Source organism: Lutra lutra, chromosome 17 (genome assembly GCF_902655055.1).
Source record: "Lutra lutra chromosome 17, mLutLut1.2, whole genome shotgun sequence".
Classification (NCBI taxonomy): Eukaryota; Metazoa; Chordata; class Mammalia; order Carnivora; family Mustelidae; genus Lutra; species Lutra lutra.
This window is the reverse complement of record NC_062294.1, coordinates 42,667,513-42,790,454: the sequence shown is the minus strand read 5'-3', so window position 1 is coordinate 42,790,454 and position 122,942 is coordinate 42,667,513. Positions and strand designations below refer to the sequence as shown.

Sequence of the window (122,942 nt, the reverse complement as noted above, 5' to 3'; positions counted from 1 at the left end):
GAGAGAAGGTTTGGGAATGATGTCAGGGGATCGGCAAGGTGTGTGACAAGAAGCATGAGGAATTCTGTAGAAAAGGGGGAATCTTGTAAGTAGTAGACAATTTTGTAGGAGAATGAATGAAAAACTAAATACGGAGGGAGGAAATAGGGAGATGTGTCTGTAAAATGATAGGAGGGATCGATGAGATTGTAAAAGAGAGAGTGAGGACACAGTTCTCAGACACTCATCTACACTGACCAGGAATGGAAGCCAGGAGCTCTCTCTTGCTGTGTCCAGAACAGAGCATAATGCTTGGAAGCGAGTAAGCTAGACCTTGGATAAAGGCTGCCTTATCAACCACGTGCCATCAGGACACGCTCTTTTTAAAATTTTATTTATTTATTTATTTATTTATTTGAGAGTGAGAAAGAGAGCATGTGAGTTGGGGGGAGGGGGCAGAGGGAGAGAGAGAATCCTCAAGCAGACTCCTCGCTGAGTGCAAAGCCGAGGAGGGGCCGATCCCAGGACCCTGAGATCACGAAGTCAGGATTCTGACAAATGGGGGGCCCTTGGTGGCTCAGTGGATTAAAGCCTCTGCTTTCAGCTCAGGTCATGATCCAGCATCCTGGAATTGAGCCGACATTGGGCTCTCTGCTCAGCAGGGAGCCTGCTTCCTCTTCTCTCTCTACCTGCCTCTCTGCCTACTTGTGATCTCTGTCAATAAATAAATAAAATCCTTAAAAAAAACAAAAGGAGGGCGCCTGGGTGGCTCAGTGGGTTAAGCCGCTGCCTTCGGCTCAGGTCATGATCCCAGGGTCCTGGGATCGAGTCCCGCATCGGGCTCGCTGCTCAGCAGGAAGCCTGCTTCCCTTCCTCTCTCTCTGCCTGCCTCTCTGCCTACTTGTGATCTCTCTCTGTCAAATAAATAAATAAAATCTTTAAAAAAAATCTTAAAAAAAACAAAAACAAAAGGAGTCTGACGCTTAACCAGCTGAACCCCCCAACTCCCCAAAGTGCGGTTCTTAGAAGCAATCCCTTATCCCAGTGTCTTCAGAGAAGTTCGGCTTCCCTCGCTGAATTCAGACAGATAGCCAGCGATGGTATGATGAGTGGTTTCCAGGGAACAGAACTGAAGGATAGGAATCTGGACTGGGTACTCTTATTTGATTAGATTTAACCATGTTCATGCCCCTGTTTCTGATGGTAGAGGAGACGGCAGTTGTTCGTGGTGGTCAGTGACACACCAGTGACTAAGTTATTGCCTGTTGAAACGTTATGCCTGACGTGAAGCGCTGATTGCCAAGGCCTCCATTTCAATAGACATCCACTCCAGATAAACATATCGCCAGCTATAGGATGCAGCTACTAGTAAAATAACCAGATAAGGAACTAGGCACCCCCACACCCATGAAGTTCTCCTTTCAGAAGACACTGGGTGATGGCGAAAACTGGCATTTCTTGGGGCACCTGGTATTTCTCGGTTTTGGCTCAAGCCATGATCTCAGTGTCGTGAGATGGAGGCCCGTGTTGGGCACCCTGCTCAGCACAGAGTCTGCTTTAAGATTCTCTCCCGCTGCCCCTCCCACTGTGTATGCGCTCTCTCTCTCTCAAATAAATAAATACATCTTAAAATGAGGCTCCTTGCGTGACCCTGCATCAGTCTCCTGTGCCTTGATTTCCCACTCTAATGCTTCAAATTAGCCAATATAGAGTGACCTCGTGAAACCTAATAAAGACCCTAGTAAGACCCTAATAAAGGCAGAGCCCCAGGTCTGTATTTTCTCTCTCTCTCTGTCTTGTGACCTCACTCTGCGGCCCCCGACATGCCAAGACTTGTGAGTAATTAGTCTTGTTTTTCAAAATTCCCCGACGGTTTTCCACTAAGTGCATCCTGCAATCAAAGGAAGAGCAACAAGATCCAGTCCAGCCACATACGGGCCCTGCTGGGGGAAATGTCTGGGGCTCCCTACAAATAATATGGGCCTGGCGAGGGCCTCAGGTGTTCCTAGCTGAGAACATCACCTTCGGACAGGCTGGGACCAACACGACACCTGTAATCAAGATACCTGTGCTGAAGCGTCTCTGCGGTAAGGCTCTAGACGACCAACCACATCGTTGCGGCCACAGATCATTTTAGCAAAAATCTAAAAAGGAGTATAATGAGGTCTGTTGGTTGCTTCAAAGTACACAAAGAAGATGAGCTCAGGGCTTCAAATTCTCAGCTCAAGGTCAGGGTAAGGGATAGACAGCTTTTATGGCCGTCCTAAAAGAAACCCTTATTTCCCTCCACCACCAAGTTGAGATTTCTGAAACCTGAACCCAAAGTCTAATCCTGGGATGGCTGGATTATAATACAGATCCAATCCCCAACTTCGCGTGGTCTCCTGTTAAGGCAAAAGCATCTCAGAGATTGGAAAACCCAGGGGTTATAAGAAAACAGCTGGTTGACTCAGGGATGTGTACGGGCTGTAGTTGGGTTATATGAGAGGGAAAAGGAAGATACAAAATGTTCGTGAATAGCGTGGCGACTCCATTTAATCCTCAGAGGCTGGAATCCCGAAGAGTGGTCCCTGTGAGCAGAGGGTGGCTTGGCTGAAGTTTCAGAGAGAACAGTGAGAAGCCATGCAATGCTGGCATGTAGTTTGGGGTTCAAGTCTCGTAAAAACGGATAGCACTATCCTTTGAGGCAGTTGTTGGTAAGAACTTGTGTATTTTGAAAGGAACAGCATCAGAAACACTCCTAGCATAAAATGGACAGCTTGATTACTAGTAACTTGGTGGCTTTATATCCATTTTCTTCTGAAAGTTCACAGCAGCTGAGCCAGGAATCAAACCCGTGCCTAAGCACAGACTCGGAGATGTGAATATCACTGTCCTTCATCTCCTGAGCTGGCATGAAAACAAATTTCCTTAAGGACGTACAAAAATATACTAGTAAATTAAAAACATAATCACAAACACTAATCTTGGACTATAATTTGCAAAGACAGGCTGAGAAAGAAGGAGGACACCTAAAAAGAGATATAAACCCCCAAAGAAATCTTAAAAGTAACCTGAGAGGCACTGTTTCCACACCACAGACAATAAGGGATCAGACTCAAGCACCTTGACAACCAAGTCTCATGAAAAATGCTAGGGAATTCTTTTTGGATGACTTGAAAGGGGATTTCTAAATTCAATGGAAAGAATTGAAAAGGAAATAGTAATACTTTGAAAACAATCAGTAATAAAGAGGCACTAGGAGACATCAACAGACATTTCTCCAAAGAAGACAAACAGATTCCCAATAGACACATGAAACGATGTTCAACGTCACATCGTCAGGGAAATGCAAATCAACAGTACAAGGAGAGATCACCTCACACCCGTCAGAACGGCTGAAATCAGCAACACAAGAAACAACAGGTGTTGGCAAGAATGTGGAGAAAAAGGAGCCGTCTTACACTGTTGGTGGGAATGCAAACTGGTAGAGTCACTCTGGGGAAAAATGTATGGAGGGTCCTCAAAAAGTTAAAAATAGAATTAACCATATGATCCAGGAATCCCACTACCGCGTATTTTCCACAGGACACAAAAACACTAATTTGAAAGGATACAACCACTCCTTTGTTTACAGTAGTGTTATTTACAAGAGCCAAGTTATGGAAGCAGCCCAAGTGTCCATCAAGAGACAAAACAGATAAAGAAGGTGTGGTACACACACACATGCACACACACACACAGACACACACACACACTGGAATAGTATTCAGCCATAAAAAGAATGAAACTTTGGGGCACCTGGGTGACTCGGTCGATTAAGCTTCCAACTCTTGGTTTAAGCTCAAGGGTCCCGGTAACCAGCCCACGGTTGGGTCCATGTTCAGTGTGGCGTCTACTTGAGATTCTCTCTCTCTCTTTCTCTGCCCTCCCGCTCATGCTCTCTCTCTCTAAAATAAATAATAAAATAAGTAAATAATAAATAAATAAATATATAAAATCTTTAAAAAAAGAATGAAATCTTACCATTCCAATTATATGGATGGAAACTGGAGCGTATAATGCTTAGTGAAATAAGGTAGGCAGAGAAAGACAAATACCATATGATTTCACTCATACCTGGAATTTAAGAAACAGAACAAAGGAACAAAGAAAATAAAGAGACAAACCAAGAAACAGACTCTTTACTAGAGAGAACAAACGGATGGTTCCTGGAGGGAAGATGGTGGGCAGCATATGCCATTACAGATTTCCAGAACCCAATGAATATGAGACTTAGCCCAACACAAAATCATCCCAGAGAAGAGAATTCATCCCAGATAGCAGAACTTGGGATTCTCACAAGAGCCTGCACTTTAGTTAAGACTAGGAAATTTATTATCTGCATAGACAGTAGATGGCTTTTGAGCTAAAACTGTGAAACTGAATTAAAGGAAATGTCACTGAACATGGAATCGGGAGGCCCGAAGGGGGAGCTCTCATACTGTATCACTCCTCACAGCCCCTTGCAGAGCCAACAGGAAGAGAACTACTTTGCATTTTCCAACAGGAGGAAGCCTCCTTTACTACCCCAGGATGGGGAAGGAAGATTTCCTCCTTGCCCAGCAACAGCCCAGCCAATGAGAGACTGTCACAACTCAACTAATGAAAAGGAACTAGACTTTGGACTCCCCGTTGACTCCCATGGACTTTTTGTTTACAACAGCCTCTCCCAACTCCCCACTTTTCTCCATAAAAGAACATTCTTCTCCTTTGTTCTTTGGACTTCCCTATGGTTTTGCTGTAGTTTGCCAGTCTGGAGATGTAATTCTCTGCAATTTCTGAATAAACCCATTTTGTTGGTAAAATCACTGACAGTTTTCTTTTCAAGGTTAACCCAAGCCAGAGCTTCTAGTGAGTATTAAGTGTCGGACTCCAAGTTACTGAACCCAGTAGAACAAAGAAGGTCCTCCACATATTGAGAGAGCACTGAATTATAAGAGAAGCCCAGAGTCTTCAGATTTACACAAAATATTCAGGTAAAACAAGTAGGGATGTTGGAAAAACCTTGGAGCACGACAGTCCAGGTACACTGTTGATTTTCACATAGGAGGGCGAAAAGGGATTGGGAGTTACATACAGGGGGTCTGCTGAAGAAAACAGAGTGTAAATCAACCATGACGAAAGAAGTGGTGTCAGAGGGTATAAAAGCAATGATAGTGCTGGGGTTGAAAAAACAATACGCATTTACAATTTTATTTATGGCTCATAATTTTTGTACAAATTGGCAACACTTTCCATGAGACAGGTAGGGAGGGTCAGAATTGAGCCAGATTTATAGGACACACAGTCAGTGTCTGCTGAGAACTGGAGAACTGCATTGATCTTACAGAGCTCAGAAATGGACCCATATAAATGGAGTCAACTTATCTGTGACAAATGAGCAAAACGGTTTGATGGAGAGAGGGTAATCTTTCCAACAAATGGCACTGGAACAACTGGACATCCCCATATGAAAATAAATAAATAAAGAGGGTATCTAGAATCTAGACAAAGACCTTTCATCTCCACAAATATTAACTCGAAATTGTTCACAGTCCTAAATTTTTTTTAAAGATTTTATTTATTTATTTGACAGAGAGAAATCACAAGTAGGCAGAGAGGCAGGCAGAGAGAGAGAGGGAGAAGCAGGCTCCCTGCTGAGCAGACAGCCTAATGTGGAGCTCAATCCCAGGACCCTGAGATCATGACCTGAGCTGAAGGCAGAGGCTCAACCCACTGAGCCTCCCAGGCGCCGAAATTTAAAGCACAAAACTGCAAAACAAAATCTGAATCACCTTGGTTTGGCTGTGACTTTTTATATACGTACCAAAGGATGAGCCATAAAAGAAAGAAATTGATGAACTGGGCTTCCTTCAAATTAAAAACTTCTGCTCTGTGAAAGGGACTGTCAATAGAATAAGAAGACAACCTTCAAATGGGGAGGGCATTTTTTACAAAATGTGTATCTGATAAAGGACAGTGACTAAAATGAAGGAATTTTAACTCGACAGAGAATGTAAACCACCCAATAAAAACTGGGCAAAAGGAACAGACACCTCCCCAAAGAGACACAGAGGGAGAGTAAGCATATGAAAAGATGCTCACCACCACATATTATTAGGGAAATGCAAATTAACACCACAGTGTCATACCACTACACACCTCTCAGAATGCCACAGTCCAAAAGACCGACAACACCAAATGCTGATGAGGATGTGGAGCAACAGGAACTCTCATTCATTGCTGGTGGGAAAGCAAAATGGTACATTGGCTTTGGAGAAAATTTGGCAATCTCTTGCAAAACTCAACAGACTCTTAACACAATTCAGCAGTTGCACTCCATGGTATTTCCTCGAAAGAAGTGAAACTTCTGTCCACACACACAAACTTGCATATGGATGTTTATAGCAGTTTTATTCATAATCGCCAGAAACTGGAAGTAACCAAGATGTCCTTCAGTAGGTGAATGGAAATGTAAACCATGGTCCATTCAGACAATGGAATATTATGCAGTGCTAAAAAGAAATGAGCTACCAAGCTATGAAAGACTTAGAGGAAACTTAAGTGTATACCACGAAGTGAAAGAAGCCAATATGAAGAGGCTAAATAGTGTATCATTCCAACGAGATGCCATTCTGGAAAAGGAAAAATCATGGAGGCAGTAAAAAAGGCCAGTAGTGTTGAGGAGTTCCTGGGGGAAGAAGGGGTGGACGGATGAGTAGATGGAACACAGGGGATTGTTTACGGCAATGAAAGTACTTTGTATGCAAGTATAATGGTGACTACAAGATGTAGAGGTCACTTTTAGGCAAAGAGGCCTTGAGCAATGGGATGTACAGAGGGCCCACAGGGACCCCCCAGCTGAATCCAGACAGGCCCATCCTCAAAAATCTCCACAGGCCCTAAATGACCACTGGGCTACTTACAACCAGGCACAGTTACCAAAAATGGAGAATTCCATCCATCCATACCTCTTCATCTCCCTCCTTTAAAAACAGTCCCCACCCACTGCCACCTTGCACACGGCCTCTCCTCTGCTGTCCTTCCCCTTCTCCACTGCGGTGTATTCAATGCATGGCAATCTCCTTTGTTCTGCTTCAGATGAACTCTTTCAGGCCCACGCCACCGGCTTCCATCCAATTGTCGCTCCACATCTGGGGGCCTCATCTGATCTGGAGAGACACCCCATTTAGACACCACATGTGATAAATATTTGTCAAAACCCATAGAAAGTGAGGCACGTAGGCGAGGTCTGAGGACCCAGAGGGGTCCTATAGGACCAGCCAAGAGCATCCTTGGCTTTGTGCAGGAAGGAGATCAAACACAAGCCCTCAGGAAGTAAGAGCAGGGTTTATTGAAGGTGTAGAGAGAGTAGATGCGGAGAGAACATCTGGTAGGCTTGAAAGGAAAGGAGAAAGAGTCATCTTGTTTGGGGTCTAGACTTTCTTTTTTTTTTTTTAAGATTTTATTTATTTATTTGTCAGAAAGAGAGATCACAAGCAGGCAGAGAGGCAGGCAGAGAGACAGGAGGAAGCAGGCTCCCTGCTGAGCAGAGAGCCCGATGCGGGACTCGATCCAGGACTCTGAGATCATGACCTGAGCCGAAGGCAGCGGCTTAACCCACTGAGCCACCCAGGCGCCCCGGGGTCTAGACTTTCTATTGGCGATGGTGATCTGGTACACATGTCCTCTTAGGCATCCAGGACCTGGTCTAACAAGGGTGAGTACTCAGGTGTTCTCTCTAAGTCACCTAATACCCTGGAGCCAGGGGTCTTGGCCTCAAGGTGTCTGGAGTCATGGCTTGGAAAACGTATATGACAACCTCACTTGATCAATCCTTTAGGTGTTAGCTATTCTGCTAGAAGACTCCAGAGAAATCATGAACTCCTTGACCTTCACAAGGACGACATACATCAAGGCCTGTGTAAGGTGGGGGTGCAGGTCCTAGGAGGAACAGAGACAGGAAAAGGAAAAAAAAATAGTTTTGTTTTGTTTTTTAAGTAGGATTCCTTCAGTTTCCCTTTCTCAAAAGTACAACATAGGGAACTCTAATGTAAACTATGGATTCATATGGGGAACTTGGAATATTCATCCCTTTGTCCCATTTTGAGTACTATGATTTATTTTTAAAGATTTTATTTACCCATTTGAGACAGAGAGAGACGGAACATAAGCAGGGGGAGGGTCTGAGTTAGAGGGAGAAGCAGGCTCTCTGTCAAGCAGGAAACCTGATGTGGGGCTCAATCCCAGGACCCTGAGATCATGACCTGAGCTGAAGGCAGGCGCTTAACTGACTGAGCCACCCAGGCGCCCCAAGTACTATGATTTTTAGGGTATGCATGGTAATGCCATCGTTCTAAGTCCACAGGAGATAATATTCACATTTGATACAGAGAATGCACTATTAGAGAAGTCACAGACACATGCCTTTCTCAGATCCTCACCCCTCTCTCCCCGAAGATTCTGCCTGGAATCACTTTTCATTGTTCTTAAGTTATAGTCCTTAGAATCGCATTTTATGGCGGTTATTTTTCCATTAAAATTTTCCTTTGGGGATTGAAATAATCTTCTTTCAGTTATCTTTTTTCTTGGGACACACTTTTGCTATGTACAGAAACTTAGGTGGTTGTAATTTCTTCAGTAGTTTAAAAAGGTCCTTGCACATGTCCCTGAACCATAGGTTATACTGGGAGTGAGAGGTGACAAGTAACCTATTTTGTTATAGTTTCCTGGGATTAGGTTAGGTTAGGAGCATAAGTACTAAGACTGAGATTGAGGCAGTGACTGGATAGGGTTTTGGGGCTGTCACATAAAATAGAGGCAATGAGTGTTGAAAGCACAAAGGAATAAAAAATGCGTATTTGGTTACCAAATTGATGATTGTATTGAAACTCGTGATACGCTCATCCATCTCTCTTTTTAAAAAGGATTTATTTATTCATTTGAAAGAGAGAGAGAGAGAAAGAGTGAGAGTCAGGGGAGGGCCAGAGGGAAAGGTAGAATCTCCAGCAGACTCCCGGCTGAGCGCAAGCCTGACACAGGGCTCGACCTCACAGCCCCTGAGACCATGACCTGAGCCGAAATCAAGAGCGAGATGCTTAACTGACTGAGCCACCCAGGTGCCCTCAGCAATCTCTTTTCTCCTTCTGTAAACTTTGCTTCCCTCCCTTTAATTTGGACCATGTAAATGAGTTTGGGGGCAATGAAAAATGGACAGAAGCGACTGTGAGATTATGTCCTCATTATGTCTTCATGTCGTGCCTCGTTCTGGTATGGCCTCCTTGGGCCTTGGTTTCCAGTTCTCCAGGAATCAGTGGTCCCTGGTGGGCTGCATGTACGGGTAGTGGACTGACTGAGCCTTGATGAGGACAAGGCCTGGTAACCTCCAGCTGATGGACCTCAAAGGGGATGTCTCATGATCAGATATTTGAACCTGGATTTGGCTGTTCTGAAGGCCACAGGATAGTCAGGAGAGGGGCAAGTGTTGGTTCCTGTGACAAAGATATTCTCCTTGACCAACTTCTACTTAGGCTCTTCTGAATTCTCTTCTCAACAAGGCCCTGATGTTCAGACTTCCATGTTCCTGTCTGTGTTGTAGCAAGAATCCCAAAATCATTTTGACCAGAACTACCCTCCATATCTGATCACTGGTGATATCTGATCAGGTCCCTCATTCCCCAACACCCCCTACCTGACAGGTGATGATCCCAGTGGGCCTTCAGCAAGAATCCTGTTAGGTTTAGTCAGAACCTCTCTTACCCCTCATGTCTTCTCTTAGTAATTTCCCATCCCTGAACCCCCACCTCTTCCTTGGCTATAAATTCCCACTTTTCTTTCTACCTGGATCTCAATCCCCCTCTCTCACTATAAGCTCCTATGGCAGTGGTCCCTATACCTAGCACAATAGGGCCTGAGAATTGAGTCTGCCTTATCATTCCTCAGCAAGTGTCTTGAATAATTTTTTCTTCAATGCATAAGAATTAGACATGAGTGATGACATGACACCCTGTGTAATGAACTTGACACCATGTCATTTCCATGATGTCCACTCAAGCCTGAGGTGCTAACATCTAACCCTGATGTTCTCCAACGTTGAATCATGTGATCTGTAAGAATCCGTCCCTTACATAATAGGCCTACCTTTTGTTTATGAAACTCTCCTGCATGATGTATTTTTTTCTGATGTATTTTAAATAAAATAGCCAAATGGTAAAAGGGTGCTTTCATGTAAACATTATCATCATCACCCATGCCGTTTTTTGCTGAATTAGAGAATCATTATTTTGACAAATATCCCAGTTATCCTGTAGAGAGCTGTCTCTGATTTGCCCTCTAACTGTGGGACTTGGGATGACAATGTTGTTGCTGCTGCTGATGGCTCTTACCTACGTAGCAGTAAACACGTGTGGGCCCTGTTACGTACCAAGAGACAGACACAAAAACACACGCACGCGCCAGCACGAGACTGGGCCCCACCTGCAGAACTTCCGAGTCCCTAGGTTTGCATTGTAGCCCAAGACCTTGCATTTTTAACAAATGGTGCTTCTGCTGGTTTGAGGAGCACTGAATTAGAGCTACGTTCACTATGAGTAAACAGACCCTGCAGATCAGGTGTTGATTTTTCATTAGTCAGTGTGAACCTGGGTCCTCCAGAAGGTCTGAAAGTGTAAGGGCCTACTTAGCCAGAGCGACTCCATGTCGGTGAAACAGCCATTTTGTTGTTTGTGCAGTGAAACTTAACACTGACCCTGTTCCCCCCGCCACCCTAGAGGAACTTACTTAGAATCAAGTCTGGGAAACCAGTAAAATATGGTCGACCAGTCCCTGATAACAGAGCCCAAACACAAGGTCGGGTCAGGTCAGGGGGAGATAACAGAGCCCAGAATACAAGGACGAGTCAGGCCAGGTGGAGACATCCAATCCGTAAAGCACACAGACTATCTCCCTAACCACCAAAGAATGTAAACCCCACCTTTTGGGCGCCAATTCTGACCAGAGTGATAGGTTCGTTCAAACAGCTACTATAGGGTAAATTGTAATTCAATTGCCCACTTGCATGTGACCTACCATGACTGCAACTTTCCCTGTGTGTTACAATCTCATTGGCCAGGCTCAACTACATGGCCTTTGCCCTATAAAAGCTAGTCTGTGAGGGGCGCCTGGGTGGCTAAGTGGGTTAAGCCTCTGCCTTCGGCTCAGGTCGTGATCAGGGTCCTGGGATCAAGTCCCGCATCAGCCTCTCTGCTTAGCAGGGAGCCTGCTTTTTCCTCTCTCTCTCTCTGCTTGCCTGTCTACCTACTTGTGCTCTCTCTCTGTCAAATAAATAAATAAAATCTTAAAAAAAAAAAAAAAAAGCTAGTCTGTGAGCGTGCAGGTGGTTGCTCTCTCTGTAAGAGATACCCCAGCCCGTCCGTTTCATCCTCGGTGCTGGCGCAAAAGAAAGCTTTGTTTGACCTTCAATTTGTATCAGTGTCACTCCTTTGATCACGGACCCTCAAAAGGTGCAGGACTCACCTGCACCCACGCACAAATTGGTCTCCCGTCAGAGTCCCCTAAGGGCGACTGGGACTTGGCTCCAGACAGAGCAGTCTGGGGACGGCCAGTGAAGAAGATAAAGCTGCGGGACCCCCCCAACATTGGAGAACCTGCAGGAACCAGGGAGAAGCAGGAAACCTACGCACACACCTCCCCTCCGCGCTAACTTCTCCCACCTAACACCGCGCCGAGGGGGCGCGGCTTTCCAAGCACCGCCCACTCGCACCGTCCCCAACACAGCCACCTCCGCACTACCACTCCACTCCACCGCTCCCCAACCTCCCGCACCACAACCCAGCACTGCCCCCTCGCACCGCCCTCCCAGCTCCGCGTTCCCGGAACCACCTCCCGTCACCCCGCCCGCACCATCACCCACTGCCCCCGCCCAGGACCCTCCCCCAGACGCATCACTACCCAGCGCCGCCGTCCCAGCACCACCTCCTAGAACTGTCCCCTCGCACCGCCCTCCCAGCATCGCCCCCCGCTCCCAGCACAACTACTTAACCCCGACGCCCCCCAGAACCGCTCACTGAGCACCTCCCCCACCACCGCACCACCACCCGGCAACCTCCCAGCACCGCCACCCAGCACCGCCTCCCAGTACTGCCCCCAGCACCCCCCCAATAAGCACCGCCCCCCCGTACCCCACCTTGCACCGCGCACCAGCACGGCAGGGGGCGGGACCGGAAACGCGGTCCGAGGAGACTAAACCTAGAATCCGCTCCTGGCGCAGTGCCAATGACTGGCGGGTGGTTCTGCGCCGGTCCGGGCTGGAACTTCCTGCGTTCCAGGCCAGCCAGCCTGGCCCGGGCGGAGGGTCGAGCGCCCACGTTACCCGGCCTTTTCGGAGCTAGGGAGCCGAGACCGGGGGGCTGGGCCCCTGCTCCACCCGGCGCCCAGGGACTCGCGTCCGCTAGGTCCGCCCGCGCCTCGCGTCGCACGCCGGCATCAGCCGGGAGCCCAGGCCCGCCGTGCCCCGGGTCAGGCGAAGCTGACCGGTCTCCGCCGACTCCGCTGCGAGCCCGGGCACGGATGGCGGCATTGGGCGCTGACCCGTCTCCCGCGGCTCCGCTGCGAGCCGGGGCAGCGATGGTGGTGGCGGCGGCGCTCAGGGCCCCGGCACAGGTGAGTGCACAGGTAGCCGCCGCGACCCCCACGCCCTTGTGCCTGGCGCCCGGACCGCGGAGGTGGCCTTGTCTGTCTCTATCCTCTCCCATTTCTCCTCGGCTTTTGAGTCTGGGGGCGCTGGAGGGGAGCTACGCCCAGCCTGGGGTGCTGGATCCAGGCCGGAGGTGGTACCAGCAGAGCGCTTCGCATTTCCGAAATCTAGTGGCAGGAGGCGAGGAGAGGTTTCCTAGACACAGGCATCGGCGTGCGCAAAAGCTTGGCGGTGAGATTGAGCTGAGTATTTGGAGAGCAGGTGGGAGACGGTGAGGCCCGGAATGGCGGGCTGAAGAGCTGTCCTGAGGGTGTTGGGAGCCATAGACGGTTTCGAGTAGAAGAGGGAGGTGATCTGACTTGGGTCTTGACGGGCTCCCTGTGGACGCAGAGTGGAAACCGGACTTGGGGATAGGGTGGAGACAGGGAGGGCAAGGAGCGCGTTATCGGAGTAGCTCAGTTGAGTAGTGCAGGTGGCTGGAGGCAGAAGTGATTGATTGGATTCTGGATCCCTCTTTTAAGTCAGGCCGACCAGATTTTCCGATGTGGAAAGTGAAAAAGAGAAGGGATGGTTTTTGGCTGCAGCAGCTGGAAGGATGGATGCGCCATCAACTGAGATGGGGAAGTTGGTTCTAGAAGGAATTTTCAATATAAGAACAGAAGTGAGGTTTTGGCCCTGCTGAGCTCTGATGTCCCAGAGACCCCAGAATGGAGCCGAGTGGGCAGCTAGACACCGGATCTGGTGTGTGAGGGTGGTATAGTTCCAGGTCAGGAGAGGCCTAGTACACAAAGGGACAAAGGCCAGACCATATATAAAAATAGAATTCTTACCCACAACCTGCAGGGACCTGCCCAGGAAACCAACCTCTTTATCTACAACAAACAACCCAGGACTCTAGCCCGCTTAAATTAGACTCGCAGGAAGCAAGATTGCTATCTCTAGTGACAATCCAGAAACGGTACCTTCTGTAACAACCCGCCCCACACGACCGGGGTGGGATTAGTAACTGCCAGCTTCTCTAATTTTTGTTCCTACTTCCAGTCTGGGACCAAGGAGAGAAAACCAAACACGCACGCCTAACCAGTCACATAGGATGCCCCGCATCTAGTTAGATTGCTTACAGCCTCTCCTGGCCAGCAGGCCCCCAGTCAGGGCACATCTGAAGCCTTCCCTTTCCCGCTAAAGCTTTCCCACTCCTCTGCCTGCCTTTGAGTCTGCCAAAACGTGAGCGACAGGGACTCTCTCCCTTCCTGTCGCAAGCTCAGTATCAATAGCCTTTGCTCTTCTTACTTGGTTAGTCTTTCCACAGTTAAAATAACTAAAATGTGGTATCTGGTGCATGGACAAGAGTGCGGTTGTGTGTCCAGTTCAAGAGGGTGAATCTTCAGGGCGCCTGGGTGGCTCAGTGGGTTAAAGCCTCTGCCTTTGGCTCAGGTCATGATCCCAGGGTCCTGGGATCGAGCCCCGCATGGGGCTCTCTGCTCAGCAGGGAGCCTGCTTCCTCCTCTCTCTCTCTCTGCCTCCCTCTCTGCCTACTTGTAATCTCTGTCTGTCAAATAAATAAATAAAATCTTTAAAAAAGAAAAAAAAAGAGGGTGAACCTTCAGGTCATGGTGGCAGTGGTGTTAGAGGGAAAGAGGAAGGCGGGGCCTCTGATCTGAGAACGGGGTCTCTTGCTGGGACACCGTGGTTGGCTTGTTGGGTGTCATGGAGAAAGACATGGAGGAGTAGTTGTCCGGGTGTGGGGGGCGGGCAAGGGGGTCTGGCAGGTGGTGTAGATATGGGAGGGGTGGGTAGGCTCAGTTGTAATGAAGGTAGTATTACAGCGAGCCCTGGGCTGGTGCTGGTTCACCGCTCTACATTCTCAGCAGGCCCTGTGGTACCCCTTGATAGGGCCTGGGGGTTTTCATTTGGGCTGGGAAATTAACTCAGTGGCAAATGGGGTCAGCAGGGAGTGGGTGACCCTGAGGGTGGGGATCGGAGAACCCATGTGCAGCATAGAAGAGGAAGAGGCCCAAGGGTATCTGGTGTCTGTGTGGCTCTGCGAGACTCAGGCTGAAGCTAGGAAAATGCTGGGCAGGGAGCCCTTCAAATCATGGGCGGGAGTTGCTGTTGGCAGTGGGAGCCATCCAAGGGTCTGGATGGGATCATGGTTGTGTTTGCTAAGAACGTTCTGGTTGTCGTGTGCAGAGTGATGACATGTGAGGGTCTGTAGCAATGCTGTGATGTGGGCAGGGATGGGGAGAAGGTACAGTGACAATGGGGATGCAATGGTGAGGTCCGGAGTCTGAGGAAGGTGCAGTCCAAGAGTGATACGCATATAAGGATTGAGTGTGAGCTGTTGGCCCCAGGGCCTTGGTACTGGCCATTAAGGGAGAAGATTGAGTCCATGTTTGTATATGGGAAGGATAATGTTGGTGACATGGGAGGGGCCCACAGAGGAGGGCGTTGGGCCCTGGTGTCTCTCTGCCCCGCTGCCCGCTGATGCCGTGGACTGACACAGAGGTCAGGTGAGGCATAGAAAAGAGCAAACACCAGTGGACCCAGGGCCTGAGATCTCCTCTGAGTTGGGAAGCTGGGGAGGAAGGGGAACAGGGGACAGATGGGAGTGCCTGAGGAGAGAAGCTGATCCTGGAATGAACTGTCCCCATTATGGCAGGGCTGTGTGACCTTTGAGGACGTGACCATTGACTTCTCCCAGGAGGAGTGGGGGCTCCTTGATGAGGCTCAGAGGCTTCTGTACTGCGATGTGATGCTGGAGAACTTTGCCCTCATAGCCTCGCTGGGTAAGGACTTCACCCCCACTGGGTGTCCTGAGCTCGTTTCCGCCTGTCCCCTTTTCTTTCACTTGGCCAGCCCTACTGGCACCGCTTCCTTCCCCACTCTCCCAGGATATGCGCTGCAGGTTCCAGGCCCAGGCCCAGCGCAGTGTCCCAGCCCCTCCCGGAGCAGCACCAGTACCTGCTGCCGCAAAGCATTGTGGGGAGGGGCCGTGAATGAGGAGTCCTGCGGGTGGCCCAGCGGATCCCGGCTGCTCGGCCACTCCCTGCCTGGGTGATCGCGTCCTCTAGCTAACGTTTCCTGGGGCCTGACCGCCACAACCCTGATGCGGTTCCCGCTTGCCGTGACCACTGGGATGTTCCTGCCGTACCTCTCTTGTGTGTTCCTGTTGTACTCTTTCACTTTCTTTCCTGTGGTCTGTCATCAGGTGGGTCACCTGGCCAGCTGCTGTCCACTTACCAACCCTGTCTTTCCTCAGGTCTGACGTCTTTCAGGTCTCACATAGTTGCCCAGCTGCAGATGGGGGCAGAGCCGTGGGTGCCTGACAGGGTGGACATGACGTCAGCCATGGCAAGAGGGGCATACAGTGGACTTGTCTCCGGTGAGTGGGTTTGGGGGGCAGGTGATGTCACTGCTGTCTTCAGATCCCACCTACAGTGTTTCCTCAGGCTCATCATTGTTTTGGTGCCGAAGCCATTGTCCACATCTCTCTTCTACCTTTCCTTTCCTGCTCTTGACACATGGCCCACTTGTTTCTGCTCTGACTTGCGTCCCCTGGCTCACTCTTTACACAGCTCCCTCTGAGACTGTCTCCAGCGTGGACCTACACTCATTATGTCATGATAGGTGCGTATTCCCTTTCGTAGTTCGTAAACATGAGCTGCTCAGTAGCAGTCAGACTTCCCTGGGCTGGGGCACACCGTTCTGCCTGGGGCTCGTGTGTTAGCAGCGGCCAAGGCCCTGCCAGAAAGCCTTTAGAGAGGAGTGAGTTGGAGACCCCGCCTTCTGGCCCAAGATTGAGCCCCATCCTTGTGTCCTTAGGCCTGGCAAGGCCTCCCCTGGTTTGTGACCCGGCCAGGCTCGGTACTGCGGCAGACCATTCCTTACCCCGATGTCAGGCTCATCCTCCTGCCATCAGTCCCAAGGACTCATGCCAGGGTCAGGCATGATTTGTCATGGGCTGCTTCCTTCCCTCAGGGATCCTGGGAACTTCACCAGCATTTCTCTGCTTTCAGGTTTTGGCTGTGGAGCGGAGGGTGAGTGTAGTGTGTCTGCAGAAGGAGTGTCACAGGACAGGAAGCTCAAAGTGGCTCTGTGTAACCAGAAGGACGACTCCCATGACACATGTGGCCTGCACTTGAAAGATGTTTTGCACCTGACCGAACACCAGGCAACACATCCCAGGCAGAAACCAGATGGGTGTGAGGCATCTGGGAAAGGGTCAGAGTCCAGTGCAAACCTTCAGCAGCAGCAGAACATAGACAAGCCTGTCAGAAGGGATGAGGATAGGGCCTCCCTTGTGAAGAGCTGCAGAGATGACACATCAAAGGAGCCTCTCACAGTCAGGGAGAATGGGAAGGACTTCGGCGGCGGTATGGCCGCATCCGGCTTTCTCCAGCGCCAGGTCGTTCACAGAGTGGAGGAGCCTCCCCAGAGCACTGGTGCACAAAATCATAACAAGTGTGGTGAATTTGGGAACGCTTTCCCTGACAAACCCGCACCTGTTCGGCACCAGAGAACCCACACGGGGGAAAGGCCTTTTGAGTGCAACAAATGTGGGATATTCTTTAGCCACGTGTCCGGTCTCTCTCAGCACCAGAGAGATCACAACAGAGGAAAGCCTTATGAGTGCTGCGAATGTGGGAAGTTCTTCAGCCGACACTGTAGTCTCGTGAGACATCAGAGTGTTCACACTGGGGAAAGCCCTTATGTGTGCAGCGAATGTGGGAAATTCTTTAGCCGAAGCTCCAACCTCATTCAGCATAAGAGGGTGCACACTGGAGAGAAGCCTTATGAGTGCAGTGAGTGTGGCAAGTTCTTCAGCCAGCGCTCCAACCTCATTCATCATAAGCGGGTCCATACGGGCAAAAGCGCTCATAAGTGCAGAGAGTGTGGGAAGTCTTTCAACTGCAACTCCAGCCTCATTAAGCACTGGAGGGTTCACACTGGAGAAAGACCTTATAAGTGCAATGAATGTGGGAAATTCTTCAGCCACATCGCCAGTCTCATCCAACATCAGATCGTCCACACTGGTGAACGGCCTTACAGGTGCAGAGAATGTGGGAAAGCCTTCAGCCGGAGCTCTGACCTCATGAAGCATCAGAGAGTCCACACTGGGGAGCGGCCTTATGAGTGCAGCGAATGTGGGAAATTGTTTAGCCAGAGCTCCAGCCTCCATAGCCATCGGAGACTTCACACAGGGGAACGGCCTTATCAGTGCCCCGAATGTGGGAAATTCTTTAACCAAAGCTCCAGCCTCAGTAACCATCGGAGGCTTCACACCAGTGAGCGGCCTTATGAATGCCTTGAATGTGGGAAAACCTTCAGGCAGAGGTCTAATCTGAGGCAACACCAGAAGGTTCACAAACCAGACAGGTCATATAAGTGCGGTGAATGTGGAAAAGCCTTCAGCCAGAGGCCTACCCTCGTCCGGCACCAGAAAATTCACATGAGAGAAAGGAGTGCAGTGAGTGTGCACCCTCTTCCAGCACAACGATGTGCACAGGTGATAAGCTCTGAGAACAGTCTTTAGGAGGGGGCCATCAACCAGAGGATGAACCTTGTTCATCCCAATGTCCACAATGGGCAGAGTCCCTATGAATGCTAGTTCTGCTGGAAGCTTTCTGGAACAAAGCAGCATTTTTCTCACCATGGATTCTACCAGAGCTTTGCCACTGCGAGTGTTTGAGGTAGAAGCCATAGAGCTCTGGCAGGTCTCCTAGAATATGTTTCAGCCAGTCCCTGTATTCGGACTTCTTCCTTTTCTTAGAGGGAATCCCGAGTAGCCTGAGGCCAAAGGAAGATGTCATTCCTTCCCTCTGTGACCAGCATAGCTATGGACATGACCCCCATATCTTTGACTGTGAAGACCTGAGCTGGGTTCTGCAGGCGGCTTGCAGAGAAGGTTTCCCTTCTTTCAAAGACATGGCTGATCTCATACGATGCTCATGATGGATTTATCCAGACTCCACATTATCCATCCCAACAATCACCTACTTTACATTGCCTTAATGATCAAGCCACCTTTAATCCAATGTGTTTTGATCACTGTGAAGTGGGTTGAGAACGCAGTTGAGGTCTACCAAACGAAAAGGGTTTCTAAGTGTATTGCCTCGGAGAAAGAGCAGGATGGTGGAGAATAGCTCTCGGTCCAGATTTGGCCTCCTTTGTGTTGCTACTCAAGGTCTCCTGGGAAAGATGGTAGGACTTTGTGGGCCTAATGTTGGGATCTGAGTGGCATGAATTTTTGTGAGCCAGGGATGACCCTGAGGACGGGGCAGTTGTGACAACCTCCTCTGCATCTGGGAGCGGCATGAATAGGGCCCTGTGTTTCTATGGGATGCCTCATGTTCCCTAGCACTGTTAAGTAGACACTGTTTACCTGACACTTGCCAAGGAGCCATTTGTCTTGAAGTTTAGCCTCTGGTAGACAGGTGTCCTAATTGTCGGATTTACTGGCCCAGTTGAGACCATAATTTGTAGAAACACTGGGCGTGAGAGTAGAATAGGCGAGTCTGTAGCAAGCTAGAGGGAATGTGCCTGTTCTAAAAGTACATCCACGAATGTTCCTTTGAATATGACTGTGCAGGACTCAGGCTTTGCAGAAATTCTCAGGACCTCCAGACCTCTGTCCTATGACTTAGGTCACTGACAGAGCAAATATCTAAAGGTTTTGTGGGTACCAAGGCTCCCTGCACTTTTCGTGCCACAGCTGTTGCTGCTTTGGCGGGAGAATGGGGCTGAGAGAAGGCAGATCCTGTACTCCAGGGGTGTAGCATTTGTCACATATCCATTTTTGCTGCCAAGGCATGAAAGAGAGAGAGAGAGTCAATGTAGGATTGCCAAATCCTCTAATTTCTGACATGAACGGGAGATCAGATTTTTATGTGCAACAATTTCTTTAAATGCTTTGTTGAGATACATTTGTCATGCAACAGTCGTACGTATTTGATGTGCACTGTTTAAGAAGTTTTTCAGTATATATACACTCAGGGAACCAACACAGAACCATGACAATGGACCTATCTGTCACCCACAAAGCTACCTCATGCCCTTTACTATCCCTCCTTGCCTTCCTAGTAAACCATTGATTTCCTTTTCTTTCTTTCTTTTTTTTTAACTACAGATTTGCTTGCCTTTCTTAGAATTTTATACAACTGGAATCATAAAGTATTTATACCTTATTTTTGGTCTATTTTCTTTCACAATGTAATCATCTGAAGAATTATCCATGCTGTATGTATGAACAGGTCATTCTTTTTGCTGTTGCGTAGTGCTCTCAAATGAATCCATCACAATTTTTTATGCTTTATTTTTTTAATTAAAAAATCTCTGGCAAAATACACATAACATAAAATTTACCATCCAGACCATCTCTAAGTGCATAGTTCAGGAGTATTAAGTACATTCATTTTGTACAGCCATCACCACCATTCACATCCCGAGCTCTTTTCATCTTGCAAAACCAAAAGTCTGTAGCCATTAAATAATAACTTCAAAGTCTCTCCCCCCTGCCAAGCCCCTGGAAACTGCCCTTCTACTTTCTGTCTTTCTGAACTTGACTACTTCAGGTACCTCCTATGAGGAGAGTCATCTAGTATTTGTCTTTTTGTGGCTGGTTTATTTCACTTAGCGTAATGTCCTCAAGGTTCATCCCTGTTTTATGCCATGTGTCAGAATTTCCTTTCTTTTTAAGGCTGAATAATATGCCATTGTATTTCTGTGCCATATTTTGCTTAGTCACTCATCTGTCAATGGTTATTTGGTTTACTTCCACCTTTTAGCTGTTGTGAACCATACAGCTATGAACATGTGTGTACAAATATCTCTTTGAGACCTTGCTTTCTATTGTTGTTTTATTTTTTAAGATTGTATTTATTTGAGAGCAAGCAAACAGGAGAGAAAGAGGAGTAGGGTGAGGGGCAGTGGGAGAAGCCGACTCCCTGCTGAGCAGGGAGCCCAGTGTGGGTCTCTGTCCTGGTTTCCGGGATCATGACCTGAGCTGAAGGCAGACAGTTAACCAACTGAGCCACCCAGGCACCCCCTCGCTTTCTTTATAGATATATCTGGAAGTGGAATTTCTGGCTCATATGGTAATTATAATTTTAATTTTTTGAGGAACCTCCATACTGTTTCCCACAGTTGCTCTCTCATTTTATATTCCTACCAATGATTCTGATTTTTCCCCATCATCAGCAACGCTTGTTTTATCTTTAAAAAAATTGTTTTAAATGCTTGAGTAGTATCTGTCCTGATAGATATAGTTTCCTTCTGTCCTAGCTTATTGAGTGTTTTTATCATGAAAGGATGTTGGATTTTTCAAATGCTTTCTTTGCATTAGTTGATAGGGTCCTATGGTTTTTCCTTCCATTAATGTGTATTACACCGATTTTCATATGTTGAAACTTCCTTGCATTCCAAGAATAAATCCCACTTAAACATGGTATATAATCCTTTCAGTATGCTGCTAAATTCTGTTTACTAGTATTTTGTTTGCTAGTATTTTGTTAAAGATATTTGTACCAATATTCATAATTAATAAATTGGTCTGTACTTTCCTTGTGTATCATTTGCTGGCTTTGGTATCAGGGCAAATGAATTAGGAATTATTCTCTCCTCTTCCAAGATTTTGGAAAATCGTAACAAACAATCAGTGCTATTTCTTTAATGTGTATAATTCCCCAATAAAGTCACTGGGTCCCGCTTTGTTGTGGGGAGGTTTTTGGTTTTTATTCATTATACATTTTATTCATTATACATTATTCATTTTATTCATTATTACTAATTATAAGTTTATTCAGATATTCTCTTCATGGTTCAGTATTGATAGGATTTGTGTTTCTAAGGATTGTCTATTTCATCTAGGTTCCATTTTGTGTGTGTATGTGTGTATGATTGTTCGTAGTACTCTCATAATCCATTGTATTTCTGTAGAATTGGTAGTAATGTCTCCACTTATATTTCTGATTCTAGTAATTTGAGTCTTCTCTCTTCTTTTAGTCACTGTAGCTAAAGATTGGTCAATTCTGTTAATCTTGATAAAGAACCGTCTTTTGGATTTGTTTGTTTTTCTCTATTGTTTTTCTATTCTCTATTTTTAAAATTCTCATTTAGTATTTCTTAACTTTGCCTAACTCTTGGTTTAGTTCTTTTTCTAGTTCTCTAAGTTGCAAAGTAAGGTTGTTGATTTGAGATCTTTTTTAATATAAGCCTTCTTTCCTCCCTCCCTCCCTCCCTCCCTCCCTTCCTGTGCACGTGCCCATATGGGCAGGAGGTGGAGGGCCAGAAAGAGAGGAAGAGAATCTTAAGCAGACTGTGCATTGAGCGTAAAGCTTGACCTGGGGCTTGATCTCACAATCCTGAGATCATGACCTGAGCCAAAATCAACAGTTGGATACTTAAAAGACCGAACCACCCAGGTGCCCTATGTTTTTGTTTTCTTTCATCTTGGGTATTTTCTAATATTCCTTGTGATTTCTCCTTTGTTCCATTGATTGTTTAAGCATGTATTATTTAATTTCCACAAATATGTGAATTTTCCAATTTGCCTTTTGTCGGTTTCTAACTTCATTCTGTTGAGATTAAATAGTTTGTATAATATCTTTTGAAACCTATTAAGCTTTAATTTGTGACCTAATGTGGTCTATCATGGAAATGTCCCATATGCACTTGTGAACAGTGTTTTCTCTTGATGGTGGCTAGAGTATTGTGTACATTTCTGTTAGATCTGATTGGTTTATTTGTGTTGTTCAAGACCTTTATTTTCTTAATGACTTTTTTCCATTATTGAGAGCAGGGTATTGAAGTCTCCAACTACTGTAGAACTGCTTTTTCCTATCAATTTTTGAGTTATATATTTTCTTGGTCTGTTAATAGTTTCATAAATGTTTATCATTATTATACCTTTTGCCGTATAAAACCTTTTATTATAGAAAATGTCCAAATTTATGTTGTATACTTACTTTTATGGAATGTTTTTCCATCCTTTCACTTTCCACCTAGTTGTGTCTTTGGCTGTAAAGTTAGTCTCCATCGACAGCATATAGTTAGATAATGTTTTAAACATCCATTGTGTCAGTCTGTGTCTTTTGATGGAGAGTTTAATCTATTTACATTAACATCATTATGATGAGGGATTTACTTCTGTGATTTTGCTATTTGTTTTCTCTATGGCTTTTATGCCCTCCATTTTCTATATTACTATCTTTTTTTAAATTTTTTTAATGTGAAGTGTTTTAATTCCCTTCTCATTTCCTTTTGTGTATATTTTATCACTATTTTCTTTGTGGTTACCATGGAGATTATCTTGAATATTAAAAAATTATTGACACTCTGGGGTGCCTGGGTGGCTCAGTGGGTTAAAGCCTCTGCCTTCGGCTCAGGTCATGGTCCCAGGGTCCTGGGATAGAGCCCCACATCGGGCTCTCTGCTCAACAGGGAGCCTGCTTCCCTTCTTCTCTCTCTGCCTGCCTCTCTGCCTACTTGTGATCTCTGTCTGTCAAATAAGTAAATAAAATCTTCAAAAAATATTTTAAAAATTAATTTAATTCATTTTTTAAAACTATGTAATAGGAAACAACCGTCCTTGCCCCTCCAAGCCTGAGGAAAGGAGGGACAGGCGGCGGAAAGCTGGCCGCACCAGCAGACACTCAGGCCACTTGAGGAACAGACAGCTCTGAGTGGGACACAGCTCTCAGAGGGAGCCCACTGCCACCGATGATGTTCGCACGTCCACGCGACAAGCCCACTGGGGCCACTCTCAGCTCTTTTGTTCGCTGAGCAAAACACTACCTACTCTGGGGCACCAGAATTCTGTCTGCCTTCGGCTCAGGTCATGATCATGGGGTCCCATGATCAAACCCCATATCAGGCTCCGTGCTCAGTGGGGAGCCTGCTTCTCCCTTTGCCTGCAGCTCTCCCTGCTTCTGCTCATGCTCTTTCTCTCTGTCAAATAAATAAATAAAATCTTGGGAAAAAAAAAAACTACCTATTCTCAGAAACAGAAGAAAAAGTTGGTCTGACTTAGGAAACTCTGCACTCCTAACACTTGTAAACATTTCATTTGGAATGTTGTGCACATTTCAAACAAATCTAAATGGATAGCAATACAACTAAATTCTAAATGACACCTGGATTCGTTTCCTGAAGGTGCCATAAAAATCACAAACTTGGGAGCTTATGATCACAGAGATTCATGATCTCAGACGCCCAAAGTCAGGGGCTTTGCTTCCTCCAGAGGCTCTAGGGCAGAATCCCTCCCTGCCACTACCAGCTTGGGGGGGGGGGGTGTCCCAGTGTTCCTTGGCTGATAGTTTTGTAACTCCCCATCTCCACCTCAGTCTTCAAATGGCCTTCCCCTCCCCACTGTGTGTCTCCCATAAGGACATTTTGTCACCAGATTTAAGGCCTGCCTATATAATCCAAGATGATCTCATCTTGAAATCCTTAACTTAATTAGATCTACAAAGACCCTTTCCCCAAACAATGTTACACTCACAGATTCTGAGGGTTCGGCTGGACATATCTTTTGTGGGGGAGGGGCACCATTGAACCTAGCTTGTCACTCCAGAGAAAAGATGGTCAATATCCACCAAAAGAAATGTGCAAGAAAATACTGGCTTTATTCACAGTAGCCCCAGACTGAAACAACCCAAAGGTTCATCCACAATAGGTAGGGTCTCTGGGTGGCTCAGTCGGTTAAGCATCTGCCTTCAGCTCAGGTTATGATCCCGGGGACCTCGGATCGAGCCCCACATCGAGCCCCACATCGGGCTTCCTGCTTGGTAGGAAGCTTGCTTCTCCCTCTCCCTCTCTCCCTGCTTGTGTTCCCTCTCTTGCTGTGTCTCTCTCTGTCAAATAAATAAAATCTTAAAAAGAAAAGTGAAAAGAGCTCTCCCAGCTCATTTTATAAAGCTAGCATTACCTTGATTCTAAAATACACAATATCATTATGAGAAAGGAAAATTATAAGCATAGATGCAAAAAAATCCCCCCAAATATTAGCAGATTGAATCCTGCAGTTGGGTTTATGCTATGAATGCAAGGACGGTTTAACAAAGAAAATCCATAAATGTAATTCAATATATTAACATATCAAAAGATGCAAAAAAAAAAGCATTCCAAAAAATTCAACATTAATTCATGATTAAAAACTTGCAGCAAGGGGCGCCTGGGTGGCTCAGTGGGTTAAGCCACTGCCTTCGGCTCAGGTCATGATCCCAGGTCCTGGGTTCAAGCCCCACATCGGGCTTTCTGCTCAGCGGGGAGCCTGCTTCCTCCTCTCTCTCTGCCTGCCTCTCTGCCTACTTGCGATTTCTCTCTGTCAAATAAATAAATAAAATCTTAAAAAAAAAACTTGCAGCAATATGGAAATGGAAATGGATAAGTACTTCATATACACTGTAAGTGTTAAACCAAAAAAGGAAACTCCTAGAAAGCAGAATGTAAGATATAATGGATAGTAAGGGAAAAAACAAGAAAATTAGAGGATAGGGTGCCTGGGTGGCTCAGTGGGTTAAGCCGCTGCCTTTGGCTTGGGTCATGATCTCGGGGTCCTGGGATCGAGACCTGCATGGGTCTTTCTGCTCGGTGGGGACCCTGCTTCCCACTCTGTCTCTGCCTACTTGTGATCTCTGCCTGTCAAATAAATAAATAAAATCTTTTTTAAAAAAGAAGAAAATTAGAAGATAAATCCAGATACTCCAAAAAGAGAGACAACAAAAAACACGGTAGTGAAGAAATTATTAAAGAAATGTTACAAGAAAAATCCCACAACCCAAAATTGGAAGGGACCTACAGAGTGTGGAGCACAATAATAAAATTATACCTATACTCCAATTATACTCCACAATTAAAAAATACAATAAAGACATTTCAGAACATCAGTTCAAAAAACTTCCAGAAAGAAAAAGAAATTACAGTTGAAGCATTATGGATAGAAGGACACCAAACTGTCAATCAATAGGAAATGGGATTAGACATTTTCAGACTTAGGATGTCTCAAAAAATTGCACTCTTTCTCAAGAAGCTTCTAGAAGATATGTCCACCAAAACACAAGGGAGTAAACCAGGAGGGAGATAAGAGGGGAGTCAACCTAGCGAGATGGTGAAGGGAAGTCCCAGTGAGAGAATTCTGCAGCCTGTGAAAGAGCCTCCAGTTCAGTGACTCCAAAGGGGGAAAAAATGACAAATGTTAACTTCAGTTGTAAAGAAAAACAAAAATCTTGCATGGGGACAAAATGGAAATCACTGCACACTACATAGCTCAGTTCTGATTAACATTTTCCTAATCATAATCATAGAATCACTAAGTGTTGACTTCATAAAAATCATGAAATAATGACAAGGAGTTTGAATGGGAGGGAAGGATATTGGTGTGTGGGAAAGGATGTGTGTACTATGTATTATATGTGTGTAAGACCTAATTATCATCGTCCAGTAAAAAGTCAATGGGTAATATATACAGTTAAAAAATCAAGACTGTGTACAAACTTTCTATTTGTAAACATGAAGATTAAGACAGAAGTGTCCACTAAAAGAGAGTGGTTGATTCTGGAGAGTAGAATCAAGGATGAGAAGGCATGAGGTAGAGAAGACAACTGCATGCTGAATAATTTTACCTTTTCTACTATGTGTGTGTATAACTTTGATCAACATAAAAATTTTACATTTTTGTGGTTTTTTTAAAGATTTTACTTATTTATTTGACAGAGAGAGAGATCACCAGTAGGCAGAGAGAGGGGAGGGGAAGCAGGCTCCCTTCTGAGCAGAGAGCCCGATGCGGGACTCGATCCCAGGACCCTGAGATCACAACCCGAGCCGAAGGCAGCTTAACCCACTGAGCCACCCAGGTGCCCCTGATCAACATAAAAATTTTAAAGGTCTGCATTTGTTCAACCCAATAATTTTAATTCTAAGCGTCTATGTGATGGAACTATTAATAATGTACATAAATATTTTTATGCATTTTTAAACTTCTCTAGTCGTAATACTCTGTCTTTTCATCCATGCACTTATGGAAGCCCTCCCTGTGATCAGTGAATGAAGAAATAAAGCTTTTCTTTCCTTTCACTGGGATGTGGGAGATGGTGGGAGGGAAACAATGGGAGAACTGACAGTGTAGCTGGTGTGTGTGTGTGTGTGTGTGTGTGTGCAGTGGGGGGAGAGGTTCCGGGGGTGGAGCCTCAGAGAAGAAACATGGGATGGAGGCAGAGCACATCATTCCACATCCCTCCTCATACGTCTGGTGAGGGGGAGGTCTTTGGAGACCCAGGAAGGAGAAGGTTTTCTACCCAAGATGAGTAAGGCACTTGACAGAAGAAAGAGCTGGAAGTTCCTACTGAAGAACTCAATGTCTGGAGGTTTTCTGAACTCTTCAAAGAACTTCAGAGCATTGCGGGCCTGGGTGGCCCAGCAGGTTGAGCATCATCAGACTCTTGGATTCAGCTCTAGTCATGATCTCAGGGTCATGAGATCAAGCCCCAGGTGGGGCTCCATGCTCAAGAAGGAGTCTGCTTGCGATTCTCTCTCTCCCTCTCCCTTCCCCTCTGATCATCCTAGGCCTCTCTCTCTCTTGCTCTCTCTCTCAAAAAAAGAAAGAAAATCTTTAAAAAGAACTCTACAGCATTTCACATGGGCAGAAAACACACCCAGACTTTAACTTCCTTTTTCTGCACCACAGAAAAGGAACAGGAACAGGAGAGGAACAGGAAAAGGGAGTAGGACACAGATCATTGGCCATTATTTGAGAAGACAAAGCCAGCTCTCTTCTGTGGTGCTGACAGTGTGTCTACACGTGCCATCTCTCAGGGCTCTGTGCCCACCACAGCACTTGAGTGCCTTGGGCTGGATTGCTTTTCTATGCTTACACCCCTACTCCCCCCTTCCCCATTTAACTTGGCAAATCCCTCCACTTGATTCGTGATTCGTTCGTTCCATAAATATTTTGTTAAAGTGCTGGCGATATGACAGGAAATCAGTGTTCTTGCATTCAAGAACGCTATAATGACATCGTTATCATTTTGCTAGCATATACTAAGAATTTAGCGCATCCTTGGTGAAACTTGTGTTGAACATGAGAAATCATAGAAGTCAGTGGACATTTAATAGGAGATTAACTGATAATTCTAGAATAAAAAAACAAACCCTCAATTTGGGGAAGGAGAACTGAGGAGGAAGGACAAAGCTAAAGTCCCCAGAAGTGCTCTGGAACAGTGAGTGAGGAAAGAAGTCGGTTATTGCCACTTTCTGGAAATAGCACTTAGCAAATGAGGACATTTTGTAAAGTGATTTCTTGTCCTAAATTTGCCTGACTCATCCTGCGAACTCCAGCTTATCCATTCACCTCCCTGTCACTCCACTTCCCACATCCATTGTTAACCTAGTCTCAGCCTATGCGGTGGGTCTAGGTACAGTGCGAATGAAGTCCTGTACATTAAAGGGCACTGGATTACAAACCGCCTTATCAATGGGCAAGGAGAAAGGTTTTTAATAGTCCCTCCTTGGGGTCATGGGGTGGCTCAGTCGGTTGGGCAACTAATTCTTGATTTCAGCTCAGGTCATGATCTCAGGATCCTGAGACCGAGCCCCACCTCCAGCTCTGTGCTGGATGTGGAACCTGCTTAAGATTCTCTTTCTCCCCTCCTCTCCCCCTCCCCCGCAAAGAAAAAAAATTTTTTTAAGTTCTTCCTAAAAAAAAAAAAAAAAAAAAAAAGTTCTTCCTAAGGGGGCTGAGCTCCTCTGTCCTCCAGGTACCTTCTTTCTTGAACTCCCCCTCCCTGGTTCCACCATTACAAGGGAGAGGGGTGGGGGGACTTCTACCCCCAGCGGGGGTGCCTGGGTGCTAGTGCCAGTGTAACTAGCCTTGTGCATGGTGCTTCCTTGGCAGACATTCCTGCAGGGGAGAATCAACATGTCAAGGTGCTTTTCAAGGTGACAGCCAGGAGGCAGCGTCATGATCAGGGATCACAGACCAAGAGGTACCACCACCAAGCAAGAGGCAGGGGAACTAGATTTTCTGCCTGAGGAGTGGCTGTTTGAATCCCGTCTTAGAAGCACTTTGAATATTCGAGAACACTTCCTCAGTGTTTCACATTGGCCCCAACTCCACCACAACCCCCGGGGTCCCAGAGGTCTGGTCTTGCATCCCAGGAGAGCCCCAATGCTTTGTGTCCCTCTCCAGTGTCTACACCCAGGCGGTGTGCCCGCTCCAGCACAGCTCTGTTCGCACACCAGGCTCTCTACAGTCAGGAATGAGCTAGACTTGCAGAGAATCTCGTCCTCGGGTGCACGTGAAAATACTCAGGGGAGCCTTTAACACTCTGGCCTCTGGGTGGTTAAAATCAGACTCCACAACACCTTCTGGGTCAGAGAGGCCAGGACACTGCAGTCTTACCACCTGCACACCCAATGGCAGAGCGCAATTTTGCTTTTGGCTCCTCCCACTATCACTATCCCACGACCTGTTTATTTACTGTGTCATCCGTGTATTTATTCATTCGGAAGACTTCTTACAGCCGTAGTGTGTCTTGGCATTGAGTAGGATCTGGGGTTGTGTCAATAAGTAAGATGTGTTCCTTGTGCCGAGTGAACTAATGAAATATTTTTTCCTGTAGATAGATTTCATTGAGCAACCATCATGACTAAACCTTTTATATCGAAGTACAGGTTTTTGCAAATGCTGTAAATTACCTCCCACCCTTCACCTATGTTGTAGCTAGCAATCTGAAGGACAGAGAAATTGGGTGACCAGGCCATTTCACAGTTTTTATGGATTCAAATCAGCCGTAGGAGACTTGAAACTCCTTATTCTTCACCGTTTGCCACACTGGATTAAACCTTGACTCACTCTGGACGACCCATGCACCCCCAGGGTTGGACGCAGGCCTGGACGGAAGTCATCCCACACAGGGAACCCAAACCAGGGCAGCCAAGGAGAATTATTCCCTAGTGTTTTCCTTTTACCCACTTTCCACCCAGTCTGCTGTCCGTACCTGCTCCTGGGGTATGCACAACTTCCTCGGGGTCTGCTCCGGGTTCATACCATTCAAGGACTCTGCTGCTCCTGTCAATAAATTCGAGCAATATTTTTTATTTGATGGATCCTTCAGCATCAACGTTTTAATTTGAGAATCACCTAAGAAATGATAGTTAATGGCATTTCTCTAATGCTTTAGAATTTACAAAGTGGTCTCACATACAGGATAAAGTCTAGATGGAAAATCTGTGGCTTGAGGGAAAGTTAAATCTGGAATTAGAATCCAAATCTTTAGACTTTTCTGTGACAAAACTTCCATGTTTCCACGGAAGAGGTTCTATAAGAGAGAGAAGGTTTGGGAATGATGTCAGGGGATCGGCAAGGTGTGTGACAAGAAGCATGAGGAATTCTGTAGAAAAGGGGGAATCTTGTAAGTTAGTAGACATTTTGTAGGAGAATGAATGAAAAACTAAATACGGAGGGAGGAAATAGGGAGATGTGTCTGTAAAATGATAGGAGGGATCGATGAGATTGTAAAAGAGAGAGTGAGGACACAGTTCTCAGACACTCATCTACACTGACCAGGAATGGAAGCCAGGAGCTCTCTCTTGCTGTGTCCAGAACAGAGCATAATGCTTGGAAGCGAGTAAGCTAGACCTTGGATAAAGGCTGCCTTATCAACCACGTGCCATCAGGACACGCTCTTTTTAAACATTTTTATTTATTTATTTATTTATTTATTTGAGAGTGAGAAAGAGAGCATGTGAGTTGGGGGGAGGGGGCAGAGGGAGAGAGAGAATCCTCAAGCAGACTCCTCGCTGAGTGCAAAGCCCGAGGAGGGGCCGATCCCAGGACCCTGAGATCACGAAGTCAGGATTCTGACAAATGGGGGGCCTTGGTGGCTCAGTGGATTAAAGCCTCTGCTTTCAGCTCAGGTCATGATTCCAGCATCCTGGAATTGAGCCCGACATTGGGCTCTCTGCTCAGCAGGGAGCCTGCTTCCTCTTCTCTCTCTCTACCTGCCTCTCTGCCTACTTGTGATCTCTGTCAAATAAATAAATAAAATCCTTAAAAAAAACAAAAGGAGGGCGCCTGGGTGGCTCAGTGGGTTAAGCCGCTGCCTTCGGCTCAGGTCATGATCCCAGGGTCCTGGGATCGAGTCCCGCATCGGGCTCGCTGCTCAGCAGGAAGCCTGCTTCCCTTCCTCTCTCTCTGCCTGCCTCTCTGCCTACTTGTGATCTCTCTCTGTCAAATAAATAAATAAAATCTTTAAAAAAAAATCTTAAAAAAAAAAAACAAAAGGAGTCTGACGCTTAACCAGCTGAACCCCCCAACTCCCCAAAGTGCGGTTCTTAGAAGCAATCCCTTATCCCCCAGTGTCTTCAGAGAAGTTCTGCTTCCCTCGCTGAATTCAGACAGATAGACAGCGATGGTATGATGAGTGGTTCCAGGGAACAGAACTGAAGGATAGGAATCTGGACTGGGTACTCTTATTTGATTAGATTTAACCATGTTCATGCCCCTGTTTCTGATGGTAGAGGAGACGGCAGTTGTTCGTGGTGGGCAGTGACACACCAGTGACTAAAGTTATTGCCTGTTGAAACGTAATGCCTGACGTGAAGCGCTGATTGCCAAGGCCTCCATTTCAATAGACATCCGCTCCAGATAAACATATCGCCAGCTATAGGATACAGCTACTAGTAAAATAACCAGATAAGGAACTAGGCACCCCCACACCCATGAAGTTCTCCTTTCAGAAGACACTGGGTGATGGCGAAAACTGGCATTTCTTGGGGCACCTGGTATTTCTCGGTTTTGGCTCAAGCCATGATCTCAGTGTCGTGAGATGGAGGCCCGTGTTGGGCACCCTGCTCAGCACAGAGTCTGCTTTAAGATTCTCTCCCGCTGCCCCTCCCACTGTGTATGCGCTCTCTCTCTCTCAAATAAATAAATACATCTTAAAATGAGGCTCCTTGCGTGACCCTGCATCAGTCTCCTGTGCCTTGATTTCCCACTCTAATGCTTCAAATTAGCCAATATAGAGTGACCTTGTGAAACCTAATAAAGACCCTAGTAAGACCCTAATAAAGGCAGAGCCCCAGGTCTGTATTTTCTCTCTCTCTCTGTCTGTGACCTCACTCTGCGGCCCCGACATGCCAAGACTTGTGAGTAATTAGTCTTGTTTTTCAAAATTCCCCGACGGTTTTCCACTAAGTGCATCCTGCAATCAAAGGAAGAGCAACAAGATCCAGTTCAGCCACAATACGGGCCCTGCTGGGGGAAATGTCTGGGGCTCCCTACAAATAATATGGGCCTGGCGAGGGCCTCAGGTGTTCCTAGCTGAGAACATCACCTTCGGACAGGCTGGGACCAACACGACACCTGTAATCAAGATACCTGTGCTGAAGCGTCTCTGCGGTAAGGCTCTAGACGACCAACCACATCGTTGCGGCCACAGATCATTTTAGCAAAAATCTAAAAAGGAGTATAACGAGGTCTGTTGGTTGCTTCAAAGTACACAAAGAAGATGAGCTCAGGGCTTCAAATTCTCAGCTCAAGGTCAGGGTAAGGGATAGACAGCTTTTATGGCCGTCCTAAAAGAAACCCTTATTTCCCTCCACCACCAAGTTGAGATTTCTGAAACCTGAACCCAAAGTCTAATCCTATAGATGGCTGGATTATAATACAGATTGTGTATTTTGAAAGGAACAGCATCAGAAACACTCCAAGTTAAAACGGATAGCTTGATTATTAGTAACTTGGTGGCTTTATATCCATTTTCTTCTGAAAGTTCACAGCAGCTGAGCCAGGAATCAAACCCGTGCCTGGGCAGACTTGCAGATGTGAAAATCACTGTCCTTCATCTCCTGAGATGGCATAAAACAAATTTCCTTAAAGACATCCAAAAATATACTAGTAACTCAAAAACATAAATAACAAACATTATTCTTGGAACTATAATTTGCAAAGACAGGCTGAAAAAGAGGGAGGACACCTAAAAAGAGATATAAACCCCTGAAGAAATCTTAGAAGTAACCTGAGAGGCACTGTTTCCACACCACAGACAATAAGGGATCAGACCCAAGCACCTTGACAACCAAGTCTCATGAAAAATGCTAGGGAATTCTTTTTAGATGACTTGAAAGGGGATTTCTAAATTCAATGGAAAGAATTAAAAAGGAAATAGTAATACTTTGAAAACAATCAGTAATAAAGAGGCACTAGGAGACATCAACAGACATTTCTCCAAAGAAGACAAACAGATTCCCAATAGACACATGAAACGATGTTCAACGTCACATCGTCAGGGAAATGCAAATCAACAGTACAAGGAGAGATCACCTCACACCCGTCAGAATGGCTGAAATCAGCAACACAAGAAACAACAGGTGTTGGCAAGGATGTGGAGAAAAAGGAGCCGTCTTACACTGTTGGCGGGAATGCAAACTGGTACAGTCACTCTGGGGAAAAAAGTATGGAGGGTCCTCAAAAAGTTAAAAGTAGAATTAACCATATGATCCAGGAATCCCACTACCGCGTATTTAGCCATAGGACACAAGAACACTAATTTGAAAGGATACAACCACTCCTTTGTTTACAGTAGCGTTATTTACAAGAGCCAAGTTATGGAAGCAGCCCAAGTGTCCATCAACAGATCATAGATAAAGAAGGTGTGGTACCCACACACACACACACACACACACACACACACACAGACACACACACACACACTGGAATAGTATTCAGCCATAAAAAGAATGAAACTTTGGGGCACCTGGGTGACTCAGTCGGTTAAGCTTCCAACTCCTGGTTTAAGCTCAAGGGTCCTGGTACCGAGCTCAGGGTTAGGCCCATGTTCAGTGTGGCGTCTGCTTGAGATTCTCTCTCTCTCTCTTTCTCTGCCCCTCCCGCTCATGCTCTGTCTCTCTCTCTCTAAAATAAATAAATAAAATCTTAAAAAAAAGAATGAAATCTTACCATTTGCAATTATATGGATGGAACTGGAGTGTATTATGCTTAGTGAAATAAGGTAGGCAGAGAAAGACAAATACCATATGATTTCACTCATACGTGGAATTTAAGAAACAAAACAAGTGAACAAGGAAAATAAAGAGACAAACCAAGAAACAGACTCTTTATCAGAGAGAACAAACGGATGGTTCCTGGAGGGAAGATGGGTGGGCAGCATATGCCATTACAGATTTCCAGAACCCAATGAATATGAGACTTAGCCCAACACAAAATCATCCCAGGGAAGAGAATTCATCCCAGATAGCAGAACTTGGGATTCTCACAAGGGCCTGCACTTTAGTTAAGACTAGGAAAATTAATATCTGCATAGACACAGATAGTAGATTGCTTTTGAGCTGTGAAAACTGAATAAAAAGAAATGTCACTTAATGTGGAATTGGGAGGCCAGAAGGGGGAACTCTCATACTATATCACTCCTCACAGCCAACAGGAAGAGACCTACTTTGCATTTTCCAACAGGAGGAAGCCTCCTTTACTACCCCAGGATGGGGAAGGAAGATTTCCTCCTTGCCCAGCAACAGCCCAGCCAATGAGAGACTGTCACAACTCAACTAATGAAAAGTGAATAGACCTTGGACTCCCCGTTGACTCCCATGGACTTTTGTTTACAACAGCCTCTCCCAACTCCCCCCTTTTCTCCATAAAAGAACATTCTTCTCCTTTGTTCTTTGGACTTGCCTATGGTTTTGCTGTAGTTTGCCAGTCTGGAGTTGTAATTCTCTGCAATTCCTGAATAAACCCATTTTGTTAGTAAAATCACTGACAGTTTTATTTTTAAGGTTAACCCAAGCCAGAGCTTCTGGTGGAGTATTAAGTGTTGGACTCCAAGTTACTGAACCCAGTAGAACAAAGAAGGTCCTCCACATATTGAGTAGCACTGAATATTTTTTTTTAAAGATTTTATTTATTTATTTGACAGAGAGAGATCACAAGCAGGCAGAGAGGCAGTCAGAGAGAGAGGAGGAAGCAGGCTCCCTGCTGAGCAGAGAGCCCGATGTGGGGCTCGATCCAAGGTTCCTGAGATCATGACCTGAGCTGAAGGCAGCGGCTTAACCCACTGAGCCACCCAGGCTCCCCTGAGTAGCACTGAATTATAAGAGAAGCCCAGAGTCTTCAGATTTACACAGAATATTCAGGCAAAACAAGTGGGGACTTTGGGAAAACCCTGGAGCACGACAGTCCAGGTACACTGTTGATTTTCACATAAGAGGGCAAAAAGGGCTTGGGAGTTACATACAGGGGGTCTGCTGAAGAAAGCAGAGTGTAAATCAACCATGACGAAAGAAGTGGTGTCAGAGGGTATAAAAGCAACGATAGTGTTGGGGGTTGGGAAAAACAATACGCATTTTACAATTTTATTTATGGCTCATAGTTCTTGTACAAAATGGCAACCCTTCTCATGAGACAGGTAGGGAGGGTCAGAATTGATGAACTGAGACATCCTAGTGCCCCTGGGAGGGTCAGAATTGATCCAGAATTGTAGGACACAGAGTCAGTGTCTGTTGAGAACTGGAGAACTGCATGGCGGTCTTGCAGAGCTCAGAAATGGACCCATACAAATGGAGTCAACTTATCTTTGACAAATGAGCAAAAACAGTTTGATGGAGAGAGGGTAATCTTTACAACAAATGGTTCTGAAACAACTGGACATCCCCATACCAAAATAAATAAATAAATAAATAATGAATCTAGAAACTAGACACAGACCTTTCATCTCCTCAAAAATTAACTCGAAATTGTTCACAGTCCTAAATTTAAAGCACAAAACTGCAAAAAAAAAAAAAATCTGAATGACCTTGTGTTGGGCTGTGACTTTTTATATACAGTACCAAAGGAGCCATAAAAGAAAGAAATTGATGAATTGGGCTTCCTTTAAATTAAAAACTTCTGCTCTGTGAAAGGGACTGTCAGTAGAATAAGAAGACAACCTTCAAATGGGGAGGGCATTTTTTACAAAATGTGTATCTGATAAAGGACAGTGACTAAAATGAAGGAATTTTAACTCGACAGAGAAAGTAAACCACCCAATAAAAACTGGGCAAAAGGAACAGACACCTCCCCAAAGAGACACAGAGGGCAAGTAAGCATATGAAAAGATGCTCACCACCACATATCATTAGGGAAATGCAAATTAACACCACAGTGTCATACCACTACACACCTCTCAGAATGCCACAGTCCAAAAGACCGACAACACCAAATGCTGATGAGGATGTGGAGCAACAGGAACTCTCATTCATCGCTGGTGGGAAAGCAAAATGGTACATTGGCTTTGGAGAAAATTTGGCAATCTCTTGCAAAACTCAACAGACTCTTAACACAATTCAGCAGTTGCACTCCATGGTATTTCCTCGAAAGAAGCGAAAACTTCTGTCCACACACACAAACTTGCATATGGATGTTTATAGCAGTTTTATTCATAATCGCCAGAAACTGGAAGTAACCAAGATGTCCTTCAGTAGGTGAATGGAAATGTAAGCCATGGTCCATTCAGACAATGGAATATTATGCAGTGCTAAAAAGAAATGAGCTACCAAGCTATGAAAGACTTAGAGGAAACTTAAGTGTATACCACGAAGTGAAAGAAGCCAATATGAAGAGGCTAAATAGTGTATCATTCCAACGAGATGCCATTCTGGAAAAGGAAAAATCATGGAGGCAGTAAAAAAGGCCAGTAGTGTTGAGGAGTTCCTGGGGGAAGAAGGGGTGGACGGATGAGTAGATGGAACACAGGGGATTTGTTTACGGCAATGAAAGTACTTTGTATGCAAGTATAATGGTGACTACAAGATGTAGAGGTCACTTTTAGGCAAAGAGGCTTGAGCAATGGGATGTACAGAGGGCCCACAGGGACCCCCCAGCTGAATCCAGACAGGCCCATCCTCAAAATCTCCACAGGCCCTAAATGACCACTGGGCTACTTACAACCAGGCACAGTTACCAAAAATGGAGAATTCCATCCATCCATACCTCTTCATCTCCCTCCTTTAAAAACAGTCCCCACCCACTGCCACCTTGCACACAGCCTCTCCTCTGCTGTCCTTCCCCTTCTCCACTGCGGTGTATTCAATACATGGCAATCTCCTTTGTTCTGCTTCAGATGAACTCTTTCAGGCCCACGCCACCGGCTTCCATCCAATTGTCGCTCCACATCTGGGGGCCTCATCTGATCTGGAGAGACACCCCATTTAGACACCACATGTGATAAATATTTGTCAAAACCCATAGAAAGTGAGGCACGTAGGCGAGGTCTGAGGACCCAGAGGGGGTCCTATAGGACCAGCCAAGAGCATCCTTGGCTTTGTGCAGGAAGGAGATCAAACACGAGCCCTCAGGAAGTAAGAGCAGGGTTTATTGAAGGTGTAGAGAGAGTAGATGCGGAGAGAACATCTGGTAGGCTTGAAAGGAAAGGAGAAAGAGTCATCTTTGTTTGGGGTCTAGACTTTCTTTTTTTTTTTTAAGATTTTATTTATTTATTTGACAGAGAGAGATCACAAGCAGGCAGAGAGGCAGGCAGAGAGACAGGAGGAAGCAGGCTCCCTGCTGAGCAGAGAGCCCGATGCGGGACTCGATCCCAGGACTCTGAGATCATGACCTGAGCCGAAGGCAGCGGCTTAACCCACTGAGCCACCCAGGCGCCCCGGGGTCTAGACTTTCTATTGGCGATGGTGATCTGGTACACATGTCCTCTTAGGCATCCAGGACCTGGTCTAACAAGGGTGAGTACTCAGGTGTTCTCTCTAAGTCACCTAATACCCTGGAGCCAGGGGTCTTGGCCTCAAGGTGTCTGGAGTCATGGCTTGGAAAACGTATATGACAACCTCACTTGATCAATCCTTTAGGTGTTAGCTATTCTGCTAGAAGACTCCAGAGAAATCATGAACTCCTTGACCTTCACAAGGACGACATACATCAAGGCCTGTGTAAGGTGGGGGTGCAGGTCCTAGGAGGAACAGAGACAGGAAAAGGAAAAAAAAATAGTTTTGTTTTGTTTTTTAAGTAGGATTCCTTCAGTTTCCCTTTCTCAAAAGTACAACATAGGGAACTCTAATGTAAACTATGGATTCATATGGGGAACTTGGAATATTCATCCCTTTGTCCCATTTTGAGTACTATGATTTATTTTTAAAGATTTTATTTACCCATTTGAGACAGAGAGAGACGGAACATAAGCAGGGGGAGGGTCTGAGTTAGAGGGAGAAGCAGGCTCTCTGTCAAGCAGGAAACCTGATGTGGGGCTCAATCCCAGGACCCTGAGATCATGACCTGAGCTGAAGGCAGGCGCTTAACTGACTGAGCCACCCAGGCGCCCCAAGTACTATGATTTTTAGGGTATGCATGGTAATGCCATCGTTCTAAGTCCACAGGAGATAATATTCACATTTGATACAGAGAATGCACTATTAGAGAAGTCACAGACACATGCCTTTCTCAGATCCTCACCCCTCTCTCCCCGAAGATTCTGCCTGGAATCACTTTTCATTGTTCTTAAGTTATAGTCCTTAGAATCGCATTTTATGGCGGTTATTTTTCCATTAAAATTTTCCTTTGGGGATTGAAATAATCTTCTTTCAGTTATCTTTTTTCTTGGGACACACTTTTGCTATGTACAGAAACTTAGGTGGTTGTAATTTCTTCAGTAGTTTAAAAAGGTCCTTGCACATGTCCCTGAACCATAGGTTATACTGGGAGTGAGAGGTGACAAGTAACCTATTTTGTTATAGTTTCCTGGGATTAGGTTAGGTTAGGAGCATAAGTACTAAGACTGAGATTGAGGCAGTGACTGGATAGGGTTTTGGGGCTGTCACATAAAATAGAGGCAATGAGTGTTGAAAGCACAAAGGAATAAAAAATGCGTATTTGGTTACCAAATTGATGAATTGTATTGAAACTCGTGATACGCTCATCCATCTCTCTTTTTAAAAAGGATTTATTTATTCATTTGAAAGAGAGAGAGAGAGAAAGAGTGAGAGTCAGGGGAGGGCCAGAGGGAAAGGTAGAATCTCCAGCAGACTCCCGGCTGAGCGCAAGCCTGACACAGGGCTCGACCTCACAGCCCCTGAGACCATGACCTGAGCCGAAATCAAGAGCGAGATGCTTAACTGACTGAGCCACCCAGGTGCCCTCAGCAATCTCTTTTTCTCCTTCTGTAAACTTTGCTTCCCTCCCTTTAATTTGGACCATGTAAATGAGTTTGGGGGCAATGAAAAATGGACAGAAGCGACTGTGAGATTATGTCCTCATTATGTCTTCATGTCGTGCCTCGTTCTGGTATGGCCTCCTTGGGCCTTGGTTTCCAGTTCTCCAGGAATCAGTGGTCCCTGGTGGGCTGCATGTACGGGTAGTGGACTGACTGAGCCTTGATGAGGACAAGGCCTGGTAACCTCCAGCTGATGGACCTCAAAGGGGATGTCTCATGATCAGATATTTGAACCTGGATTTGGCTGTTCTGAAGGCCACAGGATAGTCAGGAGAGGGGCAAGTGTTGGTTCCTGTGACAAAGATATTCTCCTTGACCAACTTCTACTTAGGCTCTTCTGAATTCTCTTCTCAACAAGGCCCTGACGTTCAGACTTCCATGTTCCTGTCTGCGTTGTAGCAAGAATCCCAAAATCATTTTGACCAGAACTACCCTCCATATCTGATCACTGGTGATATCTGATCAGGTCCCTCATTCCCCAACACCCCCTACCTGACAGGTGATGATCCCAGTGGGCCTTCAGCAAGAATCCTGTTAGGTTTAGTCAGAACCTCTCTTACCCCTCATGTCTTCTCTTAGTAATTTCCCATCCCTGAACCCCCACCTCTTCCTTGGCTATAAATTCCCACTTTTCTTTCTACCTGGATCTCAATCCCCCTCTCTCACTATAAGCTCCTATGGCAGTGGTCCCTATACCTAGCACAATAGGGCCTGAGAATTGAGTCTGCCTTATCATTCCTCAGCAAGTGTCTTGAATAATTTTTTCTTCAATGCATAAGAATTAGACATGAGTGATGACATGACACCCTGTGTAATGAACTTGACACCATGTCATTTCCATGATGTCCACTCAAGCCTGAGGTGCTAACATCTAACCCTGATGTTCTCCAACGTTGAATCATGTGATCTGTAAGAATCCGTCCCTTACATAATAGGCCTACCTTTTGTTTATGAAACTCTCCTGCATGATGTATTTTTTTCTGATGTATTTTAAATAAAATAGCCAAATGGTAAAAAGGGTGCTTTCATGTAAACATTATCATCATCACCCATGCCGTTTTTTGCTGAATTAGAGAATCATTATTTTGACAAATATCCCAGTTATCCTGTAGAGAGCTGTCTCTGATTTGCCCTCCCACAATGGGACTTGTGATGACAAGGCTTTTGCTGCTGCTGATGGCTCTTACCTACGTAGCAGTAAACACGTGTGGGCCCTGTTACGTACCAAGAGGCAGACACAAAAACACACGCACGCGCCAGCACGAGACTGGGCCCCACCTGCAGAACTTCCGAGTCCCTAGGTTTGCGTTGTAGCCCAAGACCTTGCATTTTTAACAAATGGTGCTTCTGCTGGTTTGAGGAGCACTGAATTAGAGCTACGTTCACTATGAGTAAACAGACCCTGCAGATCAGGTGTTGATTTTTCATTAGTCAGTGTGAACCTGGGTCCTCCAGAAGGTCTGAAAGTGTAAGGGCCTACTTAGCCAGAGCGACTCCATGTCGGTGAAACAGCCATTTTGTTGTTTGTGCAGTGAAACTTAACACTGACCCTGTTCCCCCCGCCACCCTAGAGGAACTTACTTAGAATCAAGTCTGGGAAACCAGTAAAATATGGTCGACCAGTCCCTGATAACAGAGCCCAAACACAAGGTCGGGTCAGGTCAGGGGGAGATAACAGAGCCCAGAATACAAGGACGAGTCAGGCCAGGTGGAGACATCCAATCCGTAAAGCACACAGACTATCTCCCTAACCACCAAAGAATGTAAACCCCACCTTTTGGGCGCCAATTCTGACCAGAGTGATAGGTTCGTTCAAACAGCTACTATAGGGTAAATTGTAATTCAATTGCCCACCTGCATGTGACCTACCATGACTGCAACTTTCCCTGTGTGTTACAATCTCATTGGCCAGGCTCAACTACATGGCCTTTGCCCTATAAAAGCTAGTCTGTGAGGGGCGCCTGGGTGGCTAAGTGGGTTAAGCCTCTGCCTTCCGCTCAGGTCGTGATCAGGGTCCTGGGATCAAGTCCCGCATCAGCCTCTCTGCTTAGCAGGGAGCCTGCTTTTTCCTCTCTCTCTCTCTCTGCTTGCCTGTCTACCTACTTGTGCTCTCTCTCTGTCAAATAAATAAATAAAATCTTAAAAAAAAAAAAAAAAGCTAGTCTGTGAGCGTGCAGGTGGTTGCTCTCTCTGTAAGAGATACCCCAGCCCGTCCGTTTCATCCTCGGTGCTGGCGCAAAAGAAAGCTTTGTTTGACCTTCAATTTGTATCAGTGTCACTCCTTTGATCACGGACCCTCAAAAGGTGCAGGACTCACCTGCACCCACGCACAAATTGGTCTCCCGTCAGAGTCCCCTAAGGGCGACTGGGACTTGGCTCCAGACAGAGCAGTCTGGGGACGGCCAGTGAAGAAGATAAAGCTGCGGGACCCCCCCAACATTGGAGAACCTGCAGGAACCAGGGAGAAGCAGGAAACCTACGCACACACCTCCCCTCCGCGCTAACTTCTCCCACCTAACACCGCGCCGAGGGGGCGCGGCTTTCCAAGCACCGCCCACTCGCACCGTCCCCAACACAGCCACCTCCGCACTACCACTCCACTCCACCGCTCCCAAACCTCCCGCACCACAACCCAGCACTGCCCCCTCGCACCGCCCTCCCAGCTCCGCGTTCCCGGAACCACCTCCCGTCACCCCGCCCGCACCATCACCCACTGCCCCCGCCCAGGACCCTCCCCCAGACGCATCACTACCCAGCGCCGCCGTCCCAGCACCACCTCCTAGAACTGTCCCCTCGCACCGCCCTCCCAGCATCGCCCCCCGCTCCCAGCACAACTACTTAACCCCGACGCCCCCCAGAACCGCTCACTGAGCACCTCCCCCACCACCGCACCACCACCCGGCAACCTCCCAGCACCGCCACCCAGCACCGCCTCCCAGTACTGCCCCCAGCACCCCCCCAATAAGCACCGCCCCCCCGTACCCCACCTTGCACCGCGCACCAGCACGGCAGGGGGCGGGACCGGAAACGCGGTCCGAGGAGACTAAACCTAGAATCCGCTCCTGGCGCAGTGCCAATGACTGGCGGGTGGTTCTGCGCCGGTCCGGGCTGGAACTTCCTGCGTTCCAGGCCAGCCAGCCTGGCCCGGGCGGGGAGTCGAGCGCCCACGTTACCCGGCCTTTTCGGAGCTAGGGAGCCGAGACCGGGGGGCTGGGCCCCTGCTCCACCCGGCGCCCAGGGACTCGCGTCCGCTAGTTCCGCCCGCGCCTCGCGTCGCACGCCGGCATCAGCCGGGAGCCCAGGCCCGCCGTGCCCCGGGTCAGGCGAAGCTGACCGGTCTCCGCCGACTCCGCTGCGAGCCCGGGCACGGATGGCGGCATTGGGCGCTGACCCGTCTCCAGCGGCTCCGCTGCGAGCCGGGGCAGCGATGGTGGTGGCGGCGGCGCTCAGGGCCCCGGCACAGGTGAGTGCACAGGTAGCCGCCGCGACCCCCACGCCCTTGTGCCTGGCGCCCGGACCGCGGAGGTGGCCTTGTCTGTCTCTATCCTCTCCCATTTCTCCTCGGCTTTTGAGTCTGGGGGCGCTGGAGGGGAGCTACGCCCAGCCTGGGGTGCTGGATCCAGGCCGGAGGTGGTACCAGCAGAGCGCTTCGCATTTCCGAAATCTAGTGGCAGGAGGCGAGGAGAGGTTTCCTAGACACAGGCATCGGCGTGCGCAAAAGCTTGGCGGTGAGATTGAGCTGAGTATTTGGAGAGCAGGTGGGAGACGGTGAGGCCCGGAATGGCGGGCTGAAGAGCTGTCCTGAGGGTGTTGGGAGCCATAGACGGTTTCGAGTAGAAGAGGGAGGTGATCTGACTTGGGTCTTGACGGGCTCCCTGTGGACGCAGAGTGGAAACCGGACTTGGGGATAGGGTGGAGACAGGGAGGGCAAGGAGCGCGTAATCGGAGTAGCTCAGTTGAGTAGTGCAGGTGGCTGGAGGCAGAAGTGATTGATTGGATTCTGGATCCCTCTTTTAAGTCAGGCCGACCAGATTTTCCGATGTGGAAAGTGAAAAAGAGAAGGGATGGTTTTTGGCTGCAGCAGCTGGAAGGATGGATGCGCCATCAACTGAGATGGGGAAGTTGTTTCTAGAAGGAATTTTCAATATAAGAACAGAAGTGAGGTTTTGGCCCTGCTGAGCTCTGATGTCCCAGAGACCCCAGAATGGAGCCGAGTGGGCAGCTAGACACCGGATCTGGTGTGTGAGGGTGGTATAGTTCCAGGTCAGGAGAGGCCTAGTACACAAAGGGACAAAGGCCAGACCATATATAAAAATAGAATTCTTACCCACAACCTGCAGGGACCTGCCCAGGAAACCAACCTCTTTATCTACAACAAACAACCCAGGACTCTAGCCCGCTTAAATTAGACTCGCAGGAAGCAAGATTGCTATCTCTAGTGACAATCCAGAAACGGTACCTTCTGTAACAACCCGCCCCACACGACCGGGGTGGGATTAGTAACTGCCAGCTTCTCTAATTTTTGTTCCTACTTCCAGTCTGGGACCAAGGAGAGAAAACCAAACACGCACGCCTAACCAGTCACATAGGATGCCCCGCATCTAGTTAGATTGCTTACAGCCTCTCCTGGCCAGCAGGCCCCCAGTCAGGGCACATCTGAAGCCTTCCCTTTCCCGCTAAAGCTTTCCCACTCCTCTGCCTGCCTTTGAGTCTGCCAAAACGTGAGCGACAGGGACTCTCTCCCTTCCTGTCGCAAGCTCAGTATCAATAGCCTTTGCTCTTCTTACTTGGTTAGTCTTTCCACAGTTAAAATAACTAAAATGTGGTATCTGGTGCATGGACAAGAGTGCGGTTGTGTGTCCAGTTCAAGAGGGTGAATCTTCAGGGCGCCTGGGTGGCTCAGTGGGTTAAAGCCTCTGCCTTTGGCTCAGGTCATGATCCCAGGGTCCTGGGATCGAGCCCCGCATGGGGCTCTCTGCTCAGCAGGGAGCCTGCTTCCTCCTCACTCTCTCTCTCTGCCTCCCTCTCTGCCTACTTGTAATCTCTGTCTGTCAAATAAATAAATAAAATCTTTAAAAAAGAAAAAAAAAGAGGGTGAACCTTCAGGTCATGGTGGGCAGTGGTGTTAGAGGGAAAGAGGAAGGCGGGGCCTCTGATCTGAGAACGGGGTCTCTTGCTGGGACACCGTGGTTGGCTTGTTGGGTGTCATGGAGAAAGACATGGAGGAGTAGTTGTCCGGGTGTGGGGGGCGGGCAAGGGGGTCTGGCAGGTGGTGTAGATATGGGAGGGGTGGGTAGGCTCAGTTGTAATGAAGGTAGTATTACAGCGAGCCCTGGGCTGGTGCTGGTTCACCGCTCTACATTCTCAGCAGGCCCTGTGGTACCCCTTGATAGGGCCTGGGGGTTTTCATTTGGGCTGGGAAATTAACTCAGTGGCAAATGGGGTCAGCAGGGAGTGGGTGACCCTGAGGGTGGGGATCGGAGAACCCATGTGCAGCATAGAAGAGGAAGAGGCCCAAGGGTATCTGGTGTCTGTGTGGCTCTGCGAGACTCAGGCTGAAGCTAGGAAAATGCTGGGCAGGGAGCCCTTCAAATCATGGGCGGGAGTTGCTGTTGGCAGTGGGAGCCATCCAAGGGTCTGGATGGGATCATGGTTGTGTTTGCTAAGAACGTTCTGGTTGTCGTGTGCAGAGTGATGACATGTGAGGGTCTGTAGCAATGCTGTGATGTGGGCAGGGATGGGGAGAAGGTACAGTGACAATGGGGATGCAATGGTGAGGTCCGGAGTCTGAGGAAGGTGCAGTCCAAGAAGTGATACGCATATAAGGATTGAGTGTGAGCTGTTGGCCCCAGGGCCTTGGTACTGGCCATTAAGGGAGAAGATTGAGTCCATGTTTGTATATGGGAAGGATAATGTTGGTGACATGGGAGGGGCCCACAGAGGAGGGCGTTGGGCCCTGGTGTCTCTCTGCCCCGCTGCCCGCTGATGCCGTGGACTGACACAGAGGTCAGGTGAGGCATAGAAAAGAGCAAACACCAGTGGACCCAGGGCCTGAGATCTCCTCTGAGTTGGGAAGCTGGGGAGGAAGGGGAACAGGGGACAGATGGGAGTGCCTGAGGAGAGAAGCTGATCCTGGAATGAACTGTCCCCATTATGGCAGGGCTGTGTGACCTTTGAGGACGTGACCATTGACTTCTCCCAGGAGGAGTGGGGGCTCCTTGATGAGGCTCAGAGGCTTCTGTACTGCGATGTGATGCTGGAGAACTTTGCCCTCATAGCCTCGCTGGGTAAGGACTTCACCCCCACTGGGTGTCCTGAGCTCGTTTCCGCCTGTCCCCTTTTCTTTCACTTGGCCAGCCCTACTGGCACCGCTTCCTTCCCCACTCTCCCAGGATATGCGCTGCAGGTTCCAGGCCCAGGCCCAGCGCAGTGTCCCAGCCCCTCCCGGAGCAGCACCAGTACCTGCTGCCGCAAAGCATTGTGGGGAGGGGCCGTGAATGAGGAGTCCTGCGGGTGGCCCAGCGGATCCCGGCTGCTCGGCCACTCCCTGCCTGGGTGATCGCGTCCTCTAGCTAACGTTTCCTGGGGCCTGACCGCCACAACCCTGATGCGGTTCCCGCTTGCCGTGACCACTGGGATGTTCCTGCCGTACCTCTCTTGTGTGTTCCTGTTGTACTCTTTCACTTTCTTTCCTGTGGTCTGTCATCAGGTGGGTCACCTGGCCAGCTGCTGTCCACTTACCAACCCTGTCTTTCCTCAGGTCTGACGTCTTTCAGGTCTCACATAGTTGCCCAGCTGCAGATGGGGGCAGAGCCGTGGGTGCCTGACAGGGTGGACATGACGTCAGCCATGGCAAGAGGGGCATACAGTGGACTTGTCTCCGGTGAGTGGGTTTGGGGGGCAGGTGATGTCACTGCTGTCTTCAGATCCCACCTACAGTGTTTCCTCAGGCTCATCATTGTTTTGGTGCCGAAGCCATTGTCCACATCTCTCTTCTACCTTTCCTTTCCTGCTCTTGACACATGGCCCACTTGTTTCTGCTCTGACTTGCGTCCCCTGGCTCACTCTTTACACAGCTCCCTCTGAGACTGTCTCCAGCGTGGACCTACACTCACTATGTCATGATAGGTGCGTATTCCCTTTCATAGTCTGTAAACAACAGCTGCTCAGTTGCAGGCAGACTTTCTTGGACCTGGACACTCTGTTCTGCCTGGGGCTCGTGTGTTAGCAGCGGCCAAGGCCCTGTCAGAAAGCCTTTAGAAAGGAGGGAGTTGGAGAACCCCGCCTTCCGGCCCAAGATTGAGCCCCATCCTTGTGTCCTTAGGCCTGGCAAGGCCTCCCCTGGTTTGTGACCCTGCCAGGCACGGTACTGTGGCAGACCATTCCGTACCCCGACGTCAGGCTCCTCCTCCTGCCATCAGTCCCAAGGACTCATGCCAGGGTCAGGCATGATTTGTCATGGGCTGCTTCCTTCCCTCAGGGATCCTGCTTCACCAGCATTTCTCTGCTTTTAGGTTTTGGCTGTGGAGTGGAGGGTGAGTGTAGTGTGTCTGCAGAAGGAGTGTCACAGGAGGGGAAGCTCAAGGCGGCTCTGTGTAACCAGAAGGACGACTCCCATGACACACGTGGCCTGCACTTGAAAGATGTTTTGCACCTGACCGAACACCAGGCAACACATCCCAGGCAGAAACCAGATGCGTGTGAGGCATCTGGGAAAGGGTCAGAGTCCAGTGCAAACCTTCAGCAGCAGCAGAACATAGACAAGCCTGTCAGAAGGGATGAGGATAGGGCCTCCCTTGTGAAGAGCTGCAGAGATGACACATCAAAGGAGCCTCTCACAGTCAGGGAGGATGAGAAGGACTTCGGGGGCGGTATGGCCACATCTGGCTTTCTCCAGCGACAGGTCGTTCACAGAGTGGAGGAGCCTCCCCAGAGCACTGGCCTGCCAAGTCATAACAAGTGCGGTGAATTTGGGAACGCTTTCCCTGACAAACCCGCACCTGTTCGGCACCAGAGAACCCACACGGGGGAAAGGCCTTTTGAGTGCAACAAATGTGGGATATTCTTTAGCCACGTGTCCGGTCTCTCTCAGCACCAGAGAGATCACAACAGAGGAAAGCCTTATGAGTGCTGCGAATGTGGGAAGTTCTTCAGCCGACACTCTAGTCTCATGAGACATCAGAGAGTTCACACTGGGGAAAGCCCTTATGTGTGCAGCGAATGTGGGAAATTCTTTAGCCAAAGCTCCAACCTCATTCAGCATAAGAGGGTGCACACTGGAGAGAAGCCTTATGAGTGCAGTGAGTGTGGCAAGTTCTTCAGCCAGCGCTCCAACCTCATTCATCATAAGAAGGTCCATACAGGCAGAAGCGCTCATAAGTGCAGAGAGTGTGGGAAGTGTTTCACCTGCAACTCCAGCCTCATTAAGCACTGGAGGGTTCACACTGGAGAAAGACCTTATAAGTGCAATGAATGTGGGAAATTCTTCAGCCGCATCTCCAGTCTCATCCAACATCATATCATCCACACTGGTGAACGGCCTTACAGGTGTAGCGAATGTGGGAGAGCCTTCATCTGGTGCTCTGACCTCATGAAGCATCAGAGAGTCCACACTGGGGAGCGGCCTTATGAGTGCATCGAATGTGGGAAATTGTTCAGCCAGAGCTCCACCCTCCATAGCCATCGGAGACTTCACACAGGGGAACGGCCTTATCAGTGCCCCGAATGTGGGAAATTCTTTAAGCACAGCTCCAGCCTCCATAGCCATCGGAGACTTCACACCGGTGAGCGGCCTTATGAGTGCCTTGAATGTGGGAAAACCTTCAGCAAGAGGGCTACCCTCGTCCGGCACCAGAAAATTCACACGAGAGAAAGGAGTGCAGAGAATGTGCACCCTCCTCCAGCACAACGATGTGCACAGGTGATAAGCTCTGAGAACAGTCTTTATGAGGGGGCCACCAGCCAGAGGGTGAACCTTGTTCATCCCAATGTCCACAATGGGCAGAGTCCCTATGAATGCTAGTTCTGCTGGAAGCTTTCTGGAACAAAGCAGCATTTTTCTCACCATGGACTCTACCAGAGCTTTGCCACTGCGAGTGTCTGAGGTAGAAGCCATCGAGCTCTGGCAGGTCTCCAAGAATATGTGTCAGCCAGTCCCTGTGTTCGGACCTCTTCCTTTTCTTAGAGGGAATCCTGAGTAGCCTGAGGCCAAGGAAGATGTCATTCCTTCCCTCTGTGACCAGCGTAGCTATGGACATGACCCATATCTTTGACTGTGAAGACCTGAGCTGGGTTCTGCAGGCGGCTTGCAGAGAAGGTTTCCCTTCTTTCAAAGACATGGCTGATCTCATACGATGCTCATGATGGATTTATCCAGACTCCACATTACCCATCCCAACAAGCACCTACTTTACATTGCCTTAATGATCAAGCCACCTTTAATCCAATGTGTTTTGATCACTGTGAAGTGGGTTGAGAACGCAGTTGAGGTCTACCAAACGAAAAGGGTTTCTAAGTGTTTTGCCTCGGAGAAAGAGCAGGATGGTGGAGAATAGCTCTCGGTCCAGATTTGGCCTCCTTTGTGTTGCTACTCAAGGTCTCCTGGGAAAGATGGTAGGACTTTGTGGGCCTAATGTTGGGATCTGAGTGGCATGAATTTTTGTGAGCCAGAGATGACCCTGAGGACGGGGCAGTTGTGACAACCTCCTCTGCATCTGGGAGCGGCATGAATAGGGCCCCATGTTTCCACGGGATGCCACAAGTTCCCTAGCACTGTTAAGTAGACACTTTACCTGACACTTGCCAAGGAGCCATTTGCCTTGACGTTTACCATCTGGTATTCAGGTGTCCTGTTAGGTTTACTGGCCCAATTGAGACCATAATTTGTATGGAAACATTGGGTGTGAGACTAGCAAGCTAAAGGGAATGTACCTGTTCTAAAAGTACATCCACAAATGTTCCTTTGAATGTCACTGTGCAGGATTCAGGCTTCGCAGAAATTCTCAGGACCTCCAGACCTCTGTCCTATGACTTAGGTCACTGACAGAGCAAATATCTAAAGGTTTTGTGGGTACCAAGGCTCCCTGCACTTTTCGTGCCACAGCTGTTGCTGCTTTGGCGGGAGAATGGGGCTGAGAGAAGGCAGATCCTGTACTCCAGGGGTGTAGCATTTGTCACATATCCATTTTTGCTGCCAAGGCATGAGAGAGAGAGAGAGTCAATGTAGGATTGCCAAATCCTCTAATTTCTGACATGAACGGGAGATCAGATTTTTATGTGCAACAATTTCTTTAAGTGCTTTGTTGAGATACATTTGTCATGCAACAGTCGTATCTATTTGATGTTGCACAGTTTAAGAAGTTTTTCAATATGTTTACACTCAGGGAACCAACACAGAGCCATGACAATGGACCTATCTATCACCCAGAAAGCTACCTCATGCCCTTTACTATCCCTCCTTGCCTTCCCAGTAAACCATTGTTTCCTTATTTTTGGTCTATTTTTCTTTCACAACGTAATCATCTGGAGAATTATCCATGCTGTATGTATTAATAGGTCATTCTTTTTGCTGTTGCGTAGTGCTCTCGAGTGAATCCATCACAATTTTTTATGCTTTATTTTTTAAATTAAAAAATCTCTGGTAAAATACACATAACATAAAATTTACCATCCAGACCATCTCTAAGTGCATAGTTCAGGAGTATTAAGTACATTCATTTTGTACAGCCATCACCACCATTCACATCCCGAGCTCTTTTCATCTTGCAAAACCAAAAGTCTGTAGCCATTAAATAATAACTTCAAAGTCTCTCCCCCCTGCCAAGCCCCTGGAAACTGCCCTTCTACTTTCTGTCTTTCTGAACTTGACTACTTCAGGTACCTCCTATGAAGAGTCATCTAGTATTTGTCTTTTTGTGGCTGGTTTATTTCACTTAGCGTAATGTCCTCAAGGTTCATCCTGTTCTATGCCATGTGTCAGAATTTCCTTTCTTTTTAAGGCTGAATAAAATGCCATTGTATTTCTGTGCCATATTTTGCTTATTCACTCATCTGTCAATGGTTATTTGGTTTACTTCCACCTTTTAGCTGTTGTGAACCATACAGCTATGAACATGGGTGTACAAATACCTCTTTGAGACCTTGCCTTCTATTGTTGTTTTATTTTTTAAAGTTGTATTTATTTGAGAGCGAGCAAACAGGAGAGAGAGACAGGAGTAGGGTGAGGGGCAGTGGGAGAAGCCGACTCCCTGCTGAGCAGGGAGCCCAGTGTGGGTCTCTGTCCTGGGTTCTGGGATCATGACCTGAGCTGAAGGCAGACAGTTAACCAACTGAGCCACCCAGGCACCCCCTCGCTTTCTTTATAGATATATCTGGAAGTGGAATTTCTGGCTCATATGGTAATTATATTTTTAATTTTTTGAGGAACCTCCATACTGTTTTCCACAGTTGCTCTATCATTTTATATTCCTACCCGTGGTATACATGGGTTCTGATTTTTCCACATCCTCAGCGATGCTTGTTTTATCTTTAAAAAAATTGTTTTAAATGCTTGAATAGTATCTGTCCTGATAGACATAGTTTCCTTCTGTCCTAGCTTATTGAGTGTTTTTATCATGAAAGGATGTTGGATTTGTCAAATGCTTTTTTTGCATTAGTTGATAGGGTCCTATGGTTTTTCCTTCCATTAATGTGTATTACACTGATTTTCATATGTTGAAACTTCCTTGCATTCCAAGAATAAATCCTGCTTAAATATGGTATATAATCCTTTCAGTATGCTGCTAAATTCTGTTCGCTATTATTTTGTTTGCTAGTATTTTGTTGAAGATATTTGTACTAATGTTCATAAGTTATTGTTCTGTACTCTCCTTGTGTATCATTTTCTGGCTTTGGTATCAGGGCAAATGAATTAGGAATTATTCTCTTCTCTTTCAAGTTTTTGGAAAATCCTAACAAATAGTGCTATTTCTTTAATGTGTATAATTCCCCAATGAAGTCACTGGGTCCAGAGCTTTGTTTGGGGAAGTTTTTGGTTGTTTATTCATTATACTTACTTATTATAAGTTTTGTTTGTTTGTTTGTTTGTTTTAAAGGTTTTATTTATTTATTTGACAGACAAGTCACAAGTAGGCAGAGAGGCAGACAGAGAAAGGTGGGTAGCAGGCTCCCCGCTGAGCAGAGAGCCCAACGCGGGGCTCGATCCCAGGACCCCGAGACCACGACCCGAGCCAAAGTCAGCGGCCCAACCCACTGAGCCACCCAGGTGCCCCACTAATTATAAGTTTATTCAGATATTCTCTTCATGGTTCAGTATTGATAGGATTTGTGTTTCTAAGGATTGTCTATTTCATCTAGGTTCCATTTTTTCATGTGTGTGTACGATTGTTCGAAGTACTCTCATAATCCTTTTTATTTCTGTAGAATTGGTAGTAATGTCTCCACTTGTATTTCTGATTCTAGTAATTTGAGTCTTCTCTCTTCTTTTAGTCACTGTAGCTAAAGATTGGTCAATTCTGTTAATCTTGATGAAGAACCGTCTTTTGGATTTGTTTGTTTTTCTCTATTGTTTTTCTATTCTCTATTTTTAAAATTCTCATTTAGTATTTCTTAACTTTGCCTAACTCTTGGTTTAGTTCTTTTTCTAGTTCTCTAAGTTGCAAAGTAAGGTTGTTGATTTGAGATCTTTTTTAATATAAGCCTTCTCTCCTCCCTCCCTCCCTCCCTCCCTCCCTTCCTGTGCACGTGCCCATATGGGCAGGAGGTGGAGGGCCAGAAAGAGAGGAAGAGAATCTTAAGCAGACTGTGCATTGAGCGTAAAGCTTGACCTGGGGCTTGATCTCACAATCCTGAGATCATGACCTGAGCCAAAATCAACAGTTGGATACTTAAAAGACCGAACCACCCAGGTGCCCTATGTTTTTGTTTTCTTTCATCTTGGGTATTTTCTAATATTCCTTGTGATTTCTCCTTTGTTCCATTGATTGTTTAAGCATGTATTATTTAATTTCCACAAATATGTGAATTTTCCAATTTGCCTTTTGTCGGTTTCTAACTTCATTCTGTTGAGATTAAATAGTTTGTATAATATCTTTTGAAACCTATTAAGCTTTAATTTGTGACCTAATGTGGTCTATCATGGAAATGTCCCATATGCACTTGTGAACAGTGTTTTCTCTTGATGGTGGCTAGAGTATTGTGTACATTTCTGTTAGATCTGATTGGTTTATTTGTGTTGTTCAAGACCTTTATTTTCTTAATGACTTTTTTCCATTATTGAGAGCAGGGTATTGAAGTCTCCAACTACTATAGAACTGTCTTTTTCCTATCAATTTTTGAGTTATATATTTTCTTGGTCTGTTAATAGTTTCATAAATGTTTATCATTATTATACCTTTTGCCGTATAAAACCTTTTATTATAGAAAATGTCCAAATTTATGTTGTATACTTACTTTTATGGAATGTTTTTCCATCCTTTCACTTTCCACCTAGTTGTGTCTTTGGCTGTAAAGTTAGTCTCTGTAGACAGTATATAGTTAGATAATTTTTTAAACATCCATTGTGTCAGTCTGTGTCTTTTGATTGGAGAGTTTAATCCATTTACATTGACATAATTATGACAAGGGATTTACTTCTGTGATTTTGCTATTTGTTTTCTCTATGGCTTTTTTCCTCCATTTTCTATATTACTATCTTTTTTTTTATTTTTTTAATGTGAAGTGTTTTAATTCCCTTCTCATTTCCTTTTGTGTATATTCTATCACTATTTTCTTTGTGGTTACCATGGAGATTATCTTGAATATTAAAAAATTATTGACACTCTGGGGTGCCTGGGTGGCTCAGTGGGTTAAAGCCTCTGCCTTCGGCTCAGGTCATGGTCCCAGGATCCTGGGATTGAGCCGCACACCGGGCTCTCTGCTCAGCGGGGAGCCTGCTTCCCTTCTTCTCTCTCTGCCTGCCTCTCTGCCTAATTGTGATCTCTGTCAAATAAATAAAATGTTAAAAAAAATTTATTAACACTCTAAGTTGAATTTATATCAACCTAACTTCAATACCATACAAAAACTCTGCTCCCATGTAATTCCATCCCCAACTCTTTCAGTTATTGATACCGATACTATACATTTTATGTCCAAAACATAGGTTAATAATTGTTCTTAAAAATGCACAAGCTGCATGAACTTTTAAAAAAAATTTTATTTATTTATTTGACAGAGAGAGACACAGCAAGAGGGGGAACACAAAGAGGGGAAGTGGGAGAGGGTGAAGCAGGCTTCCAACTGAGCAGGGATCCCAATGCAGGGACCCTGGGATCATGACCTGAGCTGAAGGCAGCCGCTTAATAGCTGACCCACCCAGGTGCCTCCTGCATGAACTTTTAAATCATGTAGAATTTTTTTTTTAAGATTTTATTTATTTATTTGACAGAGATCACAGGTAGGCAGAGAGGCAGGCAGAGAGAGAGGAAGGGAAGCAGACTCCCTGCTGAGCAGAGCGCCTGATGCAGGGCCTGATCCCAGGACCCTGAGATCACGACCAGAGCCCAAGGCAGAGGCCTTAACCCACTCAGCCACCCAGGTGCCCCAAATCATGTAGAATTTTTAAAATGGTAAATTGTCCATGTATTTATATTTATAAGTGATCTTTATTCCTTCATAATGCCGTTTTATTTCAAGTGGAAGGACTCCCTTTAGCATTTCCTGCTGGGAAGATCTAGCGGTAACAAGCTTCCTTGGATTTTGCTTATGTAGGAATTAATTTCTCCTTCCTTTTTTTTTTTTTTAAGATTATTTATTTATTTATTTGACAGACAGAGATCACAAGCAGGCAGAGAGAGAGGAGGAAGCAGGCTCCCTGATGAGCAGAGAGCCCGATGCGGGGCTCGATCCCAGGACCCTGAGATCATGACTTGAGCCGAAGGCAGTGGCTTAACCCACTGAGCCACCCAGGCGCCCCTCTCCTTCCTTTTGAAAGACAATTTTACCAGATATGTGATTCATGGTTACCATTTCTCTTTTCTTTTAATATTTTGAATGTACCAGCCCACTGCCTTCTGGCTTCTAAGGATTCTGATGAAGAATCTATGGATAATCTTACTGAATATCCTTTGTATGTGACAAGTCCTCGCTCTTGTGCCTTTCAAATTTTTCTATCTTTGTCTTTTGACTGTAATTTGTCTTGATTTGGGCTTCTTTGAATTTATTCTTGAGGTTCATTGAGCTTCTTGGATGCTTATATTCATGTATTTCATCAAATTGGGGAAGTTAATTCTTCAAGTTATCTCTTTCCTTTCTCTCATCTCCTGGGACTCCTACAATATGTATATTGTTCCGCTTGAAGGTGTTCCAGAGGTGCCTTATATTCATCTTATATTTCATCTTTTTTCTTTTAATTTTCCTATCTTGAAGTTCACTGATTCTTCTGTATTCTCACATCTGCTTTTGAATCCCTCTAGCAAATTTTTCATTGCAGTTTTGGTAATTTTAGCTCCAGAATTTTTTTATTTCTTTTTTATGTTTTCTGTATCTCATGTGATATTTCCATTTTGTTCATACAGTACTCTCTTGCCTTTCTCCTTGTCTTTCTTAGTTATTTGATCATCTGTAAGATAGTCATTTTAGTCTTTGTCTAGTAGAGCTGCCATCAGATCTTCTTAATAGTTTCTGATGATTTTTTTTCCCCCTGAATGGGCCGTACTTTCCTGTTTCTTTATATGCCTTGTGATTATTTTTTGAACAGTGGACAATTTAAATTTAATAATGTGTTAACTCTGGAAATAAGATTCTTTTTTTTTTTAATATTTATTTATTTGACAGAGATCAGAAGTAGGCAGAGAAACAGGCAGAGAGAGGAGGAAGCAGGCTCCCCGCCAAGCAGAGAGCCCAATGCAGGGCTCGATCCCAGGACCCCAGGATCACGACCCGAGCCAAAGGCAGAGGCTTTAACCCACTGAGCCACCCAGGTGCCCCTGGAAATAAGATTCTTAATCTTTCCCCAGGGTTTGCCATTTTAACTTAATTTTTAAAATTTAATTGTCATAAGCTGTCTCTGCTGGGGAACAGCCTGTGGTGTATCTCAGGTCTTTTCTGAACCTGTGCCTTGACTTTCAAAATTCTCCTGTATATGTGATTGCTTTGGAATGTCTTAATCCTAAATATTTGGCTCCCAAAAAGAGAGAGAGGAAAAATGAAGGGGAAAAAATGTGCTGGTACTTTAAATTCCCAGGAAGTCACTCTGCCAGAGAGGGAGGGGCTTGTAGCAATTGGGTAAGGGTTGCACAAGTGGCTGCCCACTCTGTTTTCACCTCTGCAATCAGGTTGGAGCACAGATGCTCAGTATTTGGAGAGTGGGGTCCTACTTAGACTCTCAGAAATTGCATGCAAGGTGCTCCAGGGACACACAAATGGCTCCCTGCCACAGGGCAAGGGGATAAGGGATGGGAGCTGCGACAGTGCTAAGGTCTGACCCTGACCCAAATTAACTGTCATTTACTACTGCTTAAGCCTTCCTCTGGAAGTTGTAAGCCTTTGAATGGACCCCAGAGTTCCAAAATAGTTACAATAGACACAATTCTGCCAGTACAATTTTTGTCAGAGTAGGGAGATGACTTCCTAATGTTTCTTATCTACTGTCTTCGCAGAATCCTTATTCAAATGCACTGTAGGGCACCTGGGTGCCTCAGTGGGTTAAGCCGCTGCCTTTGGCTCAGGTCATGATCTCAGGGTCCTGGGATCGAGTCCCGCGTCGGGTTCTCTGCTCAGCAGCGAGCCTGCTTCCCTTCCTCTCTCTCTGCCTGCCTCTCTGCCTGCTTGTGATCTCTCTCTGTCAAATAAATAAATAAAATCTTTAAAAAAATGCACTGTAACTTTTTAACATTTTTATATGTTATATGACATGGGTTTTTAGCTATTAAAAATTAAGCTATGACCGTGAATGTACAGGTCTTCATAGGGGCTGATGCTTTCGTTTCCCTTGTGATAATATCTAGGAGTACAGTACCTTTGTCACAGGGCAGAGGAATATTTAAATTTTTAGAAATGGACAAACTGTGTTTTAAAGTGCTTATACCATGTTACTTTCCCCCAGCAGTGAATGAATTCCAGTTCTTCCATATACTAGGCAACAATTGCTATGATCAATGTTTTTAATGTTTGCCATTTTAACAGGTAGGTAGTAGTAGAATCTCACTGTGGCTTTACCTTGCATTTATCTAATGACTCATGGCCTTGAGCGTTTTTAAAATGTTATTTACCACCCACATATCTTTGGTAAAATGTCTTTGCATTCATATCTTTTGCTTATTGTTGAAATAAATGTTGGTTAATATTCCTCTTTTCATTAACAAGAATACAATGAAACAGCAAAGAACTTTGTTGGAACTTCAGTCCTTTATCAATGATATTGGTAACTTACTTACTTTGAGGTAGTAAGTTTGAATATTGAAAATATTTCCTCAAAATTTTATGTTGTTCCCAATAGAAAACTATAGACACAATACCCTTTTAATTTGAATTATTAACATGTATGTTTTCTTAAATCGTCACAGCTAATGAACCAATAAGTCAAGCTCTGAGTTAGAGTGTTTACCATGTGGCCATTTTCAAGGTATGACATGCTGTCCCTGATTGGGAAGTTGGGAAACTATGTGTAGTAGTACACCATTGTATTCTATTTCCATCACAGAGATGCAACCGATGTAAATAACTTTATGCAAAGGTTTCTAATTCCAAGTTTAACTAAGATATAGGATTACATGGGTTACCTATTTTTTTGTTATGTAAACTTCAGATATTTCTGCCTTTAAAGGAATTTGTCCATTTCATTTAAGTTGTTCATTTATTGGTATAGATAGGTTCATGATTTTCCCTTATTCCCTTTCAGTATTTGTATAATCTATAGTGATGTCTCCTTTCTCATTCCTGATATTGATAATGTGTGTATTTTCTTTTTTTAATGTGGTAAATCTTGGCTAGAGACTTATCTATTTTATTTTTCTTAAGGCTTTTGGTTTTATCAACCTTATAGTTTAGTCTGTTTACTTCCCTGATTCCCACTTAGATCTTTTATTTTGTTTTCTTTTGCTTTTCTTTTCCTAGTTTTCATTTTACTTTAAGATTTATATAAAGTAAACTCTTTTTTTTTTAAGATTTTATTTATTTATTTGACAGACAGAGATCACAGGTAGACAGAGAGGCAGGCAAAGAGAGAGGGAAGCAGGCTCCCTGCTGAGCAGAGAGCCCGACGTGGGGCTCGATCCCAGGACCCCGAGATCATGTCCTGAGCCGAAGGCAGAGGGTTTAACCCACTGAGCCACCCAGGCGCCCCATATATAAAGTAAACTCTTGACCCAGCGTGGGGCCTGAACTCACAACCCCAAGTCAAGAGTCACATGCTCTACTGACTTGAGCCAGACAGATGCCCCTTCTTTTCCCGTTTTGTTTTTTCTTAATTGTGGAAACATATCCTTTTCTTGATATTTTCTGTGCATTTAATGTTTGTTTATTATTCACTTACCCTTCAGTCCTAACAATTTCCTCTTTTATTTCCTTCTCAATATTTTGTTATTTTACATTTTATTTCAGTCTGTGATCCATTTTAAGTTCATTTTTATTTATAGTAAAAGGCTCTTCTTCCTCTTGTGTCTCACATTTGGGCAAGCTGATAAGAAAGCCCTATTAGTCCCTTCTTTTGCAAGATTCAAACCATGCAAGGCCCTGCCCAAGCAAGGAAATGGTATTTACCTCAGCCCACCTTCAGATATTCTCGGTATGCTGGTCTGTTTCTATTAACTAAAAAAAAAAAAAAAAAAAAAAAAAAAAAAAAGCTAATAAAAAAAAGAAACTGTATTTGGAAATTTTAATAATAAAAAGTTATTAAAAACTAATATAGTCCTCTCCAGACACAGAGAAGTGAGCTACATCTCTGGCCTGTTACAATTTGAGCAATAGAAGAGAATAGAGACCATTATGGGTTAAAATACATTGAACACATAAAAATGAGCCCAGAGGGAGACTTCTTTAAAAAGATAAGCAAAAAGGTCTTACATGCCATTACATCTGTATGACATTGCAGAAAAAATAAGTGTCAAGCTTTCTATGAGTTTAAGCTCTCATGAAAGGACTGGGCAAAGAATTAAAAAAAAAAATGTAAGTGAAATTTCTATAAAGTGGATACATACCAAATTCACACTGATTGATACTTCCGGGGTGGTAGAATATATAAGTAGGTATTCAAAGAAAAATTTCTCAAACTCTTAAAAAAGAATAAGAAGAGGAAATCCTTCCAAACTTATTTAACAAGGCCAGCATTACCCTGATCTCAAAACCAGACAAGAACACCACAGAAAAAGAAAATTGCAGGACAATATGCCTAATGGACATAGATACCAAATCCTCAACAAAATATTAGCAACCCAAATAAAATAATCCATTAAAAAGAACATACATTGTGATTAAGTGGGATTTATTCCAGGCATTAAAGTATGGTTCAACAGCCATAAGTCAATCAATGTAATAAACTACATTAACAAAATGAATCAAAATCATATGATCATCTCAATAGTTACAGGAAAAGCATTTGACAAAATTCAATATCAATTTGTGATAAAAAAAAACTTTCAATAAAGTGGGTATAGTGTGATCAATCTCAACATAATAAAGGCCATTTATGGCAAAGTCACAGCAAACATACTCAACAGTGAAAAGCTGAAAGCTTTTCCTCCAAGATCAGGAATAAGATTAGAATGCTCACTCTCTCCACTTTTATTCAATACACTATTGCAAGTCTTGGCCAGAGCAGTGAGGTAAAGAAAAGAAATAGAAGACATCCAAACTGGAAAGGAAGAAATAGAACTATCACTATTTGTGGACAGTAAAATTTTATATATAGAAAACCCTAGAGATTAAAAAAAAAACCCTATCAGAATTAATAAATTCAGTAAAGTTGCAGGATACAAAATAATAAAACAGTTGTTTCTATATACTAACAAACTGTCAGAAAGAAAAAATTAAGAAAACAATCCCATTTACAATTACATCAAAAAGAATAAAACAACCAGTAAATTTAATCAAGGAGGTGAAACATCCTTACACTGAAATTTTAAAGACATTGATAAAAGAAATCAAAGACAAATAAATCTAAAGTTATTTCATGCTCATGGATTGGAAGAAATAATATTGTTAAAATGTCCATATTGCGCCAAGCAATCTATGGGTTCAGTGTAATCCCTATCAAAATCCCAATGGCATTTTTCATAGGAATAGAACAATCCTAAAATTTGTATGGAACCACAAAATTTGTACTACATAACCAAAGCAATCTTGAGAAAGAAGAAAAAAGCTGGGGGCATCATATTTCTTGATTTCAAACTGTATTATAAGGCTACAGTAATCAAAACAGTGTGATACTAGCATAAAGCAGATACAAAAACCTACGTAATGGCATAGAGAGCCCATAAATAAATCCGGCATACACAATCAATTAAAGTTCTGAGAAAGGAGCCAAGAATAAACAATTGGGGAAAGACAGTCTCTTCAATAAATGGTGCTGGGAAAACCAGATAACGACATGCAAAAGAATGAAACTATACCACTATCTTACACCATTCACAAACTTTAACTCATGATGGATTAAAAAGTCTTGAATAATAGGTGAGAAACCATAAAACTCCTAGAAGAAAAAAGGCAGCAAGTTCCTTGATGTTGCTCTTGGAGGTATTTTTTGGATCTGACTCCAGAGGCAATGGCAACAAAAGCAAAAGTAAACAAATGGGACTAGATAAATTAAAATGTTTCTGCACAATGAAGGAAACCATCAACAATATAAAAAGGCAACCTACTGAATGGGAGATGATGTTTGCAAATGACTCATTGATAAGGGGTTAATATCCAAAATATATAAAGGACTCATACAACTAGGTAGCAAAAAACAATCCAATTTAAAAATGGGCAGATCTGAACAGAGATTTTTCCAAAGAAGACATACAGGTTTGAAGAAGACATATGTCCACAGGCATATGAAAAGATGTTTATTACCAGTCATCAGGAAAATGCAAATCAAAACCACAATGAGATCTCACCTTACACCTGTCAGAATCGCTATTAGGAAAAAAAACAAGAATTAACAAGTTTCAATGAGAATGTGGAGAAAAGAGAATCCTTGTGCATTGTTGGTGAAATGTAAATTGGTGTAGCCACCGTGGAAAACAGTATGGAGTTTCCTTCAAAAAATGAAATATATAAATTCCATACAATGCAGCATTTCCACTTCTAGATATTTATCCAAAGAAAATGAAATCACTAATTCAAAAAGATATATGTACCCCTATGTTCATTGCAGTATTATTATGGGAACAATCAATGGATGAAGAGATAATGAAAATGTGGTATTTATATACAATGGAATACTATTCAGCCATAAAAAGAATAAAATCTTGCCATTTACAACAACATGGATAGATCTTGAGGGTATTATATTGTGATATAAATCAGGAAAAAACAAATACCGTATGATTTCACTTATATGTGGAATACAGAAAAACAAAACACAGATGCAGAGAACAAATTTGTGGTTGCCAGAGGGGGGTAGGTAAAATGGGTGAAGGAGGTCAAGATGTAACATTTCTAGTCATAAAATAAGTCATGGGGATGTAATATACAGCATAATGCTACAGTCAACAATATGGTATGATCTATGTAGCTTTATATGATGATAGGAGGAAACTAGACATAGCCACCATTTCACAGTGTATATACAAATGTTGAATCATTATGCTACATACCCAAAAGTAATATTATATGTCAGTTATGCCTTAATTTTAGAAAACATGGGAAAAAATGAGACACTAACACTGCTGACTTGAAACTGTGTGCTTCTAATTATGGTAGAGTTGTGTTGGGTACCATCATTTCATCTGGATAATACCAAATATCAGTATCTATATCATATTTTTGGATGTTGTATAGTTTACACAGAAAGGAAACATTCAAACTCCATCAAAATGAGTACTATATAGTAGCAAAATGGAAAAGATAAATGGAGAATAAAAACTCAGATGATGATGGGACGCCTGGGTGGCTCAGTTGGTTAAGCAGCTGCCTTCGGCTCAGGTCATGATCCCAGCGTCCTGGGATCGAGTCCCACATCGGGCTCCTTGCTCATCAGGGAGCCTGCTTCTCCCTCTGCCTCTGCCTGCCATTCTGTCTGCCTGTGCTTGCTCTCTCTCCCTCTCTCTCTCTGACAAATAAATAAATAAAATCTTTAAAAAAAAAAAAAACTCAGATGATGATGTGAGTGGCCATCATGGTAGGGGAGGGTCTGGATGGAGGCTGGGGCTCCAACATAAATACTATGGAGCCCATGGAGTCCAAAATATATAATCAAAGAAGGAAACGGTTATAAATGAATCAGAAGTTGTTGAATGGTCTCAATCATTATTCATAACATTTTTCTGATACATCTTATCTTCCTTGGACCAGTCATAGGCATAATAATATTTACTGGGAGGTGGAAGATTCATTTTTGACAAAAGTTCAAAGGCAATTCAATAAAGAAAGAATAACCTTTGCAACAAGTGGTGTTGGAACAATTGGACATTCAAATGCAAAAAAAATGAACTTCAACCTGTAACCGCACATATTACACAAAAATTATTTCAAAATGAATCATAGACACAAAATGCTAAACAAAAAACTCTGAGAAGGGAATACAGGAAAAAATCTTCATGACCTTGGGTTAGGCAAAGAGTTCTTAGATAAAAGTACTATCTATAAGGTAAGCCGACAAAATGGGAGTACATGGAAAATTAAATACCTTTGCTCTATAAACAACAGTTAAGATAATAAAAAGACAAACTGGATTGGACAAAATATATTTATAAATCATACATCTAACCAAGAGCTTATATCTAGAATATACAATAAACTCTTCAAAACTCAACAGTATGAGAACAAACCGCCCAATACATAAATGCTTCGCAAGATATGTGGATGTTAAATAATTGCTTAAAAAAGTGGTGAACGTATTAGCCACTAGGAAAATGCAAATTAAAAACACAGTGAGGTATTATCAGACACCTATTAGAGTACCTGAAAACAAAAACAAACTGACAATACCAAGTATAGACAACAGTGTAACAACTGGAACTTTCACACTATGTTGGGAATGCAAATTAGTACAGTTCCTTTGGAAAATAGCCTGGCAATTTCTCCTAAAGTTAAAAACATATAGTTACCATATGACACCACATCTACTCTTACGTATTTACCTGAAGAAATGAAAATGTCCACACAAAAGTGAGAGCAGTGCCTTTACTCATGATTGCCAAAACCTGGAAACAACCAAAACTGGTATTATCTGGTGAATAGACAAACAGATTGTGGTTCACCCACAAGGAATACTTCTCACCTTTATATATATTATATGTATTCAACAACAGCATTTATCATAACCTCAAGAATTATGACATACTTAAGGATAAGTTTAACAAAATATGAAGAAGACTGAGTATTATACAACATTGCTAAGAGAAATTAAAGACCTAAATAAAAAGAAACATGTTCATGAATTGGTAGACTCAACAATGTTAAGATGTGAGTTATCTCCCTATTGATCTGTAGATTTAATACAATCCACATTATAATCCCCCAAAACATTTTCCCCCATAGCAACTGACAAACTGATTTTAAAATATGTAATTGAAAAAGACTTTCAATGGGCGCCTGGGTGGCTCAGTGGGTTAAAGCCTCTGCCTTCGGCTCAGGTCATGATCCCAGGGACCTGGGATCTAGCCCCGCATAGGGCTCTCTGCTCCGCAGGGAGCCTGCTTCCCTTCCTCTCTCTGCCTGCCTCTCTGCCTACTTGTGATCTCTGTCTGTCAAATAAATAAATAAAATCTTAAAAAAAAAAAAAAAGAAAAAGATTTTCAACAAAGCAGTAGCAGTTTTGAAATGTGCAGTAATCAACACTCTTTGGTATTGTTAGAATGATAGACACATGGTACAATGGTATAGAAGAATATTCTGAAATAAATATTACATAGTCTACTAATTTTCAAAAGGCAATTCAATGGGAGAGAGAATTCAAGAATTCAAAACTCATACTGTTGAGTTTTGTCCTAGAACAAATGTGTATGATTGTCCCTTAACAGCTTTATTCATTGCATACACTGTGACAGTAAGCTTTTAATTAATTGATTTTTTTTAAGATTTTGTTTATTTGTCAGAGAAAGAGAGAGAACACAAGCAGGCAGAGTGGCAGACAGAGGCAGAGAGAAAAGCAGGCTCCCTGCTGAGCAAGGAGCCATATGCGGGTTTCAATCCCACAACCCTGGGATCATGACCTGAGCTGAAGGTTGCCACTTAACTGACTCAGCCACCCAGGCATCCCAACTTTGTTATTTTTAAAATTTGTGTTCCAGGGACACCTGGGTAGCTCAGTTAGTTAAGTGTCTGCCTTCAGCTCAGGCAGTGATCCCAGAGTCCTAGGATCAAGCCCCACGTCAGGCTCCCTGCTCAGTGTGGAGTCTGCTTCTCCTTCTGCCCCTCCCCCCACTCATGCTCATGAGCTCTCTCTCTCTCTCAAAATAAATAAACAAAAAATTTTTTAAAAATGAATGTTCCAATTACAGTTCTGGCCTCATATCAAAATTTCTGATACACAGGCATTTCATTATCTTCTCTAAGTAGAACGTTATTTCATAATGTTTGGTTCTCTCTTTAATCCTAAACTTATGGATACACGTGATCACTTCCCAAATTGAGATGTTAAACATATCACTATTCAGATGATTAATTGCAAAAGAAGCTATACAATGGAAAGTTCCAGCGGTGACGACCCTACCAAAGCTTCAATACGTAGTATTACTAATTATGGGAAACACCGATGTGTTTACAAAAAATGCAGAATTACCTTGGAAGTGTTCTTCAGAACCCAACGAAATGTGTAACTTCCAATTTGGAAAAAAATCTGGGTGGAGAGACAAGTTAGGTGACAGTGTGAGGAAACAAAGAAAATGTGAGGCATTCTCTAATATGACTTCCTTGCACTTTTCCCAAAAACTCATGTAAAAAAGGTGGGACTCTAGGGTAAAAGGCTAACATTTAGGAGTAAAGTCAACAACTTCCTCTTACATGTAGAAATAAACACGTACACATGGAAAGATAAGAATATAGAGATGGGGCGCCTGGGTGGCTTGGTGGGTTGGGTCCTTTGCCTTCAGCTCAGGTCATGATCCAGGGTCCTGGGATCGAGACCTGAGTCGGGCTCTCTGCTCGGCTGGGAGCCTGCTTCCTCCTCTCTCTCTGCCTACTTGTGATCTTTCTCTCTGTCAAATAAATAAATAAAATCTTTAAAAATATATAGAGATAAAATAAATAAGGCAAAATGTTACCAAAGATGGTGGCAATTTTGCTATTCTTTCAACTTTTCTCTATGTTGAAATTTCTATGAAAAAAAACGTTAGAAAAGAAATTTCCAAGGGGACGTTTTTCTGTCCCATTATTAATTTTGAACCTATGCTGAGTTTTGGATAAAGAATGTAGATTATATAGGTTATTCTCAACAACTTTACACACATTAAAAGCCTGGGTATCTTTCAAGAATTGTTTGATTCAACTTAAGGGATAAGTTCTAAATGAATATCCTCTCATGTTTCTTTTTTTCTATGAAGTTTTATCCAGAAAGAGTTATCCAAAATTGTACAATGGATATATAAATATAAGGGCATTTCTAAATTAACTACTCCTGCAGGGTCTTACATTCAAAATTTCATTAGCAGTTTAAAAAAAATGCTAATAATAAATAATGAGCATAGATTTTTACAATCACCACCATCTTAAAGCAATGCCCTGAAATAAAAAGTAAGGGGCCTACTGCCAAACAGGTTGAAGGTGGTGGCATGACAATGATGAGAATTGACATCTGTGCTATGGCAGGCTTTCCAATATATAGTTAACTGTTCTTAAGAAATCAGGATGAATTTCATGTTCAGCAGTGATTTAAGAGTAACTGGAAGGTTTTTTATTCATTTGTTCATTCAGCCATATCAGGAAATGTCATATAAAATTTCATGCTATCCATGCTGTATTGATGTTTCCCACCTTTTCTGAATTGGCCATAATCCAGAGTATTTGGATTCAGATATCATATACACAAGAATGACAAATAAAGGCTTTCTTATGTTTTCTAAATTCCACTATGAATTCTCTAATGGGAGATATTTTCTAAAGGCCTACCAAGATTTTTAACATCCATGTTTCTCATTAGCATAATGCATTCTCTGATGCTGAACAATGTTTAAGCCATATATAATGGACTTTCCAAATTCTTTAAATTCTTAGGGTTTTACATACATATGATTTCTCTGATGTACTTTAAGGGCTGACTATATCTAAAGGTCTTCCCACATCTTTTACGTTTAAAGGGTTTCTCACTGGTGTGTATCTTCTGATGTTCACTAAGGAACGAATTAAGTCTAAAGATCTTGCCACATTCCTTACATTCAAAGGGTTTCCCACCAGTATGAACACTCTGATGTCCAATAAGTTGTCCTTACATTGGAAAGGCCTTTCCACATTCCTTACATTCATAAGGTTTCTCACCAGTATGAATCCTCTGATGCTGAACTAGTAAGAGCCAGAACTAAAGGCCTTACCACACTCCTTACACTCATAGGGTTTCTCACCAGTATGAATTCTTCCACGTTGTACAAGGTATGAGGCACAATTGAAAGTTTTTCCACATTCCTCACATTTATAGGGTTTCATGTCAATGTTGTTGTGTTCTGTTCTGTTGTGTGAGATGTACATGTACTCTAAAGGCCATCCCACATTCCTTACATTCATAGGACTTCTCCACTATGAACCCTTTGAGGTACAGTAAGTTGATGGCAACTAATAATAGCCCTTCCACATTCCTTACACTCAAAGTGTTTCTCACCAGTATGAATCCTCTGGTGTTAACAAGGTACGAGCCTGAACTAAAGGCCTTGCCACACTCCTTACACTCAGAGGGTTTCTCACCTATATGAAGTCTTTCATGATGAACAAGGTATGAGGCATGACTAAAGGTCTTCCCACATTTCTCGCATTCGTAAGGCTTTACCCCTGCATGAATTCTCTGATGTACATTAAGAAATGAACTAAGTCTAAGTCCTTCCCACATTCCTTACATTCAAAAGGTTTCTTATCGGTATGAATCCTCTGATGTCGAGTAAGTTGTCGATACACAATAAAGGCCTTCCTACATTCCTTGCATTCATAGGGTTTCTCACCAGTATGACTCCTCTGATGTCTAACCAGGGGTGAGTTACTACTGAAGGCCTTCCCACATTCTTTCCATTTATAGGGTTTTTCACCAGTGTGAATTCGCTCATGTTGAACAAGGTATGAGAAGGTACTAAAGGCCTTCCCACATTCTTTACATACAAAAGGTTTTTTCTCCAGTATGAAGATTCTGATGCTGATGAAGCTTTCCACACACTATAAAAGCTTTCCCACATTCCTTACATGCATAGGGTTTCTCACCTTTATGGATTCTTTGATGCTGAACAAGGTATGAGCTACTAATAAAAGCTTTTTCACATTCCCCACATTTGTATGGTTACATACCACTATGAGTACTCTGATGTATAGTAAATTGACAGCTACTACCAAAGGTCTTCCCACATATCTTACATTCATATGGTTTCTCACCACTATGAATTCTCCCATGTTTAATAAAGGCTAAGCCTCTAATAAAAGCCTTCCCACTATCTTCACATTCATAGAGTTTCTCAACAGTGTGAATTCTCTGACATTGAACAAGGTATGAAAAGGTGGCAAAGGTCTTCCCACAATCCTTACATTTATAAGGTTTCTCACCGATATGAAATCTCTGATGTATGATGAGTTGATGTCCATTACTAAAGTTCTTCCTGCATTCTTTACGTTTGCAGGGTTTTTCACTAGAATGTGTTCTCTCATGTTGAACAGAGTTTGAGCCTTGACAAAAAGTCTTCCCACATTCCTGACATTAACATGAGTGCTCTCTATTAAGCATTCTCTGATGCAGAGCAAAAGATGGACACTTCTCAATGGTGATCATTTCTTTAGAGCTGACTGTATCCTCCTTCAGCTGAAAATCTGAAGGAAAAAACACACACAAAAAAAATCCAAATATTTTGTTTTCCTATATGAAAAAAATGTAGGAATATAGATTCCTATGGAAGAAAAGGTGCACACTGAAAATATCTATTAGAAATAAACAACCTAGGGGGCACCTGGGTGGCTCAGTGGGTTAAAGCCTCTGCCTTCAGCTCAGGTCATGATCCCAGGGTCCTGGGATCGAGCCCCTCATCGGGCTCTCTGCTCAGCAGGGAGCCTGCTTCCTCCTCTCTCTCTGCCTGCCTCTCTGTCTACTTGTGATCTCTGTGAAATAAATAAATAAAATCTTAAAAAAAAAAGAAATAAACAACCTAGTACTGTTAAAAAAAAAAAACAAACCCAAACCCAAAGAGAAATGCAAAGATTAATGAAGAGTTTATTTAAATACTAAGGTTGGTGACAGAATAGGTTTCACTTCTGATGCGTGGATCAGAATCTTTGAAGAGCTCTTTGAGAAACTGGTATTCCAGCACCATTCAGACCTCCCAAATCAGAATACACGAGGCAAGTTCCTTGGCACTGATATGTTTAACATTTCTTTTTTTTTTTTTTATAATGTTCTTTTTTTTTTTTTTTAAAGATTTTATTTATTTATTTGACAGAGAGAAATCACAAGTAGGCAGAGAGGCAGGCAGAGAGAGAGAGGAGGAAGCAGGCTTCCCGCTGAGCAGAAAGCCTGATGTGGGGCTCGAACCCAGGACCTGGGATCATGACCTGAGCCGAAGGCAGCGGCTTAACCCACTGAGCCACCCAGGCGCCCCATGTTTAACATTTCTTATGAATGGTTCTGAAACAGATGAAATTTCATTCCCCCATTGTGGCTTCTGTTTACACTTCAAATAAAATCCATGTATCTTTCATTAATATGGTCCCTGCTTACCTATCAGGCCTCATATTAAGTCATAATTTTCTTTGTTCCTTATTTACCTCACTTTCCCATTTCAGCAATTGGAATGTGTCAGAAATTTTCTCATCTTTTGGTTCCATCTGCAGGTGATGTCATCTCCCCAAAATTCTTTGGCATGTGTTGTTTGCAGACGGGATCTTTCTCATCCTATATACATTTAAGATAAAGTGTCACTTTATCAGGAGTACTGTAAATTGCTTGCCTGAGGATGTTCATGTCTTTATCTTCTGTTCTAACCCTTAATTCTTATAATTCCTACCTGTTCTCAATTACACAATTATCTCTCTTTGTCAAAAAGTTTAACTTATGTCTCCCAAACCTACCTGTGGTAGATATTTTGGCCTTCATGACCTTTGCCTACATCACAGCTGTAAATATGTTGCATCAAATGCCAAAAGATATGTAATTAAGGTTACAAATTAGTTGATTTAAGATGGAGACATTAACCTGGCTTATCCGTGTAGGCTTGCATTACATTCTAGATGACAAAGTGGTATGTGGTGTACTATCTTACTAATATTGTTTATGGTAAAAAAAAAAAGACCACTGAGAGACAAATTGCATACAGACTGAGAAAATAGGAAAACCCGTTGGAAGGCCAATTCTGTAGTGCACTGGGGGTTATGGTGGTCTGGATTAGAATGTTAGTGGTGGAAAGTGGTGAGAAGGTATAGCACTCATAACATATTTTGAACACAGAAGTAACAACATGCTGGTGTTCCTGCTTTGTGGTATTTTTTGAGTAGTTAAAGCCAAGATCACAAAAGGTAGTCTTAGTCTGAATGTTCATTTGAGCCTAAGATGACCCTCTCATAGGCACTGGTTATGAGAATAATGTCCTTATTCTTAGGATATTCTTAAGTATTAGCGATGAAATGTTATAATTTATGCAATTTACTTAAATGGTAACAGCAAAACTTTTTTATATAGATACAGAGCAAAGTAACAAAATATTAAAAATTGGTGAATCTATGTGATGGTTTTAAGGATTGCTATATTACTCTTTCAACTTTTTGTGGATTTTAATTCAGCTGGCAAAATAAAAAACCAAAACAAACTACCAGACTTGCCAAGACTACCAGAAATCACCAGAAGCTACAAAGAGGCAAAAAAGGATCCTCCCCTGGAACCTTCAGAGACAGCTTGCCCTTGACTTCTTGATTTCAAACTTCTGGTTTTGAGAATTGTGAGGCAGTAGATTTCTGTTGTCTTATGCCACAAAGTTTGTAGTAATTTGTTATAGAACTAATTTACAAATTTGTGGCAATTTATTATGGCAAAAACTAATACACAAAGATAAATATATAATACAGAAAAGAGCTATGAAATATGTGTTAAAGATTTTTTTCTTCAGGTAATTTCCATTTCTGAAAATCAATTCTAATCAAATACTGAATTATTATAGGAATAAATAGAGAGTTAGTGTCAATATAAAAAAAAATAAGTGGGGGCCCACCAAAATATGTGACACAGAATTTAAACTAAATAAAAATTTTAAAGGCAAATGATTACAGACTCTGAAAAAATTATGAATTTTAAACACAAACATTTTCCATTCTTTTCTTATTTTAAATTTTTACTTAGTTAACGTATAATGCAATATTGGTTTCTGGAGTAGAATTCAGTCATTTGTCACTTACATACAACAACCAGTGCTCATCACAAGTGCCCTCCTTGATACCCATCACCTGTCTAGTCCATTCCCCAACTACCTCCTTCCATCAACCCTGTTTGTTCTCTATCTTTAGGAACCTTTCATGGTTTGTTTTCCTCTCTCCTTTTTTTCCCCCTTTCCGTCAAATGTGAACATTTTCTATTAGAACTTTTATCAACTTTTTAAAAAAGAAGCTGAATTTCTTCTGTTTGCTTTTTAAATGAAAAAGAATTAGTTCATCCTCCTAACTATATGATTTTCAACCATAGAACTGTATTTGAAATGTTGCAAAAGACCTTCATTTTATCAAAAAGATACGATCTTTTTCTTCACTTCTAAGACACTACACTTTGTTCTAAGACATTCCTCCTTCCCAGCCACTCATGGGCCATCTCTCCTCAGCAGACTCCAGCGTCTACATCTCTTGCCCTCGCTTACATCTCCATATCCTACTAGAGAATTTAAGTTGTTTTTATTAAGTTGTGAATGCCACTTAGTTACATATTCTAGCTCACATATTAAGACTAAATATCATTGTAAGTTTTAAGTAAAAAAGAACACAGAGGCTACCATGAAGAGGCTCCCATTTGCCAAATATGAGACAATTTGAATATCAAAATGATAGAAGATTACAACCAAATGAATACAGTAAGAATGCCTGGATTCACACTGTATTAACAAATGAAATATTGTTCAAATTGAAGAATAATATGCAAAGGACATGTACTTATCAAAAATGCCAAGGTCATAGGCAAGGAGAGACCAAGAAGTTTTTTCAAATTAAAGATTAAAGAAAGAAGTCTATTAAGTGAAATTCATGATTTTTGTCTTGGCTACTGGGTTGAATTTTTTTCTATATTTCTATTCTATATTTTTTTCTATAAAGGATACCATTGAGGAGGTGCCTCCGTGGCTCAGTCAGTTAAGCATCTGGCTCTTGCTTTGGCTCAGGTCATGATCTCAGGGTTGTGAGACTGAGCCCCGAGTTGGGCTCTGCACTCAGCAAGGAGTCGGTTTGGGATTCTTTCTCACTCCGTCTCCTGCTGCCCCTCCCCCTGCTCATGGGCTCACTCGCACTCTCTCTCTCTCTCTAAAATAAAATAAAATAAAGAAAAAAAGCAATACACAGTGAAACATTTAGGGTAAAGGTGAAGTCATTTCAAGGGAAAGAGACAGAATGAGAATTATAAAAAGCAAATATATAAAGTTTTAACAGTCTCTGGGTAAAGGGCACATGTACGTTCTCTGTTATTCTTACAAATTTTCTGGTTAGGAATTATTTCAAAATAAATAGTTTTATAAAACCATCAATTAAGAACCTTGTACATATTTGTTTACAATCTCAGCTAAAGGAATATATAAATGCAGAATGGCACGGTGATTTTTAAAGATAAGCCAGATTCTGTCTAAATTCTAGTCCTAACTAGCTCCCTAATTAGGAAAATTTCTTAATCATCCCAAGTCTTAGTTCCCTCAGATATAAAATATTGATAGCAATCTGAAAAACATCTCACAATGTTGCTGTGAGAATAATAAGGCAATACGTGTAAAATGCTTAGAACAGGGTCAGGCATAGAGTATAGAATCAATAAGTAACTGCTATTATCACCACCACTGCTGGCTGCATAAGAGACAATGGTCAAAAAGGGAGTAAGTCAGTAAAGCATGAGTAAACTCAACAACAAAGATTTCATACCTCCCCTCACTAATTTTCAGGTAATAATTTTTCTTCTTATAGCTCTGAGAAAACACAAGATAAAAGATACATATTCGTTCCTCTACTATATCAATTAAGTTATCTACATCTATATCCATTGTCAACATTTTTTCATATGCACACGATTCCACCATCTTACCCACCCAGCTCAAGGCCACCGCTTCCACAATAATGTCCTCCTCATTCATCCATGTTTACCACTGTGGAACCATTCCCAACATCAATCATGCAGGTGTAACCCCATGTCCCAACCAAGCCCATCTCTTCATAGGCAATTCGTCTACAGAACTGTGGTACTCACTCTCATCACTGCCTTACCTCATTCTGCTTAAACCTCTCCTGTCAGGCTTTCACTCCTTGATGCCACTGAGGATTTCCCCTTCTGGGAAGGCCAACTAGTGAGGCCAATGCTCATTTCTTGCTTTAACTCATGGTTCAGTGGTCATTCGTCCACCTTGAAACATTGTCTTCATTTGTCTTTGGTGGTACCACTTTCCTGGGTTTTTTTGTGTTTTTTTTTGTTTGTTTGTTTGTTTCATTTTGTTTTTTAAGATTTTATTTACTTATTTTACAGAGAGAGAGGCGGGGGAGGGGGGAGACACAAGCACAGGGAGTGGGAGAGGGAGAAGGAGAAGCAGGCTCCACTCTGAGCAGGGAGCCTGATGTGAAGCTCGATCCCAGGACCCCGGGATCATGACCTAAGCCAAAGGCAGACACTTAACCACTGAGCCATCCAGGTGCCCCCCACTTTCCTGTTTTAATTCTGCCTTAAAATGTGCTTTTTCTCAACAGTCTCTTTTGTAGCTTCTCTATTAGATGAACTGTGAGACTCCTCTATCTGCACTGGCCCTTTGGGAAACCTCATGTACTCCCCTGGCTTAAAATGCCAGCCATATGCCAATAAAACCCAATGGCTGTGTGAGCCTATAGTCTCCCTGAGCTCAGGCTTGCATATTCAACAGCCTAGTCAGCATTTCTAATTGGATGATTAACAGCCATCTCAAGATTCACATAATCAGAGCACACATCTTTAGATTTGCTCCCCATCCTGCTCTTTTCTCTCTTTCCCATCTTAGACAGCTGTGTCACTATTCACCTGCTAGGGTCAAAACCTGCTCATCCTTTTCCCCCATTTATAAATCTCTGCCACCGCCCCCATTTATAAATCACCAGCATATTGTTGTTCTATGTTCAAAATACATTATGAGTGCCATACCTTCTTACCACTTTCCACCACAAGCATTCTAACCCAAACCACGTCACTCCCTGTCTGCACAACAGAACTGGCCTCCTGACAGCTTTTCCTGTTCTTACCCTTGTCCCCGTTCAGTCCACCCTCTATGCCTCTGTGCAGGAGAAAGCAGAGGGAAGCAATGGAGGGAATCTGCAGACCTGAGGACTTCAAAATAACCAGCAGATATTCATCCAAAAGGTTAGCAGGCTAATCAGAGGAGAGGTAGTGAAACCAATAGTGAGGTTTGCGGTGCTTGGTAAGGTCTGATGTTGCTGGAAGTGATCTATCAGGGAGGGAGGACAAAGGGTTGTGATTAGGTAGAGGCAGGTAAAAAGCTTAAGGGTAGTTGGAGAAGTTTTATCTCCTCATTTGGAGAATCTGGGTGAAGAGAATATGAAAATTCTTGGTATGATTCTGCAACTTCTCCATAAACCTGAAATTATTTTATATTTAATTTATTTTTATTGTTTATTTTTTAAAGATTTTATTTTTATGTAATCTCTACACCCAACATGGGGCTTGAACTCAGCCCCGAGATCAAGAGTTGCTCACTCTACTGAATGAGCCAGACAGGTGCCCCTGAAATTATTATTTTTTGCTTTAGGTACTGTTTTAAGGGTATCTGCCTTATAATAACTCATTAAGCTATATATCTTAATATGACTTTCTAGTTTTTATCTCATTTAAAATTTTTTTTAATTTTAAAATCAGAAAAATATAAATTAGATCGTGGCTTCTAGTTACTTTCAGAAAATAATCCAGGTTCCTGATAATTAACCAAAAAACATACATGACTTGGTCCCTTCTGATATCCCCCCTTTTTTCTTGTTACTCTCCCCTCATTAATTGTATTCCACTCTGCTCGTTGCTCCTGAATCATACAAAGCTCATTCTCACCTCAAGGAATACACATTTGCCATTCACTCTGCCTGGAATGTTCTATATAATTATACAGCCTAAGCCCTCCTTGTTCTTGTCTCTGCTCAGTTATCACCACCTCAGAATATACAAATAACTCTAAATGCAGAAGAGGAGTTGAAAGCAGTTCAATTCAAAATATAGCTGAGGGGTGCCTGGGTGGCTCAGTGGGTTAAGCCGCTGCCTTCGGCTCAGGTCATGATCCCAGGTCCTGGGTTCGAGCCCCACATCGGGCTTACTGCTCAGCAGGGAGCCTGCTTCCTCCTCTCTCTCTGCCTGCCTCTCTGCTTACTTGTGATTTCTCTCTGTCAAATAAATAAATAAAATCTTTTAAAAAATATATAGCTGAAATATTGCACTGGGAAAATAATAGACCAAATAAGATCTCATAAGGGAAATATGAGAAGGTGAGGGATGATAAAATCGGTAAAGATGAAGTTTTTCTAGATATTCTGGTGAGACATTCATCTTTTTCCCAAGTTTCAGGCTTTCTATGCAGGCCTTGCTCGAGCCTTAGAAGGGAGAGTTACAAACAACATCTCAGAGATGTGTCTACTCCCTGACCACATGGGTTACCTCCAGTCGTGAGAGCTTCTCTAGCTGACCCGCTCTTACTCATCTGTGTATGGTCTTCTTTGATCTTTCCTCACTATCATCCACGGCTCTTTCTAGTGTTTCAATAAAGTAATCGCATGTAGTTTATAAAGGAAATGTCCAGCCTATAAGATAAGAATGCCATACAATGTAGAAAAGAAATAAAATATGAATGAAAAAAAAAAACAACTTTGAGCTTAGGTTAAACTTGGAATAAACTAAAGGTCAAAATGACATTGAGAAGTACTTCTGGGAAGAGCAAGGGGATTCAAGAATCCAAATAGATGGTCAAAAGATTTTATTTTTAGTGAAATCTATTTTCTCTCTCTCTCTCATTCTCTCTCACCTGAGTCTTGACAGAAAGCATGACCTTATAATTAAAAACACAGACTCTGGTACCAGAGTGCATGGGTTCAAATTCCTGCTTCTGCCTCCTACCAGCTAGTGACCTTGGGAAACTCACTTAAACTCAGCGTTTCAGCACTATCATCTGAAATGGTTATCAAAACAGTCCCTATCTCGGGCACCTGGGTGGCTCAGTGGGTTAAAGCCTCTGCCTTCGGCTCAGGTCATGGTCCCAGGGTCCTGGGATTGAGCCCCACATCGGGCTCTCTGCTCAGCGGGGAGCCTGCTTCCCTTCCTCTCTCTCTGCCTGCCTCTCTGCCTACTTGTGATCTCTGTCTGTCAAATAAATAAATAAAAAACCATTAAAAATAGTCCCTATCTCATAGGGTGGTTGTGAGGAGACAAAACAGTTAATACAAATCAGATACAAATATTCAAAGAGCTTAGAATAGTGACTGGTACATAGTAAGCGCAACAGGAGTTAACATTATTACTGTTATTTTTCTAGGAGAAAAACCAAGACGTTTCTTAAGACATCTCTATCTATAGGATACTCATTTAATCTGAAATGCACAGTTCATGAGTTATAAATTTTAACCACAAAATCAAGGTAATTGTTTCATAAGAAAGAAAATGAGGTCCCTTCAGGCTTACATGATTTGTTGATCCAACCCCCCACTGTATGAGCTGTGCAGGCTCTTCAGATACGACAAATCAGGACTCTGTGTCTTGCTGTTTTGCCTGTAGTTGGGTCAGATAGTAATAGTGCATTTATAGCAATTTTGAGCATAAACATAATAGGAAATTTCGCTTTTGTCAATGTTTATGCAATAAACACCCCAGAGTTCTAATCCTGCCATTCTGTCCTTTCCAGCCTAACAAAGCTCAAACCATTTCTTTGGGGAAAGAGGGAAGAAATTACATTCACTTCTTAAGATAGCCCTAAAATGTCTGATGAAGAAAGCATTTTGGATAGAAGAATTCTAATTTATTTGAGAGAGGTAAACTTACCCAGTGAGACCAAGTTACTCTTGTTCTCCAACATCACATCTCGTACGAGTGCCTCTGAGCAGAATTCAGACTCTCCCACTCCTGCTGAGAGAAGGCTACAGCCACATCCCAGAATGTCACTGCTCCCTCAAACTGCAAACCCATGTATGTCTGGTGAAATTTTTAAAAAACTGTTTTCAAGATGAAAGAAGAGGAGATAATAAGTTTCCATGTGGCAAGGGAGCAATCACAGAGTAATCAAATAGGCTAGAAGCTTAAGATATCAGAAGCAAATGAATCAGAATAACTGCATATTCTGGAAGAAGCCTGTTGCTATAAACAAAGTTTTCTTTATGTTGTGGGATACCACGGTACTCCAGATCTGTTGCAAAATTGATAAAATAATCCAAGTTCCTCTGTTAAATAAAACAGCATACACAAAGACACTGTCTGCTCAGTACCTAACCTAATAAATTCTCAAGAAATATTAATCTGTACAATATTTTCTCTTTAAGAGAAATAGCTGTTTTTTCTTTTTATTTTTTTTTAAAGATTTTATTTATTTATTTGTTAGAGAGAGAGAGAGCACGAGCACAGGCAGACAGAGGGGCAGCAGAGGCAGAGGGACAAGCAGGCTCCCCGCCGAGCAAGGAGCCCGATGTGGGACTCGATCCCAGGACGCTGGGATCATGACCTGAGCCGAAGGCAGCCGCTTAACTAACTGAGCCACCCAGGCATCCCGAAATAGTCATTTGTTTCAAGCATAAAATCCTTATTTTCGAAAATAGATTATTACAGAAATTTGTTAATTTCTCAAGTTTCGGGATTATTTTGTCAGATCATACCATAAACATTTTTCCTTATATTAATGAAAAATTTTTCTTTTTTAAAAGATTTTATTTATTTATTTGACAGGCAGAGATCACAAGTAGGCAGAGAGGCAGGCAGAGAGAGAGGGGGAAGCAGGGTCCCCACTGAGCAGAGAGCCCGATGCAGGACTCGATCCCAGAACCCTGAGGTCAGGACCCGAGCCGAAGGCAGAGGCTAAACCCACTGAGCCACCCAGGTGCCCCAATAAAAAAATTTTCATGATGGCATCAAAGTACTTCTTGTGAGTATATATCAAAATTAGTCATTATTTTAGATTTAAATGATTCAACCAAATGTCTCTGATTTCTCCAATTCAGGTAATCTACGTTAATCTATAATTTATGATAAGAAGCTCATTCCTCACTCAACACTTTTGCTGTTTTTTTCAGTTAGTGGATCGCGGTGAAGATGATTCAGAATCAAACAAATATCACCCAAGTCTGACAGGTCCCATTCCACCACAAAATTGACCTACTGCTACTCTCACACGCCTGGCAAGAATGATGGTTATCAATGTTTCCATGTCACAGCTATGGCCCTAATGTGTCCCTAAAAGCCTCAGAGAGCGCAAGAGCTCATCATGGTAAGACTGAGACCAATCAGTACAAAATCCCATCTTAGCAGGTCTGTGGAAAATGTTAAATCTTCTGCTGTATGGACAAAGGAGGCCAATATCTTAAACTCACCAAACCACTGACACAGGGAGCTCAAATAATTCATGAGATTTCACATCTTCACTGTTCCATCACAGTCTTCTGCAAAGACTTATCACATATGACATTTTCAGTAATTTGCTCAATGAATTAACCAACACCAAGTAGAGAAGGAGACCTCACAAGGAAGAAGCCATTATTTTTTGACACTGTTTCGATGAGGAGGAATCAAGCAGATAATGAGATGGTGCTTCGTGAAAATATCTATGTAGTCTAAAAATCCAATATTTCACAGAGAAACAACTTATATGGGCCATGCTTTTAGAAATGTAAGAACCGATCAGTCTTCCCAGGGGGTTCCTCTACCAGGGAAGTTCAAACTCTAGAAAATCCAGTGCTGAGAGAAGAAAAGGAGGATTTCATGTTCCCAGTAACTTCAACCAATAAACCTTCCTGTCCCTGCACTCTGGCTTCCAAATGATGTTATAACCACCCTCACATAAAATTTTGGAGAACAGAGGGATTCTGGATAAATCCAAACCCCAGTGAAAGCTGCATACAGATGGATGCAGAACAACAGTGCTCCTTCACGGAAGCCAGGGTTAGACATGTCGGCAGGTTTTCTGGTCAGGCCCTCCCCTTTTTGGGGAGGCTGATCTGGATTTAATATAGGCCTGTGCAGTTCTGCTTTGAACAGATTCTCCTACCTACATTCCTACATTTTTTTTTTCTTTTGGTTGGAATTTTTTTTTGAAGTAGAGTTGACATATTAGTTTCAGTCCTGGTGTACAACACAGTGACCTGACATTTATTCACATTATGAAATATCACCCAATATATCTATCACCTGCCACCATACAAAGCTATTATAATATTATTGACTATATTCTCTATTCTCTATATCTCTGTGACTTACTTATTTTACTGGAGGTTTGTATCTTTTAATCCCTATCACTTATCTCACCCATCTTCTTCTCTCCTTCCCTCTGGCAACCACCCATTTGTTCTCTGTATTTTTTTTTAAAGATTATTTATTTATTTGTTTATTTATTTGACAGAGATCACAAGTAGGCAGAGAGGCAGGCAGAGACAGAGAGAGAAGAGAAAGCAGGCTTCCCGCTGAGCAGAGACACCGCCCCCCCCACGCAAGTCTTGATCCCAAGACCCTGAGATCATGACCTGAGCCAAAGGCAGAGGCTTTAACCCACTGAGCCACCCAGGTGCCCCTGTTCTCTGTATTTTTTAGACTGTTTCTGTTTTGTTTTGTTTGCTTGATTGTTTTTTATATTCAACATATATAAGTGAAATCATATGGCATTTGTCTTTCTCTGTCTTATTTTACTTAGCATAATACCCTGTAGGTCTATCCATGTTGTCACAAATGGCAAGATTTTATTCTTTTTTATGGATGAGTAATATTCCATTGTATGTATGTACTACATCTTCCTTTTCCATTCCTCTACTGATGGATGTTTCCATATCTTAATTATTGCAAATACTGCTGCAATGAACACAGGGGTGCAGATATTATTTCAAATTTTGTTTTTGCTTTCTTCGGGTAAATACCCAAAGTGGAATTGCTGGGTTGTAGGGTAGGTCTATTTTTACCTTTTTGAGGAAACTTCAGGACACTTTCTACAGTGGCTGCACCAGTTTGCATTCCGACCAAAGTGCACGAGGTTTCCCTTTTCCCCACATCCTCACCAATACTTGTTATTTCTTGTCTTTTTTATAATAGCCATTCTAACAGTGTGAAGTGGTGTCTCATTGTGGTTTTGATTTACCTTTCTCCTGATGATGAGTGATACTAAGCATTTTTTTTTTAAACTAAGCATCTTTTTTATGTGTCTGCTGGCCATCTGTATGTCTTCTTTGGAAAGTGTTTATTCAGGTCTACCGCCCATGTTAAAACATTCCCACATTCTAAAGGAAAAAGAAGCCATATCACCAGAACGTCTTTTGTGGCCTCAGAATGATGTCAAGACATGAGAGAGAGAAAATATTGAAGACATTGATCAGGAATTTACTAATACCTCAGTGGCTCAGTTTTCTCATCATTAAAATGGGGATAAGAATATCAACTACTACATATGGTTATCTTGAAGAATAAGTAAGAAAATCCATTTATAACACTTACTAGAATAATGGCTTAATATGAATTAGCTTTTATTATTACTGAAGAACATGACATCTCCCTCATTTCATTTTTATAAAGGACATAATTTGTTTCCATTTTTTACTTCTCTCCGGTATGTTTTATTATAATTTTAACAAAAATACATAGATCCTGACCTTAAGACTGCAACTTTTCTTTTAAAAAATAGCAGGAAAGATTTCTCTGATGTTCAAATTTTCTCTCTATATAGAAATGACAGAGAGATGGGCGCCTGGATGGCTCAATGAGTTAAGCCTCTACCTTCGGCTCAGGTCATGATCCCAGGGTCCTGGGATCGAGTCCCTTGTTGGGCTCACTGCTCAGCGGGGAGCCTGCTTCCCCCTCTCTCTCTGCCTGCCTCTCTGCCCAGTTGTGATCTCCTCTGTCAAATAAATACATAAAATCTTAAAAAAAAAAAAAGAAAGAAAGAAAAGAAATGACAGAGAGGCACATTGTGTAATAAGATGCAAAACTGAAATAACAAACAAAGGTTGAATCCTGTTCTTTCTGTGCAACTTGGAGATTGGTACACATGTTTATAACTGCTATCATCTACTCTCTTTTCTTACATAAATTTGTCACTGGAAGAGTAATTTGTACAACAGATCCTTGGAAAGTCCTTTCACCTGCACCTATAATTTTTATATGACATTGCTATAATCCCATAAGGTGTAAATACTGATAAGGTTTTTCAAACAAGAGGATCACTAGTGCTTCTCTCTTCTTCCTGCTGCATACAAACAACATTGAGTCTAAGAGTTGAAGAGTCTTTGCTGCTTTACATAATCAATTAGTGTGACTGTATTCTGCAGATACAATAAAACCCTATATATCTGCTAACAAAAAAATGGGGAGGGGAAAATGCACACCAAAATATTATTATTATGTCTGTATTTAGAAAATATGCATTGGTTTCCTCTACTCTCACAGTGCTTCTGATACCAACTACGCATTTTTTAAAAAACACATCAATTCTCTGACACCAGCTGGATGCCCTATAGTTTAATTCAGCTCTGAGGTCTAACACTATCTACCTGGAATTAGCATCAAATCCCACAAGTTAAGAGCTCAGTCCAAGACTGTCCCCACTTCAGAAATCAACCACACGTCCAAGGTTGTCATTTGTACTTCTGACCAACTGGCTATAAATTGGGGTTCCCACAACCTCTTCCTCAGGTTCAAAAATTTTCTAGAATACCTCAGAGAACTCAGAGAAACACTAAATGTATTGGTTTATTATACATTAAGGGATATGATAAAGTATACAGATGAATAGCCAGATGAAGAGATACACAGGGTGAGGTCTGGAAAGCTTCCAAGTGCAGGGGCTTCTGTCTCTGAGGAGATGGACAGGTGCGCCAAACTCCTGGCACACAGATGTGCTAACCAGCCCAGAAGTTCTCCAGACCCTGTACGTTAGGGATCTTTATGGTGGTTTCATCACATAGGCATGATCGATTATTAACTCATTTTCCAGTCCCTTCCCCCATCCCTGTCCTGAGACGGGGAGCTAGGGCTGAAGGTTCAAGCTTCTTCTTTTTTCATTCCCAGCTATTAAAATCTTTGCTTGCACACTAACGGCTGTAAATATTTGTATCGCATATGCCACCTTTGTTAATTGAATAAATCACAATGTTTTTCTCCAGAAAAATACACATATATTGAATTCTGAAAGGAATGACCCAGAATCACCAATGATGAACAGTTAATACTTTCTGAGCGCTCATTAGGTTCCAGACATTGTTTTAAGGAACTTTGCACATATTAATACATCTTATCCTTGTTATATTCCTATGAAGCAGGAACTATTGCTGTATCCATGTGAAAGATTTAGGAAACAGGGTGTGCAGAGTGTAAAGACTATAAACATCTAGTAGTGGCAGAGCCAAGAATCAAAGCCATCTGGCTTTGAATCTAAGACTCAGAACTCATACTCTTCAACAGCGTACCACACCGCCTCTCACTGTCCAATGATATGTAAACAAATTCTGCTGTCAAATCTGAAACAAGGCCTAGCAAATAAAAAAAATTAAAACTTTTTAAAAATTAAAATTAGGGGTGTCTGTGTGGCTCAATCAGTTAAGCGTCTGCCTTCTGCTCAGGTCATGATCCCAGGGTCTTGGGACTGACCCCCGCATTAGGCTCCCTGCTCCGCGGGGAGTCTGCTATTCCCTCTCCCTCTGTGTCCACGCTTGCTCTCTCTCTCTCTCATATAAGTAATGTATATCTTTTAAAAGTTAAAATTAAAAAAAATAAAACAAATGACTTAGGATACAGATCTACCAATACATTCAAACCTACGATCACATTCCTACTTCTAAAAGTTTCACATGCAAGAGGACTGTTATATGCTACTGAAACTATTAAACCAATGCCTATCTTGCTGAACTTGACAATGAAGCCTTGGGACAAGGTAAGTATGTAGCAGCAGTAGTATGCCAACCAAATATCAATACTAATCTTTTTACTCTATAAAAGTCTAAAATAAAGCCCTGAAAGCAAACTTCAGAAGTTGTATTTCTAGGGGCACCTGGGTGGCTCAGTGGGTTAAAGCCCCTGCCTTCGGCTCAGGTCATGATCCCAGAGTCCTGGGATTGAGCCCTGCATCGGGCTCTCTGCTCCGCAGGGAGCCTGCTTCCTCCTCTCTGCCTGCCTCTCTGCCTACTTGTGATCTCTATCTGTCAAATAAATAAATAAAATCTTAAAAAAAAAAAAAAGAAGTTGTATTTCTACAACCTGCTATCACAATGCTTAGAAAAAGGATCACAGAATAAGATGTAAATTATTTGTATTCAGTAGTGAGAAATAACAACTAAAATGGTAAAGAGAATATTGGGTAGAAAGAGAGGATAAGGGGCCACAGGGAGGGGGAATCCCTCTCTAAGGACCCCATCATTCATTGGAAAGAAGACACAGAGCAGGTCACAATTACGTGGAGCACCTCTGGCAAAGGAAAACAAATGTACTCATAAGACAATTTAGAGAACAAAAAGGAAACACAAGACCCGCCTAAATCTTAATTTTTGGATGTGCAACAACCACAACCTGTTTTGGGTTTTTCTTCTGGAGAGTGTAACAGAGTTGGAGAAGAGACCTGTAAGACGACTGTCCTTTCTTTTTCGGAGTTTAGAATGACTCAGAAAACACTCTGCCAGATCTAACGCGACCTCACACCCTTCTTCGCCCTTAACACTTGACTTGCTCATTAAGTGAAAGCAAAGCGGGTGTCTGCGGTCAGCGATGCGGGAATGCTGTGGTTTTCAAACCTGTGAAAGGCCCTCACAGAGGTCCCCACCGGGGAACCCTCTCGGGAGGGAATGCCACTCTGGGGATTTCCCATCCAGTCTTCTCGGGAGCTTTTCTTGGAGAAGCTGAAGGCTCTAAAATTCCCATCTCCGGATCAGCGCCTGGCCTTCCCGCTGGGAAGCTTTCCTGCAAAGGCTCCATTACCTCCCTCTGGCGACCGTCTGTCTAGGGCCGACCACTTGATTGCGAGAGGAAAGGAGCAGGAGGCAGCAGGAACCTAGAACACGGCTCACGGTGGCACCTCCCTCCCCGACCCCGTAGCCTCCGCGGGGTACAGCCCTCTGCCGAACCACACAAGCGCCCGCCCGCAACCCGCTACTCCCGCACACACACGCGTTGGGGACGGGGGCAGCGCCGGCCGGCCCCTCCTCGCACGCCCTGCACCCACTGTTTTCCTTCACACAAGTCCGCGCTGCCTTGTGGGCGGGTCGGAGTCTGCAGGGCCCTCGGGGTGAGGCTGGGTGTTGACTTTTCCCTCACACACTTCCAAATTTGGTTTTCACAAAACCGCCGAAGGGAAAGGCGGAGGTCCGGGTTGCCCCGGTAGCCTTTGGGAAATGTAGTCCCAGGCTGATTCGGTCTGATTGTAGTAGCCTGTGGGAAATGTAGTCTGGGGCAGTAAAACCGTAGAAGCTATGCGGCCCACCGCCCATAAGGACCGCCCACTCCGCGCCCGGGAGATTTCTGGGAGTTCCCGTCGGTCCTGGGATTACGCAGGCATAGGCTCTTTCTGAGCTGAAAGCGGGATCTGATTCTGGACCTGATTCTGCAAATTTTCGGGCTGGAGAAGTTTGATGGGCTGGTGGTTGCGGCGCAAAGGAGGCGAAGAAGTACCTGACCCGACCAGGGAAGGCAGAGGATTCAGGAGTTCACGATCGCCCGACACTTGACGCCCAACGTAGAGAGCCAACCCAGGACACTGCTGTACCAGACCTCCCCAAACCATAATAGTATCTTCTAAACTGTGTTATTATTTTAACATAAAAATATGGGGAAAAAAGGCATTTGAGATTATTTCCTTCTGAATTGTTTACTTTTCTATTACAGATATATTACTAAATCGAACATCAATAGGACTAATAGTGGCAATTAATAATAGTAAGACAAACGTGTGAGACAAATGTTTCGATTCCCCGACACAGCCACTTCCTACTATTTGAATTTGGTATATTGTTTTGTAATCTTAAGGTACATAAATGTAAGGACATCTGGGTGGCTCAGTTGGTTAAGCAGCTGCCTTTGGCTCAGGTCATGATCCCAGGATCCTGGGAATCGAGTCCCACATCAGGCGCCCTGCTCATCAGGAAGCCTTCTTCTCTCTCTGCCTCTGCCTGCCTCTCTGCTTGTGCTCTCTCTCTCTGACAAATAAATAAATAAATAAAATCTTTTTAAAAAGATACATAAATGTAAGAACTTTAAAAAGGAGAATGTGTACTAATTATGTATATATATATATACATATAATATATATATAATATGTATATATATACATATATATAATATATTATTATTAAAAATAATTATTATTATATAAATATATATTATTATATATTATTAAAAATAATTATTATATAAATATATATATTATATAAATATATATAAATATATTATATATTATATATATTATTATATAAATATTATTATATAAAATTATAATTATTAAATATATATATTATATGTATATATATATTTAAAAGAAACATTTTTCTAAATATGTATTTCTAGATGTATAGATATATACATATATATACACATTTAAAAGAAATGTTTTTCCTGTCTCATCATACATTAGGATATTTTTACTCTTTCCTTTTCCAATAATACTTGTCTGAACTGTCCATGGGCTTTAAGGGGTTCTTTTTTTTTTTTTTTTCTTTTTATGTAGTACGAAAACTGAATACAAACAATTCACTTTGACTTGCAGATCTTGTCTTTTTCTTTAAAATTTAGTTATGTTGAGGGACGCCTGGGTGGCTCAGTTGGTTAAGTAGCTGCCTTCGGCTCAGGTCATGATCCCCAGCTTCCTGGGATCGAGTCCCACATCTGACTCCTTGCTTGGCAGGGAGCCTGCTTCTCCCTCTGCCTCTGCCTACCACTCTGTCTGCCTGAGCTTGCTCGCTCTCTCTCTAACAAATAAATAAAATCTTTTTTAAAAATTTAGTTATTTTGAGAGAGAGAGAGAGAGCATTATCAGGGAAGGGGCAGAAGGAGAGGAAGAGAATCTCAAGCAGACTCCACATTGAACCTGTCACTGGGGCTTGATCTCACCACCGTGAGAGCAGTACCTGAGGAGAAACCCAGAGTCTGTAGCTTAACCAACTGAACCACCCAGGCACCCCTGCAGATCTGGTCTTACTAAACCTACATTACACTATTTTTAGTGTTAGCCCATAACCAGTGTTATGATACCAAGTTAAATATACTTTCAGCAAAGTGTTTGCATATGGAATACTTACTTTACTTACTAGCAACAGTATGTTTTCAGCCTTGTAAGAATTAGTTTCCAGCTCTCCAAAAATGTCCCTCCACTTTCTTAGCTACAGGGTTTGTGTTTTTTTGTGAGGGTTTTTTTTTTTTTTTTTTGGTGGAGCACCTATTTGTTGACCACACCCTTCACCTTGTAAGCACTCCTCAACCTAATTCAGTCACCATATTATGAAATTTTGATGGCTATGAATTATTCTATTTTATTAATAAAATAACATTTTACTTATTTTCTTCTTTTAAGTTACCGATGTTACAAAGTGGCAGATGGATCCCCCGCAGCAGGGCCCCCGCAGCAGGGTTACTATTGCCACTGGCACTGATTCATCTAAATTCACATCCCCTAGGGACCTGGGCTCCCTACACCCATGCCACACAGGTCCCATTGCCTTGTTCATATTTGCCCCCCTGGTCCAAAGCCTACTTTGCTTAGCCCAGTGTTTCTACTCCCTAAAAGACTCCATCACCAAGGTCTAATTCAAGGTCAAAATATCGATGGAATACTTACTTTACTTACTAGTAAGTAAAGTAAGTATTCCATCTGCAAACACTTGGCTGAAAGTATATTTAACTTGATATCATAATCCAATTGTAAGGCCTGAGTTTTCTTTTTTTAATTCATCTAAATAAAAATTGATATATAATTTTGTTAAAGGTACACAATGTATTGATTCAATGCTTATATATATTGCAATAGGATCTCAGCCATAGCATTAGCTAACAACTCCATCACATTCTCTATCATCTTTTTTTGTGTGTGTGGTGAGAACATTTAAGATCTAGTCTCTTAGCAACATCCAAGTACATAGTACAGTATTGTTATCTATAATCACGATGTTATGCATGAGGTCTGCAAAACTTACTCATCTTCTAGTTGTAAGTTTGTGCACTTTAACAACATTTTTTACTTGTAGGTTTGTGCACCTTAATCCCTCTAGTTACCCCATAGCCCCAGCTCCTGGCAATCACAGTTCTACCGTTTCTACACGTGTGGCTTTTTCAGATCCCACATGTGGTACCGTACAGATTCCCTTTCTCTGTCTGACTAATCTCATTTAGCATAATGCCTTCAAGGTCCAACCATGTTGTTACAAATAAAAGGACTTCATATTTCTCATGGCTGAATAATAGTTCAGTGTGTGTGTGTGTGTGTGTGTGTGTGTGTACACGACATCTTCTTTATCCATTCAAGCTAAGTGACAGATGCTTAGCTTGTTTCTGTATCTTGGCTATTGTGGATAATGCGGCAATGAACAAGGCCTTTGTGAATTCTTCAAATTTTCTGTCAACTACATTAAAGGATGCCAAGAAGGATATCATGTAGGATTGGGGCAGGGTGAAATCTCTTTGTGAAAATTGTGATAAAAAGTGTAACATAAAATTTATATTGTAACCATTTCTAAGTATACAATTCAATGGCATTAAGAACATTTACATTGTTGTGCAACTAACACCGGTATCCATCTCCAGAACCTTTTCATTGTCTCAGACTGAGATTCTGAAATTCTGTGCCCATTAAGCAAGAACTGCCCATCGGACGTCTGGGTGGCTCAGTTGGTTAAGCGTCTGTGTTTGGCTCAGGTTATAATCTCACAGTCCTGGGGTGGAGTCCCCCATCAGGCTCCCCACTCTGTAGGGAGCCTGGTTCTCCCTCTGCCTTTGCCTGTCTCTGTCTCTCATGAATAAATAAAATCTTAAAAAAAAAAAAAAAAAAACTTCCCATCACCCCCTATCTCTAACTCCTGGCAACCACTGTTCTACTTTCTGTCTCTATGGACTTGAATCCTCTAGTTATCACATGTAAGTGGAATTTACAATATATGCCCTCCTATTTCACTTAGCATGATGATTTCAAGGTTATCCATGTTATAGCATGTGTCAGAATTTCATCTCTTTTTAAGACTGAAAAATAGGGGACGCCTGGGTGGCTCAGTTGGTTGGACGACTGCCTTCGGCTCAGGTCATGATCCTGGGAGTCCCGGGATTGAGTCCCGCATCGGGCTCCCAGCTCCATGGGGAGTCTGCTTCTCTCTCTGACCTTCTCCTCGCTCATGCTCTCTCTCACTGTCTCTCTCTCAAATAAATAAATAAAATCTTTAAAAAAAAATCTTTTAAAAATAAAAAAAAGACTGAAAAATAGTCCATTATATCTGTATACACCACATTTTATCCATTTATCTGTTGGTAAACACTGGAGCTGTTTGCACTTTGGGGCTTTTGTAATAATGAACATTGGTGTACATGTATTCACGTCCCTGCTTTCATTCTTTTGGGTATATACCCAAAAGTGGAATTGCTCCATCATATGGTATCTGTTTTTAATTTTTTGAGGAACCTCTATATTTTTCCCCACAGCTGCTGATTTTTCCACCAGCAATGCACCAGGGTTCCAATTTCTCCACATCCTTGACAACACTTAATTTCAAATTTTTAAAATAAATAAATTTTAAAATAATAAATAAAATATTTGAGAGAGAGAACACACAGTGGGAAGGGGCAGAGGGAAAGAGAGAGAGAGAGAGATGCAGACTCCCTGCTAAGCAGGGAGCCGATCTGGAACTCCATCCCAGGACCCCAGGGTCATGACCTGAGCTGAAGGCAGACCCAATTGATTGAACCACCCAGGCACCCCAAAGTACAATTATTTAAATAAAAAGGTAAGTAATGCTGTGGGCCATTTTGGCCCCAGATGGTAAGGATCCTTTGAGAAATCAGATGGAATATCTTCAGAATTGTCCCATCAAAGCATGGGGAGGCTGGGGTGCTTATCCACAGCTTCCCACCCCCACTGGTTGAGAGGTGCTCCTACTGTTAGTGCCTGTGGATGGCTCAGCAAGCTTTTGTGTTTTCCTATAAGATCTCAGATACATGGACATATGCACTCATAGACTTTCTTTTTTTATCAATAAGCAAGACAATAACCACATATTTGGTCTTTATTTAGATGTTTTAGATTCGTTTTTAATTTTTTTTCTCATTTTCCCCTCCATGTTTTCTACTACTTTTTTAAGGTTTCCTTAATATATTTAAAAACAATTCTCACATACTTTCTTTTTATGTTATATTTCCTTTTCTAAATATTTCGTCTACCATCTATAGAACATTGCCTCTCCTTTGTAGATTTCTATTGTTCAGATATTATACCACATTCCAATTCTTCAAAGAAGCTTTCAAAGTGGCTTAGGAGTTGGGGGACAGCTGATCCGGACCTCAAAACAATGGCAGTGGTAGCCTCAACGGGGTCACTGGAATTTTATTTGCAGAGCCTACTGCTGGCAGGTGTGGGTAGACAAGTCCTATTTGACAGCATATTCTTTTTTTTTTTTTTTTTTGAAATTTTTCTTTAAATTTTTTTTTCAGCATAACAGTATTCCTTGTTTTTGCACCAGTGCTCCATGCAATCCGTGCCCTCTCCAATACCCACCACCTGGATCCCCCAACCTCCCACCCCCCTTGACAGCATATTCTGAGACCTTTCTTCCCTGTCTATTCTCAGGCTTCTGAGGCATGGTGAACAGGGTTCATCAGCTCTTCCTTTGTTGAACTTTCTGGCAACACTGGAGCCCAGGGAGGATGGACCAGAAAACACCCAGATTATTCCTCCCAAGAGGCAGTTCTGCTCCAGCAGGCCACCTGAGCTGGTGATGGCTTAGCCTTTGATGAATGAGCTCCTATGTCTCCCGTTTCTTACTCTTCTGGATGGTTGGAATGGAGGTTTCCCCTAGAGGCTCAAGCCTGCGGGGGAAGGAAGTTAAGACTCCACTGCCTCCGGGGGGGGAAATGATTGCACCCTCCCGCTACTGTGGTGGGGCCCCTTCTATTGTCCCGCCCTTCGATCACTTCAGATCTTTCTCCACCTTCACTATCCCTTCCTGGTCTCTCTTGGAGTCCTCTTTTCAGTCTCCTTTAGGCCAGGATTTAGGAAGTGTCTGGGTGGCATTGACTGCATAGAGGAGACTGCCCGCTCAGGTGGCAGTTGGAGGGTCAGTTTGCCTCCTGGACAATCCACTTAACTTTCTGGAGTGAGCAACATCATGGACTTGCGGGAGGACAGCACTGGGCTGACCTGAGAGTCCTGCAGGGACACGGGGTCGGGACTCCAGGAAGGAGCGCTGAGCCCGTGGGATCAGATAACCCCTCCTAGGGACAGGAAACCCAGCTGAGGAAGACAAGTGATTGCAGTAGGTTCCGGGGTGGGGTGGGAGGCAGGGTCAGCGTGGTGATCCCAGCGGGACCCATGCAGCACTGGAGGGTGGTGGCGGCGGGGGTGGGGAGCGAGGGTCGCCTCGGAGGGCGCAGCGAAGAGCCGTTGCGCGCCGCGGGATCCTCGGGAGCGGGGTGGGGAACGCAGGGAGGTCTCCGGGTTGCAACCCCTCCGCCACGCAGCTCGCGCTGCCCTGCGGGGGTTGGACCCAGTGCAACGGGTGACGGAGAAACCGTGCGCGAGCCAAGGGCGCGAGGATCTAGCGGCCAACGGCAAAGGGCGGGGTCTAACGGCCCAAGACCCGCTGACACCCCGGGCCTTCGAGCCTTCCTCCCTCGCTTCGTTACGGGCCTTTGGCACCCAAGGGCTCCCGCCAGGTGTGGAGACCGTCCCGTACTGCCGAAGCTCTCCTGACATCTGGCAGCCAGGCCTGTGAGCCCGCCAGCCCTTCCTGCTCGGGTCCTGGGAGTCCAACGGGCTCCTCCCACCCAAGGCAGGAGCGACCCTGATCCTCCCAAGGTGCGGATGCGGCTTATGGGGCGGGCCAGGCCGGTGCTGTTTGCGCGGTGACCGACTCTCCGCGTGGGGTGGGGGTGCCGCGGGCCAGTGCTGGGGGGGGGGGGGTCCTGGGGGGGAGGTGAGACCAGAGCAGCCGCGGTGCTAAGAAGCCCCAGCGTGTCCCTTCCCGACAGCCGCCCGAGTGAGCACGTTTTCCGTCCCTCCACCCCCACACAGGTAGTTTAGAGCGCGCCCCCCCCCCCCCGGAACTTCTCTAGTGCCTCACGGGGCCCCGGAGCCAGGAAAGGTACGAGCCTACAGCATCACCATCGGGGCATTGAACTTCTCTGAGGCGGAAACAAGATGCCCCCAACGGCCTGGAGGCCGCTTTCTGCGCCTCTTCCTAGCAGGCAGGTTCTCTTTACGGCTCTTTTGGTGAATTTGGTAAAACAGCATTTAAGTCTTGGAACTTTTCTCAGGCTCTACAGGTGGTAGTGGCCGAGCCGGCACTGGAACCCAGTCTGTGTGATTCCAGAGCTCCTGAATGTAGCCGCGGGACTGTGGCGCCTCCTCATTATGGAGGCGTCAGGTATTACCATTTCTAACAGTCCTTCGGGGGCTTAGCATCACGGCTCAGCTGCAGTGAGCGCATGCGCGGCTCTAAGGTTCAACTCGTAAGTGGACCGTTGGCTCCTCAGAAGATGCTGAGCAGAGACCACCAGGTGGCAGCATATCCCCAGAGCGGATTTCTCTTCTGATGGATCCTTGCAGCCAACCACACAACTGTCCGGGCAGGGACAGGAGATACACCACCTCAGATGAGTGAAGGATCCATCCTGGCTTAAAAGCCTTGTGCCCCAAGGGCACCAATAACTTTTGAAATCATTCCATAGACCAGTTTTCAGAATCCTACTTGAAACTGACCACATTATATTAATTTTTGCAGTCTACTGTCTGGGACCTAACTGTACGTAATTAGGTCTTTTTCATTTTTTCTGTTTTGTAGCAAGGGACAGCAAATTACAGCCTATGGGCCAAATTTGGCTCATGGCCTGTGAGGCTGGTGAACTAACCATTGTAACATTTTAACATTAAACATTGTAAAAATTTTAAAGAGCTATAAAATTAAAAAAAAAAAGAATATGTGAAAGAGACTATATGTGAACCACAAAACTTACATTATTTGCTCTCTGGCCCTTTACAGAGAAAGTTTGCAACTCCTGTTTTGTAGTTTTCTGTGAACGGGTCTTGCATAGCTTTTGTTAATTTATTCTGAATTCCTAATTTTATGAGATTTGTAAATGTTATTTTAAATGGTGTCTTTTAAATAGATAACTAGTAGTACATGGAAAATACACTTCTCTCTCTCTCTACGTATACTAGGACCTTGCTAAGTTTACTTTTGCTTCTGGTGGTCTCTTTGCAGATTCCTTTGAGTTTTCTACATACACTTAGTGTTTTCTGTAAACCACATATCTCTGAATAATATCAGCTTTATTTCTTCTTAATCTGCATTGCCTTCTGTTTCTCTTTCTAACCTCCTACATTTGCAGAAACCGACAATTGTCAGCACAGCAATATTGGGCATTTTTCTCCCAGTTGAGCCTTGTAGCTGACTACACGGCTGTTGAGGTGTGATCTTCTCCCAGAGGCAAGGAGAGGAGATGCGTTTCAGGTGGGTGAAGTATGCACCCTGGCTTAAAAACCAAGGACTGCTAGATATCTTACGATAATTCCACGACCAGGGGTGCCTGGGTGGTTCACCCATTAAGTATCTGCCTTTGGCTCAGGTCATGATCCCGGGGTCCTGGGATCAGGCCCCACATTGGGCTCCCTGCTCAGCGGGAAGCCTGCTTCTCCCTCTCCACTCCTCCTGCTGTGTTCCCCCTCTCACTGTGTCTCTCTGCCAAATAAAATCTTTTAAAATAATAACTCCAGGGGTGCTTGGTGGCTCAGTGGGTTAAGCCTCTGCCTTCAGCTCAGGTCATGGTCTCAGGGTTCTGGGAGCGAGTCCCGCATCAGGCTCTCTGCTCAGCAGGGAACCTGCTCCCTGCCCCCCCCCCCCCCCGCCCCGCCAGCTGCTCTGCCTACTTGTGATCTCTCTGTCAAATAAATTTTAAAAACCTTTTTAAAAAATTAAAATAAAATAAAATAATTCCATAACCAGCTTTTAAAGTCCTGGCTGAAAATGCCTACTTACCAATATAGAGACATAAGTTCAGGTAGCGATAGAGGCATAGCTACAGATGATAAATAGACATGGATATGTATATCTGTGTTCCTATCTAGATATGGTTTGGGTAATGATTTTTGGGTTTTGTCACCAAAAGCAAAGGCAACAAAAGTAAAAGTAAACAAGTGGAACTACATCAAACCAAAAAGCTTCTGTACACACACAAAAAGAAAAACAATGAAATGCAAAGCCAGCCGGAGTGAGAAAAGTATTGTCAAATCATATATCTAATAAAAAAATTAATATCCAAAATATATAAAGAACTCATGCAACTCAATAACAACAACAAAAAAATCTGATTTGAAAATGAGCCGAGGGGCACCTGGGTGGCTCAGCGGTTAAGCCTCTGCCTTCAGCTCAGGTCATGATCTCAGGGTCCTGGGATCGAGTCCCACATCGGGCTCTCTGCTCTGCAGGGAGCCTGCTTCCTCCTCTCTCTCTCTCTCTGCTTGCCTGTCTGCCCACTTGTGATCTCTCTCTGTCAGATAAATAAAATCTTAAAAAAAAAAAAAGAAAAAAGAAAATGAGCCGAAGGGGGCGCCTGGGTGGCTCAGTGGGTTAAAGCCTCTGCCTTCGGCTCAGGTCATGATCTCAGGGTCCTGGGATCGAGCCCCACATCGGGCTCTCTGCTCCGCAGGGAGCCTGCTTCCTCCTCTCTCTCTCTCTGCCTGCCTCTCTGCCTACTTGTGATTTCTCTCTGTCAAATAAATAAAATCTTAAAAAAAAAAAAAAGAAAATGAGCCGAAGGATGGAGACAAACTATAAGAGACTCTTAATCTCACAAAACAAACTGAGGGTTGCTGGTGTGTGAGGGGTGGGGGGAGGGTGGTTAGGTTGTGGACATTGGGGAGGATGTGTGCTATGGTGAGTGCTGGGAAGTGCGTAAACCTGGCGTTTCACAGACCTGTACCTGGGGCAAATAATACATTATATGTTAATAAAAATAATTTAAAAAAAAGAAAATGAGCTAATAATTTAAAAAAAAAAGAAAATGAGCAAGAAAATGAGAAAAGTAAAATAAAATAAGAACATAGAGGGAGGCAAACCATAAGAGACTCTTAACTCTAGGAAGCAAACTGAATGTTGTTGGAGGGGAGACAGGTGTGGAGCGATGGGCATTAAGGAGGGCCCTCGACATAATGAGCACTGAGTGTTACGTGCACTGATGAATCACTAAACTCTACCCCTGAAACTAATAATACACTATATGTTAACTAAATTGAATTTAAATTAAAAAAATTTTTTTAAGATTTTATTTTATTTGACAGAGAGAGAGAGGGAGAGAGAGAGGGAACACAAGCAGGGGAAGTGGGAGAGGGAGAAGCAGGCTTCCTTCCAGGCAGGAGGCCCTAGGCAGGGCTCCATCCCAGGACCCTGGAATCATGACCTGAGCTGAAGGCATACGCTTAACAACAGAACCACCCAGGCGCTCCTAAATTAAACATTTTAAAAATATTAAAATAAGCAGACCTGAATAGATATTTTTCCAAAGAAGACATAGGGTTAGCCAAAAAGTACATGAAGACATACTCAGCATCAGTAATCACCAGAGAAATGCATCAAAACCACAATGAGGGAAAACACACACACACACACACACACACACACAATGAGATACCACCTTAGACCCTGTTAGAATGGCCATCATCAAAAGACAAGGAATTAAAAAAAAAAAAAAGACAAGGAATAATAAGTGTTGGTAAGAATGTGGAGAAAAGGGAACCCTTGTGCACAGTTGGTGAGGATGTAATGGTACAGTCAGTATGGAAACAACTATAGAGGTTCCTCAAAAAACTAAAAATAGAACTATAATATGATCCTGCAATTTCACTTCTGGATATCTGTCCAAGAAAAGGAAAACACTATCTTGAAGAGATATCTGACCCTCATGTTCATTGCAGCATTATTCACAAGAGCCAGGCCATGGAAGCAACCAAGTTGTCCGTCAATAGATTAATGGATAAAGAAGATGAATGGATAGGAATATTACTCAGCCCTGAAAAAGGAAATTGAATCTTGCCGTTTGTGACAACCTGGATGGGACTTGAGGGCATTATACTAAACGAAATAAGTCAGGCAGAGAAAGCAAATAGCATTATGATCTCACTTATATGTGAAATCTAAAAAAAATTGAACTCCTATATAAGGAGAACAGATCGATATTTGTCAGAGGTAGGGGTTAGAGGTGTGTGGAATGAGTGAAGGGGAAGGTAGTCAAAAGGTACAAACTTCCAGTTATAAAATAAATAAATCCTGGGTATGTAATGCACAGTATTATATCCTTGAAGTTTTCTAAGAGAGTAGATATTAAAAGACCTTGTCACAACAATTTAAAAAAAATGTAACTGTGTGGTAATGACATTAACTAGACTTACCACTTTGCAATACATACAAATAACAAATCATTATGTTGTACGTGTGAAACTAATATAATGTTATATGTCAATTGTAATTAATTGCAAGACATCGTATCAATGGAAGTTTTTAGAAATTGCATGATCATCCTAATAGATGCAGAAAAAGCATGTGACAAAATCCAACATCCTTTTACTATAAAAGAACCCAATAAAGAATAAAAGTGAACCTCTCAATCTGATAAAGTCTGGACAAAAAACCCTCAGCAAATATCATACTTAAAGGTAAAAGATGGGTGCTTTATCTCTAAATTGACGAACAAGATTAGAATGTCCACTCTTACCACTTTTACTCAATATTTTACTGGGCTTTCTAGTCAAAGCAATTAGGTAAGATAAAGGGGGAAGAAAGTGCCATCCAAATTGAAAAAGCATAAGTAAAACTATATTCACAGATGATATGCATCTTATATAGAGAGTATCCAAAGGAATACACTAAAAAATATTAAAACTAATAAATAATTTCAGCAAGATTATAGGACACAAATCAAGGTACAAAAATCAATTGTAATTCTATACCCTTGTGGTGGTGAACCAATAAAAAATGAAATAAGGAAACGTTTTCAGTACCATCATAAAAATGAAATGTTTAGGAATAAATTTAACAAGAGAATTTTCTGTACAAAAACACTGCTGAAAGACATTTTAAAGGATTAAACAATATGAAAAACAGCCCATGTTCATGAATAAGATTTGATTTAAGATGGTGACACTTCCCAAAGTGATCTACAAATTCAGCATGATCCCTGTTAGGATCCCAGTCGGCTTCTTTGCTGAAATTTGTAATCTGATTCTAAAATGCATAAGGAATTACAAAGGACCTCAGTTAGCCAAAGATCTTGAAAAAGCAGAATTTGCCGGGCTAAGAGTTGCAGTCATGTATGACACGGTTGCTACTTACTGCTGTCTGTCTTCTTCCTGCAGTGGAACTTCTCGTGGCCGGTGTGTTGACTTCTGATGAGCCTCCTCTGAAATGACGCCATTTTACATGTACACAAACGTGCTGAGGTATTGGGCTTCAGCTCACTCTAGAAGGACATGGTGTAGGCTAAGTTTGTTCACCATAACCAGAGGGGCTGAGCCTCTACCCATTAATGGCAGTGGGTGGGCAGCCACCATCTCTAGATAGCCTTTGCTGAGCTATTGTTTCTTTCAGTAGAAGAAAAATGAATGGGTTGGTGACCCAACACTTCTGTCTCCAGAGAAATCTGGGCAGGTGACAAAGGTGCCCCAATGTGAGAGTCCGGCTTGCAGTGCCCCATGCCAGAGCTACGTTTGCTCTGAAAGGCAGCAGCAGAGGTGCTGAAGTTTGGACATTTCCTTAGTGGGGTTGACTACTCCACATCAAAGAGAGTACTCTTGTCTAAGTGGGCCCCAAATGTTCTGAGTGAAGGTGAGAAGAGAGACTCTTCCTCAAAGTGACCCTGTCCCATGAGCCTGCAACAGATGTGCTCTGACCACAAGTGTCCCAGCTGCTCTGAATGACAGAACAAAAATTTCCAGAAGGGCAGGTGTGGTGCTGATTTTCCCCATGGCACCGCCTGCATTCTGGACCGTGTCCCTCAGGTGCGCTGACATTAGCATTTATAATCTTGGGTACAGTGCCAGCCCCTCAGATGGCGACAGAGATGCCCTGGCCTGGTGGACACTAAGGGTCTGACGGAGGGCAGGAACAGGAGTAGCTCATGACACACATTTCTTCTCAGTGGTGCAGGCTTCTCCAAGAGTAACAGGTTTTCTGTGACTAGATGGTCCTCAAGTGCTCAGACCCAATGCGGGAAGAGAATCCTCCCAACACCCTGGATGGTGTTGGCCTTTCCCACTACCAGCCATGCGCTCTTAACGCAGGGCCCAGGACCTCTGAAAGCCTTCCAGGCGCAAGTGTGGCGTCTTCCCCTTGATTGCTATAGATGTTCTCCAGCTGGATGGGGCCCAGGTTATCTCAACACAAGGAAGACCCAAAGCACCTTGTGCCCCATGTTCCTTCTCAGTGACGCTCTCTCATCCAATAGGAGTCAGCGTGTTATGGAGGGGCTGTCTCTGGGTGCTCTGATTATAGGTAGGAAGGAAAGTGTTTCCAAGGACAGATTTGCTCTCAGCAGGGCCTGCCTCTCCAGTTGCAACAGGGGTGCCCCAGGCTGACCACGTCCCCAACACCAGCTGTCCTGCTAGGTGTCGCACTTGGCCTTGCTCCAAAGCTGAGTGTTCCAGACACGAAGCCACTGCCTAGGATGTACACAGGGATCCCAAAGCTTGCCACTACCCACAAGGGTTGCAGGTCCCATAAACCCCAGTGGGGCTGGAGCATACCTGCAAAAGGTGAGCAGCTCCAGAGGAGGAAAGAGGGGCTCTAGCGGTGGGGAGAACAACCAAAGGGCCAGCCAGAGCTGGCTGGGTGCTCCCTGAGACGCCGCATTTGGAACACTTGGAAAAGCTGACTGCTGATGGGGGCCAGGCCTGCTGTCTAGGCTAGGTACGGGGGTTCTGCGGGAGCTGCCAGCTTTCCCAGAGGGAAAGGTGCCGAGAAGAGACAGGAAGAGAGCAGGCTGGGAACTGAGCGTGGTATCAGAGTCCAAAGCCGGCTTGGATGGCGAGGCTGAAGCGTCCTGGAGTGAGGCTACTGCAGAAGCAGTGGTAAGTGAGCCAGAAAAAAACAGGGGCCTTGAAGAGAGTGGCTTCCTGCCACCGCCCAGATCGGCCCCCACTTTTCAGCTAAAGGGCGGTTCCTGCCCTAAAAGGAAGGGGGAAAGCTATGGTAGGGCTGCTAGCCATAAAAGCAGGTGGCAACCTTGGCCTTTGCAGGGTTGTTTCTTCCCTATGGGGAGAAGCCAGGTCCCGAGCGACGGGGCTCATGCTGGGTTCCGGTGGAAACCTGAAGACGAAAGCATGGCAAGGCAGAGCAGTGTCTGTGACGGTCACACCAAGGCCAAAGCACCTGCTGGGGTCTGTTTTGCAGATGCACTGACTGTGTTGCTGGGGTGGGGGTGTTTGCAGAGGCTGGTGAAGACCGAGACACTGGCTAAAGGGACTTGAAGGGGAGGCTGTAAGAAAAAGGGAGGAGAATCCACACACATAGGAGTGGGTGATTCGACTTTAAAGACAGGAGAGGAAGAAGGATGAGGTATTAGGAGGTGTGGGACGAGAAGCGGAAGATCCTGCTGCTGTGACTGAGGGATTGGGATGCAAAGGGCTTCAATTCTCATTATTAAGTGGAACCCCAAAGAGGGGTTGGGATCTAAAGGGAGCACCGGCCAGAGCAGCAGTGGGAGAGTTGAAAATTGTGCACCCCGTTTCATGACCCATATCTGGTGTAGGGGGAGATAAAGGGGCAGACAGGTTCAGGCTCCAGTAGACAAGTCAGTCAAGTCAGTGACTGCTAATTTGGTAATTTCTGGAATCTGCGAGGGGAAAGCGGCCAATGGCAAAGTAACTGTGTTCCCTGCAAGAAACGGGGAGCGAGAAGAGGCAGGCCGAGTGGAACTGCTGTGTGAAGTGGTCTTCAGTTTTGTCCTCCAGCCTCGTGGTTCTGTTGCTGCTGTGTTTTTCTCCAAGCTGAGGTCTTCAGCAATGACCATCCAAGGGAGGTAGGAGATAGGAGCAGACTCGCTTCTACCCCACAGTAGTGGCAGTGGCAGCAGCAGTGGCCCTGAAAATTTCTGTTTACAGAACCTACGTGGGTGGAGAATTTCTCCTTGACAGAGTAAAAGCTTTTCTCTCTTGGGTCTTCTTTGACATCAATAAGGGGCGGAGAGCTGAGCCAATGGCCTTCATCAAGCTCTTCCTTTCTCAACCTCTCTGGCAGCTGGGCCGGATGACCCTTGTGTACCTGGATCACTCCTGTAAAGAGGTAGGAAGCCTCCAGCAGGGCTGTATGAGCTGCTAAAGGCATGGCCTTTGGTGAAGGAGTTCATGGAAGATGTCTATGATATCTTACCTAAGCTAGCTTATTGGAATAGAGGTTTCCCCAAATGTGTGACACCTCCACTTGTCACCAGGAGCCTACATGCTGATGGTACACTCCCACTGCTACGGGGACCCCTTTCTGGTAGTCCTGCCTTTGGCACACTTTTGTCTTCCCTTGATATCCCCTGCCTTCACCCTCCTGGTGACTTCAGCTCCGTCTCCTTTAAGCAAGGATGTGGAGGGGGATTGGATGACCCTGGCCATCTCCAAATTCGAGTTGGGGAGACTGGGGGTTGGCCCTGTCTCGCCTGGTGTGTCCAGACAGTATTAGATGGTGCAGAACGGGATGGTTGACTACGGGATTAGGTGACAAAGGAAGGGAGAGTGACTGTGTGCCCTGGAGGAAGGAGGAATCTTCACCATTCCAGAGTGGACAGGCACTTTGAGGTACATGCAGAGAGCAGGGATTTCTCTGGAGAGTCCCCTCAGGACCATGAGAGGGCATCACTGAGAGTGCTATCACTGATCTGATAGCACCCCTTAGGGGGATGTAACCCCAAAAGGCACTGGATCCAGGCAGAACTGTCTGCCTAGGAAAAGGGCCAAGGTTGGGGGAGGTAGTGCAGGGGCAGCCGGGCGATCTCAGCCAAAAGAGGAACACATGTGTGCCAAGGGGCAGGGACAGGGCAAGAGAGAAGCTTGCTGAGGAGGTTGCCCATACAGGACAGTTTGGACACTGTCGGGTGTTGGGAATGTAGTAACGCAATTAGGAGAGAGCTCTCCGAGCTACCTGCTCCTCTGTAGCAAACCGTGCTCTGTTCAGCCTGAAGCTTGTGGCACAGCGCTAGAACGTGGGGCGGAAAAGCACCCGGGCTCCGCCTACACCTGCAAAGGGCATGCGCCCAAAGTGCCAAAGGCAAAGGGCAAGGCCCAGAGGCCAAATCCCAGCGGAACTTCTAGCACTTCCTGACTTTCTGCTGCTGGTTGCTGGGGTGTGACACCAGATGGGCCTGGTGGTTTGGTGAGACCGTTAAAGACTAGACATTCCAAGAGCCTGCATGACCGTCACCCCAGTGCCTAACTGGAAGGCATTGGCAGAGGCAATCTGAGTTTGGGGTGGGGAGGTCTGCCAGCCCTTTTCCCTACGGTCCCCAGAGGGCAGAGCCTGCTCAAGGCCAGAGCAGGAGAGCAAAATGTAGATCCTGCCCACATGGGGCATGGCTTGTGGGAGGTTGGGGTAGACACGAAAGCTAGGGAGACTGGGGGTTGGTGCTGTCATGGTGCGTTCAGACAGCATGGGATGGCCACAGCAGGGTATGTGCCTATGAGGAGGTCTTCCTCGGCTCAGCTCATGAATCAACCAGTGGCTACACCAGGCTCCAGTCTCAGAAGAGGGCAGGGTCCATGAGTTGGTAACACATCCCTATCAGACATTTTTCCTCAATATGAGCCTTGCAGCAAACCATGAAACTACAAGAGCTCTTCTCCCAGGTGCGTGAGTAGCAGGTGCGTATCAGGTGTGCGCTGGAGCTACCCTGGCTTACAAGCCTTCTGCCCCAAGGGCACCCGTATCTCTTGTAATAATTCCATAAGCCAGCTTTCAAGCTCATAACTTACCAATATTAACTTTTCCAGCTCACCAGTTGGCACAACTTTTGTTGAGGTCTTTAAATTTTATTTCTCTCGGTATTTTGTAGCAGAGTTCCAGAAATTATGCATCATAGAGAGCATGGGTCAAATTTGGCCCACAGTCTGTTTTTGTAATGCCAATTAGCTTGAAAAGATGTTAACATTTTTTAAATGTTGTAAAATCAAAACAAAACCATCACGTGATAGGGACCATACATGCAAAGCCTATAAATATTTCCTAGCTGGTGCTTTATAGTGAAAGTTTGCCAATCCCTGATGTGTCCTTTTTTTGGTCTGTAGGTCTTATACAGTATCTGCTGATTTACTCCTTACCATTTTGTGAGATTTAAAAAATGCTATTGTAAATGGTACCTTTTAAATTTTAGTTTTCAATTATATACTAGTGGTAGCATATAGAATATACAATCGGTTTCTATATATTGGTCTTGTATGCTGGAAGTGTGCTAAATTTCCATGCTCCTGGTATTTCTTTGTGGATTTCTTATGACTTTGTAATACACATTCATGTTTTCTATAAATAAAGAGTTTTACATAATCCTTTTCAATCTGTATGCCTTTTACTCTTCTTTTTACTTTTACATTTGATCTGACAGCCTGTAAAATACTGAGTATCAGTAAAGATAATGAACATGCATTCCAGGTTCCAATCTTAAAAGTGTTCAGTATGCTGTTAGCTGAAGGTTTTTTTGTTTATGTGCTTCATATCAAGGAAATCCCCTCCAATTTCTATTTTGCTGGAGATTACTTTGAAAGAATTACCGAATTTTGTCAATTACTTCACATACAGATTTCAGATAATATGGCTTCTCTCCTTTATCCTGTAAATATGAATTACATTGACTGGTTTTTTTCAATGTTAAATCAACCTTGATTCGCGGGACAACACCCCCCCACCCCACCCAAGAGGTGGTCATGTGAGACTATCCTCTTGTATTTGATTGGATTGATTTTCTGAAATGGTCATTAAACACTTTTATGTCTATATACCTGAGGGATATTAATCTTTAAATTTCTTTATTATGTTTTTGTATTAGGGTAATGCTGGCTTCTTCATAGAATGAGTTAGGAAACGTTTCCTTGTTTTCAGAAAGAGTTTGTGTAACCTTAGTAAAATATCTTCCTAATAATTTTTATACAATTTACAGGAAAACCATATGCATTTGCAGTTTTCATCACAGAATGGTGTTTACAGTCACTTGTTATCTCTTTAGTGTCTATCAAATCTACAGTGATGCCCGCCCATCATTCCCGATATTGGAAATTTCATTTTTCTTTTTTTATTTCCCGGTCAGTTTTTCTAGGGGTTTGTCAATTTCATTAGCCTTTTATTTTTTTTTTAAAGATTTTATTTATTTGTCAGAGAGAGAGAGAGAAATCACAAGTAGGCCGAGAGGCAGAGGGAGAAGCAGGTCCCCTGCCAAGCAAGGAGCCCGATGTGGGACTCGATCCCAGGATGCTGGGATCATGACCTGAGCTGAAGGCAGCCGCTTAACCAACTGAGCCACCCAGGCGTCCCTCATTAGCCTTTTAAAAATCCATTTCTAGTGTGTTAATTTTTCTGTATATTTTCTATTTCTATTAGCTTTATCACTTATTTCTACCTAATTTGGACTTAATTTCTTTTTTTAAAAATTTACTTATTAGAAAGAGAGAGAGTGCAGCAGGGGGTGGGGAGAGGGAGAATATCAAGCAGACTCCACGGAGCATGGAGCCCAACACAGGGCTCAATCCCATGACTCTGAGATCATGACCTGAGCCAAAATCAAGAGTCAGGCACTTGACCAACTATGCCACCGAGGCATCCAGTGCTGTCCAGTGTATGTAAGTGCAAGAAGGCTGTGATGGACCTTAAAGTACACACATGTGTTAGATGGACTACCTTCGGGCAGTTGTACTGCTGTTGGCTCAGAGTTCAATGTCAGTGAATCAACAATATGGCACATCCTCAAGTAGGAAGAAGAAATGCACTGATCTGTACATGAAGCCATTCCAGAAAGTGTTAAAAGTATCTTTCATAGTGGGTGATGAAGCTATGAAAAAGATAAAAAAGCAGCTCAAATTGTGGATTTGCGAGATAAAGACCCATAAAAAAGTATAGGAAGGCATTGTTCTGAGGCTGAAAGTCAAATTTTAGTCCTTACCCAGATAGGGACAATGTGAAACCTGATCAGCTAGTTGGCTGGCTTGCACATTTCAAGAGACAATACAGTATGAACAGTGTGTAGATAAGGCAGGTCCTGCAGATCAGGAGGCTGTGGAATAATAGTTTAAATACCTGCTAAATATTAATACAGAGAAAGTGTTATGTGGAAGAACAGGTTTCAATGCCAGTGAGACTGGCTTGTTTTCATTGGCTCTTGACAAATGATCCCATATAATGCAAAAGGCCTCCAAATCCCATCTTCAAATTATTCAAATATCACACCATCTTGCTATTGTGTGTCAATACCCACAGCAACCAACTTTAAGTGCAAACCCCTAAAGGTGTACAGAGCCCCCAATCCACAAGAACATAAAAGGAAACTCCAGGAGTTTGAGATAATGACATATGAGACATGAGAAACATTCTGGGATCGCTTCCACAACTGCTCATCCAAGAAGCTGACTGCTATCTCCAGGGCAGAAACCTTGCCTCCAAGGTTGTATTGATTTTGAATAATGCCCCAGTCCATTGCCATGAAGAACTTGCAAATGCCCACCCCAACCTAGATGTTCTTCTCATGCTCCTAAACACTAGGTCTGTCACCTAACCTCTCAATCAGGACATAATAAAGCTTTCGTGGCGCACAACATGAGGGAACTTTATGGTAAACCAATACAACACCAACAAGGAAACCACATGATGGACTACTGGAAGTTGGTTGCTCTATGCACTGTTGGTGATCGTGGTGCACAGCCTGGTACAGTATCAGGCAGACCACTATCAGTAATATCTGGAAGAATGGCCAGACTGCCTGAAAATTTTCAAAGGCTTTGGCAGTGTTATGGAAAATATAAAGGTCAGTGTCAAACATAATGCGTATCGGATGGCAAATAAGTGGAAAAATCTTCAGGGACATGAGGAAGGATGTGGAAGAAATTTTGGCAGAAAAGGTAGTAGAGCCCACTAAGACCCAGAAGGATGGCAAAACAAGGCACTGAAGTCAGTAATCATGAAGATAGGGATGAAAATCCATCTACCGCTGAATGAATTGTCCCTCTCGCAGCAGCCATAATATCAGAATGAAATTCTGCCTTGGGAGAATTTTCAGTGACGTGAAGCAATGTGACCCTATTAGCAAATACAGCCTTGTGCAATTTTTCAAGGCACTTCAGTGGCTTGAAATAAGTACCATCAACTACTCCTTTGGTTTTCTTGGGGTAAGCCAAGGTAAGAAGTTTATCCAAAGTGCACTGCACGCCCCACATCCCACAGCTCTAGCAAAACTATTTAATATTAATCTTCGATTAATTTTAACTTTTTCTGCACTTTCTCTGAATGACTGTACAGTATAGCATAGTGTAGGTGTTCACATTACTGTACTATTTACTGTGTTTACGTACAAGTATTAAATTGTGTGTATTGTATGAATGACTTAAAGAAGTACAGTAATAATAGAATACACTATACAAAATGATGTAATTGAAATATTTTTATTATAATACTGCAAATAATTTATTTCTGAGAAACATATATTCAATTCAGTTGCCTTTAAATAGAAAAAAAATCCATGACAGGTTATGCATTGTTTGGTTGATGAAAATGTGAACAGAGGCTCAGATGAACATAAGTCTGCATTTCCCTTAGGAGCAATGGTTCAGTATTAATTCAGTGTTTGTGATGGATGTATAGAACACAACTACAATGAATAACAAGAATTGACTAAATATACGAGTGTGTGTATGTGTGTTAAGTATTTCAAGACTCGGGCCTCTAAATCTCTCACCAATATTTATGCTCCTCAAGGGTAAAAATGACAATGTTTTAGAATAAGGAATATTTTCAAGAAATGTTGGCAGTAGAGCTGCCTTCAATGTTCCAATTCTCCCGATGATAGATATATAAAAAGTACACAGGGGATGCCTGTATGGCTCAGTTACGCATCTGCCTTCAGCTCAGGTCATGATCCCAGGGTCCTGGGATTGACATCCACATCAGACTCCTCGCTCAGCAGGGAGCCTGCTTCTCCCTCTCCCCCATCCGTGTTCTCTCTCGCTCTCTCTCAAATAAATAAATCTTAAAACACACACACACACATAGAGGGAACGAGGTCTTTCTATCTCTCATACCTATGCCATTCCCCACCCCAACCCCAATGACAAATTATCACAAGCTTGGCAGGGAAATTGGAAAGAAGCCATACACTCTTTTCTTTTCCCTTTCTCTTCTACATCTTCTCCTCCACCTCTCAATTGTACTTTTAAAACACCCTTGAGGTGGTTTTATAGTACAAATATAGGAATAATTCTTATAGACATATTTCCTAAATGCATAACCACTGGGTCTCACTTGTGGATGATTCTTAAGGGTAGTGTAAGGGTCTAGGCTGGGTCAATTTCTAATATGACCCTTGAGATGACCTGCCACAAAAAGCTTTCACACGGATGGCAATTATGTTTCTCTGCAGTATGAATTCTCAGATAATGAGCAAGATATTTCACTGGCCAAAAGGTTTTCCTGAATGGTTATATTCAAAAGAAAAGGTATTTCACCAGTAGGTGTTCACTAAAATTGACTGATGTAAACAACCTGCACAGGCCTTTAAACTCTGGTATGAATTTTTCGATGGTGAGTGAAGGATGAACTGTGGCTGAAGGTTTTTCCACATTCACCACATTCAAAGGGTTTCTCTCCAGTGTGAGTTCTCATGTGCTGAGTTAAAGCAAAGTTGTCACAAAAAGCCTTCTTACAGTGTTTGCACTCATACGGTTTTTCTCCAGTGTGGATCCTATTATGACGAACAAAATTTGCAGGTTGGGTAAAGGCCTTCCCGCATTCTCTGCATACGTAGGGCTTCTCGCCAGTGTGAATCCTCATGTGTCGAGTAAAGGAAGAGCTGTAGTAAAAGGCTTTTGCACATTCTTTACACTCCAAGGGTTTTTCCCCACTGTGGGTCCTATGATGTCGGATAAAAACAGAGTGGTGTGTAAAGGCTTTTCCACAATCACTGCACTTATAGGGCCTCTCGCCAGTGTGAATCCTCATGTGTTGGATTAAGGAAGAGCTGTCACAGAAGGTTTTCCCACATTCCTTGCATTCAAAGGGCTTCTCTCCAGTATGAGTCCTCTTGTGCCGGATAAAAGTAGAGCGGTGAGTGAAGGCCTTTCCACAGTCGTTGCACTCGTAGGGTTTCTCTCCAGTGTGAATCCTCATGTGCTGAGTGAAGGATGAGCTGAGACAAAACGCTTTTCCACATTCTTTGCACAAGAAAGGTTTTTCTCCTGTGTGGGTCATATTGTGTTGGATAAAAGTGGAGCGGTGAGTGAAGGCCTTTCCACATTCACTACACTCATAGAGTTTCTTTCCGGTGTGAATCCTCATGTGTTGAGCAAAGGAAGAGCTGTAGTAAAAAGCTTTTCCACATTCTTTGCACAAAAAGGGCTTTTCCCTAGTGTGGGTCATATTATGTTGGTTAAAAGAAGAGCGGTGGGTGAAAGTTTTACCACATTCTTTGCACTCATAGGGCTTATCTCCTGTGTGAATGCGCTGGTGCTCTGTGAGGTGAGACCTGCGTTTGAATGCCTTCCCACACTCAGCGCACTTGTATGGTTTTTCCCCAGTATGAAACCTCATGTGTCGAATGAAGTCTGCCATATAGCGACAGGCTTTCCCACATTCACTGCATTTAAAGGGCTTCACTCCGGCATGAATCTGCTGATGCCGAACAAGGGCCCAATTCTTGCTAAACCTTTTCCCACATTCTTTGCATTTATACAGGCTATTCCTTGCCTCTATCACAGGGTCTTTTCCTGGTCCTTGCTTGTGTTCACATAGATCACCTTGTGTAGTGACTCGCTCCTGCAAAACCGTGAAACACAAACGATCACCGGTCTCCAAATCATCATGTTTATGGGTCAGCTTCCTAGGGCATGTCTCCTTGTGGGGGTCCGCCCCTGGCCTCAAGTTCGCTTCCCGCACTTCTGATAGCTTCTCCTGATCCCTTGCTTGCCCCAACCTGGAATCCCTTGAGAATCCCTGGGTCACTTGTTCCTCAAAGGGGGCTTCCTCAGTGAAGGCGAGCTGAGAAGCAATAAGCTCTGTGATCTCAGGTTTTGCTTTTTCACCTGAAGGGAATCCAATACAGAAAGGTGTTTATTAGTCACGTCAACACAGAACAAACAAAATTACCATTAGGGATAGAATGAAGATGAAAATAATTCCTCTAATGCCTGCGGCATTTATACACCTACTAAGCCCAGGTTTACAATTTCTTTCTTCACTAATCCTTGGACTCTTGACATCTCTAAAAGGCATCTCAGGAAGAAAAGCTGGGGCAGGGCATGGAGAATCTGGGGTGGAGACGACTCCTCACTCTCCAGAATAGGGGAGGGTGGGCAGAGTAATGACTATACTGCATGTAATGACTGTGCCCTAACAGCCCATGGTATGACAGCACAGGGAAGGGGCACCTAATCTGACCCACGGGGGAGACAGAAAGAGGTCAGTGGAGGCTATGTGGAAAAGGTGCTGTGGTAGCTTATTTATAAAGGAGAGCAGGGTTTCCCTGAGAGAGGAATTAGGAGGGAAACTGCAGCAGATGATGGAAGTACAACATGTGGTATGTTGAGAGAATTCTGGATGCCAGGCAAAGTGAAGTGGATGGGAGGATGGTGGAGATGAGGATGGAGTGGCAGGCAGGGACAGAGGAGAAAAAAACAATCTCAGGATTCTGGGCTGTGGGATAGTGGGAGATGGTAAGAAACTGCTGGGTGGGCGTACTGAGTCTGCTTCATCTGAGTAAAGACCAGGTAAACAGACACCAAATAGATACTTATTCTAGATTCATCTAGATTCTAGATGAAGAGAATTATAAATTTACCACATTAATGAAAATCTATATGAAAAGGGAGATTACATTATCCTTAAATTCATCTATAAATTCAATACAACTTCAGATAAAATCCTGATAGAATTTTTCAAGGATGTTGACAAAATGATTTCTCACTTTGTGGAATTTTTAAAAACGAACAAACAGACCAGGATATCTCCACAGAAGAATAAAGAAGGGAGTCTTGGGGTGCCTGGGTAGCTCAGTGGATTAAAGCCTCTGCCTTCAGCTCAGGTCGTGATCCCAGGGTCCTGGGATTGAGCCCCACATCGGGCTCTCTGCTCAGTGGCAGGCCTGCTTCTCCCCTCTCACTCTGCCTGCCTCTCTGCCTACTTGTGATCTCTCTGTGTCAAATAAATAAAATCTTTTAAAAAAAAAAGGAAGGGACTCTTGCCTTTTGAGGAATTAGAATTATGATGATTATGTACATCAAGGCAGTATGATGTAGGCATAGGTTTAAGATCAACTATCAAACTGTCAAAGGAAAAAACAGAATTAAGATCTCAGAAATGTATGTATGAACTCTGAAATATGACAGAAGTTGCCCAGTGGGAAAAGGAGGGACTATTCCACAAATGGATCTCAAGAAATCATTTCCCATATGGGGAAAAATGAAACCACATTCCTACCTTCACACCAGACTGATTAAGACCTATCAGAAGCGCAACACTCACAACATTTAGTAAACAATAAAAATGATTATCTTTAGATCTTGGGAAAGTGAAAGATTTCATAAACAAGATAAAAAACCATTCACTGTAAATGAAAAGACTAGTCAATTTGGCTAAACTAAATATAATTTTTAAAAGGCAAACAAGGATATCTACATTAATATCAGATACCACAGACTACAGAGCAAAGTAAATGAGAAAAAGAGGGACGCTATAGAATGATAAAAAGATCAATCCACCAGGAAGACATAACAATCCTAAATATCTGTACGCAACAAATACCATAGCCTCAAAATAACCCAAAAACTGAGTTCAACAGAGAAACAGACAAAACCACAATTACAACTGGTAAGTTCAGCACTCCACTTCCAAAATGAAAATTAAGCATACTGGTACGAACTGACATTTCACAGAAGACCTACATTAGCCATTCAACATATGAAGAGGTGCTCAACTTCCTTGGATGAGGGAAGGGCAAAAATACCACAAGGAGATACCATATTATATTCACCCGATTGAACAAACTTACGAATGTGATAGTACCAAGAGTTGGAAAGGATGCAGAGCCACAGAATCGTTAGTACAACGCAGGTGAAGTGTAAAGAGGTAAGATACCATTTGAGAAAACAGCAGGGCAGCATCTACTGAAGTTCTCCTTTTGCTCACTTATAATCCTTGAAAAATTCTAGCCCCAGGAACATCACTAAGAGAAATTCTTACACATATGCATGAAGACATATGTACGTGAATTTCCACAACAGCATTCTTTGTGGGTATAAGAAACTAGAAATGTGAAAATGCCCATGAAAATAAATGAATACATTGTATTATATTCATGAAAAGGACTACAGCAGAAAAAAAAAAAGAGTGAACTATACTACATGCATGGGGAATCTTAATAATATACTGCTGAATAAAAAGTATAAATCACATAAGACAATATAACCTATGTTATACTTTCCATAAAGTTCAAATAAAAAAGCATGTGTATACTTGAGTATAATGAAGTAATGTTTAAGTCTGTTTTGAGAACATCAGTTTATGTGGCATTATAAAAACACATACATAGGATACATGCATCCCTGTGTTTACTGCAACATTATTTTTTTTTTTAGATTTTATTTTTTTATTTATTTGACAGAGAGAGATCATAAGCAGGCAGAGAGGCAGGCAGAGAGAGAGGAGGAAGCAGGCTCCCCGCTGAGCAGAGAGCCCGATGAGGGGCTCGATCCCGGGACCCCGAGATCATGACCTGAGCCGAAGGCAGAGGCTTTAACCCACTGAGCCACCCAGGCTCCCCTACTGCAACATTATTTACAGTGACCAAGATATGGCCCAAGTGTCCACTGACTGACGCATGGATAAAGAAGATGAGTTATACATATACAGTGGAATATTATTCAGCCATAAAAAAGAAAACTTGTCATTTGCAATAACATGGAAGCAGCTAGAGAGTATAATGCTAAGTGATCAGAGAAAGACAAATACCATATGACTTCAATTATATGTGGAATTTAAGAAACAAAACAAACGAGCAAAGGGTAAAAAAGAGACAGACAGACAGAGACAAACCAGGAAACAATTCTTAACTACAGAGAACAAACTGATGGTTACTAGAGGGGAAATGAGTGGGGGGGGGGATGGGTTAAAAAGGTGATGGGGATTAAGGAATGTACTTGGCATGATGAACACCAGATGATTAAGATAAAAACGTAAAACATATATGAAGATACGTGTGTGTGTGTGTGTGTACACACACACACACACACATATCTTCATTTTTTTAAGCCTTATTTACTGTGGTAAAATAAATATGTAACATAAAATTTAACATGATAGAACAATCTTAAAATGTAATGGATAGAATAATTAGCTGAAGTGGAAAAACTCCTTAAAAGACTCAAATTACCAAACCTGACACAACAAAAACAATATATGAATCGCCCTTATATTTACCCTAAAAGCAAATTTTGTTATGGACTCCACGTTTGTGTTCCCCCAAAATTCATGTGTTGAAGCCCTAACCTCCAATGTGAATTTGGAGATAGGGCCTTTATGGAAGCAACTGAGGTGAAATGAGGTGATCAGGGTAGGTCCCTGATCTGGTAGGATTAGTGACCTTATAAGAAGAGACACCAGAGTATTCTCCCTCTTCTCCTAACCGTCACCAGCACTCATACGAAACCTAGGAAAGAGGATGGTTTCCCTTTGTCTTCTTATGAGGACACCAATCCCATCATGGGGGATCCACCCTCATGAGCTCATCTAAACCCAATCATCTCCCCAAATCCCAACCTGACAGCATCCCACTGGAGGCCCTAACCCCCAGCTCCAGTTATGAATTTGGGGAGGACACATAACAATGTTCACAATAACATAGAAAAGGTATGTCAATCAACCAGCCCAGGACACGGCAAATGTTCAGTAAGGTGTACACCCCTATGATCATCATTAGAGGTGCTGCTCTTGCCGGTCAGAATGTCAGCAGTAACGTGAGTAAGAACATTTTCAGTAGTGTGGTGCTGAAAAACACTACTCCGTCTCAAAGTGTGCATAGCAGCTGACGACTCTTGCGCATGTCTACCAGGAATGTGAAATGCTGCGGTCGCTTTGAAACTGTTTAGTGGTTTCTACTGAAGCTAATCATATACCTACACCATGATCCAGCCAGGCCACTCATTTGCATATTTCCAACAGGAATGTGTGCTTAGATCCAACAAAAAATATGATCAAGAATATTCACAGCTGCATTCTTCACAATATTCTGAAACTGGAGAACAAGCCAGATAACAAGAAAATGAATATATAAAACCTATTCATTCACTGAGACATTGCCCAGTTAAGAAATAACTCTGAATTTTGCAACCCAGATGAGGGAACCTCAGAGCCACGATTATCAAAAGAAGACAGACGTAACAGTATTATGCACTGTGGGGGTCCATTTATAAGTCTTTAAAACTAATCTAGTGATTGAGTTGAACGCCGGCTACTTCGGTAAAAGGGGATATTAATAAAGGGAGAAGAAACCTGGGAGGTGCTGGAAATATTTCTTGACCTGTGTGGTGGAAAGTTGGGTTTACACATATAATATTTCATGAAGATGAACCTTTAAAATCTATATATTCACTGTAAGTTACACCTTCAAACAGCAATTAAAGAAGATAGTAAAACAGTAACGGGGAAGCCCAGGAGTCCTGGGTAGCTGTCTCTTCAGAGAATGAGAAAAGTCCTCCCAGAAGCTTGCTTGTTCCCGTGAAATAGAGTTGTCAATAGTTACATGTGGTGGAGAGTCAAGAACATTTTGGTTTCATGCTTCCCCAATGTGTCCGAAACTTCACTGTGTTTTCCGTGTTGAGTTGAGAGAAGGTGAAGATACAGAAGGGGCAGGAAGTAAGTGAAGATCAAGGTCCCGGAGGCAGCAGCCTCCTGTACAGAATCTCCTAATTCCTACCTCCTGGTGCTTACACCCTGCTATGATGCTCTCAGGCAGAATGCCAGATTGGCTTGATTGGCTTCTAAAGAACAGACTGTGGCCAGGCCCAGGCGGCAGAATGTAAAAGATGGGGCTATGTGCTGCACCCCTCTTGCTGGAGTCTCTCCCACCATCACCTGATCTGAAGAAGGAAGGTGACAGGTGGGAGGGGTCCCTGACTGAGGTGTAAGGCGGACCCCTCCAAGTTGTGTCTGGACCTCCAAGCCACAGATGGGTAACAGGAAATAAGGGATATTTCAAGCTACATTTGTGGGAATACTGCCGGGCAGCAACAGATAACTAATACACCTGAGAAGTCGGGCAACGGTGTGATCTAGACTCTGCTGGGGGAACTCGCCACGCCGGGCATGAGAACTCTCCCACAGATGTGAGAAGGAAGGCACAGGAGGAGTCTGTCAGGGGTAAAGGGAAAGAAGGCTGAGTGCGTAGTCTCTCTTCTGAATGTGAAGTAGGTCACATGCTGAGTTACCAGCAGCAAGGGGGGTGGTGGTATCTGGAAGGATGGTGAGCGGACAGGGAAGCGGGTGGAAGACAGAGAGGGGACCAGAGGCAGGCAGCAGATACAGGGAGAGTGGCTGGGAGTCTGCTAGCATCATGCAGGCAAGAGAGGAGTACAGCTTGGACGAGGATGCTCATGGGCAAATGACAGAGCTGGTGAAGGTGACAGATTCTGGAGATATGGAAGATGACACGTGATCAAGATTCAGGAATGGCGGCATAGAGGGTATGAAGACGATGCAGGTGGTGTGGGGTCTTCCTTTTGTTCCTGGCTTCCTTGACTTATGGAATGATACGACCAGTAGTTGAAAATGGGGAGATGGGAGAAGAGGGCCAAATCATGAGGTTTTTTTTTTTTTTTGAAGATTTTATTTATTTATTTGACAGAGATAGATCACAAGTAGACAGAGAAGCAGGCAGAGAGAGAGAGAGGGCCGAAGGCAGCGGCTTAACTCACTGAGCCACCCAGGTGCCCCACATGAGGTTCTTTTTAGGATGACAGTGGGAGACTGGATTCCTGGAACATTCAAGTGAAGACATGGAACGGCAGAACGGGGTGAAGGTATGAGACGGCCTCTAAGGGGTGAGGAGGGGAGGGCAGGACACGTGTTGGCCGAGCAGCTGGAAGGAACAGGAGTGGGGAGAAATCACGAATCTGCAGTGATGCCTCTCCATCCTTCCATCCTTTCCATGGCTTCAGCAGCTCTTAGTTCAACTGTGAGGCTGACAAAGGCAAATATCCCCTTGAGGTTTCATAAGACAGGAGGGCAAGAAGAGAACAAGGCTAGGGACTGCATCCGAATATCTGCTTTGCAAATGGAAGGATGGATACATGCAGGGATGTGTATGCCACACACATCTGCCGTGCCACACCCAGTTGTGTGCCCCTAGCCATGCTTGTGTTTTACCCAGGAATGCCCCCCCCAAACCAGCACTGCAAACTCTGCCTAGCCAGACACCCACAGGTGCCATTGCACACCCTGCCCGGTCACTCGACCTTCATGGGCCACAACCAGCCACGCGCTCTCCATCACCAGTGGGCACTATGCCCAGCAACTGAGTGCCCAGCTGCTGCCATGTGCTACTCCTAGCCACCAAGACACCCCAACCACTGCACTGCGCACGGCAGCCTGCTCCAGCCAACGTTGTGTGCTGTGCTCAGCCTTGTGCCCCCAGCCACCGCAGGACCTCAGGAGATCCTCACAGGACTAGTGACCTAGGGCCAATCTAGCTAATATGGCCACCCTGCTTCCGAGTTCCCAGGTGGGCACACTCCCAGGGGCTGGCCTGCCTGGGTCCCACTAACACCACAGAGAACAAGTATAGCCTACAATAGGCAGAGTCAGTGTGGACAACAGCACTGAAAGGAAAAGTGACTCCGACACAGCAGCAGGACGTAAGCAACACACATCGGATACTCGTCGGAAGGGCCAAAGTTCTGAACAAGGGGACATCACACGACAGGGCACTCCAGGACCTCTTCATAGAGTCACTACTTTCAAGAGCGGAAGACACAATTGACTTTTTTTCTTTTAAGCTGACTTTCTTAACACACAGAAACAGACATAGGGAAGCAAAGTGAGGAGACAGAAAAATTTATCTGGTGGTAACCATGTATCAAAAAGCACTAATAAATATGCAAAGAATAAAGAGAAAGAAATCCAAATATATCACTCAAGAAAATCAGCAAAACACGAAAGAGCAAAAGACAAAAAGGATCAGAGAAAATCTACAGAAACAACCACAAAACAAGCAATAAAATGGCAGCCAATATATATCCATCAATAATTACTCTGAATGTAAATGGGCTAAATGCTCCAATCAAAAGTTATAGGGTGAAAGAATGGATATAAAAACAAGACCCATCTCTATGCTGCCTACAAGAGACCCGTTTTAGACCGAAAGATACCTGCAGATTGAAAGTGATAGGATAGAGGGAGGCCTGCGTGGCTCAGTTGGTTAAGCCTCCAACACTTAAAATTTTTTACTTAAATTCAATTTAGTTAACGTACAGTGTATTATTGGTTTCAGGGGTAGAGTGTAGTGATTCATCAGTTGCATACAATACCCAGTGCACATTACATCATGTGCCTTCCTTAATGCCCATCACCCAATTACCCCATCCCCCCCCAACCTTCCCTCCAGGAACCCTCAGGTTGTTTCCTATAGTTAAGAGTCTCTTATGGTTTGCCTCCCTCTCTGTTTTTATCTTACTTTATTCCTTCCCTTCCCCTATGTTTATCTGTTTTGTTTCTTAAACTTCACATATGAATGAAATCATATGGTATTTGCCTTTTGCTTAGCATAATACCCTTTAGTTCCATCCACATTGTTGCAAAAGGCAAGATTTCATTCTTTTTGATGGCCAAGTAATATTCCTGTGTGTGTGTGTGTTTATACCACATATTTTTTTTTTTAAAGATTTTATTTATTTATTTGACAGAGAGAGATCACAAGCAGGCAGAGAGGCAGGCAGAGAGAGAGGAGGAAGCAGGTTCCCTGCTGAGCAGAGAGCCCGATGTGGGGCTCGATCCCAGGACACTGAGATCATGACCTGAGCCGAAGGCAGCGGCTTAACCCACTGAGCCACCCAGGCGCCCCTATACCACATATTCTTTATCTACTCACCTGTCAGTGGACATCTGGGCTCTTTCCATAGTTCGGCTATTGTAGACACTGCTTCTATAAACATTGGGGTACATGTGCCCCTTCAAATCACTATGTTTGCATCCTTTGGATAAATACCTAGCAGTGCAATTGCTGGGTCATAGAGTAGCTCTATTTTTAACTTTTTGAGGAACCGCCATACTGTTTTCCAGAACGGCCACCAGTATGCATTCCCACTAACAGTGTAAGCGCATTCCCCTATCTCTGCATCCTTGCCAACATCTGTTGTTTCCTGAGTTAATTTTAGCCATTCTGACTGGTGTGAGGTGATATCTCATTGTGGTTTTGATTTGTATTTCCCTGATGTAGAGTGATGTTGAGCATTTTTTCATATGTCTGTTAGAAACCTCCAACAATTTTTTTTAAAGATTTTACTTATTTATTTGACAGAGAGGGAGAGATCACAAGTAGGCAGAGAGGCAGGCAGAGAGAGAGGGGGAAGCAGGCTCCCGAATGAGCAGAGAACCCGATGCAGGGCTCAATCCCAGGGCCCTAAAATCATGACCTGAGCTGAAGGCAGAGACTTAACCCAATGAGCCACCCAGGTACCCGTAGAAGCCTCCAACTCTTGATCTCAGCTCAGTTCTTGATCTCAGGGTCTGAGGTCAAGTCCCATAGTGGGCTCTGCCCTTGGTGTTGAGCCTACATTAAAGAAAGAGAGAGAAAGAGAGAGGAAGGAAGGGAGAAGAAGGAAGAAAGGAGAAAAAGAAAGGAGAGAAAGAAAGAAAGAAAGGGAAGGAGAGAGGGAGGAAGAAGAGAAAATGAGAGGACAGAGAAACATCTATCATACAAATGGATGCCAAAGGAAAGCCAGAGCAACAATACTTATTTTGGACACGTTAAAACAAAGACTAACAAATGACAAAGAAGGACACTATATAATAACAAGGAGGAGAGTCCAAGAAGAAAATATAACAATCGTAAATGCTTATGCAATCAACACAGGAGCACCAAAACACATGAAACAGTTTGTAACAATCATAAAGGAACTAATCAATAATAATACAACACTGGTAGAGGACGACAACAACAGCCAAATTATGGAAAGAATTATGTCCACCAACTGAGGAATAGATAAAGAAGATTTGGTATTAAAAAAAAAAAGAAGAAGAATAAAAAAGGAAAAAGAAGATGCGGTATATATACGCACTGGAATTTTACTCGATCATAAAAAAGAATGAAATCTTGCCATTTGCAACGACATGGATGGAGCTAGAGAACATAATGGTAAGTGAACTAGTCAGAGAAAGACAAATACCATATGACTTCACTCATGTGGAATTTAAGAAACAAGACAAATGAACATAGGGGAGAAAAGAAGGAACACCAAGAAACAGACTCTCAGCTATAGAGAACAAACTGATGGTTACTGGAAGGGAGGTGGACCGCGAGAATGGGTTAAATAGGTGATGGGTATGACAAAGGGCACTTGTGACAAGCACTGGGTGTTGTATGTAAAGTGATGAATCACTAAATTCTACACCTGAAACTAATATTACACTGTAGGCAACTAGAATTTAAATAAAAACGTGGAAGAAAAAAAGATTAAAAAATAAATTACTAATTCAATTTCTCATTTAAAAAAAAACACCATGATTAAGTGGGATTTATTCTTAAGTTGCAAGAGTCATTCAACATTTGTAAATCAATCAATGTGATAGGAAGTGGCCAAGCATTTAGAGCTTTTCTCTTCCTTGGTTCATTGATCACACTGACACAGCACATCAATAAGCAAAAGGATGAGAAGCATATGATCATTTCAATAGAGACAGAAAAAGCCTTTGACAAAGTACATGACTTATTCATGATAAAAACCCTCAACAAAACATATTTAGAGGGAACATACCTCAACACAATAAAGGTCATCTATAAGAAACCCAGAGCTAATATCATGACCTTTATGGGGGAAAAACTGAGAACTTTTCCCCTAAAGTCAGGAACACGGTAGGGATGTCCACTCTCACCACTTTCATTCAACATAAACTGGAAGTCCTAGCCACAGCAATCAGACAACAAAAGAAATGAAAGGAATCTAAATCAGTAAGGAAGAAGGAAAACTTTCACTATTTGCAGATACCATGATACTACAGAAAACCTGAGAGACTCCACTTAAAAAACTGCTAAAACGGATTCATTTCCCAGTTTGACCCAACACGCAGGCTAATGCCCAGTTCTTATCAATGGAACGTGAATGGAAGAGACGTATATGTGCGAGTGGATAGGACTACAGATCTTCCTCGACTTATGATGGGGGGTCCCATCCTGATAAATCCATCAAATGCAATTAGTACAGCTAAGCCACCCCACCACAGAGCTTAGCCTGGACCACCTGAAACGTCTCTGTACACTTACACTAGCCTACAGCTGGGCAAAATCATCAAACACAGACTATTTCATAATAAAGTGTTGGATATCTCATGCATGTATTGACTACTGCACTGAAAGTGAAAAACACAATGGTATAAGGGCACTGGCTGTTCACCTGCATGACCCCATGGCAGACTGGGAGCTGCGACTCGCTGCCGCTGCCCATCATCAGGAGAGACCGTCACGCTGCAGTGTCACCAGCCCAGGAAAAGATCCAAACTCAAAAATCGAAGTCCAGTTTCTACTGAACGCACACTGCTTTCACACCACTGTAAAGTGGAAGAATCCAAAGTTGAATGACTCTAAGGTGGGGATCACCTGTACTCCCTTTCTCTCCTAGTGCTCTTGGCCAGTGGGATGACACCAGGGTGACCTTAAAGCAACAGAATGCACTGGATCCCTGGCTAAATATGTGGTAAGGAGTTCCCCCGCTGACCCACCATAACCATGGCAGGAATGAGGAAAAAACCCTTATTAATTTCTTAACCCAGATATTAGACCCAGCAAGATAGCATTACCTTAGCCTAACTTGTCTATCAAAGGAATAGCAAGATAAGCAACTTCCTCAGTCACGAGGCTGGTGAGTGGCGAAGCATTTAGAGCTTGTCTCTTACTCTGTATACCAAGTCCTAACTAATAAAGAAGAAGAGTGTGCTGGGATGGATAGACAGGAGAAACACAGTGCGGAGTGCTCCATGACCAACCAAGACCCCAGGAAGACCACGAAAAGAAGCTGCCCGAGGAGTTTCAGACGCAGTGATCTCCTGGGGGTCTGTCAGTTGCCATAAAACCCATATGCCAGGACACCCACCTGCCAGGCTCAGCCACCTACCTGTATACGTGCTTTTGGAGAGGCCTCTCTTCACTGTCCACCGTTCCTGCCCCTGCTCCACTAGGGAGATCAGCTCTGCTTTGGGAACAGGACGCCCTGTGCATGGAGAGATAAATGGGGCATGGGTACGCAGGGAAGGACAAAAGGAGGTATCGAGCACACAGGAGTATACACCTTTCACACAGCACCATGAAACTCCAGAAAGGAAACGACTCTTCCCAGAAGGTGTTCCCTAAGGAAGCCGGTAGAATTCAACCTCCCCATGGATCAGAACTATCTGGAGAGGTCTGGTTTGAACACAGAACAAATCAAACTAAATCTCTGGGCATAAGGACAGAACACAGGAAGTCTGAAAAGCCCCCCAGGTGATTCCAGGGCCGGAAGATGGCTAAAAACACTGGACTAAATCACCTGCTGAATGGCATCTACTGCTGTCAGATGTCCCAAGTTGGCAGTGACCTAAATCTGCTACCCACTCTGAAGAACAAGCCTTTACTCCAAGTTGGGAACACAGAGCTGAAGGTGGGGGCCTGCTGCCCGACCTGCTGCTGTAGCATCCCACGGCTACTTCGAGGAAACCAGCCTGATGGCCCAGACCAAGGAGAGAACGCGAACAGACACGCCTGGGTTGGCATCTGCCAGGCCAGGAGCCAGCGTCACCTCAGGGCTTCTCATCAGGCAAAGTCATTACGTCTTTCAGGGGTGAAATCAGCATGAGGAGGTTTTCTGGGACACACTCCAAATGCTTTTGCAAAAGGTGAAGGCTTAAAGACAGGAGGATTCTAGAGAAACCAGTGACTAAGGCACCGGGACCCTCAGAAACTCGGACTGGAAGATCCTGTACTGCAGGCCAGAATGCATCTAGCTGTCCCACAGCAAATGGTCACTGGTGTCTGCCAGATGCCTGGCCCTGAGCTCAGGGAGCAGGGAGTGTCAAAGTTAAATCAGACCTTCCTTCATCTGTCATGGAACTGAGCTCCCTGTCCCCACTGGGACTTGGCTCCTGTTGGTCCCCCCACCTAGAATACTATTCCCCGTGCATCTCCTTTCAACAACTAGTCACAGTGGTCACTACCACCATTTACTGCACTGATGACTGACCTCCAGGGAGAGACAATGTGGACACGAGGCTGGGAGAGCCCCATCATGGTAACCATCTGGACATCTGGGGAAAGGGAGACCTCGGGCCTCCATCAGTTTGTATTCAAACTGATTTCTGGGAAAACTTGCCATTTCAAGTTTTAGTGGGAAAATATTTGGGATTTACTGATTAGTACATATAATAAATACATGTGTCATACTTGCTATGTTCCCAGTTCTGTTCTAAGCACTTCACAGACACTAGGTCACTTCGGCTAAGTCAAAGGTTACTATGAAAATACAATAAAATCCAAATAACTGTATTTGGTCCCAGGAAGCTCACGCTGCCTCCTCAAGGCTCCATGTCCTACAGCTCTTCTTTCTGAAAGGGAAATCGGCCAACAGACACAGGACAGCTAAAGATGCAGCACCAAGCCAAGACTCTTCCAACAACAATCAGAAGGCAGGAAAGAGGAAGAAAAATGGAAGAGCTTTCTTAGATGCCCATCAACACCATTTAATGACATGTCTGTACACCCTCTAAAATGATCTCTCTCAGCAGCAGAGAAGCAAGGCACAGGCCTTAGGAAATAAGGGACAAGTGTGCAGCTACCAGGGGCCAAAGCCATTTAGCTGAGATTGTGCCACTTAGAAAAATACCATGAGCACTGATGTCAAATATCTTCCTGTTTGTCTGAAGATAAACACCCACTTCTTGGAGAACTTCCTGTTACCCACAGGTCCTGCTAAATGGGCTTTGAGGACATTTGACCCAACCAAACCGAACCAATCACTTTAGCTCTTACGGAGATCTGGAATAAGGATGTCAAATTGAGGCCAGCTTATGCTGGACACTTGGTAAAAATGTTGAGAACTGTTTCTTATACAACAATCCCTGCTGTGCACACAGGGAGGCCAATAAGAGGTTAGAAGAGAATATGCCTAGGCTGTGGGGAGACAGGAAGGTGGGTCCCAGAGACCTTCTCAATCAACCATGCTTAGAGAGAAAGAGTGGAATGAAAGCCTGTGGGTACCACTCAGGAGAGCACTGAATTCTTACCCAGTGAGACCAGGAGCCCACAAGTCTCCAACATCACCTCCCGGTATAAGGTCCTCTGGGCCAGGTCCAGATGTCTCCATTCCTCCCCAGTGAAGGTCACGGCCACATCTTGGAAGGACACCAAAGCCTAGAACATCAATCAGAGATGGTGGGCAGCCACACATCTATTAGATGAGATGCGAACCTATTGATTGGCCTCCGGCAAAAATCCAGAAAGGCCTAAGGCCTGAACCCCTGAGTATCTCCTGAGAAACCTAGCTCTGTTGTGGGCTCAGGAAGGAGGCACACGGTGCTTCTGACAGAATAAAAGATGTGGAAGAGCAAAGCCTCCTATGCAGGAAGCGACTGGAGAAAGACACAAAACCATGATCACCTCATGTAGGCGGTAAGGAGCAGAGAGTAAGCCCCCAAGGTAAGCGCCATCATCTCCATTCACAAGCAGCAAATGGAGGCTCAAAGCCAAGTGGAACAGGGGCGCCTGGGTGGCTCAGTGGGTTAAGCCTCTGCCTTCAGCTCAGGTCATGATCTCAGGGTCCTGGGATTGAGTCACATACGGGCTCTCTGCTGGGCAGGGAGCCTGCTTCTCCCCTCTCTCTGCATAGCTGTGATGTCCCTCTCTGTCAAATAATAAATAAGATCTTAAGAAGAAAAAAAAAAAAGCCAAGTGGAACAGAGTTGTATGTCTAATGAGAAGGGGCAAGATTTGCACCCAGTCCCTCGGGTCCAGCCATGGTGGGGGGTTTAGATTTAATCTAAGTATGACATAGTCCCAGAGGGAAAAATCTTTCATTCTTCAATCCCTTATTGGACACTGGTCAGGTCCAGCTCTGTTCTAGGCCTGGAGATGGAGCAGAGAACAGCAGTTCACACTCTGGGGCTGGGGAAGGGTCCCCGTCAAGAAACTAAAGAAATGACCAAGACCAAGTCATACGGCCCTAAGAGCTCATAAAACAACAAAAGAGAATGAACTGATTGCAAACATTAGGAGACTTTAGCTGGGGCAACCAGAGAAAGCCTCTCTCAGGGGACACTGGAATGAGGCTGGAGTGAAGTTGGGGAGCAGGCCAGGTGAGGAAAGATCAATAACTAACATAAGTCCCAAAGGTGTTCAGAGCTAGGATGAGTGAACGGGAGGACTTGCTAGAGAGTAACTCTAGACCTGTTGTGTTTACAACCGAAGAGACACAGCATTCCTGTACATTGTCACTAATGAATATTGGAGTCACTCTTCAAGACAGGTCTCCCCCACTACCTGAAAGCACAGTGTTCCTAGGAAAACATCCCTAAGCCAAAATGCAGTAAAGTGAAAAGTATCCCCCAACTTTCTCAAGGTCCCCCTTACTGCTAACTTTGCTTTTAGGAAAAACTTATATTAGCACCTGTTCTCACCAACCAAAAGAAACTCCAAGAGGATTTTTGTGTTTACCTTACTAACGTAGTCTCTCCTAAAAGCTAAATCCAAACCTTTGGAAAGTGGAGGAACCTGAGTAAGAAAATGTGTTCTATGGGAAAATGGATTCACTGCTGCAAGCTGCAAACCAGCTTCACTTGTAATACAGAGATGGCAACTGCAAACTTCAATTCGGTGGCTATGTTATGTTCCCCCACTGACCTAGGACCTTCCACACCAATCGGAGAGGCAGCAATTCAAAAAACGCAGCTCCCATCCCTTCTCCCAGCTTCCAGCTGGGTAGAGGTCTGTGGCAAGGAGGCCCAAAGGCCAGACTCTCCCTGGTGTTAGCCTAAGAGCAGAGCAGGACCAGCTTGGTCCCTCTCAAAATCACACTCAGGCTGATTGCTCTCTGAGCAATGAAGGTCACATGTCACACACATATCCTCACTGGTTCCCTCAACTGAGAGAGAATAATCGTTAATACACACAGTATTCCAATTTTAGACCCGAAGGAATGGAGGCCAATGGCCGTGAAAAGGCAAGCTGAGGTCAGAGGCAGAAATGGAAGCCTCCCCTTCTAACCCCCGGGTTCAAAATCTCGAGTTAGAGGTGATTAGATCTACACTCTTCCCCGCCGTATTCCCCCGGGAACCTCCAGATCCAAAAGCATTAAGAAGGAATGGCGAAGAGTCCGAGGGTCAGTATCACTGCGGGCTGAACCGTGAGGACCCCAGCGCGTGAGCCTGCGCGACCCTCCACTCACCAGCGCCGGCGCCGCCATGACGCCCACGGGCGGAGCGAGACCGCGAGAAGCAGGGACTAAAGCGCGTCCAGCGGCCTCAGCCGACCCCTCACCCCAGCCCTGGGCCGGGTGACCAGGGACCTCGATCTCCGCTGTGTAAAGCCTTAACAGGGTCCCCAGAGGGTGCGTCGGGAACGAAGGGCTAGTGCCGAGGCGCCGGACAGGCGGGGGGACAGCTCCGTTACAGGTACTGTCGGGCTCATACAAAACCGGATTTAGGTCCTATCCTCCTCACTGTCCCTTGCTCAGTCTGGAAGACCCTTCTGGGAGCGGCATCTCCTCAGCGTTCAACCTGAGGATCAACACAAACATCGCTGCAGCCAAATGACGTCCTAAACCTAGAAGCTACAAGTCCCGCCCACGGTGCGGGAGAAACGCCCCTCTCCAGTCTGTCATTGGCTGAGCGTCAATCTTCGACGTCAGAAGCACGGCTTTCTGGGTAATGTAGTTTCTGACTGCATCTAGGCAACAAGCTTTCTGTTCTCGGAGACACCTGGTGTTAAAACAGGGGCACCTGGGTGGCTTAGTGGGTTAAGCCTCTGCCTTCAGCTCAGGTCATGATCTCAGGGTTCTGGGATTGAATCCCTCATCGGGCTCTCTGCTCAGCGGGGAGCCTGCTTCCTCCTCTCTCTCTGCCTGCCTCTCTGCCTACTTTGATCTTTGTCAAATAAATAAATAAAATCTTTAAAAAATAATAAAGTTCCAAGACAGGGATGTGGCTTTTAAAAGTTCCAAGGAGAAGCTCACAGATTTCAGTGGCCTTTCAATCACCTCCTTCACCTCAAACAGGTGACGCATACCTTGACCTTCCTCCCTGTGTAGGGTAGTGGGATAACTCACTTCTCCTGAGCCAGTATTCACAATGAAAAAGGAAGATAATTCTTGAATGTAGTAATTTTTAAAGTTCTTCTAATCAGCAGTTTCCAACCTGCAGACCAGTACAGCATTGCCTGGGAATTTGTTTCATGTACAGGCTTCACTTCACTCCTACTGAATCAGGAACTCTGGTCTAGGACCCCACGTCTTTGCTTTAATAAGCGCTCCAGAGGATTTTAATGCTCCAAAACAGGTGAGTCCCAGCCTCTTAAAACTCTAGTGAATGGGGACGCCTGGGTGGCTCAGTTGGTTAAGCAGCTGCCTTCGGCTCAGGTCATGATCCCAGCGTCCTGGGATCGAGTCCCACATTGGGCTCCTTGCTCATCAGGGAGCCTGCTTCTCCCTCTGCCTCTGCCTGCCATTCTGTCTGCCTGTGCTTGCTGTCTCTCCCTCTCTCTCTCTGACAAATAAATAAAATCTTAAAAAAAA

At 44.0% G+C, this 122,942-nt stretch overlaps 4 protein-coding genes and 1 long non-coding RNA gene across 6 annotated transcripts; 3 read left to right on the top strand and 2 right to left on the bottom strand.

The window, feature by feature from the left end:
* Positions 1-12,252: 12,252 nt before the first annotated feature.
* Positions 12,253-22,983, top strand: LOC125088543 (zinc finger protein 792-like). Its single transcript, XM_047709753.1, has 4 exons — positions 12,253-12,639; positions 15,333-15,459; positions 15,933-16,055; positions 16,690-22,983. The coding sequence occupies exons 1-4, from the start codon at positions 12,253-12,255 to the stop codon at positions 18,204-18,206; spliced, it is 2,154 nt and encodes a 717-aa protein (XP_047565709.1). The 3' UTR covers positions 18,207-22,983.
* A 19,007-nt stretch (positions 22,984-41,990) lies between these two features.
* Positions 41,991-50,639, top strand: LOC125089788 (zinc finger protein 792-like). 2 transcript variants are annotated; one of them, XM_047712230.1, is made up of 4 exons: positions 41,991-42,343; positions 45,041-45,167; positions 45,641-45,763; positions 46,395-50,639. In XM_047712230.1, exons 1-4 carry the CDS (start codon positions 42,251-42,253, stop codon positions 47,900-47,902), a joined length of 1,851 nt encoding a protein of 616 aa, XP_047568186.1. In that variant the 5' UTR covers positions 41,991-42,250; the 3' UTR covers positions 47,903-50,639. The 2 variants fall into 2 exon arrangements, with proteins under 2 accessions (XP_047568186.1, XP_047568187.1); XM_047712231.1 differs by lacking the exons at positions 41,991-42,343; positions 45,041-45,167 and adding an exon at positions 45,957-46,008 and having other exon boundaries at positions 45,686-45,763.
* Positions 50,640-65,210: 14,571 nt separating this feature from the next.
* On the bottom strand, positions 65,211-82,845 carry ZNF30 (zinc finger protein 30). The gene is given in 14 exon segments (XM_053447811.1): positions 65,211-65,260; positions 65,263-65,502; positions 65,505-65,652; positions 65,654-65,726; positions 65,728-65,833; positions 65,836-66,027; positions 66,030-66,309; positions 66,311-66,399; positions 66,484-66,627; positions 66,718-66,993; positions 74,064-74,167; positions 75,400-75,448; positions 75,451-75,567; positions 82,321-82,845. Coding segments are annotated over 13 exon segments (1,842 nt in total). The 5' UTR covers positions 75,542-75,567; positions 82,321-82,845.
* Positions 82,846-89,033: 6,188 nt separating this feature from the next.
* On the top strand, positions 89,034-100,291 carry LOC125088491 (uncharacterized). Its single transcript, XR_007123723.1, has 5 exons — positions 89,034-89,567; positions 90,026-90,135; positions 91,100-91,221; positions 95,118-98,388; positions 98,776-100,291. It is a non-coding gene; the product is annotated as an uncharacterized LOC125088491 (long non-coding RNA).
* A 3,091-nt stretch (positions 100,292-103,382) lies between these two features.
* On the bottom strand, positions 103,383-121,988 carry ZNF599 (zinc finger protein 599). The gene is made up of 4 exons (XM_047709674.1): positions 121,599-121,988; positions 119,443-119,569; positions 117,303-117,398; positions 103,383-106,010 (listed from the first exon to the last, which is right to left on the bottom strand). Exons 1-4 carry the CDS (start codon positions 121,614-121,616, stop codon positions 104,488-104,490), a joined length of 1,764 nt encoding a protein of 587 aa, XP_047565630.1. The 5' UTR covers positions 121,617-121,988; the 3' UTR covers positions 103,383-104,487.
* Between the last annotated feature and the right edge of the window lie 954 nt (positions 121,989-122,942).

What these genes read in the sequence shown, in the direction of transcription:
- ZNF599 (XM_047709674.1), bottom strand. An exon ending in TGGGCTCCTGGTCTCACTGG is followed by an intron (nt 117,399 to 119,442) that starts GTAAGAATTCAG and finishes CTCCATGCACAG; the next exon opens with GGCGTCCTGTTCCCAAAGCA. An exon ending in CTCCAAAAGCACGTATACAG is followed by an intron (nt 106,011 to 117,302) that starts GTAGGTGGCTGA and finishes GATTCCCTTCAG; the next exon opens with GTGAAAAAGCAAAACCTGAG.
- LOC125088543 (XM_047709753.1), top strand. Translation starts at nt 12,253, where the DNA reads ATGACTGGCGGGTGGTTCTGCGCCGGTCCGGGCTGGAACTTCCTGCGT. An exon ending in CGCTCAGGGCCCCGGCACAG is followed by an intron (nt 12,640 to 15,332) that starts GTGAGTGCACAG and finishes CCATTATGGCAG; the next exon opens with GGCTGTGTGACCTTTGAGGA. An exon ending in ATACAGTGGACTTGTCTCCG is followed by an intron (nt 16,056 to 16,689) that starts GTGAGTGGGTTT and finishes CTCTGCTTTCAG; the next exon opens with GTTTTGGCTGTGGAGCGGAG.
- LOC125089788 (XM_047712230.1), top strand. Translation starts at nt 42,251, where the DNA reads ATGGCGGCATTGGGCGCTGACCCGTCTCCAGCGGCTCCGCTGCGAGCC. An exon ending in TGCCCTCATAGCCTCGCTGG is followed by an intron (nt 45,168 to 45,640) that starts GTAAGGACTTCA and finishes GTCTTTCCTCAG; the next exon opens with GTCTGACGTCTTTCAGGTCT. An exon ending in ATACAGTGGACTTGTCTCCG is followed by an intron (nt 45,764 to 46,394) that starts GTGAGTGGGTTT and finishes CTCTGCTTTTAG; the next exon opens with GTTTTGGCTGTGGAGTGGAG.